The following is a 144,179-nucleotide window of genomic DNA, read 5'->3' on the forward strand; positions in this document are numbered from 1 at the left end:
TCGTGATGACCCCAGGTGATCAGAAAGATCACTTGATACGCCTTAAACAAATCTGAGCACAAAATAAAATCACTTGCTAGGCTTGTAATCTTTTTGCAGTGTGTCCATCTGGCCCCGCCAAGCACTGCGAGAGAAACTGATTGTCGAGCCGTCCAATGGCACTAGGCCTTTCCCTGCAGGGCTTTGTAACAGAAGTGGCCCAGTCCTGTTTTGTCTGACCCACAATTCACTGGGACGGCCCCAGAGACGGTGAATATCTCTGCCAGAGAGCATGAAAAAAACCACCAAGTGTACCACATAAAGGAGACAAGGAATTGTATCAAGAGGACAACCAGCCATGTGAAATGGACTGCACTGCACAGCTGAAACCACACAAATGCATCCTGGAATAGATGTCTTAAAAGGAATCATCTGAACCACTTCCACACAAAGACACCAGTGACGGCCTCCACTTCACTCATCCTTAATACATTCCAAACACTGGCAGCTCCCTGAGGAAATAACGTGTTCATTCAGTTCATTTGACAGTACACAGAGAGATGGGGGATTAGTACGACTGCAGGCCTATTAGTAACTAAGCTCCACATAAATGGGTTAATGTGGCTACAGTTGACTTATGGGTACCACACCAGTGTTTCTCCCGTCTGAACTCAAATGAAATCATGTCGGTTTGCTCATCAGCAGTAGACTGGTTTCAGAACATCTCGATACAAATTGATCGCTTTCCCTTGCTTAGAAAAACAATGAGTCGATCAGAGCTTTGTAGCAGGATTGATAATGGGAACATTGTCCAAGATCCAGAAACATAGCAGAAGAATTAATAGATAAATGGAAACATGTGACAGTGTGTAGATATCGTACTGCACTGTTGTACACCGACACTGAAATAACAACTGCAGCATCCATATTGACTGAAAATGATGTCTGCAGAACAATGACGTCATTCTCTTGTTCACAGCCTCTTGTCTGAACACTGTGCCAACCAAATCACCTCCACCCATCACTCTCCTTCTCTGCTTCTGAAACTTTGATCCATGCCTTCGATCACACGCAGAATAGACGACTGCAACAGCATTTGATATGGCATGACCACATCACCTCTGTCCTCCAGAAACTTCACTGGCTCCCTGTCTCACAAGAGATCCAACTTAAATTCAGTGTGGAGTAGTGGAGTCTTCTCCATAGCTGCCGACTCTTTCTGGAACTCTCTTCTGAAACAAATCCAAGAGTGCAGTGATCTGTCTACGTTCAAAGCATAACTCAGAAATCACCTTTTTAGAATTACTTCTGGTAGGGGGATTAATGATCTGTGTTGTATGTCCTTGAGTATCATGAAAATCACTAATGCTAATGATAATTATAGTACCAGTTTACTAGAATGTCCTGACCAAATAGACATGGAGCACTGCAGATGAAAGTGAGCCTTGACTGCAATTTCTTTTTGTGAGACTACATTTAAAACCAATTGTTTTTACGGTCAACATTACTTAATTGTATTTCTACCACTGTGGTATTTTTTTTTTTTTAAGATTTTTTCTTTGGCCTTTTATGATAGTACAGCTGAAGATAGACAGGAAGCAGAGAGAGGGGGGATGACGCGGCAGTTAAGTTTAAAAAAAATTAAAAAAAATTAATAAAACTCGATTCCATTGTTGGCCTTCCGCTTGTCGGCTTGTAACCTGGAGTCCAGCTGTCCGGGCGAGGCCTCTCCCTCCACACATGTGTTCTGTCCGCTTAACCGCACTACACTAGCCGAGCCACCCCAACTGTGGTATAGTTGAGGTAGGGGCAGGTTGGGGTTATGACAAATAAACTGTGGTTATGGTTATGATTAAGGCAACTAAAACAATTAGGTAAGGATAGGAAACATTCATGGTTCCAGTTATACAGTTTTGTGATAGAACATGCAAAGGATGCACTACTTCCTGCATTGGAATTAAATGTTAGGCGTAAATCGTGAGATACGCAGTCAGACAATATAGATGAAAGTCCTTGCAGATTGTGTTTGTGTTACTGTTTGGAGGACAAAAATATTGTATAGTGACAATTCAGCCTACATCTGTGAAGCGCAGCTGTAGATTGCGCTCAGGAGGCAACAGTGATTCAGAATGCAGATCTGCCTTCATGCAGCCCTACAGATGACATAGCATACAGTTTGTAAACCACAGATAATAGCTGTTTGTTGATCGTGTGTGAGAGCAGCCGCAGCAGAAGCCTGAGTACAAACAGAGCAGACAGACCACCGGCTTTGAAGAAAAGCTCTCCCATGTGAGCCAGCCAGCTGTATATCGCTGGATCAAAACAGTCTGTCTGTCTCACGCACACTATCTGTTTCTGTCTGCCTGTCTGTCTGCCCATCACTCCATCTGTTTATTTGTTAGACTGACACAGGCGTGACAAAATATACAGACATTAACATAAGACATAACAAACAGAGGTTAACATTTGAATACTGTACTGCTTTTTAGCTGGAGTATTGTATGTGTATGAAAGTGTGTCATGTTTTTATATATGCATGGACTAACTGTGACCAGGTATGTGCCAGGAGGAGGAGGAGAAGGAGAAGGAGGAGGAGGAGGAAGAAGAAGAAAATAAATAAATAATGTTGACAAATAGATGTTAAGTACGCAACAAAAATGAAATGCATAAATTAATTAAAAAAAACAAGAAAAATAGTGAAAATAAAACAACAGTACATAAATATTTGTGCACATACATGCATATATAGCACACAATATATTAAGGGAGCCAGTCCATGTGAGTGAGTGTATTGTATTGTTGTTATTTTGCAAGAATCTGTCAACTATGGAGGTAGCAGCAGGTCATAAACTCACAGTTTATCAAATGAATTAATATGTATACAGCGAACCTTAAAATACAAAAAGAAATGAAGTGAAATGAATGAAATGAACATTAAAATAGAAATAAAAACAATAATATAAATTAAAAGGGGGTATATTGGTGTGCAGATACATGGGGTTTTTGTCAACAAATTTTAGATTGTGCCAACCCCATTTAAATCGTCCTTTGGACTGTGATGTGGTTATCTTGTATTATAAATTGATTCTTGGTATAAAAATAAAAAAAATCTTACACATTTGGTACAGAAAGTCAGCACTGGGAGTGATGAAGTCATGTTCCCATTATATTATTGTAGCTTACTGGTGAGTTCTTTGAGGAAATTAGGAGTTTATTTCTATCTAGCTGTTAAATTCAGGGTCTTAACATTGATGAGTTAAAGCTTCACGTGTGGATAAACAGTCTCTATTCCATGTTAGTAACACATAAGCATGGTCATAAATAATGCAAGTCTGACATAGTTGAGGTTGCTGGTTAGGAAGAAGTCTACTCAGTCCAAAAAGGTTCAGCTACTGAAACATAATTTGTCGACTGCAGTGGCTGCTTGTTTCCAGCCTTAAGTAGCTGCTTTCTGATGGGTAATAGTTTTTGTCTGTCAAGTATCTCCTGTGGATATTGATCGTTTAGTCCATAGTCCATTCCTTTAAGTCCTTGGTGCTGAATTCTGCCTCTCATTTTATGGATCTCTCAGTTGTCGAGGTGGCTAAAGGAAACTTTAGTTTATAGAACAGACAGCTAACCACATTTTAGTTTGACAGGAATAGCACTGCCTGTGGTGCTACTTCACACGACTGGCTCGTCATCTTGTCGTGCACCATCCAGCCTTATTCCCTCTCTCCACACTAATCTACTCTTCTCCTAATCCAGGTCCTCTAACTCTCCATGGGAAATCCACTGGAGCTCAGAGACAGGTCTACACATGCCCACTTCCTTTCCCGTAATATCACATGTGGGATGTGTCTGTATGACCAACAGCTGGCGAATCTGAAAATATCACAGATTGTTATCTGTTGTCATCATATGCAGAGGGGTCAGTGAAGCCGTGATTAGTACAGGAAACCCTCTGATGGAGTGATGAAAGGATGAAGAGAACGCTTAAGAGAGAGAGAGAGAATGAATGAACTGATTGAACTTGCACATCAATTCTGTGCTGTAAAAGATTGTACATTTCTCACAGCAACGATATCTATACGATATCTATGCAAAGCCACCATCACTGGCTCTTACAGCTAAATAAAATCCACATGTCACCATCATGTTACTGATGGAATTGATTCATCAAACTTAGAATGACTTCTACATGGTTTCTTTGTATTTGCGTTTACATGTTAACAAACTGCTACAAATGCATAACACCGCAAAAGTAGCTTATTTAGACTATGTGTATAGCATGACCACAAAGAGCCATTAAAGTAACTATTTTTGAAACATGGATTTACACTCTCAAGTCAGAATAAATAGAGATTTTCCTGTTCTTCTTATTCTGCTGACATTGGATGAAGGAATAAGCCTCACTAATTAACAGCTTTAGCCAACTACAATGTTTCTGTGCTGTGATTGTGACAGTTAAATGGACTTGACAATGTTAATGTATGTATATGGACTATACATGTGCCTGGGCATGAATGTGCAGTACAGCTTAAGGTTCTTGTTTAGGGGTTTGACAATATGGTCATATGTAACTTACCAGGAGTTCCAGTTCTGTCTGATGTTTTCCTCCACACCTCTTTTAATTTTTCTTAATCTCTGTCCATTCAAGAAGTAGAATCATAAACCTTGAGGGTATTTTCCCCTCAGTATTTTCAGCTCACCTGGGCATGTCTTCATTCTGCAGAGAGCAGATGTATATCTACAAAAACATATTTCCTCTCACTCTTGACACTTCAGGTTGGGGGTCACTGATGCACAGCAACAATAGTAGCAATAGCAACAATATAAAAAGAAAGAAAGAAAGAAAGAAAGAAAGAAAGAAAGAAAGAAAGAGGTAGAACAGGTGATAGCAGGTAGTAATTGCAGGGTCGCTATTTCAATTCCCCACTTCCCCCAATCCAGGCGGAGTGTCCTTGAGCAAGATACTGAACTGCAAATGGCTCCCGATGGTTGAGACGCTGTGTGTATAAGGCTCAGTATCACTGTGAGCATTTTGGGTAGGAAGCGCTGTATCACTCCTGACGAGCAGTTGGCACCTTGCATGGCAGCCTCTGGGTGAATGTGACAGGTGCTGTAAAAACATCCTGTGCAGTCGGCAGACCAGAAAGGTGCTATATAAACATGTGGAGGGGGCGTGGTGCATCAGCTGCAGGAGAGAGGTGTGGAGAGGGATCAGGAGAGCAGCGGCAGGTGAGAGTGATTGACACACCTGTATCCTGTTGAGTTAATCACTCTCTCCTTTTAACACAGTAGCGTGCTGGACCTGGGCACGACACGAAGAGAGACGCACGCGGCTGTCAGCAGCAGAAAGCAGAAAGTATGCCTGCGAACGGGTGTGACTGTGTCGTGAACTGAAATAAACTGCTGAAGAACCCACAGTGGCATCAGACTACGCCACAAAACATAAGGTCATTTATCATTTAGTGTCAGTGGTTCTAATTGTGTGGACAGATGAATGCACTGACTGTTGTCATTAGATGCCGCCATTTCATATAGCATAACAGTAAGTGAGTAGTAAATTCACTGGGCAGGAGGGGTGAGGGTTTGCATGTTACACAGCTGGTCTGTAATTCCACTTTACCCACTGTTATCTATGCCCGTTATGCTTGTGTGACTGTTGATAATTATTGTTTTCATCCACATGCTGTTGACCCTCTCCACCATTGCTCTCAAATTTCTTTTGGGTCTTCAAGCACTTCTGACTTACTGTCTGCTTTCCCCTTTTCTATCTGTTGATTCTTCATGTCTGAACTGTTTCTGTAGCCTCATCTCCTCTCCATAACGCTGAAGTGGAACATCCTTCATATGACCAGCCTTTATAAATAGATTTAGGTATAAGTGGCATACTAGTCTAAGTCTGTCATGTTATATTTCTCTATACCGAGTGAAACATCCAGTGGGGTAGAAACATCAAATCTGCCACAATCTTTCCTGCATGCCTCAGAGTCCTGGAGGTGTACAGCTCCTGGAGAGATGGAAGATTGCAGCCAATCAGCTTCTCTGCAGCCCGAATGACATGCTGCAGTCTGCCTTTGTCCTTGGCAGCAGCGTACCAGATGGTGATGGAGGAGGTGAGGATGGACTCAATGATGGAGGAGTAGAAGTACACCATCACTGTCTTTGGCAGGTTGAATTTCTTCAGCTGAGCACAGGAATATATCCTCTGCTGGGTTTTCTTGATGAGGGAGCTGATGTTCAGCTCCTACTTGAGGTCCTGGGAGAGTGACAGAGGGTGATGGGGGCAGGTGAAGCTGAGTTCTTCCTGTCCACAACCATCTCCACTGTCTTTACAGCCCGGGAGCTCTAGGTTGTTTTGGCTGCACCAGGTCACCAGATGGTCAACCTCCCACCTGTAGGCGGAGAGATGAATCCAATGAGATTGGTGTCGTCCGCGAACTTCAGGAGCTTGACAGACTGGTGACTGGAGGTGCAGCTGTTTCCCCAGCTTCACACACGTCTGTGATCCACCTGCAGGTGGAGTCAGGCACACTCAGCTGGGAGAGCTTCTCCTGAAGCAGAGCCGTGGAGCAGTCACCTCTGTTTGCTCTATGGACTGTGACCTTTGAACATAAAGCCTCACCTTCACAAGGCCAACTCCCCTCCCAGGCATGTCGGAGCAGTCACATCAATTAGAAAGCTCTGGTTCTTAATTAGCCACTCAATGCGTCAGAGGGAGGTGTGTAGGAGAGAATCAGGAGGATAGAAACAGATTTACACTGGCTTTTTCCTCCCCTTCATTTTAATGTGTTGTGGCTGGTCACCATTGGCCTCCTACGTACGAGCCCAAAGAGCTCCTAGGGCTGTATTCAGACCAAATCAGGCATTTCAGCAATTAGCGCGGACTGGTGATTTGCACTGAATGTAACCACTGTGAACAGATTCACTTTATTTTTCTCATTCACCGACTTTCACGTTACTGGCACTCCGTCTTTCCTCATTCATCCTCTGTCAGACAATAAACAAATGAAGCTTCTTGGTGTCGCTTTTTAGGTAGCTCGGTACATGAAATAAACCAGACAAGGACACAAATGGGGAGTATAAATGGGAAGTGTAGTTTAGTGACATTTCAGGCTGACTCTGGAGTAGTTTGACTGATCTTTTCTCTGGATTCAGGTTGTGTTTCTCCAAAAGTTGATTCAATCTCAACTTCTTTGTTGGTCACTGCAGGGAACCACTGCCACTGACTACCCCATTCAAAAGAACAGGAAGACTGATATTTTCACTGCAGCAATTTTTCAGATCCGAAATTCCCAAATGACCAATGGGTCAGATTTAGTCCCAGAGACTCATGGGCAGCTTTTAGCTGCTGTTTAAAGTGTCATGCACCACTCCAGTCTTTCTCGCAGAGGGTTTGGGGTCCTGTCTCTGGGGTTTACCAGCAGAAGCTATTAAATGGTTTATAGTAAGCGCTGACACCTCATGACTTGAGGACCGGTTAGATGTTCTGACACTCAGTCAGCAGCTGCCTCATTGGCAAAGAGTGCAGCTGCCACTTTCTTACAACTGTTTGACATATTCAAAGTTTATGAGGGTTCAACTTTCAGATGTGGCTCGCTGTGTAACCATGGTAACCACAGCAAAGAAAACAATAGAAGAGCTGGTTTTACTGTATCTGAATCCCCTGAATTATTTAAGTCTTTACCAGGAGAGAACTCGCAGAGCATCGAAGATAAATAAACTGCAGCAACATCAGCTTCAAAGTCTGAATATAAGGCTCTAGGACAAGTAAACATTGTTAATTATACTAGTTAGAAAAACCTGATATTTGAATCATGACATACTGCCGACCATTTCACCTAGTTTACTTTACAACCAGGTCTTCTGTATAACGACATTAGACTATCTTGATAGCAGCAAGCTGTGGTGTAGATGATCAAAGATGCTGCCACCAATTCAAAATACAGAACATTAACGTTGCTGGCTAGCAGCTGGAGTGGCAACTGTTTGCTGTCTGAAAATAAGTTGTTCGTTGGATACCTATCATCCTGTCGCTCCCCTGTTTAAACAAAGACATCCTAGATTTCCATTACCTGGCAACTGCAAAGCCAAGAAATAGTCTGGCACATAGCCACCATGTGAAATACCAAGTTGTTACAGAGTTTCTGCACTCTTTAACAAAGAAGATAAAACATCATGGTGGATTTTGTTACTGTTGGATAGATGGCTACCTCTTTCCCCCCCTTTTCAGTCTTTGTGCTAAGATAGCCAGCTACTTCATCTTCACATGAGAGTGGAGGGCTCTTGACATTCAACAGTCTACCAACCCCCAAAAAACTAAATTCCGTTTACATTTTAAAAAAAGAAATATCTAATCAAATTTACTGGCCACATTCATGCTCCTGAGAGGATGAAACCTTTGCATTTTGGACCATTGGGAAAGCTTTTCATAGTTAATTCCTCTACTATTCAAGGTTTCACTATGAAGCATAGTGATGTCTGCCCCTCTGTTTCTCTGCCTGTCTCTATTGCCTCATTCTGTCTATGCAGCTAATATTTTCTTTTTGTGTCTTTTACTGTCTGTCAGAGGTAGTTATTCATCTTTGCCTGAAACCCTGACAGATTCTTTACCTTTGCCTCTGTGAGACAGGTCTATAATTTAGCACTAAATCTGGTCTGTGGAGGAGCCCTAATGTGCCTTATTAATAATCTGTGACGTGTCAGACATTCTGGTATTGCTGGTTTGTTTTCCTGATTACATAAATAATGTTATCTTCTCTATGTAGCACAGTATTGTCTAATTAGCTTGTCTTTTTTTTTTGGCCTCGAGCTCCCGTATCCCTGTCTCCCTCCTCTCTTCTTCTTCTCCCTCTTTTTCCCTATCCACCCTGTCTCTGGAGACCATCAAGCGTCCTCTTTGCCTCTAACCAAATCCACAGAGAAATGTCTTCATTCAAAAAAAACTTTTCTCGCTCCATTAAAATTAGGCCCGGGAGTGGTGACACCACCACGGTCTGTGGTTAACACTTTTTTCTTTTTCAAAGGGGGCAGCAACAGTTGTTTGTAACGTGCCAGCCAGATCCGTCATGACGACGTGAATGTTTGGCTAATAGGAAGCTTCTCTTGCAGTCTAACAGTGTCTTTCACTGCCAAAGGGAGGTACGGCTGCACTGACAGCTGTGTAAACTCACGTGCATGAATACACAAACGCCTGCTAGCATACCTAAATACACACAGACATGCTGCAGCCTCATTCACCCAACACACACACACGCAATATTTCTTATCACAAAAGGATTTCATCCATGAGAACCTTCTATAAACATTTTCACTGCTGCTTACACTGTTTACTGCATAACGTGCATTTTAAGCGTGCACAATGACACGTGCTCTTCGCTCTTCTTCACCTGCAACAATGGAGAGATGGTGCCCTGTCTTGGATCTCAGGAGCTTCACTTCCTAATCCTCTAATGTCTCTGGGAAAAGTTTTTATTTATATTATGCAAGAAACAAATGAAAGAACATTAATCAAGCAACAACAGCAGATTTAAACAGGTCCTAAACTATATTTTTAGAGTTTGAGAGGTTTGGCCACCTGTAAATAGCTGAGATAGCCACTCACTTCATGTCATGAGATAAGAAAATCATATTTTGTATTTTTTAAATGACATAGTTATTTTTTTTCCTCTTCGGTATCTGTGCATGCCAGCTGGTGGTTCACTTTAAAAAAAAAAAGAAAAAAGAAAGAAAACAGTGACTCAACATAAACTCCATCCTCCCACAGAAAAGCTGGATGTGCCACACGCCCATCCATCTCCCAAACTTTCACACCCTTCCTCCTCTCAGTGACGAACTGCGTTGGTACTAAATGATGGCATTGGGTATTGTTGACAATCCCCTAATTCTTAGGGATCCTGGGCTTCTGTATAAGAGGACCTGTAAACATAAAATGAACATGTGTTATATATCAGAATCAGCTTTACTGTGCAAGTATGTGTACACATAGACTCACAGAAGAAAAGACATAACAGCTAAGAACAAGGACAACAAAGCTGAAGCCAAAGAAATAATAGTAAATAATAGTGTGTGAAAAAATACATATGTAGATGTTGACAGTGACATGTTAAATACATACATTTCAAGCTGTAAAAACATGCACTGTATGTGTGTATCTATGATGGAAGTACGTGGATGTTTTGTGTTACATGGTTCTTGACACTGCATGGCTGATTCAAGTGTTCAGTGAGTGATGGCCTGTGGAAAACTGTTCTTGTTTGTTTTGGCGCACTGTGCGCCTTCCAGAGGGGAGCGTTTGGAAAGAGCTGGAGCTTTTTGAATCTACGATGGACGCCCACTTTCAGTCCTAGGAGATAGTCCTTTCCAGAAACCTGAAGGTTTCCACAGCAGACAGTATTGTTGAGCGTGACCAAGGGTGGGGTGTTGTGGGGCACCTCCTAAAAACGTCCAAAGTTGTTTTGACACTTCTGAATGTGGTCCGCTTCAGGTTGTTGCACCAGAGGGTCAGCTGTTCAACATCACATCTGTATTCAGGCTGTTGCATCACTGCAAACTTTAGTTTAACAGACAACTCTTCTGAGGTGAGTTGTCATTTTTGTAGAAGAAGAGCAGAGGGGAGGAATTCAAACAGGAGTTAGACAAGATGTCTAATTTCTGTCTCTCAAAAAGCTGAGACACATCCTCTTCATTGATCCTGACTGCAGGTGGTATGTAAATGAGGAGAAGTGAGTCGCTGGTATGGAGTGCCGATGGTTGTTTAATGATGAGACATACATTAGAACTCTTTTTAGTATTAACTAACGACTTGGTTGAAGGTCAGAACTGAAGATAGCCTCTTAATAACCTTCAACGGATACTATGACCTTGATGACTTCTTCATCTTCACAGACATGTAACTAAGAACTCACATAAAACTAGTACTCTGTGCAGTTCATGTTCATGAAAAAGAGTTGTCAACGAATGAACCATTTGGCCAAACTGTTCAAGCTTCAGCTTCTCATTGACATTGTACTAAAAGAGAAGACAGTATGGAGAAAAGCTTGTAACCCTTTCTGTGAAATGAAGGAAGGCTCTGTGTTTATTTGCATAATTTATAACCACATGTAAACCTTCCCACTGCCATTTTACCTGTGTGTGTGTGTGCATGTTTGTGTGTGCTTATGAAGGAGGAGCTCGAGAGGACACACTGAGGCTTCAAGGTCTGTATGAAAGCTGCAAGAAGCAGACGTACATCTTGTCATTTGTCAAGCATCTCAGTTCTCTGTTTACAGACATCTCACACTGACAATAAAAACACAACTTCTGTGTGTTTACATCAACTGTATAGATTCATATCACACATACATAATACATCAACAATAGGACATTATTCAGGTTCTCGTCTGTTGGTTTTTCTTATGGCCAAAGTCTTCTACTTCTGATCTGTACTGTGGCAGTGAAACCTCAGTCTGATCAATCTGGATTTCTTACTTCAGTTAACAGAACCTGTTAAAATGTTCTGCTGTTCAGGATTATTGCAGTGTACATAGCATCATCAGGTGTCTGATTTTAGTCCTACATTTCCCATTATGCAACCAAAAGTATCTTTTTGTCTAATAAATGCATATGTCTTTAAATCTCAGTTTGTAACAGACTTCATGTTATAAATTATATTTTATTGTTATATCCAGACCTAAGCTACCTTAAGTGAAATAAAATCTTTTTTCACAAATCTTTCTCAGCCAAAGCTCCTCTAGTCAGAAAACAGGCTCATAGTACCCCTTATTGATATTTGTCTAAAATTGTTTTCCTTTGACAAGAATTTTTTTCTACCCATCATGTCCACTTTTTCATCTTTCTCAGTTTCCCTATCTACCTCTACCTTAACATGGACTCTCCCTCGTCCAGCCAGGCCTTGTGGAAGCTCAGATAACACAGAGACGCCCTTTCAGTGTTTATCAGAGCAGCTCGAGCTCTATCTGCCTCAGCCCAGACTGAGGAGAAAGAGATGCTTATCTCCACTTCAGTGTTAACACAAAGTCTCCAGCTCCACACGAATCATACAGACTGGTAAATGCAGGCAAACTGTCACACCTCCAGTTTAAAATGAGGGACGGTAACCTGGGTTTGTACTTGTTTAAAGATTTGAACTAACAATTAGAATTCAACTAATTTGGTGGACGCAAACAACGACTCCAAATGAATACAATGTTGCTCTGTGTATGCTGGATATGCAGGCAATTATATACATTGCAGCACTTACAGCTTGTTCCAAGAGGTGAAAGGGTATCTGGAGCTGTACAGCGCACATATTTCTCCCTTCGTTATTCAACTGATGTTCTCTGAAGGCCGATAGTTACAAAAAGTTACTGGTTCCTTAAATACACTGCCAGCTCTCAGCTGGAAAAACAAAACAAAGCAGAACACTGAAATAGAAGTGTGCTGGCGTCTTTAATAATATGGTAGTGCTACAATAAGTAGCTCACTTGAGAAGCCTAATTATAAATTTTAGCATAGCATCCTAGTATTGTGGATGGTTCAGTTTTGAATTTTAAGCTCAGTGATGTTAAATAATGAATGCTTTATATTAAATGATCCCTGGAATTTAAAATTGACCTCCTAAATTTTTGAACAAGGTCTACCTTTACTTCACTACTCCACGTGCAACAAGTATCTGAACAGAAAACCTCATTACTGCTACCCAGTAATATCAAATCTGAAATTCAATAGAAGGATCATCATTTTTTACATTAATCTATTCCTTCAATCACACACAAAACAGCTCCTTGTTCTTTTACAAATGGCTTCTTGAAAAGACAGACAGTACAGTGGCGGTACAGATTGGCGGTTCGATCCCCCGGTTCAATCTCTGAAGTGTCCTTGGACAAGATACTGTCCATCGGTTGCCATCATTGTATGAATGGTTGAATGAGATACGTACTGTAAAGCTTTCTAAAGCTAGGAAGGTGCTATATAAAAGTACAGTCCATTTACCATTCACCTGCTGGCTGAATGTCACACATGAAGCCACAGCATCTCAGCCATTTCACCATGTGTTGCAGAGAGAACAAGTTCCCCTGCAGGCATCCCCCCATTCACTGTGTGATCAGAGGAGAATACTGCTGCAAGGCTCAACAGAAGCTAAAGAAAATGTGTGAGTAGGCAAAAAAAAGAAGACTGTGTCTGCTGGACCTGTGTTCGCTACATGAGACATGTTTGAAACATGTGTGTGTTGGGCTCTCTTTCATGTGACTGAAAACATTCCTGTCCTGTCATTCAGAACTTTTTCTGAAATACAGCTACCTCAGTGACAGCTACCTTACTTTTTAAAAAAATCTTTAACCATAAACCATTAACCATAACTGGTAACCACACAATATCCATACTGTTCTATGCATTATCACATCGAGAGTTAGCCCAAAAACATTTGCAGTGAAGAGAATCCAGACTTTTACATCATTGTCTGTTATCAGCATTCATAAATGTTTATATATTGAAACTTTCAACATCATTTCCTCATTTTTTGTCATAATGGACATTTTATCTTGGTTAGCATGTTAGCATAGCCCATATTAGCAGTAAACACAGCACAGCTGAAGCTGATGGGAATGTCATTGGTTTTGCTACTGTTTGGTCCTAAAGTATTGAAGAAATTCAAATTTTGACCTTATGATGGCGCTAGATTAACAATTAATCCTGAGGGTAACATTTATTTCTACATCATTTTACTCCTGACCAAACATGATGTGATAACCAAAGTCATTGAGGTTTATCCTCTGGGGATTATGATCGTCTGTTCAAATTTTCATGGCAGTAGCTGAGATATATGCGTCTGGACCACAGTGGTGGACTGACATTGCGTTACTCAAGCCACATGGGTAACATGGCTAAAAATGATCAAGGTGAAGGAACCATCTTCATCATGGTTAAAAGAAATCCTTGGTTAAAAGAAATTGATATCAACTGTGTGTGTGTGTGTGTGTGTGTGTGGCTCTCAGTGTCCTCCACCTCTCCATCCATCCCATGTTCATTTGCCTGTTTACTGCCTCGCTGACCTTTTTTTACAGGTGAGTCCCTTTTGCTCTCCATCAGTGCTGCACGGCCACACACCAGATAATCTCCCTCTCTCTTTACTAGCACCTTGTGAAGGTGGCCTTCCTATTTTGAATAGACCTACTATGAAGAAATCAATCCCATCTACATGCAGCCTATGAGCACCACAGCAGCCTCTCTGAGACAGACGGGGAGGCCGGCTCCCATAAATCAGCATAGCTGAGGTATTTGTGGCCAACATGGAGGAAGATTTATGTCGGCTGGATATTGGAGAGCGTCTATCAGGCTCTCACAGAAGGGCCGAGGGCTGCTGGGGGGCGGGGAGGTGAAGGTAGACAGGAGGAGGGTCGTGGATGGAGGAGGGGATGAAAAGAGCGTCTTTGTCATCAAAGAAAATGATTCTAATGGAATGAAGACGAAAAATGAGAAAGGAAGACTTTTCACATACGCACAGGAGTCCTGATGGGGTAAAGGGGTTGGACGGGATGCGAAATGCCAGGGAGGTACAGCAAGCAGAGAGATGGATGAGAAGGGGGTTGTAGAAGGGTAAAAAGGCGGTGCCAGGTTGTTACGGAGTGCCATGAATTATCTCTTGCTGTCATATATGGATAACCTGAGAACAACCCCACACACATCATCCAGCTGCCATCTCCAGGACATCATCAAGGATGTCAGTTCACTAAATCCTACAGTAAGATATGGAAAATCTGTGCAGCTATTATCATTTACCAACCACACTTCATATATAAAGTCTTTCATTTTATGAAGCACCCAAAGCTACAAAATCTATTATAGCTGGAAACAACATATTTTGGTTGGTTCATCTTGGCTATCCATGATGATGCAAACTAGAACGTTACTCAGGGTCTGTTGTAAAAAGGTCTAAGGGGAGTAAGCTATAGGCTAGCTAGGCAATGGTCACACATCACTTATCATTTATAAACAAGCTATGAAACCTCACAGTGTTGGTTTCACACCAAGAGGTCATGAGTATTTTTTATTGTGGAAAACATCAAGGCCAAAAGCTTGTACTAGCTGACATACCTGAACACTGGAGCTGTGATATTATGATGCTCTTAGAAGATATAACGTTGTTGAAAGCTACACATGTTGCTCTTTTTTCAGTGCCTTTTGGACAAGATGCTAAAGATGTATGTTGAGAAGGTGTATGAAGAGGTTGACAACTCTATTAATAACTGTAGCTTTCAACAGCAGGTTGTTCACCCTGCCTTTAAATGTGTGTAAACAGATATAAACACTTATCTGAAGCATGCTGAGACCTTTACCCTCTCTGCTCTGATGAAATCTAAGAACAGCTCGATTCACAGTGTTTTCACATGAAAAATGAAAAATGCAACACTGGTCACGTTGTTACTTTTAAAAGGAGAGTGCAGCTGAGTGAGCTGTCACAACGCACAATGGCTCAGATTTTTGTGTTTGCAGCCAAAGTTTAACAACTGAACTTTAACCCACAAATACAACGTTCAAGAAATGTTTCAAATGGCATTCCAGCATAAGCAGGAAGAATTTATAATGGCACCAATATCATTGTAGAAAAGAATGTGTCTCTAAATTCCAGATGTGGATAAAAAAGAAAGTCTTAGAAAATATTAGAAATAGAAGAAAATGGTGACACTGTGTTACGATATGAATATTTACTTCCAGATATTGTGTGTAGAATCTATGTGGCTGCTTTGTAGCAAACCTGTTATTAAGAAGGTGAGGAAGGAGTACAGGCTGGGGTGCTCTTTTTTCAGCCCTTTTCTGTTTACAACAAGTGGAACATGAATCCATGTTCCATGTCCAATTCCAGGAGAGACTGTCTGAAAATACTGTATGTGCTGCTCTCTCCATTATCATCGCATCTTACTCCTCTCTATGACAACCAGCGTTTCTCTTCACCTTTGAGTGTGAGCCTTCTGACAAGGTAGGACAACTTGTTGTACGGACTCTTCTAGCTTAACCCGACCTTTACTTTATTCCTTGCTACATAAAGGACACACACTGGCCATGGATGTAAAATGTGAGCTAAGGAATTGTAAAAAAAAATGAATGTAATACTGAGCTCCAGCAGAGTACATGAGCAGTATACTGATAGATGAAGATGTAAGGGTCTTGTCATGTTGAATTATGTTTTTTAAATTAAGAAATTTTACAGGCAAAGCTGAGCTCAAGCACCGATTTCATGAATAACAGGAGGCCTTTTGTATTGGCAAGAAGCCACACAGCTGCAACACTTTTTTTTCTATCAGGGAGTGTACTGAATGAGACACATAGGGGACAATGCTCTTGTTTTTTATCTTCTGGCTCTTGGAAAGCTGTCTGGGAATGAAGCTCTGAGGTATTGTTCCTGCACTGTAGATATGGCACATAAAGACAAAAGCCCCAGAAACCTTCTCAGCTTCGCGTCCCAGAAGCCTATAAAATGTCACACCTATACGTATCCTGTGGGCTTTATGTCTGAGATGAACGTCAACAAGTCTGGGGTGTCGAGTATCCAACCTACATTCTAGAACAAAGCTGTAAGACAATGCTCAGGAACAACTTCTATTTGTCATGGTTTCAATCAAACATAGAGCAGCGTGTCACTTTAATCTTTTTTAGGGGTGGTGCAGGCTTACATACATAACTATAGGATGGATGAATTATAGCGGAAGATAAACTGTATAAGCAATAATTAGATTTTGCATAACACGATATTTCACTCTAAAAAATTATATTCCGATCCACAAACATTTAGCGTGGAGGAAGTGTCAGATTTGTGAAGCAATGACAGCTTGAGGATCCAGCGAGGGACCGGAGAGGCCCCAGAATAATCATATTTTGGAATATCAAATTAAACTCCTCTTTTTAGCTGACCCCATATGTTTGGCTTAATCTTTTTTTTTTCTTTTTTTTTTGAAGGAAATGAAAGTGAATAGCATTCACTGGAGAGCACACTCATCACCAGACAGCCAGTGTTTCCATATGCTGCAGTGCTCCATCTAATTACACTGCTGTGCCGGGGAGTGCTTAAATTCAATCCGAGACTACAGGAGAAGTGAATAAACGCAAGACTGGGATTTAACAATGTGGTGTATTATAAAAAGGATAAAAAGGAAAGCAATTCTAAAAATAAAAAAAGGTCATATTTTAGATCAATATTCAGTAAGTTATACAAAATGCTATACATGTTTGTCCGCTAGTCTTTTTTGTATTTGTGACCCTCCTCTCTTGGTTGACTGCACAGGAGGAGAGTGCTCTCTGACTCAAAAGAAACAAAACCCAATCTGAATATAGTGTACGTACATCTGGCATTAATGGAGGTGCATTTCTGGACCAAGGACAGTTGAACATAGAGTTTATTTGTCATGCTTTAAACATGAGTTGTTATTAAAGGAATACTGCACAGAAAAGCTGTCCTTGAACAGTTTGCAGCTGTTCTCGTCTCCCACCTCTTACAAAAAGTCAGCTTCTTTCCTGTACATGTCCTAAACCTAACCAGTCTTTCACGGTGGAAAATCAAAAAGCTTCGTATGAAATGAAAAAGACCTACAGTTGAAGTTGCAACCTTCAGCCTTCACAGTTCTTTGTCCCGTTGGCATGAATGCATAAATACTGATGCTATAGCTTCACATGAGACCATGCCTGTACATGAGGAAGAACATGTGGAACTTATATTTGCAGTCTCCATAAGAATAAAAATAAATTTTTGTAGCCTTCACACAGCTCAAACAGTTCAGGTGCTGCTCGTCACATGAGAAACAACACAGTCCATTCTCACCCATTTTTTTCCCCATATATAGCATGAACCCGCCCACCAGTTCAAACTGGCCTATCAGGTCAGTTGACAAGAAATATACACTGCTTTCTTAATTTGCTCACAAACAAGGTCTCATCTCATTCTTCAACATATCACCAGTTATCTGTACGTCATTCAGTGTTTAACAGAATTAGCTGTCATTTCATCACACATCTAGTATCCAATCAAATTTAAGAACCCGCTTACGAACTGCTTCCTCCTTTAAGCACCGACAAGATGGCTTCCACCAACTGTGACACGTTATGGCTTTGATCACATCATGTCATGTTTTTTAAAGAAATAAACTTAATTCCAATGTAGAGTTCAGTTTTGACTGATATTGGAATAAAAAAATGAATAAATTAAGAATTCTTTCAATAAACATAAAACAACAAACAATAAACATCCAAGTGATCAGAGAGAAGTGAAGAAAAGGAGGAGACCCCAGAGACGCTCACACAGTACAAAACACTTTGTGTGTTGTAAATGATAAATGATGATTTAGATATTTTTTAGAATTTACTTGTTCATATTATACACAAAAATACTACTTATAAAGTTACAATTGTGTGTTGTGTTCATGTATAGTGTGCAGCAGCTTGTGTTTGCTGCATGTAGCTGCTCATTATAACAAAAGAATAAGTTCTGATTTATTTCATGGTCTTGGCAGTGAGATGGACCTCTTCACCAGGTTGTTCTATGTCAAGATGTCACCAGGGTTGGTGACACCTGAGCATGGACTGTACGGGCGTCACATAGATGTATTTACCCGCTGTAGGTGGGTGGAAACTGGCACCATTTAATTACTGATTCACGAAAAAGAAACAAACCCATCAGCCTGCTGCTTTACTCTCACCCTTTAAGCTGCCGATTGGCACTCAGGGTCACAGCCGGGCATCAACAGGAACACTCAGACAGCACACATGTGGTTTTTAAAGTCACAGAGTTATTTTCATTTGCTGGATCGACTGTGTCCATCACATTTCATCCTGCAGTGTCATGATCTTGTGATAAACAGATGAGCAGATGGTCTGTTTCCCTCTGGGGGATGACTGTTATGCCACACTATGACTTGTGCAGTCCCAGTGTAACAAAGTGCCTTTCCGTCACATGACAATTTTCTTTCTATTTCATGACAACAACTTCTTGAAGTCAGCAGGACCAGACACATGTACAGCAGCGCCCAGAGCCTTTTAGCATTTTCTCTCATGTAATACCGGTTGTATTTACACGGTACACTCCCCACATAGCTGGAGTATTTGAAGGAGAGGGCCTGTCTTGTGAGATTCTTAGCCCCTAGAGTTGTTGAGCCAGTTGACCTGGAACTGACCTGACTGACAGAAACACTGGCAGAAGGCAAAATAAAATTTAAGTGAGGTCGGGTATGAAAGATGGAGACAAAGAGGGGGGAGCTTGAAGAAGCAATGGTGAAAGTTAGGTGAAAGATAAGGAGAGGTTGTCAGGCAGGGAGGGAAGATAAAGAGAAACAGAGGTGGGGGTCGACAGTGAGGGAAACTCTGCCTTTGAACTTTTCAAGGTCAGCTCCTTTCATCTCTGTACCAAGCCACTGCAGTAGGTTTGCACGGCTTTCCAAACACCCACAACTCCTCCGGTCAAGCATGCAGAGAGGGGGCCGAGTCCCAGTTTGGGAAGCGGGTCTGTTGATGCCTCGAGGCATAGAGTCTCCTTCACCACTGCTTCTAGCAGACAAGGGCCCTGCATTAATCATGTGCAACGTGATAGTACCCACCCCTCCCCCAGGATGTTGGCCCCTAAACAGTCTGTGACAGAGAGGCCTCTCTCTGTGCAGCGCCTCAGCTCACCTGTGCTGCTGTGGGTGGGTTCAAACGCACATGGTCAACTGAGAAAGACAAAAAAGAGAAGCGATTTAGCCGTAACATACTAACAATGTTGTCTAGCCAGTGGCTAGTCAACTAGTTAGCTCGGCTGCCCTTCCAAGATCAAACCAGTCACATTAGCCTGCAGCTATGCTTACACTAACTAGCCCGACGACCTTCCAAGGTCAGTGGCATTCACATTTTTTCTAATTGTTTTAGATACTGAGTGAAGAAGCTGAATTATTTACAGGCCTTAGCTACTAAACAACAGAATCATTCATTTCATCGAGTTCCCCAGAATGAAAATGTTTACGTTGAAGTAACAAAGCCCTCAGCAGGAGCAAAGGAGGAAGTTATGTGACATTATTATAGACCTGCACAGTATAGTACATAGTAAAGTGCACAGGGTGGAGGTGAGGATGGATGCTTTGGTCAACAAAACATTGAGCTTTTATCACAGGAGACCACTGTTGGTTTTCCTGGTTCCTGTCGCCAGACAGCGTTTATTTAACCTGATTGTTCAAGACTGACAAACTGAAAACCTTTAGCGTTTCTTAGGAAGTAAGAGAAACTACAATGGCAACTCACGGGAATATTCCTCTCTAGAACCACTGTTTGGTTTACTGTACTGTAGAGGCATGGTAATTCAACATGATGGACTCTATAGAAGAAGACCTGCTCCTTATGTAGATATAAAAGTCTCATTTAGGGTAAAAAATTCAGGTGATTATATTATCTATCCATTATCTTGAACTGCTTATTTTATAAAGGAAAAGACCTTTTTCATTGGGACAAGCACAGGTGAAACAAATAACATTAATGATTCTTGATGATTAATGCTTCTTGTGTTGTTGACCTTGTTGATGTTTGGCAGTTATCAAAGTTGTCAACTGGCTAGTTTTTGATCATAAGTAATGTAATCAGAACAAATACACGTGTACAGCTGTCCATTTTTAGCACAGGGTAAGGGATTACACTCTGACACTGGGGGCACTAAAATGCAAAAGAAAATCAATATCAATATCAATCTCTACATAGTGTTACTTCTAAAACATATTTTAAATTAACTGAACAATAATAAAGGTTGGTTAGTAGGGTTGACCTGAGTTGATAACGCTTGATTAACCCTTTGCGGGTATAATTACAATAACTTAGCACAACATACAAATGGGAATGTCATTAGTTTTGAATGTATCAGTCATAAATCAAAGTTCAAATTGAGACCTAATGGAGGTCCATCTCTTTATCCAAGGCCAGACTCAGTGGTGGAAGTCTAAGCAAGGTAGTCCAGACATTCCTCTCCAACTACTCAAGCTATTCCTGCAGATCCCAAGGGGTTCCCAAGCCATGTTATAGAATCCCTCCCCATGGTCTACTCCAAGCTCCCTCTGGTTGTCTTAGTTCCTCATCCTATCTCTAAGGCTAAGCCCAGGCAGCCAACACAGGAAGCTCAGCCACCTGTATCATAACCAAAGGTGAGGGGTGAAACATAGATCGACTGTTAAATTGAAAGCTTTCTCTTCACCACAACAGGTCCAGTACAATGCACGCCTTACTGCTGACGCCTTGCTAATCCACCTGTCCATCTCCTGCTTCATTTCATCCTCAGCCGTGAACAAGACCCCGAGAAACTTGAACTCTTTCGCTTCGGGCAGTAACTTACTCCAAATCCGCTGGGATCAGTCACCAAATTATTCCAATCAGGAGAGACAAGTGAGTGAAGTGAAGATAATGTTTATTATATAACAGCTGACATATGATAAGTCATGACGGAACATCTTTGGCGCTGAGACTCTAAAGGGAGATTTGTGAGCAGGGCAGCTGTGAAGTAAAACCCTTCCATGGAGTCCAGACACTGGTGGTGGTGGAGGCTGAGGCAGTTGGGCTGATCAGGTTGATGAAATGATGAATCTGCAAAGACTTGGATGTGATGGAGATGCAGTGCAGAGGCGCACTCCTACAGCAGCATGAATGTATTTGAGGCAAAGAGAGAAAATCACATTTAGAGAGACAGCTGCAAGATGATTACGATGAAGGTGTAGCACTGTGCTATAGGACAGATGTAACCACCTGATGAGAACAGCTGATCTCACAATTGACAGATCCCTGATGATAACATAGAGGGATCATAGCTATCTAAACAAACCCCCATCCTCCAATGTTGAGATATTTCAGTCAGGACCAAAGTAATGAAATCACCAACAGAGTGATCAAATATTTAGATAGTACATGCCTGTCTGCAACACAACATCAGGGTCTATGTACTGACACTGATGAAAAAGACAAGTTGGGACATACAAACAAGAACTGATGGACTAATAAAACTAGTGAAAAACATGTATCAGCTGTATGATGGCAGCAAGAAGTACAATAAGAAAAACAGGATATTTGATCCATTTCACACTTAATGCATTGGAAATATCTGTTAAAAAAAAATCAAATGTGCTGTGCATTAATGAGCTGCATTTGTAGCTCTTACAACTCACAACTCCGTCATCAGAAAAAGACCTTACGTGTCACATAGAGGTTGGTACTTTCATCAATTGTGTTTGGACTTGTAAACATAATTGAGTGTTGGGAAAACTGATTTTTAACACTGAATCCAACACTGGCTGGGTGGCACAAAGTTGTTTTGGATATGATACCTATGGAATATCTGACATATAGGTCAAAATGTATGAGTTATGTATTTTTAACAAGATTTGGGCCCCGTTCTAAAAATATATAAGCACTAGACTGGCAACCATTGCGATGAAGGGTTTGGCAGATTACAGTTGTGATCCGACACATTCACATTGTATGAATACATAACTTACCCATGGCGTTACACATACTGTCACTTGTATTTGCTTGAGTGTTAGTGATGCTGCACTGGGAAGAGTTTTTTCAACAAGTATAAATGATTTTTTACTACATATGGAAGGTAGTGTCAAAACATCCTTGATTAGGCCGATGTGCTCTGTGGAAACATGAAGAACAGCCTTGTAACTGATAGTTTACCAGCTGAGGTGGACATGAACAGAAGAGTCGAGGCTCAGAACCACCCATATGTCATTAGAACAAGTTAGTTCTAAGACGTTAGTTCACTTGCAAACCACATAAATCAATTTCGGATATTAAACCGTTCACTGATGACTGTGTAAACGTAGATTTTCATGGTGCTGAATGTGTCTCATTACAGTGTTTGAGGTTAATTTTGTCAGCCAGGTTTGGACAAAAAGAGTTTTTTCATCTCTCTGGAAAACATCTTTTTTCAGACAGTGACTTTATATTAACATTTATGTTCAGCTGGTGTGCCTTGTTTTGTTTTTATATCCAAGCATACCGTGCAGTATAGTGTAAGCTCTGAGCAGGCTGCTGTGTGTTGCAAATGTAGATTGGATTTAAAACTTTTTTAACACTGATGGAATTTATTAGCCCATGAATATTTTATCCCTGCATTTTTTCCTGCTTTGCATCAGGATTGGAGCGTATTCTTCCAACCAATGCGTTCTTGTAGATTTGTAATTCATGTCACTAACAGCGGAGAGAACATTTGATTCCAGCGCCCTCAAGTTAGCCTCAGTGTCTGTGCGTGGGCGTAGAGAGACTGTCCTGCTGTCTATAACTTTCCTCATTCACTCATCAAGTGTCTGTTGAAAGGCATCAGAGGAGCAGTGAGTGGGTGAGCCAACACATGTCCACCTCCGTTAGAGTCGGTCAACTTACCACAGCCACTCTCTGAGCCTACTTTACTGCTCACTCGGTGCAGCACTATATGGCCTACACGCACATGGTCGGCCTGCTATCTTAACAAACAGCAAATGCACAGTTTTACATTACACACACATACACACACACACACACAAACACACACACACACACACACACAGTTATCATCCATAAAGGAGTGGAGGAAAGCAGGAGAGTAGGACAACACATAGCACACATTAATAATGAGTTAACTATGAGACCACACAACTCTGAACATTAATAATTCTTCACACAACAAAGGCAGAGGGGCCCCCATAACAGACCCCATGCTCAAAGTCCAGTGTGTGTGTGTGTGTGTGTGTGTGTGTGTGTGTGTGTGTGTGTGCACGCTCTACCCTTCTGCACATGCATGCAGGATGTGTCTGCATACACAGAATGGCTTTGTGTGAGACACGTGAGCGACTTATCAATGAAAAGACAGAGTTGTCAGTTTGACTGTCCTTCTGAACCACGTTATTGGTTATAAAGTGAACAAAACAAGTCATATGTGTGGTGTAGTATTTCAATCAGTCATGTGTTTCACCGTGTGATACGGTCACTGTCTGAGCAGTCTAAAGAAAAATTGGCTGTTTATGTACAGTTGTGGCATTGTATGCACTGGGTCAAATATTAGGGGCAAATATGTAGGTAGTGTTTGTCCTATATTCATTTGAACAAAGCTCAAAAAAGAGCATTGCATTCCGTTTTTATTTATCTAATAATAATAATAATGATATAAATCTAATTTTAAGCTATATAGTCACTAAAAAATGATCAATAAACTGTTTTCCAGCAGAAACCACATGGATTTCAGGTTTGTTATTCATTTTAGAATATCAGTGGTAATTTCTTTTATATTTGTGTTACAGTTATTATTTAAAGGTTAAAATATTACTTACCTAATTGCCTGCATATTTTAAAGAATGGAAATGGTTGTACTGTCTCTTTAAGAGGACGAGTGAAGTGTGTTGTTGTGTATTCAAGTACAAACGTATTTTATTAAAAGTTGCAAAAGCTTAGATGGATTGTTTTGTTTTGTTTTTTTGCAGCATGTAACTTGAAGGGGGAAATAAAACTGTACAGTATGTTGTTGTCATTTTGCATATGAAAATGTAAAGCATTTACAATGTTTTTCAGACAGAAATTTAATTTATAGATTGGGAAGTAACCCTAAACCAAACCCTGACCTTATGAGTACTCCTTGAGTTTCACTGGCCCTAAGGTGCCAAAAACAGTCCCAGAAAAAAACCTTTTAGATAAAAACACACAATAAAATAAAATTCTTGTACCTTTACAAAATAAAGCCAATGCAAAGATGTAATATAAAATGAATAATCAATGAAAAAAATAAGGAAACATTCTAAGAAACAGATGTCAAATGTTGGCTTTTTTATTCTCTGTTCAAGAAATCTTGTCTGTGTGGATTTCCTCATAAATGTCACAGGATTAAAGGGCTGCGGTAAAACAGGAAGGACAGAACATTCTAGTAAAGAGCTGATAAGCTAGAAAAGGCTGCAGAGCCACACGGCAGCTCCTACTGCAGTTTGTGAGCAAGTGCTAAAGTCGATGTTCCTAACTAACAAATACTGCAGGTACAGGCTACAGAGGCCAAGGGGGTGTCAGCCGTCATGTAACATGTATATATTGTATCTGGAACTGATAACTGCAGACAGGAACACGGTTGCAGTTTGCTGTGCAGGTGGATTGAGGCTGCTTCCAGAAGGACACTTTACAAACAGAAGACAAAATCAATGCGATTTTCCAAAAATTAGCTTCATCCTGTCTGCTCTAAAAGCAGCCGTGGATATAATGGGAGTCCTCTGAGTGGAGCTAATGTGAGGGCGCACATCTACGAATTGAATTTAATCCTATTTGTTTCGGTGTGAATAATCAGTGCAGACATACAGGGAGCAGAATGTGAAAATATGAGACATGTTCATCTGTCTCATATTAAGGTCATTTTAGCATAATGGACTGGGGCCTGTATGCGTGTCTCTCTACCTTTTACAGGAATTCCCATTATGAGAGAAGATGGCCTGATTGCATGCGTATCTCTCAATTATCAAATGAATTAGTCAGAGAGGTGCGTGACCTGTTACTGATCCTACAAGGACTTAGTTAATGGCTCATAACACACTGTGTGGCAATTAGCATAGTGGAATAACTGTTGTGATTCAAATGAAGCAGGTATTTAGCAATTATTTATGAAACAAGACAATTCCATTACTGCACATGCCGGACAGGTGCTTTACTCATAGGAGTGTCAGATGGACGTGTCTTCAGCTGTTTCTGCAGGATTTCTTTGCCACAGTTATTCAGCTGTCAGTTTAATTACTACAGCTAGACTTGGCAATAATGACCCATTGTATCATATGCCAAAGAAAGTAAATTAAAATCCAACTACTTTGCCCTGAACTACGCCTCCCAGGCAGCACCTGTCCACAGGCTGAAGTCAGCTTCAGAACGTATGTACTAACTAAAGTATTGTGTGTATCAAAGCCTGATATATCTTCTTCCCTTGTTTCCATTAAGGTTTAATCCATACTGTTGTGCGAACATACACACACACACACACACACTGTAGTTTAGTTTGACTCCTCCTGCCACAAATACTCACTAGAGTCCCAAACCTGGATTCATCCCAGCTCCTCAAGAGAACTGTAACATTATAACATTGGTAAAATATTCAGAAGACTCCAATGTTTCTATATCAATTAAAATGAAGGACAGCACGACATGAAAACAATAACCTACATTTATAATAAAGATATCAAATAATCGCAGGCTGCTATTTATTATTTATCTACTTAGCCTCTTGGGGCAATGGCTAAGACTGCATTCACCCAGTGTCTCTTGCTCTTCACATATTTACCTGCATGCAACCAGCCGGCTCGAACAAGACTGTTCAAGACTGATCAGACTACAAACAGAAACCAGAACGTCTCTACAGATCTATAGATCTGTTTATACAGATCTGTTCATAGTTCAGCAACAAATCTCTAAAACAATGAAGTCCTGGATGGGTTTTTGTTTTTGCTTGTCAGTTTATTTCACAAATATACATTAACCTGCATTAAAACTTATAAAAAATAAATAAATGTCTTTATCCAAAAAGTCTCCTGTTCCTGTCATCTGGCCTTCCTGCCCACCTACTCACCTGCATCCATTTTCCTCAGTCAGAAACCATATTGTCTAGTTTGCATCTATCCTAGCTTGAGCCCTGTTTTTCTGCCTGTCTGACTTACTGCTCGTTATTTGGATTGTTGATCTATATGCTTTCATTGACTGATTACCAGATCTTTACTCATGCCTGTTTTTTGGACTGAAGTAAACTAAAACTTTAATAGTAGTCTGACTGTCTTTGTGTCTCGAAAACTTGTAATCTTCAGCCTCAATGGACGCTGACTCAAGTGACATCACTCGAGGGTATTCAGACCTCACTCGGCAGACGATAAAGGCAATATGGAACTGAAAACACGCTGAAGAATTTATCTTGTGTAAAATGTCAATTTTACACCACAAACCGGCGCCTCAAAATAAGATATATAATTAGTTAAATCACTGTCTCCAACACAAAAGCTAAACATATCTGCAGGGCTGTTCTACTAGAATGCTACATGTTGGTCATGATATTATGTACTCCCCTCTGGTCTGTGACTCCAGTCATATGTGTAGAGTCACATGACTCCATCTCAGCAGCATCAGCTAATGACTCTAGCTGCCAAAGACTCATCGATTTCTCCAGCACTGCCCCAGAGGCTGCTGGTCCCTGTCCTTCAAATGCTTCATGATGGGCCGGAGCCACTCTGCTGCTCGGAGTGGCCTGCTGTCACAGCCAATGCTCTGGGACTATCTGACGAATTCTCCTGTCACTTTAATTATGCAGCCATTCACTCAGTGACTCAGTGTGTCCAGGGTTTACAGTTGGAGGACTACGCTGAGAGAATGAAATGTGGTCAGTCAGGGTTACGGTTAGTTTGATATGTTGGTTTACTGATGCATAAGACTGATGTCGGTTGTTTATTAGTGATATTAGGATGTGGCAACACAAGTCATGGTAGAAGAATGTGAACACATATTGTATGTATTTTTCAATTTGTTGAATGATATACAGAGCTGATGATGCTGTGGCCTATCTACCCCAGATTTGTATCCACTTTGTCAGATCAGAAAAGATTGAACTAAAGATGATGAAGTTTTTAACTTACCATTCATGGTCCGTGCATTATTGAAATTTAACCTTTTAGTACTGAATGCGGGAACTCTCGAAAACTTAAACTGTAGGTCCGCATTCATTGCAAAGGTCTCAGGATCAAAAATAGTCCATGGGTTTGTGTGTTCACAGGTTAGAGAAAAAAAAAAAACTGTTGAAAAATTGCATGTTACATCTGTGTTTAAAATATCTGCTTCTTTGATAAAAGCCTTCAGTTCAAACCAGCTAACCTTAACCGTAATCCAAGGTGCATTTCTCTAAGAAAGATCCAATCACAGATTTTAAATGTATCTTAAGGGTGCTACAGTACAAACACTGGTGGATGCTCAAGATTAACTTAATTTAGACATTGTTACAGTTTTTTTCCCCCAACTGTGACAACTCATGGCTCATGAGTAGGATAGTACTTATGGCCAAATGTCTCTAAACATGGACAAATCAATCCAAAACTATCTGCATGGTCATATTGGAATACATCTTTCGTACATTAAATGTTCACTCCAGATCGGATATTTACAGCTATTCAGTGGATACCTGAACATCACCTGTATTGTATGAGCTTGTTAGACATCCCATTCTAAAATCATGGCCATTATTGTTATGGACTTTTAGGAAAGCTTTCTATTGCCCCTTCAGCCGAAAGAGCACCCATCCAAAACAGCCAGGCAATGATGATGTATGAGGTGGCGTAGTTTACAATGGGCATAACAATTCCTCCCAAAGGTGTTCAATGTCTGTGTAGCAGGCCAACTGAGTTCCTCCACACCAAACACGTTTAACCACATGGAAACCCATTTCACGAAGCTCCTGACGCACAGTTCATGTTGCTTCCAGAGGCAGTTCGGAACTCTGTAGTGTGTGACAATATTTACGAAGAACTACTGACTCTGTTTGCAGCACAAACACAAAAGAATCTATGTCAGTAACGTCAAGTCTTTTCACATGATAGATTAGTATGACCGTGGGCCTGACGGAAGGGACAAACCGGTTTCTATCAAAACATACTGAAAGTTTAAGCTTAAATGCATTGTTGGTGTATGGGGATCACCTCTGTCATTCAGCGCAGGCTTACATATCTTTCAACATACTGTACTACACTGTCGTCCCACCGCATTGAATGCTAAATTAACAAAAATCTAAAGTGAACTGAGTACTGGGTCACACAGCAAGACATCCTTAATTAAAAACAAATGAGTAAAAAAAAAAGATCCAATTTGCATAAAATAGTCACTTTCATCTCATTTTCTAAGCTGAATCAATTCTGGGATGGGATGGGATTGTAATTCATTTAGCAGATATTTAGTATGTAAGTATATTAAGTATGGGATGAATACATAGACAGAAACCTAAACCTGAAATCACCGACTGTATCTGGAATCCTGCACTACACAGATCTGCGCTGGGCGAATTGGTACTTTGTTGTTTGTCAAAAAGTAGCTACAGCTTTTTGTGAAACCACAAATTTTATATTTAGTATTACTTGATCTGAATTGTCCACCGACAGATAGTTTATAGAGTGTTTGTTACATTTCAACTTGCCTTTGTCTGTAGATGTTTTAACAGATTATCTTTAGAGAATATGGGACAATTTCTAACAAATCTAATCCAAAGCAGTGACATGTGAACTGTTCTCAATTATTGAGCTGTTGAAATGTTAGAAAGTCTGTAAGCAGATTATCCAAATGTCCAAGTGTCATTACTGTTTAGGTATAAATTCAACAAATAAGATATATGGTTTTAGTCAGTGAGCTTTGGAGGTGTTGGTCGGTGTATTTTCGCCATGCTTTCAGTCTTTGCGCTAAGCTAGGTTAACCACATCCTGATTCCAGGCCTGTACTTAACGCTCAGACATGAGAGTTAATCTGGTCTGAACACACACTTACTCTTGAACAGAAAGCAAAATCTATTTGTTATATGTTTCCTGATGGACAATGAAGTAAACCAACTGAAGCTGCTGTTAGCTAATGTTAGCTCAGCAGCCTCTTTGGACAAAATGGCAGAGGTGAAGAAGAGGAGGTTAACAGAGAAAGCTGAAAAGAGAAGATACATTTTTCATGATACTGAATTACAGTTTCTACATAAGTAGGGATGGGAATTGATAAGATGTTTATGATTCTGATTCCATTATCGATTCTGCTTAACGATTCGATTCTTTATCGATTCTCTTATCGATTCTTATTTGGGGAAAAAAAGGAGAACAAACAGTTTGATCAGCATCATCTATAGGAGGTAGTGAACTGGAACAAGTACTAGTACAGCTGCCAGCCTCTGAGCCAGCCAGACTCTCTCTCTCGTCATGGTCATCTTCTAAATGTAATGCAGAAGGCATTCGTTTAATGTGAACTGTTATAGCATGTTTTACAAAGAAGCACATGGCGCTAACATGGTAGGCAGTGTGTTATTTACCTTCCGTACCTTCCGTAGTAACCGCAGAGGTGGTCATAGCCTGGCTGCTGCCGCTGCTGCTAGGTTGAGATTCATCTCCAGTCCGAAGCGTGTCAAAAACACGACATTCATTTAAAAATATTGCATGTTGTGTGCGCAAATGTTTCTGCATGTTCGTCGTGTTCCCTCCCGACGCTGTTATCTCCACTTTGCAATGATTGCAAGTCGCCCTGTTGCCGTCTGTTTTGGTAAAATGCAGCCAAACTTTGGAGCGTTTGAACCGAGTGGGTGACATTGTTTACTACTGATTGCACTGCACGTGCCAAACTTGCGTAAGTTACGTGCCATAATTTGTCGTGCTTGCTGGAATCGAGCGTGCGTAATTCGTGCTTTCTGGAATCGATAAGAGAATTGGTAGATAAACTGCCAAACGATTCCATGGAATTGAAGCAGTTTAATTTCCTCTCAATGGATGTTTGGAGTACAACAGTGACATCAGTGTATCCAGCTTCAGACTGGTTTCTTGCATTGTTGATTAATCTTAAGTATAATCTAAGCCTTTTACCTTCAAATTTTAACGCACATTATTTGTGGCAAGATGATTTTCTTGGATAGGAAAATGTAATCATTATCATTTATTTCTCAGCATTGAAGCCGTCCAGATTTCTGTGGAAAGTGTACTACTGTCTAATTATTGTTCCGGGGACTCCGTACTGAAAGGAAACTATTGTAAGAGAAAGTTGTTATTTTTTTTCTGGCATAAACTCAATTTTAAAAACTACCAATTTGAAATAGTCTGTCAGCTTTTCAAGCCAATATTCCCAGTAACATTAGTCTTGCTCTTGTTGAGTATAAACTGTTTCCAATTTAACAAAGTGATGTAAAAATGAGTTGTGATTGGTTAAATGCTCTTTTTCATCTGATTGTTAAATGCCTCAACTGCAGCCCAGGAACAGAATTATATGAATGCGCAATTCAGAGACTATTCCTCTGGACATTTTACAGGATCTTTAATGCATATTAAAGTACTTACCTTGCATTTCATGAAACTTAAAACTTAATTCAAATGGTTGAGTGCTATTTTTCATTTTAGAAGGATGCAAATTTTTACAGAGATTGTTCAAACAAATTCCAAACCTAGAGGACCATATTTCACGTCTTATTATTATGTATGATTCCACCTGGCAAGACAAAACAAAGAGCTGTGATAGCTGCGTTTCTGACTGCTAATGCTCCAGTGGATGTGTGTGTGTGGGGGCAGAAGCCATGCACTGCTGGTTGATGGTAGTACTGAAACTAAATGTTGGCAGCGCTCCAGGTAGATGGAGGCTGAGCGACGCCTCGGCGCGCTGAAATATTGATTCAGAAAGCTGAAGCACCCTCGGGCTATCGGCTGCGTTTGGACAATACATGCAGAAGAGTGTAAAACTTCAACCCCTGTATCTGTGCACAGTGTTACACAGCTGGAACATCTGACTAATGAAAGGTTTGGTTGAGTTCCACCATATGACTGCTCTTACATTTCTCACTCTGTCAGGTATTGTTAAGGTGAAATGTTCTACTGACATCTTATTACACATATCATTTACAGTGTCATGTAGAGCTTTACTGTCAGCCATTTTCTCTCGCTCCCTACACTACACTAATATTATGTTATTTGAGGAAATAACAGTGTAGGCTGAGAAGCTCTGTTCTGAATCATTTCTGTCTATAAATGTGGTGAGTCCCGCCAACAATAAACTGTTGCATCAAGTTACTGAGCGTTAAAGGAATACATTGGTACCTGTGTTCCTACAATTAGCTGGGAAATACACATGGCACTGTAACAGGCAACATCCATGAAAATCATAGATTTAGAGATTTCTCTTTCGCGTGTGTTAAATAAATGAGATAAAATGTGTCAGTTTTAAGTGTATTTCACTACGTCCCAATTTCAACTTTGTACTACAGACATGTTTCTTATCCATCTTCAAGAAAGAAAGCAAACGAGCATCTGTCCCACAATGTTAACAAAGTTAACAGGGTAAAAATGCCTATATGATATCAAAGTTGAGCGTTCATCCACAACATGATCTGAAACTGAGAATGAATGTTCATAAATATTAGAAAATATTTCAAAGACAGCCCTTTTATGATTTTTCAGATCATTTATCTGGACTGTAGAACGTCTCCCTCATGGAATCTACACGATGTCCTGCTGTGGACAGGGAGCAACAAAATGTCTTTTAACCATCTAAAGAAATTATGCTCAGTTTAAGTGTACTCTACATTTACAATATGTTCACCACTTTACACAGCCTCGACTGGGAATTGAAGCCTTTTCTTTAAAGCAACCAGACCAGACTCCTTTAACATTTACATTTAGTCATTTAGCTGACTTTTGTTTCCAAAGTGACTTATTACTGTAAAACACGAAACAATCAAGGTAAAGTGCGACTAGGACATGTTAGTGCAGCTATAAGTACTGTGGCAGTTGTAGAGGGTTAGATTTAGCATGTTCAGTTTTGTAGTGCTAGCAGAGGAGGCACTCTCTGAAGAGCTGGAGGTCTTCAGGAGTTTTTTAAAGGTAGACAGGGACACCTTTTTTTGTTGCTTTTAACAAAAACAGTCATTTAGTTTCCAGCATATTTTCACATCTCACTCAGTGAAAAGAAGATTTTTTTGTTTGAACAGTGGAAAGACTAACCAAGACCTTTTGGTAAGTTTTATGACAGCCTGATATTAACGTAATCCACGCAGAAATGATGTAGGTATAATAATAATAATAATAAAAGATATCACAAGGGTTAAGTGAGAAAAGAAGGTTTATCTCCAACTTATGAAGCTGCTGAGCCAACCTAAAAATGAATTGAGTCTGGGTTTCAGTGGAGAATTCACCATGAAGATAATTATGAGATAATTCAGATTGTGATTCAAATCAGAGGGAGCAGGGTTTGTCAGATGCAGTCATGTTAATTAGACAGAGTTTGTTCATGTGCCTCTGTGTGTTGGTGTGTATTCCTCCGAGTCTTCCTGGTGCTGTGTTCAGCCATATGCATGTTCAGGGCCCTTGAGTGGAAAATGTGTGTGTACATCTGTGTGTATGTGTGTATGGGGGACCCAGTGAGCAGGACTGTCTGTCTTTCAGTGGGAAAGCCAACGTGCTTTGATTCATTTTTTAATAGGCCCCTGCAGCTCGTGCACCACGCTGCCTGTTTCTCTGCCTGGTTTTTTGCTTTCTTTCTCTTTTCTGCCTCTCCTCATTGAAGTTTTTTTTTTTTTTGAGTCAATACATTTACCACTTCTTTCCTCCCCCTCTTCCTTGTTACTGCATCTAAACCGAAACATGTACTCTGTGGTAGCCCGGGTAGTGCTTTGTGCCCTGTGTGTGATGCATTTTCAAACTGAATAGCAAAGTCTTGCTCCTCCTGGAGCTCGAGACACGGTATGTAAATGACAAGAGCTCAGTTGAGTATAGACAGGAGTCACCACAATGTCTTCATTTGCAGGCAAGTCGAAGGCGCCAGCCCGAACTCATATTCCTGCATCTCCTCTGAGACATCAGAGACGGACTGGGAGGAGGAGGGAGGCAGCCGAGCCCATCATGTCCCACTCGTCCTACTTCTCCTTTCGTCGCCCTTCCCCCTCTTCTCATCCTTCTTTTTTTTCCCCCTTCTTGTCTCTCCCAGTGTCTTACGCCTACGCCGGAAGTGTGCCGTCTCTTCTTGCACAAGCTCCGTGCTGTCTTCTCTGCATGTAAACAAACATCCAAAGTACATTATAGGAACTGAGCCACATGTACACGCAGCGTAGTGCACTGCTGACGGGCACGTCACGCCAGATAAGCCTCATCAGGGTGACACTGATGTCCCGAGCACTTTCCTCAACTACTGTCAATTGCAACCCCCACCCTGCACCCACCGGAGGCGATGTGGCAGCAAGCATGGCCAGTAACCACCCATCACTCCTCACCCTCCCCGCGCTTGCTTTGCTGGGTGCTGTCTAGTCATATAGCCTTGGCAGAGCCCCTGCCTCGGCCAACTTGCTCCCCAGGGGAAACTGTGAGATGCTCTAACCTTTGTTTAGGAAACTGAGCTGGAGCTGTCTTTTTTTCTTTCCTTTTCTCTGAAAGCTTTTTAGCTTTAGCTCTTTTGGATTTCCCTGCCGCACCCCCAGGTGATTCCCAGGCTTTTTTTTTTTTGTTGTTCTTTTTTTTTTTCCCGGTATAGAGGATCACAGTGACAGCCGTGTCTCAAGGGAAATCTGACATCAGCTAACCCTGCATGAAAAGAAGGAAGCGCGCAGGGTGTGGAGGCCTGTTAACTGCTCCCGACTTGACCAGCAGTCACAAACTCTGGCCTATATACTTCCCATCCCTGCACTTAGGTTATTTTGTCACTACCCTTGACGAGCAGTAAGGCCTGTATGAGTCAACCACAGGTGCCCACAGTCTTTATAAAATCGTGCCCGCACAGGCCTTGATGAAAGCTGCCCACTGCCAGAGGCGTCCTTGTTCACCCCGTCGTGTTCTGTGAGGGCACACCCCTACCGCCATCCACAAAGCTTCAGCTGTGGAACTCTTCAAACACTCTTGTGCACATCCTCGACCGCTTTGAGCTGTTGTGGTAATGATTCACAAGCCAGAGAGTCAGGACGCCTGATTGGTTCAAACTCTGGAGTGTTTTTCTGCTTTAATTTGCTTCATTTGGGCCCAATGAGAACAATAACAACTATATAACACTGGACCGAGACATCTGAAGATGTTACTCTTGAGCTTAATTTATGTTAGGTCACTCCACACTCTCAAAAAAAAAAAAACAGTTCGACACAATTTATGCCACAGAATCATGTTTGTGCATGAATGTGTGCAGAGTTGAACAGAAAGAGAATAAGTACTGTATAAATAGATGTTTTTCTGAGGGTGAGATGAGGAGTTACTAGCCTGGCTCTGCTTAAGGTTCATGAATACCCCCACCAACACCTCTAAAGGGCACTGCTTAACACGCTATATGTTTAATCCATAAGCAAAGTTGTGTATCCAGTGTATTCATAAGCTAGTGCTCCAGTGCAGTGTCTCCAGTCATAGCGCACTTTAGGAAGCTGCACAGTCACTGCACCTGGCTGCTCTTTACTATCTAAACCACTAATTGTTGTCTTCACATTTCCATTTTTTTTCCCCTCTGGACAAAGCCAGGCTTGCTTCATCCTCCTGCTTTTACATCAACCTGGGATAGCCATGTCCGTGAGTTCAACCTATTGCCCCTAAATCAAAATAAAAACACGCTGTGCAGACTTCCAATCATAAAAACAGACAAAAGGGGAACAATTTAACTATGTAGCCCACTTACTCATTGTAGAAACAGATAAGCCAAGAAAAAAAGGACCAAAGTTAACAAAGTCTGGAGGGCCAAACGCTCCATTTCTCTAATGCTCTTGGTGAGATCTAAAGCCGCGTGACTAGCAACAAATCTAAGAAGTTATTCAGAGCATCGGGGGAAGTGAGAAATACACACAGATCTATTATATTGTAGGCTAATTTATTCCCATGCATGCTGCTCAGTGATCCCAGTCAGCAGCTCTGTGCTGCAAGCAGGAGCTCATATTATCTGTCAGGGTTAGGGACCTCAGTTCGATATAATTAGGGGTTTTGCTGTTATGGTGGTCTGGTGTGAACAGTAGCTTCTTGTGGCTAATGTTAGCAAACTTAATGAATATATATAGTATATATATAAGTATGCAAAAATAAAACAAGTGAATTGTTTCCTGCATGTCTTACCATTGTATTAAGTGAGTTACTTACATTAAGTGACTCTCCAAATCATTCCAGTGGGCCCTCATGCACAATACCAGGACTCTGCAGCTGGTTCACCTAAACAGAATGCAAACATTGTTTTCAAGTGTATCCGCTGTAAGGTGTCAAAATAGGTTTGTGTGAGGTGGACTGGGTCTTTGTACGAGTTTCACATAATTTAATAAATATGATGGCTAAATTACACATGCTGTCATGATTAGGATTAGAATTTGTGATAGTCTTGTTCCACTTACTCTCAGTCCAGGCAAAATGATATTGTGTTTTTAATGAGTTTCACACTTTATTGGAACCATTCTGTTTTTCAGATACATCGTTCAGTGACACCAGAGTATCGTTTCTAATGTTTCCTTCATAGCAACCCAAATAGTTTTTCTATAAAGAAACACTGGGCTGAATGTTGGACTGCCATGTTTTAGAGTGTTTGGCCTTGATACACAAATCATTTTGATGACCAGAAAGAGAGGTGTTATTCTTCAGGCGTCAAGCAGTTGGGTTAAAGGTAACTCATTCACTGTGAGGCCTTGAATCAGTTCATTTTGGTGGCGCTGATGTGACTTCGACTGAAAAAAAGAGGTGAAGGCTGTGACCACAGAAAAGACAAGAGTCTCTCAATAGGTTCTTTCTCTTAGAAGGGTTACACTGAATATAATTAGCAAATGTTTGTCAGTTAAGGAGCAGGAGATACACTGATTTAAATGAAATGGTTTTCTTTCCCTTCACACAGTCACACACAGACAAAGCAGACAGAAACATTGGACAGAAGCCGAAGTTTTTTTCCAATCCAGTACTACTGTTACTGTGCAGAAGCCACAGGGAGGTGGTCAGGCTGGAGGGGTGGCATAAAAAAAGTCACCGTTTGGCAGTTTTAGTTCAGTGGTGAAAAGGTATATGTGTGTTTGTCTAAACCCAAAAAAAAAAAGGTCCAAGCTTGGTCCAAATCTTTTGAGTGCAGACAGAATTTTCTTAGCTGTCATGGGATTGTAGATGTTGGTATACTGAGGTGAGAAAGTAGAGACCTCTCTCAAAAAACCTCTTTTTCTATTCTTCAAATGACTTCTGTCATTTTTCTTATGTACAAATGAATACCAAAGAAAGATTGTCAAAATGTGTTACCTACATTTTAAAGATCTTAATGACCCCTCGCCTCTCTCTGTGGCTGTTATGCACAAACCAGCTGATTTCAAGCACAACACATCTTAGTCACTTGTTCTAAAAATAACAATAAGCTTGTTCACCAAGGTCGAGAACATTTCCTAAAAGTACTTTAAGCATCTACAATTCCATTAGGATCTGAGCAAACGTACTGATTAAGACTTCTGTCAAAGGCTTTAGAGAACAAGTGGAGATTGGGTTGAGTTGAGGTTGGTCAACTTCTGTCTCCAAGGTCAGGAATAAGTTCTGTCACATATTTTACTTCAACTTTAACAAAGATCTTTCACTAACATTAAAAAGTGTTGACGAAACATAACATAAAAACTTTTATCTGGTTTTAGTTGCCACTGGCAAATTTGTAAATAATTCTCTGAGTAAATACTCAGCAGATATGTCTAGTATGATCATTTTGAGACCATTGATCTACTTTTAACTAGTACTTTTATAACAACAATGTCTCATTGCCCTCATAATGAAATTTAACATATCAGACAGCTGTGGGAAAAAACGCTAACAACCCCAGCAGGCAGACACAGTTACAGACAAACTAGTGAACATATGGTGCATTTAGCAGCTAAGGAGACACATATTTCCTTCAGGAGTTGGTGGAGATCAAAAGCAGAGCTAAAAGAGAGAACATAATGAATATTTGACTTACATTCATCAAGTGACTCCAAATGAATTGGCATCTGATGTTTAATAAAACTCTTTCCTAACGTGTTCATATCAAATTAAACACCTTTTTCCCGCTGCCTCCATTTGCTCAGAAATCTGTTTTTATAGGTTGTAAAAAAGTTCCTGCAGTTTTACAATTTAAAGTGTACTGTACTGTGTACTGTGCGAGTGTTATTTTTATGCCCTCCTTCCTCCATTCATTCTGTTAAATCTACAAGATGGCTGGTGAGACTGCTGGCTTCCGAAAACACAGTGAAGGATGCACAGTAATACACAACAACATCCAATAATCTCATATTAATCAGGATTTCAGCTGTTCCCACTGTTGAATTTCACTGTAGGACAAACAAGCAAAACTGTATTAGAATTCAGAGCATTTACATATCCATCCAGCCGTCCATCCCTGCTTCGGTTCTGGATCCAGAGTGATTTATCCTTGGCTGGGGAAACCCATCTTATTAGCCATCTCTCAGTGACATCCTGGCAGCTCATCACAGTGACATCCTGCAGGGTTGACTGCGATGGCATCTGATGTGATGTGCAGAGCAGCTGGATTGACAGGCAGAGTGCCTGAGATGCTGATCATTTTTGTCAAGCTGAGACAGTAAAATGTTGCAGCGACCCATAAATATTGAACCTGCCTAGAGGCCAATGACCTGCACCGGCTGAATGTGGCCTTTCTGCCAAAGCAAGCGCATGTGTATATGTGTGTATGTAGTTTGACCAAAACCATTCAGAGCTTTATAAAACAATCGTGTTAAAATCAGATTTTTGACAGAAAAGAAACAGGAACAGCTGGACTAATGTGATCCATTCTCCTGGTCTTGGCTCAGAATTATTTGTCTTAATGTGTTTGTTAAAATTTTGACCATACTTCCATTACTGTCATAGTTGTGGCCCTCATTTCTCTCAGCAATAATAACATTAGACTCACATCATCATTATCCAAACTGTTAACAACATCCATCACAGTTTACTGATGACATCCTGCTTTATAGATCTACTGTGCTCACTACATGCTGTGTCTCAGTTCCTGCACTTCTGTGTGGACGCTAATACTTGAAATTCTGAAGTTTCTGAAGAAATTCTGATTCAACAATACCCCACACTACCTGAGGCAGTACTTGGTATTCACAGAGTCATTACATAGAAGTGTACCAACAGAAGTACCCAAACAACACAGCAATAGTCTTTCTATTTAACTTTTCCTATGTGCTCACTTTCCTCCAAATGAAAATCTAAATTCTGATAAACTAAACTAAACGTGATTATAACAAATAAAAAAGATAGATAAAACTGTGAAAGATGTTTTTCAGCTTCTTTCTTTTCTTGTCTGCAGCTGTTTGGTGTTTTGGGGTTTTGGTGGCTGGCTGTGAACTTAAAGGGTTAGTCTGGGTTTTTTGAAGTGGGGTTATATGAGCTTCTTAAAAATTGTTGCTGCCCCATCCACAGGAGTACTTAGCTTCCTTTGCTGGTCCTTCTGTCTTCTTCTCCAAAAGCAGTGAACCATACAGCAATAGGTGAATATGAAAATAAATGAATGAATTAAAACAAATACATTCTTGCCTATAACGTTATTACTATTAGATTTAAGTTTTGTTTCAATTTTTCAACCTTGGTCAACACATATTTGAGAGTATTTTATACATATGAATGTCCAATATGTCACTCAGTCACTAATATTGAATATGGCCACCCCTGACATGGATCGATGCATTAAGACATCTTGACATACTGTCCACAAGCTTGTTGATGTCGTCAATAGGCAGGGCGTCCCACTCTCAATGCAGCTGCCCTACGTGCTCTTGCGTTGTCATCGTGCAGCCTAAAGTTGTTGCCATAGACCTATCTTCTGTGCGGGAGGCACTGGTTCTCCAGGATGTTAGGGGATTTACTCAGGTGGTCACTTTTTTGTGATTTTACCATGCAATGAAGAAATCTTTTTCCAAATGTACCCTTTTTACACATGATCCCATTTATGAGAGAAAAATGCAAATGTCGCAATGCAAAGATCTTGACCCTGTCGATGAAATCCATTTACAGGGTGAAAGCCTATAAACTGCAGCCATTTGGAGATCGTCCCCAGGGAGTCATAGACAGGCCTTGACACTGGTGACAAGGAGTGATGAAGGGTGAGCAGGCTTTCACTGCAATGACAACAAAAATATATGTGCTATAAGGTAAATATCCTTCAGCTCCAATGTTCATTTTGTTAACAGGAAACCAACAAAAAATAACCCAGTGAATTACTGAAATAATAATACTCACTGTCTCTGCCTCACATAATAACATGTGAGGCAGAGACATTGGGATGAGAGCATGTGAATGGTGTGTGTGTTTCTGCTTTCATACATGTGAAAAGCTTCACTCTAACACATAACTTTAACTGTTCATCTATCATCACTGCACCTGCTGTTACATTACATTAGCACCTGAGTGACAATTAAAGGACCAGTGTGAAGGAGAAAACTACAGTGACTGTGAAATGATGAAAAGAAGGCTAATGGCCCTATTTAGAGCCATTTAGGGCTACTGTAAAAACATGGCAGTTCAACATAACACACAATTTCCCTGGGAGAGGGAAGAGGCTACGTTTTCACTGCAAGGTCTAAATGAAGTTGCAGGGTCATTGTTTACCCCCTGCTCACTACCCGTACTCCTGTACTTTACAAAAGTCCAGGAACTTGGGTGGTGGGGTTTGCAGCACTGAACATTTCTGATGGGGCAAGTACTCACAGAATTTTATTGGAGCCACCATTTAAAAAAATCTGCAGCCCCAAACCCATTTTTGTTTTTTGGTCATTGTCCTTCAACACATTAACAAAGATGAAATCATACAGCAAACCATACAACTTTATCAAAGTCCAGGTCTTACTGAACAATAGTCAAATGGAAAAAGACAGCTGATAGATATCAGATATAGAAAACCAAGCGTGAAACAGACAATGAATAAAATAACCAGACCTGATTTTTTGTTATGCCTAATGTGGAGAAAAGAGTGTATTTACAATAAATAAAGTATTTCATCATATTGTTGGAAAAAAATCGATGAAAAACAATCCGCTCGCAGCAGATGTCCACCCACCATGAGCGTGGATCAGTTTGAGGTTTCTGCACCTTAAAGAAGGTTTTACCCTGCCAGTGTCGCCAAGAGCTTGCTCATGGTGGAACTGTTGGTCTCTGTAGATAATAGTATAAAGAGTACGGTCTAGACCTGCTCTGTATGAAAAGAGTCATGAGATAACTTTTGTTATGATATGCCGCTATATAAATCAAATTTAACTGAATTGAACTGAATACAACATTGTTACAAAGCAGTCATGCTCATTGATTTCCGACATAATACACAAAGGTATAATCCATCCAGGCAGTTTGTCAGTATCTCTATTACTACTGTAATTATACATGAATCCAACTATGATGCTAGAAAATCATTTGGATAATGCACAATATCAGTAAAGTTCTACATAATAATGTAGTAATTGTACAATATGTTTGTGTTGATTTGTCCTGTGACATCTATTGCACGTCTGTCCGTCCTGGGAGAGGGATCCCTCCTCTGTGGCTCTTCCTGAGGTTTCTTCCACCTTTTTTCCCTGTTAAAGGGTTTTTTGTGGGTAGGTTTTTCCACACTCGAACCCAATGTCTAAGGACAGAGGGTGTCACTCCCTGTACAGATTGTAAAGCCCTACGAGGTAAATGTACTTTGTGACTTTGGGCTATACAAATAAAATTGATTTGATTTGATTTAAAGCTGGCTAATCCAGAACCCTTCTGCTTTTTCTGTTAAGTCTGTTTTTAATGTTTTTCTGAGCCAGTGTTAATGAGGTGTTGATTCAGCTCCATGGAAAACATGGAGGCCATTTAGCATTTATTGGATTGGACTGTAGCTTCAAAACTTGCTGTCCTGTAAACACGCCACCATATCTGAACATGTCTGTCCCACCATTCATAAAAAACACCCTCAAAATGTAGAAAATGAATTAAACATGACTTAGTAATTGACGGTACATTATAAAACAGCAGGAGACACGGAGACTGAGAGAGCTGCAGAGAGACTCCAGAGACTAATAATGAGCTAACTGTGGGGCGTTCTTCCTCATGTGACTGCTGTAATTGGGTCAGTCAATATCCCTGTGTGGTGCTGCTGCTGGTTTAAAGGAGCTGAGAGCTGTCTGACATCCCGGCCCACACCACACTGACGATGTGGGCCACAGCAGCAGCCGGAGAGCTGCCTCCAACCAGCCTAGTGTCTGCTCACTCACTGTACTGAAAAACATTTCCATTATAAAACTGCATTTGAGTTTTACTGGTGACGTTTAGTTGTACATTTTTCAGGTCAGTGATTTTATCCTTACTCATACCCATTCATTTTAAAGGACATCTGCACATGTTCTTTAGGAGGATCAGAGATCATTATGAATGTACATTAAATGTTTGCCGAAGCACTGACTAGATGCTAAGACTACACTGCATATCTCATTCATCCATTCACACAGGCATTGACTGCCATTGCTTGCACTTGGCCATCAATCAATCAGTTTTTGGGAGCCAACCATTTATGGGAGCCATTCGGGAGCTGTTCGGGGTTCACTGTGGAGGAGCCAGGGATTGAATCGCAAATCATCTGATTAGTGCTCGACCTGCTCTACCTCCTGCGCCACAGCTGCCCCATGATCTATCTTATCATATTTTTGGACTGGATATTATATGTTGCTTTTTATTATATTAAAACAGAAGACTATAAAACTATCCCAACCCAAGCAACACCTATTTTCCCGAACGTTCAGTCATCTTTGACAGCAGATTGAAAAGATTTGAGTATGATTAAAACCTAGTGAGTGAACAACTTTGCTAAATATCAAGCAGGGTCAACAACACAACATAGCAGCCAGCTAATATTACTGACTAGTCCAACAGCAGTCAGCCCAGCTCGGCGTCTGTCTTTCAGCCTTTTATTTCACCAACCAATCCCAGATTTACTCTTGTCTGGTGGCTTCTTGCTTGGTCACTGGCTCCTTTTCTTTTCTGTCAACATCCTCTTTGGTCTTATGTCCTCTGCCATTGGGCTGCTGAGTCCGTTTACATTGACCACTTGCCTAGCTCTGGTTCTAAACAACACCAGCTCCACCTCCCATCAGCATTCCCCTCTGTGGCCCGGGTCTGAAAACCTCTTCTTCCCGGGTTGGCCGAAATACCCGTGTATTTGTGAGCTCACAGTCCGGGCAGCCCAGCTAACAAACTGAGCTAACATATGATATGACAGCCAGTAAAAATGACACCACAGCTACATCTATCACATACATTAGAACTCTGCTCTGACTCAAACAATGTATTGTGTTTGAGGCCGTTCTGTTGCATGAGGTATCAGTTAAAAGTTTGGGTGTGATTATTTTAAATGTAATGTCTAAATAAGTCTCCTTTTCTCTGACTGCGCCAGTTGTCTGCATCCAGTCATGTCATTTCTTGCAGTAGATATAGAATGTCCAGGCAGAAAGGGAAAAGAAACAGTGTATCCAATACACCGAATTAGCCTGGCTAATGGATAAATATAGCTTTGGGTGTCAGATTTGTCAGTTGCAGTCAGGTTCAGTCGGGGCAGATCTTAAACAATGAGGGTACAGGCTGGCTTTCAGATCCAGCTTAGGCTCCTGTAGAACTCTAAATAACCGTCAGTACACTGATTGTTGCACTTAACCTTGATGGCAGCAGATCATTCCTGACAATATAATGAATCCCCTGACTTTTCTCATAGAGCCATGAGATTTGATATCTTCGGTTTGGAATGAGAGGTCTGCTTTAGTATGTGAAAACCTTTTTTGAAAGGTCTCAACAAATATTAATCCTTTTAGAATGAGAAACATTAGTGTCCTCCTCATATTGTTATGACTTTGCCGATCACCTGGCCTTTTCTCTCTAATGGGTCCAGTACTTTGGTCTGTGAGGAAATATCCACTCAGCCAGCAGGCTGTCTGAGGGGCAGGGGCAAATAAGGTTAAAATGTTACATTATGTGTTTATTGCACCTCTGAATTTAAACACAAAGGGAACAATTTGATCATCCTTTGTCCACTGGGAGGCACCCAAGAGGGCACATTATCATGTGTTATCCACCATAGGGGCATTTGAGAGGGCAACTGGGCACCATGCGTGCAATCACCACTCCACCTTCAGTTCATTAGTGTACTCAGCTGTACTGCTAAATATGAACATTTCCATTGTGAGCATGTTAGCCCACGAGCTAAAGTTTAGCTTTCAGATCCTGTCTGAATGGAGCAAATGTTTCTGTGGGTTTAGTCCCTGCTGTTATCTAGCATCTTCTTTTTTTTTTTAATTTATAGTTTGCAAATACATAAAAGCAGAGTCTCTGCCAGCTTCCTTTGTCTTTATTTTGGTAGAATTAAATTTAAGGTACCATCTCAAGGTCTTTAATTTGTCTTTCAGACAGGCTGCAGGTTTGCTATAAAGCAAACCAGAAACAAGCTTCACTCCTCCATCAGCTGCTTCTCTTTGCACTTGATGCTGTCAAGCCTACAGTCAACATATACTGTGCACATGTGCACGCGGTTGTGTGTGTACACACTAATGAATGTTTACATCAAATGCAGTCAGGCTGAGTGGGTGTTAACTTCAGACCTGGTGTACATTCCTTCCTAGTTAAGTGTTTGAACCTCATCTTTTCCTTTTTAAGGTTTTTACAGTAATTACGGAGGTTTCTCCAGCAGCTGCCCTAAACCATATCTGTGTACATAAACCGGATGAGAGGGTGAAACAAGAAGAATGTTTAGTGTTGTTTTGGTGCACTGAAAAGTGGCCTCTGGGCTGCATGTGTCTGGGAGCGGTTGGATGGATTTCATTTTTTATCGTCTCTGTATTCTGACATTACACATTTGATGTCGTCTTCTTCTGTCTTTTGTCTTTGTCTCAGTGTGTGTGCAGCTGCTTTTACTGCTGTTTTTTTTTTATTATCTCAATGCTGTAATTAGGGATTCAAGCTGTGAGGCTGAAACCAACTTGTTTTGAGATTTTTTGCTTTGTCTTTTCAGCTCATAAGTGCTCCGAGCCTCAGAACCAGAAAGTCTCACAGCAGTCGTCTTTGTATGTTCAGAATCTCCTCTAATCATGAGTAAAGTTACACACATGCAGTTAATGAAGGAATGAAGTTTTATTGTTTGTAATAATCAATCCTGAGCTGGCTCATGATGAGCACACGGCACATACACATTTGTTTGTTTTATTATTATCTGCATGATTTATGTCACTCATCGTCTACACTGTGGGACCCGGTCCTCACCCCATGTTCTACAGCATTACCAAAACAGTTATATTAAAGGTGCAATCTGCTGATTTTATACACATTATCCATTTAAAGGTCCAGTGTGTAGGATTTAGTGGCACCTAGCGGTGAAGTTGCGGATTGCAACCAAATGAATACTCTCACACGCCTCAGTCTCTTCTTCCAGGCATGTAGGAAAGATTTAAATTTTTCATTTTTTTTTTAAAAAAAAGCCAAAGGCTATATCTAAATCAGTGTTTGGTTTGTCTGCTCTGGGCTACTGTAGAAAAATGGAGGTTCAACACGGTGGACTCCATGGAAAGATTTGCTCTCTTTGTAGATATAAAGGGCTCATTTTAGGACAGAGAAAACACAACGATTATAATTTTAAACTATACAATAATGAAAACATACAAATAAATATTGTACTCCAGTCCTGCTAATAAAAATACTCCCAAATCTTACACACTGGACCTTTAACACATCAGTACTCATGTCTGATACTAAGACAGGTGAAGCAGTTGTATAATGTCTTCTGTGGCTCTGAAGGAGGAAAATAACCCTGTTACCATCATTGCGAGTTTGAGCTCATGGACCACAGCAGAAAACCTGTGTTATTTGTTATTTAGTGTATATTATAAACTATATATTATTCCCAAAGCTTATTTTTATAATTCTTATATTTCTTGTCTTGTCATTTTTCGGCACACTCCCACAGTTTTGGTTGCACATTTACAAAAAAGGTATCATCAAAACGACCATTTCGCAAAACAGTTTTTGAAATATTCTGCAAAAACGTGCCAAAATTTCCCCCCAGAGTTACAGGGGAGTCTAGAGTGGGTGACATCATCACTAAAGTGGAGAGGGAGAGAAAAATCTGTCGAAAAATACATTTGTAAACTGCTGTTGTGGCCACAAATTTTCACTCTACAGAAATAATTTTAACATCACTTTGTAGCAAAATTTGTATTCTCACTCACATAAACCTGCTGAAGTTGTCAGATTTATAGTTTTGGCATGAAATGCACTGATGTGCCAGGGTCACCCACCGACAGCCCCATCTACTCCCATGTAAATTGGAGAGGAGAAATTTCCCAAAGGAGCATGGCTGACCTGTTCTTTTCCAGGTCACATTTTTAAACTTTAGCCACTGAAATTCGGCATGGACATGGTCAGGATGATGAGGATGCCGACGGTCATTTTGGTAGTTTGATACGACCTACGATTTGGCAGATTTGGCCACTAGTTCAAGGGGGTTAATTTTAAGATTTTCTCTGTCTCTCAGGAGTTCCTGGCAGACGCACTGCTGCGGTTAATTGCTCTGCTCTGATTGGTGGACTGCAAGGGAGCTGGTTACTGGGCAGAAACTCACGAGCCTGTGTGTGATTAACTTCACTGAAGTCTCTGTCTAATATCAGTGACTGTCAATAATACAGTTTGAATGTCTGCCATTTTATCCTTCTCTCTCACAGAAAGGCAGACAGACAGACAGACAGACACACACACACACACACACACACACACACACACACACACTGTCCATATAGCAGTTCAAGGGGATGTAGGTGGGAATGGAAAACAGCGCCTGCAGCATATTCTTCTTGTTAAGTACATGACAAACAAAATAAAAAGTCTTTCAAAATAAAAGTACATTCAATTTATGCCTGAAATGCAATGATGACACAGCTTGTTGTATTACTACTGTACTTGCTGAGCAGTGTCAATAATAATGTATGGGCACGATGGGGCCAGAGTCAGGCACACTCAAAATTTCTTTAGAAATTTTCTAGTCTGTCTTCTGTGCTCCACTATTCCATCCCTGTTCTTTATAGATATGATTGCAAGTCCCCCAACTTTATTGCAATACTATAATAATAATTGCTGAAGCAGCCATTTAAAGTAAATATTGAATATATATTATATGTTTATATAACCATCCTTCTAGGTTTATATAACCATCCTTAGGTCCAGATCATAACTTGTGCCCCACAAACATCATAGCAGGTAAATATATTATTTCTTATATATTATTGTATCGCTAGAGTCCCAATCTGACACTTGTATTTTCCTAGAATGGTACATTTTACAGTACAGTACTACAGTACTATTTGGTTTACATGTTTATAAGTATGTAGGTGTGAATGTGAGTGTGAATGCTTGTTTGTCATGTGCCCTGTGTTGAACTGGTGGCTTGTCTAGGGTGTATGCTACCTCTCGCCAAAGACAGCTAGGATAGGCTCCAGCCCCACCATGACCCTGATGAGGATAAGCAGTTCAGATAATGGATGGATGTCTGAGGTGATCAACTGGACCATTTCCCAAATTTAACCAATTAAAACAAAAGATCAGGTTCATGCCAATATCGATCATACTGATCATATCATCTCAGTATCTTGATGATGTTTCTATATTTATTGACCGTGACATTTGAATCCCTTTCGTGGTCTCCAGAGGATGGATTCTATTACCACTGACTTTATTTGAGCACAAGTCTTGATTTGTTCACAAAGCTGAATTGTTAGCTGCAGTTCAACTGATGGAAATGTCTGTCCATTTATTTTTTCACAACGCTTTAAAACAGCAAAATTCACCTGAGAGCTGAGGAATCTCTACACACACTGACAGTTACAGACATTTTGGCTCCTGGTTTGTTTCATTTGAATATTTTTACAGGGCTGGATTTCACAATAATGAACCAAAAACATTTTTACAGCAGAAGTACAGTATTGTTACTGTAAGCATCTTGTGGGTCCTCAGATTTCTCTTGTGACCCATTTAGGGGGTCTGGGCTCTAGGTAGGGAAGCATTCTTGCAGAAGGGATGACGTGTCTCTGATTTCGAAATCCTGGCAGGACAAGACCTCCTCCTCCTCGGACAACAAATGCTTGAGTTGATATTTTAGTGAGCTGAGCTGACTTCCATTAGTGAGCATTATGAACTATAATGTTGATATGTGTTCATCAGCAAAAACAGGAAACTGGGTCATTCAATCTGGACAAACAACTTTATTTCTGGTAATGCATCTATACACTGTACATTCAGTCACTGTAGTATATAAGCATAGCTATTTTCAAACATAATCTCATAAAGTCCTTTACTTTACAATATAGTCCGTGTCGTGAGAGAAGGGTAAGGGTGTTGTTGGAAGGGGGAGGGAGGGGGGAGGCATGAAAAGATGAGGAGAAACAAGAGAGGAGAGATGAATACGCCAAGCTTCTTTTTTTCATACTGTATATGTGGCATTAATAAATGGGAAAGCTTACATTTACCTCTTACATAAAAATATTTCTAGAATTGTAAGGTTTATATAGTTAGCAGCAGCACAGGGCTAAAAAAGATACATGAGGATGGAGGGAGGGGGTGAGGGAGAAGGGGAGGAGGGGGGGTCTGCAAGGTGGCGTAGTCACATGTGTGTGTGTTTGTGTTTGTGTGTGTGTGTATGTGTGTATATGTGTATGTGTGTGTGTGAGGCCCATACTGTAGGCCTGCTATCTGATACTGAACACACTGTTAAAAATATATATGAAGTGATGAAAAAAGTCATTCAATATAAAGACTCTACAGTAAAAAAAAAAAAGAAAAAAAAAAGAAATGGATTAACATGTTTATGTAGGGAATATTCTCTTACGCACTGCATTAACTGTTTTTGAAACATCTCCGTTAAAACACAAATCCAAAAAAAACAAAAAAACAGAAACAAAAAAACAAGACAGCTATTTGTAAGAAAAGATTTCTTTTTGAAAAAGGGAACACCATGTACATATATTATACAATATCATAAATGAAAAAAATATTTACATTTGTAAATTCTTATTCAAATCTTCACACTGGCTAGTATTTGTCTATTAATATGGACTGTTATTGCTGCTTTGACTGTCCATTATTTAGCAAAATGATTCTTTAGAAAACAAGACTTTGTTAAACTGCTTTTTTCTTTTTCGTGCGGGAGAGTGAAGAGCCAATGTTGTTACCGTCTCCCTCCTTTTGTAGAAAACCATGAGTAAAGTAAACTACACATAGGCTATTGACTCTTTTGAGTGTAAAAACAACTACAAAATGTACCAATTTTAGGTCTGCCAAAGTCGCAGACGTGCTGTCGTTCTCTGAACAACGTCAGCGATGTTCGATAAGAAAAGGGCTTGGAACATAATGCCCTCTTTGTTAACCTCGACGTGTCTGCCTCAGGACAAGTCAACAGACTGGGAATAAACAGTTAAGTCTTTATATACAACCCAAAGTAACAATTCACCAAAGCAAGTGGCTTTTCAAGGTCTTCTATAAAAATTGTTTGAACATGCATATCATTGATTTCAAATGAAGAAAAAAAAGCACTCATTCAGAAAAAAGCATCTAGCATTTGTTCAATTGTTCTCTGCATCGAAAAAGAAAATAGTCTGTAAACTGGTTGGTTTAGGAATACTGATTTTTTTTATTTTTTTTATTATATTTTTATTTAAATCAGAGCTGCTGAGCGAGGGAGGGGCTTTTAATTTGAAAACCTGCAAACAGGAAGTTGATGAGAGGCCCAGCCCCGACAGCTTCATCATCAGTTTTCCTACTCTGGAAACCTTTCGCCCTCGTTCAGGCACTTGAGGTTGTCCAGCATTGCATTTTAAAAAAACTTTTTTTTTTTTTAATCGTCTTTCGTTTTTTGCGAGTGTGAAGTTTTTTTTGTTTTTTTTTAAAGAACAATAAACGGTGTGTTGCTTTTTTAATCACTTTTCCTCTTCTAAATAAGACAAATTGCTTTATATTGCATAACACAATAAAACCCTTACATGTACAGTATCAATGCCCAATAACTGACTATATGTATGGCAAACTTCATGTATCTCAAATTTCATGCATAAAGAAAAATATGAGTTTTATCTATTGAAAAACGTGAACATAAGAGACAAGCAATAAAATATCCACGTTAAAAACAACATCAACAACCAAAGGAAAAATAGCATTAACACAATGTACATTCTGATTGCATTGTACCCACTATGTGAGGGCAGATTCATGACGTCTGCCTTTTGGAATAAAATCACATTTTATTCTCGTTACTGTTTGTTTCAGGCTCCGGTATTGATTCACCTTTACTGACGCGAGTTCTGTCAAATTCATGAGGAGTTGTAACCGGGTACTCGAGTGACATCTTTTACAAAAACAGGAGAATGAGTTGCCCAAAAAACTTTCCAACAATCCCAGACTGCATCAGCAAGCAACAGGTGGAGCCTTTTTTTCTTTCTGTTTATTTACAATACTTTGCCTTAAGAAAACAGAACAACAGTTTTTTTTATTCAAGATGCATATAATCAACAAAATGCTTACTGGATTTATATGGTAGCAGTCATGTATAAGATGATGTTTTCAAAGTAAGATTGAAGACAATAGTGGGAGTACAATGCATTATAACAGTATTTTGTTATGACAAAGTGCGATTCATTATTGTAAAGTTAAAAACAAAAACAAAAACAACAACATATATTTATATTTACATACCTTAATTTAATTTAAATGAACATTTTGTGGTTCTTGCCAAGGGTTCCCCATCCAGCCCACTATGATTTCAAACATGATGTCAACTGGAGTAAAAACATGCCGCCTTCCATCACATCAACGTTACGAGATGAGAAAACAAGGCCACACTCACATCTGGAGGATTTTATCTTTAGAAGACAGAGACTTCAGGGTTTTGACCCAAATGCTTAAAATAACATATGGCAACCGGTGTGTGTGTGTATGTGTGTGTGTGTGTGTGTGCGTGTGCGTGTGTGAGAAACATTGAGATGGTGACTGCTGGACATTGTTATTGATCATCCAAAACAAGTGCTCACTAAAAAGGTGACTTTAACACGGCATGTTTTTATTTCCAATTCAAGGTTTGATCCAGAGAGAGAAATATCAGCCCACCGTCTGAGAGAGCAGAAAGAAATGATTTTAGAAAACAACAACGGGAAGAAAAGACTTGAACTTCGAACTTGATGCTTTTCTCCTCAGTGGACTGCAATGGCTTCCTGAATACCGACAAAGCCACGGTGGCACTGTGGAAAGTTCATTTGCTTGTTTTGTTCATCTTCTAATTCATTCCATCTTTTACATTTTCAAACTCCAATAGCACAGAGAAACAAAGTTTGCTTTACATATCGCTATGTAGTCCTTAAATAGCTTATAATGTGTTCAACATCCTCCATCTTCGTCATGGCGAGGGACGTGCTGGAGACTTTTTTGGGGGATTAAATGTGAGCCCTGACCTCCTGGCCAGACCACTGCAACGCCTCTCACCAGCTGCATAAGCCTAATATAACACGATCTTCCAGCGTTTCTTGTCACGGACGTCTGTGCGAGAGTCTCAGCATGTCTTCTTGTCAGAGCAAACACAGACAGACACACTCTGTCTGTGCTCTACGCTTGTTTTTCTTTCACTCTTCTGATCCAGTTTTCAGTTCTGTGAGTTCGGAAGGTGCAAGTCAGAGCTCGTCTTAGAAAGACATGTTTCCTTGTCGCAGTATTGTACTTTGCCCTTTCCAGTCTCTCTATAAGGAAACCGCTGACTTGACTTTTCAGGGGTAAGGACGAGGACGCAGGTCCTCTTTTCTTCTCTCTGCCTCTGATCGGAGGACCAGTCTTTCAGGTTTGTGTTTGAGAGGGCGAGTGTGGTGGACAGTGGTGCAGTGTGGCTGGCCCAGGACTCCTGCGGGTCTTTATGGATTGAATTGGGTAGAAGATGTTGGGGGTCGTGGGAAGTGTGGGGATGGGGGGAGGGGCAGTTGGGCTGTGAGGTTGGCTGCTGGGTTAGTTATCAGCTGCCGTGTCCTTGAGCATCCCCTCCTTGTCATTGGTGGATTTGGGCCAGAGTTGGTGCTGTAGCTCCTTCACCACCCTTTCCAGGTGCTCCCTGGCCTCCCGCTCCTGCAGCAGGTCGGCTCGGAGCTGCTCGCGGTCGGCCTCGGCGTGCTGCAGCTTCATCTGGAGGTCCTCAATCTGGAACACACAGAGAACAGCTGAAGTCATACAGCAGAACTTAGTCTCCACATTGTTAAAGCTTCTTCCTCTAGTTACAACCCATTTGGGACTACCTAATCTGTCTGTAATCGCATGTGTCAAACAAGATGTCAGATACATCCTAATATTTCTGTCAAGTGGATTTCTGAATTTGCCAAATAAATGATCCAGTCCTCTGCCTTTGGTGAATGTAGAAATGGTTTCCAGGAATTTCAAGGCTACAAAGTTTGAGATCTGTGTGTTTGACAACAGCAACAACTGTGCGATCAGAATATGATCCATTACTATTGTTGAGAGCACTGCGATAGTGCTGAAAGCTTCTGGAAACTTGAATCATTCTTGTCCTCAGCTCAGACTGCAGCAACATAAACGTCTAAACCATCTTAATGACAGCCTTCCAAAGATGACTGCAGTCTCTGCAGGGAGACACAGCTGGAGAGCATAACCTCCCTCTTGTTTTGTCTAATCTGCATTTCCCATGGTGCCTGAGGGAAGTCGACGTCTCTTCCTGTTTCCTTTCAGAGGGGGACTTATCATATGTCTGTGCACTCGGGGTTACACCCATTTATTTTTGACTGGGGAAGAGGAAATGTGGGCTTTTTGTTGCCTTCTCCTCCCCTGACCTTGAGAGTACTTGAGACAGTGAAACTCTGAAACACTGCAATTACTCTGAGGGTGTTGACACAATCGTCTAGACTTCCTTTGCATCACATTAGACTGTTGATGTCTGTCTACATGCATGGCCTTGTCTAGCTCAGGACCATGTCCCTCAAATGTATCATCAAAAAAAAAATCATCTTATCTCAAAGGAAGCCCAATGTGTGACTAATTGACGTCTTCTTGGAGCCAAGCTCTGACCCCTTCAGGAGCTGCGTCGGCATGCGCACTAACTGACCTGTGCAGAGTATTTTGCACGAAGACGTCCGGCCTCGCAGCCTTTATCGCAGACCCTCAGCTGCCGGGCCTGCTCCAGCTCCCGCTTCAAACGGATCCGCGCCTCGTTTGCTTCCTTCATCTTCTTCTCGCTTTCGGCTCGCAGACGCTCAATTTCCTTCCTCAGGTTTCGCTTTGCCTCAGTCGCCTCCCGCAGCTTCTCCTTCTTGGCCACTCGCAAGAACTCCAACTCCTGGGAAGAGAAGTCATAGAAGTTATCCTTATCTATCTGGGGTTTATGCTTAGAAAAGTGTCTTTTCACAGAATTTTAATCTATCACTGAGAACATCCTGGTCCCCGTGGTGCTTATGCAACTGCTGGGAATACCAGTGGATATATCTGTCACATGGTTGTTTGACTTTGTTTCTGAGCTGTTGACACCGGAGATCAGTGACTTGTTACAGTAGGCTGCAGTGTCCATGTCAGTGTTTACACTGAGCCAAGTCAGGGGTTAGGGCAATGTGTGGGCTGACAGAAGTTAGGTTTCCTTCCTCTGAATCACTGAAACAGCGAGTGTGTGTGTGTGTGCATGAGTGTGTGTGTGTGTGTGTGTGTGTGTGTGTGTTGTGGTAACACGCCCATAGCCTACTCATGGGAACCTAGCAGTTGGGACAAACATGTCTGTCATCGAGCTTTGTTGGTTCCTACAAAAAGAGTGAAAAGAAACAATCCCCATCACACCCTTTACTTTACTGAGGCTTCACATGAGAACGCTCTGGGTGTCATCAGGGTTAGTTCAGCTAAACACAGCAGGAATTATATCAGGGGGCTGTTTTAAAGTAAGGTCACTGATCTGTAGGACGGTTAGATTCGTGTTGATGCAAAGTGAAAGTTGAATGCTGTCACTGGGATTGCTTTTCTTTTCTCAGGTTGCATTTTCTGTTGCTCACCCACACAGACTCCTTCGTCTGCACTTTTTTTGTTCTCCGTCCAAGACCAAAAATAAAAATGGAAGTCTGGCCTTTCCCTTTGCAGCAACATCCGCTCTCATTGTTATCACTTGCCAACTCATGCTAAGCTCTGCGGACAGTGATAATGACTTCTAATCCTCTTCTGCATTTCGATGCCTAAGCTCAAGTAATTTCTTCGGTGTGTTCACTTTGAAAAGTCTTGCTTTCAAGAACGTGACGTTTGGGTGAGTCGTCATGGGCAAGCAAAGGGTTGGAAAATCCCATTCTCAGTAATACGTTGTCATGTTGCATTCACATCAGTTCACTTCAATCATATACTATGTAAATATCGCATATCAGTGTGAGAATAGAGACGCTTAATCACCAGGGCTGGAGATCTAAATACTAATGTCTTTCCAGTGATATCAGCCCGTCGCCATGGGCAACATAGGAAACATATTCATGTCATTGTTTGTATAAATCGAATGTGTGCTGTTTAATTATTTGCCAAACGACAATCACAGCTTCGTTATAGTTACATGGGCACAATTGACTGGTTGGTGGCCTTGAATGACACAGAGGTGAGTTCAGGTAATGTAAAGGTTACTTTGACTCCTTTGGCAGAGCTTCTGCATGTCAAGTGAGAGGTTAATGGAGACAAATCCAACCCAGGTGTCAGGTCAAGTCCCACCAAAGTCATCAAGTCAAGTCACGAGCAAGGTTTCAAGTAAATTAAGATAAATCCAAGCCAAGTCTCAAGTCCACACCAAGTCAGATTACAAGTCAAGATGCTACTCTTCTGAACTCTGACAACATTAAACTGACTTACACCTGACAACTGGCATTCACCTAAAAAGTGTTTTTTTAAGCTGACTCTCTCAAATGTGGGGATTTCTGAAGATACATGGTGTCTTAAATCAGATCAGACTGGTCAAGTCAAATTTGTAACTTGTTAGTACACATTTCAAAGTCTACAAATCTCTGTGTAGGCTTTCAACAAGCATATTACAACACACATACTGTTCTTACGTACCTGCTGGAGGCTGCGTTTGGCCTGCAGGGCAGATCCCAACTTCTCCTCTTGCTTCACTCTCATCTTAACGATCTCGTGAAGAAACTTCTCCTTGGACTCTTTGGAGTCGAGTCCACTGTCCAGCGCCTGCCTCAGGCTCTCCAGCTCAGACTCCAGCCCCATTTCTGGAGGGGTCACGGGTGCAGTGACAGGTGCTGCCGCAGGGGCAGCGGCCTCTGCTGACGTGACAGTGCAGATCGGCCCTTGGGTGCCTGGCGAGCTCAAGTCCTTGGCTGAGCTGCTGGACGAAGTGAAAGATGGCGACGACAGGGAGGACAGGGACGAAGTGACTGTTGGGAGAGAACAGAGACACGACACTAGGTGAGGACTGTGGGAAAGCTCAAACGCTCTGGCTGTGGAAATAAGCTGATAACGTTCCAGTTGTCGACTGGGTAGAATCTAGCTAGCCAGTCAAGCCCTGTAACAAACCAATCTACACACATTGTTACAATTTGCTTACATTCGTCACGGCTCTCCACTTCGATCTCCACCTCAGAGTCTTTGTCGTCCTGAGGTGGCGGTGGTGGCGGCGGTGGTGGTGGTGGTGGTGGCTTGCTGGCAGCTGAGGACGGAGGACAGGGGACCTCTGGGGCAGGGTGTGGGAGCTCCTCTGTGGCTCTCCTTTTGCGTGGCCTGGAGTTAGCATTTGCACCCTCGCCTGGGGGTTCACCTCCACTGGGATGGGAGGTGCTGGGTACCGAAGGGGACATGGGACCCACCTTCCCCAGGGGCAGCGGAGTCAGGGCGACGTTGGGGGCCACGGCCTTCTCCATGGTCTTGTAGTTGTAGAAGCTGAGATGGAAGCAGACATTTTAACTGTGTGTCTCATGTTTACATGTGATAACTTACATAAGAGCTGACTCCTGCATGCAAGTAAAGACAGGCAGCACTATATTGTGTGATCAATCTGAACAAGCCATGCCAACCGGGGTAGAGAAACATTCAAATAAAATGCCTGCAGCTCTTTCCTCCCACTTTATGAGAAACTGGGCCAGATCAACTGTGATATGGTGCAGCCTGCACTGGCATCACCATTGCCAAGTGGGTGCCCACAGTGTGAGTGTGTGTCAAATGTGTGTGAATGGTGGAGTGTGGGAGGCCGTGGTACAGTCAGACTTGACCCCTCTGACACCAGCCCACCCAGACAAGTGAGAGAGCATGCTGGGAGCTCATCGGATCCAGCTGAACAAAATGGCTGTCAGCCTTTTGCAGCAGAAAGCTTCTCTTTCTTTAACTGTTTGCAATGAATTTTATTGGAAGTCAATTATGTGATGTTTGGTGAGATGTCGTCCATTGTGGTTGTATGTAGTGTGTCTGTGATGGGCTCACCTGTCTCTCAGCAGGGCCAGGGGGTGACTGGTGGGCTCCTTATCACCAGCAGAGATGTGGGGGGACCAGGGTCTGAAAGCTGAGGGTCTCTGTCTGGGCTGAATGCAGTTAAGCCCCTGAAAACAGACAGCAAGAATACTTGAATAATTCAAATAATAAAGAAGTTATGTTTAGCAAAGAGACAGCCAAAGGGAGGAGTCTAAGTCTTGATTTTCTCTGCATTAGTTTCCTCATCTGCTTTGTTATGAAAGCTGTTTTGACCTTTGATATGATCCAGAGAAGTGAGGGTTCATGTATCATGCAGATTTAGACCACAGAATATTTAATATATAATAATATTTTATAGAAATATTAGTGGTAGTGGTGTGGTCTAATAGCATTAGTGTTACAAAGTGCCTTTTCATGTAGACGGGTGGACTGATTAAAAGGGTGTGCTATTGAGACTGATGTGTTAAGTGACTGCAGAGAGGTCAGGGTGAAGATGAATTGTTGAAGACATTCTAGGTATAACTCCATCCTAACCATATCTCTGTGGTGGATTATTTTTTTATTTTTTTTAGGGAATATCGATCTTCACAGGGGACATCCATCATTATATTTTGGTAAGATTCTGTTACACTTCTCTCTCAAACTTCGCTCCATCTCAGTAAGTGAATCCGAGGGGCTTGTGGCATCTACAGTTACCTCCTCTGTGAGTGCAGCTTGCCAAATCTAAATTTAAGCACTACCCTCATCCGAAAACTTCTGTATAATATTACATGACATCTCATCTCGGGCACCATGCATCACTATCATCATCTTAGTCGTCCACATCTCCTTCCTGGGCACCATGAACACCAACCTTGTTGGAGGCGGACAGGGACTGTAGCCAGTCGTGCTGCTTCTCTTTGTCAGCCAGCGGGGATTGTAACGGGAAGTCTTCATATTTGGACTTTTTGATCGGGATGGGATCAGACGCCTGGAAGACAAGAAGGACATTAGATTTAGGGAAGAAAGTATTTAACTCCCATGAACTCATCCACAGTGCCACTACAATCAGTCCAGGTTTGAATGAGCAAACACGTCTAGGTCGATAATTTTCCCCACGTGATTTAAATGCACCGCAGGTCGCCTGCTTGGCAGCCGGCTCAGAGCTGTGACAATAAAATGTCAGTGAACTGAAAACACACTCAATAGTGTCAGACAGACCAATAACTGTGTGTGTGTGTGTGTGTGTGTGTGGATGCCTGATAGGGGAGTGCCAGCAGAGGTGTCTTGATAGCTGTAAAGTGTGTTTAAATAAAGGTGTGGTGTTGACTTTGTGTGTATGCGTAGATTGCTTCAGGGTGACCAAGTTGCACTCGTACGTGCGAGCACACACACACACACACACAACCCAGACTTTGGCACAAAACCCAATGCAGCTAGGTGTGTTTGCTCGTGGCTAGAGGTGACTGGGGCGGTGTGTGTCTGTGTGTGTTTGTGTATATCTGTCTGTCATACACAGATACACCCATACAGACAGACAAGTAAGGGTTTGTTTCTCTTTCGCCCCGCTAGGCTGGCTTTGTGGCTATGACCTCAGCCTCTCCAAGCTGTGGCTGTCACTAGCTGCCACACACACACACACACACACACACAACACAGTGTGCAGCTTTACAACAAACTCCAAATCTAACACATTTCTGTAGCATTTTTAACGCCATTTATGAATCCGAAGGTGGTGGACGACAGATGACACAGCTAAAGAAACAGGAAGAGGAAATAAATGATCTAACTTCAAATCCAACTTAGTGGAGATTGTCTGATTTGATATGGGTCTAATGTGGGCACAAAAAAAAGAAGATAAAAATGAGATAAAAACGTTTTTTTTTTAAAAGGAGAAAGTATCTCTAAACACTCTCACTCTCACATACTTCAAAAGGTGTGGCATTGTTTAAAAAGCAGCATACATACACACACATGGCCAGTAAAAATACATCCTTCAACATAAATCTTTTTATTCGCAGTGATTCTCACTGACAACAGAGAAAAAAGTTCAACTTCTTCCTCCGACACTTTGTTTCTCTCCCTCTGGAATTATCATACGTTCTGTTTTCCACTGTACAGGTCATGTGTTGGAGTGGAGGTCACACATGTAATGCAGATCTGGGTTGGTACAGTCGAACCACCAATATTTCTGGAGGGGATTTATTCATACGTAAATATATTTATGTATAAATATATATTTTATATATAGTTCTCTCTTTGCGGTGCACTCTTGCTCTTGTTTTCCGTCTCTGAGGAACTCCCTCTGGAATCTACATCATTCAGACAGCAAACTGCTGCAGGGGACACACACACACACACACACACACACACACACACACACACACACACACACACACACACACACTCCTCCATAGTGTCAACAGGTGGTCATTTGTAATGGGGTTAGATACTCTCTCTCTCTCTCTCTCTCTCTCTCTGTTGGCAGTGTGTCATGCTATGCCACATGTCTGTGTAATCAGAGCCGCTCTCACAGGAAAGTAGCGTGGCTAGACGGACAAATACCGCTGAGGTCTGCCGACGTGACAGCTGTCCTCGATCCACCACAGCCCTGATGTACAACTCTCTGATTTTTAATGACTTTCAATATCGGCATCAGAGCGCTGCCGCGGTGACGAGAAAGTTCTTTTTCTCTCTTGTCTGGTGGCATGTGCAAAAAGTGCGTTTTATTTTGTGAGCGGTGCATTTGAGGCTGGTGGTGTTGTATCTAGTAAAAGCAGACGGGGACTAGAACAGAACAGACGTGTCCTGGCTGTGGTCGGCAGGCTTGTAGGTTATCTAGAGATAGACATATGTCCTACATATCAAGGCAGCAAAGCAGGGCCGGAGGCAAAAGACTAGTGCCTGCAGTTTAGCCCAGAGAGTGGCTGACCAGTCTCACACACACACACATACGTACATACACACACACGTACACACGCACGCACGCACACACACACGCCTCTGGGCAAAGTCTCTGTGCCACGTGCCAGTCCTCGTCTCGTGGATTACCAGTTGCCAACGCTGCGGCTTTCCATGAGGGCGAGATCCGGCAGCTGAGCTCACTGGGCTCAGCGGTGGGGGCTTCAGCGACAAATCTGCATGTCTAGATTACTGAACAGTGGAAGTGTGAGACGTGAGGCAAACAGACAGCCAGGGTGGGAATTCCTATTTTAAAAAAGCAGCTTGCTGTCTGGGCCACTGCTGGTGTAATTTCAGTAGAATTTGATTCACTAGAATTCATCCCATCAGGGCTGCACGGGCTCGTGCGATGCGAGTCTCTGGGGATTAAACATTATCGAATGGAGGGGGTCTGTGGCTGAGGGGGTGTCACATGAAAACATGAGAAAAGACATGTGTGCACACACACACACACACACACACACACACCCTGACCTGACCGAGGACCGAGACACTTTTATTGGATGCCTGGCAGTGTTCTGATAAGTTACAGGTGATAGACCTGGGCTAACTTCAAAGACACACAAAGGTTCTTGTGTGTTTGTTCGTGTGTGTGCACTTACATCCGTGCACTTTGCAGTCCACCCCATTTATGATCCGGTGTGGATTACACAGCATAGACAGGATGTCACACTTCTAAAATAAGGTTCCCCCCGATTAGCCGAGGTGTGTGTTAGACGTGCCCAGACTGTGCCGTCTATGTTCTCAGCTCCAACACCTCACACCGAGAACATGACACCTCATAACGTCTACGCACTTGCATGACACTGGTATCTGGGAGATGACATTGAGAAATGATTTGATTATTATTATCCGTGCATTCAGCGAGGAGTTGTGGCGCTCCGTGGGTTTGTCTTCTATCAGCGCTGGACCTTTGAAGCATGTATCTGTCAAGTTTTAATTTACAGGCCCGTACTTCACACATGGCAGCTAGGAATAACTCCTGCATGAGAAACTCACAAAGCCTCAAGTCATGGGGCAGCATATGTGGAAATAGTGAGAGTGGCAGGCTCGTCTCAGCTGCCGTAGGGGGGCCACATGCAGGGGGCTCATGTGTGAGCACGTGTCCGGGCAAGTGGATGCGGGTGTATATGTCTGTTAGTATGTGTGTGTTTGCAGAGACAGGATGGGTGGAGTGGTAACAGTCTTCTCGGTTGTCTGTGCCTTTTGAAACCCTCGGTTTCAGAAACATCCTCTGTCTGCAGGCCACTGCTGTTTGTCGCAGTGAGACAAAAGCATTTTTCGAACAATGAGAGGATCTCTTAAAACTCTGCTCTGACCTTTTTTTTTTCTGATTCTATTTTTTCAGCAGCTTCTGCAGTCTGTCTGCGTTCATGGAGAGAAGATGTCACAAATTTCCAAAAAGAATTTCCCTCAAAAATTTGAAATTGAATGACATTTAAAAAAAAAAACAATAATAAAAAAAATTCTCAACTCGAGATATTTTGACGACACCTATCAGAGCAGGAATCTGTAGATGCATGTAGTGTAGAGCAAACTTACATAAGTGTTTGAGACAAACAGAGGAACTGAAACTTCTAAAAGTGACTTTGTTACACTTTCACAGCGCTGACCTTCAGGCTGGGAGCTGCGGACAGTCTGAGCTGCTCTCAGAGACCCCTCGTGGTCCCATTTAGAGGAAGCACTGCTAAAAATAAAAAACCTTAAAAGGAATGCATGAAATGTTCCACATCAGCTGTTTTTTTAGAGAAAACTCTATTGTACACTTTTTTGTAACACATTAGGAGGGCTGCTTTGCTTCAAGTAAAACTGAGGAGGCAAAGGTCGCGCTGACTGAGAAATGAGTCAGTCGGGAAAGTTCATGGAGAGGTTCTGTACAGCTGATCAAACTCCGCCCGAGGAGTTGGTGGAAGTACAAAGTGGCGGACAAAAAAGAAGTCTTAGCAGTGAGATGAAGACCTGAGATTTAAAGTGAGTTAAAAAACAGTCAAGAAAGCACCGCTTGGAGGGAATGTGCTTAAATGTCTGAGTCTGGGCTGCAGGTCGGGGTGAAACTCGCTTTAGAAAGGTTTCGACGTGAGAACTATGCAGACACCTTGTTTCGTTTTCTGCCACTCCCTCGTCTTGCAGCCTGACCCCACCACCCCCACCCCACTCTATTCGTCGCAATCTTCGTCTATCTGTCTGAGCGTGTTTCCTGTGTCATAGATTACAGGATGTCCTCTACAAACAAGCAAGATTCCAGCTGCAGAAAAAGCAAGCAAGCAAAAGGGTTAGGCGGAAACGTCCAGAAGCATGAGTAAGAACCAAATGTCCGGGGCTAACCCGAGCTCCCAGTACACACTCATGAACTGCTGGGATAAAAATACATAATGCAACATTTGAAAAGTGGATCAGAGTGTAAACATCTGACACTCAAGGCTTCCCCTCACTTGCATTTTCAGTAGCTTTTAATCACATTTCAAGGTCTGCCTCAATAGATGAAGTTTGCTTGGTTTGTCATTGGCAATTTTCAACTCTAGAAGTGCAGAGAATCGCCATGACAACAGATCAAACTCCTGCTGATGAGGAAGACTGTGAAATGTAGTTCAGAGCTCCTACGAGTGGGTAAGATGTACTGAGCCTTTGTACACGGGGCAGATGCTCTACCAACTGAGCTCAGAACACCCCGATGTAAGATCAACACCAACACCAGATTTAATTGTTTTCAATACTGCGATTGTTGAGCATTCTAGAAAATGCCACTGATCACCGTTTCCATTTCTTTCAGCATGAATCTTTTGTGCTTTGTCCACATGGTGTGACTCAGTGTCAAGCCTGCACGGCTGTCAGAGACAGACATGGTGCTAAACAGGTTGCCTAACCCAACATCCCCCCCAGACTAGGCCAAGATGAAAGGGCAAACAACCTGTTTTGTTTGCTCTTTCTTCGCTTGGGAGGATGAACGGAGCCGCACCCTGCCTGTGACCTGACTTTGGCCTTTCTGCATGTCTTGCTAAGGGGCCCCGTAGTGGTGCAAAGGGAGGGGCCCCTTCCTGGAGGCAAAGTCAGAGCTTTGCTCAGCCCCCATTCAGTGTCGGCCACAAAAAAACGCACATATGCTGGGAAACAAACAGGTGTCAGACAGCATGTCGTTCCACTGTTTATGCAAAAAAAAAAAAAAGAAAAAGAAAAAGGCTGACCTGGGACGCTCAGGTTTGAGGCTGAATTCATTAGCTGTTAGCCTTGGAGCAAACAAACAAGCTGTGTGCAGCGCTTTAGTATTCCCCCGAGCTTTGAGCAGCTTTTATGTCTGCTACTCGCTGAATTATTATGAGCGGTGTTGGGAAGGTGAGCTGTTTCGTCTGGAGATTTTCATTACCTTCCCTGTACCAAGTTCTCAGTTGGAATGCCATTTACTCCTCTCCTTGTAACGTTGTGTGTGGATGTGTGTGTGTCTGTGTGTGTGTCTGTGTGTGTGCACTTCAACACCCAGATGAACATACAAGATAAAAATACAGCGAGCGCCGTGGCTGCTCAGTCGAGTGAGATTCCTCGACTGTGTGTTTGTGGGTTACACACACACTAACACACACACACACACACACAGAGCTCCAATTTTGGCAACTAGTTCATCCCACCATCGTCTCCTTGGCTGAGGAGTCACAGAGAACAATGGGGCCTCTGTCTTCAATGAAGTAAATAGCAATAACATTACATAGTTACAGTCAAACTATTGCAGCGCTGCACTGCAAAGGATCAAATTAATCTTATTATTCAAGACTCTCGCAGTCGAGTCTTGCTGAGGCGCAGTTCTGACTTCAAGATGAACTGGTTTGCTGACTACACTTTAAATGACCTCATCTAATATTCACTTTGATACAGCGCGGAGGAACTTCTCCTGCGCTCAGCACATAAGTAACTGTGTTTATTCACTTCCAAGTTTGGAATTATAAAGTGCAAGTATTAACTTGTACTAAGCTTGCTGGAGACGAGTGTTACTGTGACTTAAAGGCAAAGACACCTGCCAGGCATAAACTGGCAGAGACTGTGCAGACAAATGGCAGATGTTGAGACTATCAGGTACCTGCTGTATATAGAGAGGAGGCTCCAGCAGTACCTGTCTGTACCACCTCTCCCCACATAACCCATTATTTATCTCCCTTAGGAGGGAAGCGTCTCGTACATTCTCCTGCTGCGTCAAAGAAAAACAAAAGGAAAACATGTTGCTTCTGTCCTCCGCCTAAAACTGCAGATTCATGAGAAATATGTCAGCTCTCCTGTCTCCACCCAGTGTGTTTTCCTGTAGTCTGACATTTCACTTCCTTTTTTATTCCAATATTTACATTTAAGATTTTTTTAGCAGTGGCTCTGCTGTTGGTGCCGAGGTCTCCTCTTCCATGAAGAGTCCAGAGAGGCTCCTCGCTCCAGGGGGGGGATCACCAGCTAGGCTAAAGGCTGAATGGCTTCTAGCAGCTGATAAACACAACAGCCAGATGACACAACCTTTGAATACAATGAAACACCTCCGATTAAGGTCGAAATTGCTGAAATGATCTTTACTGCATAGCTTGTTTCTTCAGCTGGAATGCTGAAGCTACAGCTAACTAACTACACATCTGAACAAATCAGAACGGCTTTTGTTTTAACATGTAAAATATCAGCAGGCAATAGAAACGTGGAATTTCAGATAACAAAACTACAAAACAAAGCTGAAACATTCAGCTAAAGCTCGCTGATGACATAGATACAGCTAACATTAGCATTCGTTACATTTCTTTTTAAAATACTTTTTAAAGATAATTTTTTTGGCCCTTTATGCCTTTAATGATAGTACAGCTGAAGATAGACAGGAAGCAGAGAGAGGGGGAGTGACACAGTAAATGGCCGTCCGATGCGGGATTCGAACCGAAGCCAGCTGCAGCGAGGACTATAGCCTCCACACACGGGGCGGCCGCTTAACCCACTACGCTACCGACCGCCCCGCATTCGTTACATTTCTGACCCATTTCCTTTAACTGAGAAATGAGTTTTGATGATGCGTCTTAGGTAATTCAGTGTTATCAAATATAAGCTATAGGTAAATCAAACCGTGACAAAAACAACAGCTAAACTAGTCCTGCAAAAAACATGGCTGGCCTAACTTAGCTGAGTAGCTGTAATCACAATGTTTGACACCATAAAAGTTTTGACATGAATCCTTAATATTGGATTTTGAGGGCAGTGTGTCGATGTCTGCCTATTAAATACCACAAAAATGTGACTGAACACAAAATCTGGCATCGTTTAATCACATTAAACAGTTTGTGGAGGCTATTCTCAATTAGCATCCACCATCTCAACTCCTCAGTAGGGAGCTAGATGAAGCCACCACTATGTTAAGCTGCACTAATGCTAAGCTAGGCTATCGTTATCACACCCGAGAGGACGAGAAGCTAAATTAGTCGCCCCCCCACAGTCCCAAAAGGAAAGGAGAGCCAACATTCCTAACAGTTTGTGGCCGGGGATCAAGTCTGAACAGAGAGCGAGAGTCAGACACACAAACAGATGATTCCTCAGATTAAACTCTTCTTATCCAAGACGGCCATGAAGAGCGGGGCTGCTTCTCGTCATCAACATTTCCCACCCCGTGGACGAGCGTGTAAATGTTCTAACTTCAGTCCCGAACATGGAAATCACCAAAATGGTTGTTTCGCAAAGTTTCACATGACAGCAGTGATATGCATGGAAAAACAGAGAGAGAGAGAGAGAGAGAGAGAATAATGAGAGGGAAAGGCAACGGATGACTCCTCTTGTACCGCAAGCCTTCCCATTGCTGCCTGGAGGCCACGCAGAACAGCTTTGAATGCACACACACACACACAGATAGAAAAAGAGAAGGAAAGGGAAGAGATTGGGAGGTTTGGGAAGGGAACAGGGTCTCCATTTCCTCTCGCCAAATTTGCTTTGGCAACTCTTTCCGTGGGAATGATGAGAGACCGGCTCTTCTCAGTCGGAGAGAGCCAGGGATCGGCCCACCGAGGAGATGGAAAGCTCAGAAACGTGGGATGGAGGGGGGGGGGGTAAGTAAATACAGCTGGACTTTTCCATAGCTTTTCCTTTTCCATCCCTTCCTTGGCCTTCGCTGTTTTTAGAGGAATCAAACGCTAACATTAACATGTTTAGATGGATAGGCTGGAAGTGCACAATGCGGTGTCATTACCGGCGTGTGAAATGAGTGTTTGCATTGGTAAATTAATTAGACTTTTATCAGTATCAGTTCTACATTGAACCTTTACGTGTTGACCATTTTTTTAGTGCTTGGATGATGCTGAATCCAGAAATATGCAGCTGATAATGTTTTGGATCAGGATCCATCTGCTTAAGAAGAACACTGTTCATAACTTACCTAAAGCATGCTGTACTGAAGTGTTGATTATGGTAAATAATCTAACTCTAGTTCAGTTTATAGAATTCCTTCAGTTATAGTATCAACTACTTTCATAATTTAGCTTGATTGACAAAAGGCTGTTGTGAGCCAGAATTGTGTTTGGCATCAGAACTGTGAAATAGCGTCGGAGAGAGAGGAGAATTCCTGCGTTTACAGCCTCTCTGCTTGGAAGAAGGTTGCAGGGAGGTTTGAGTGCGGAGGAATCTGCTGATGGCTCTTTTCCTTGCGTCGGTGCAAAACGCTGCCCCGTTTTAAAGGAGGCCAGATGTGAATTATGGGTAACGAGGGGAGGAGTACGTCTGTGTGTGTGTGTGTGTGTGTGTGTGTGCAGTGTCGAGGAATGCGGGGCATAGGGCATATTTCTGCTTGGCGTGTAATGTGCCCTAAGGTTGAGGTTGCTTGTGAAAGGGTTAAGTCGCATGGCTGAGCAAATACATAAATAGCACTGGGGGGGGGGGTGTTTGGCATGGACGCTACTGCCAGCTGGCGAGGAAGGACAGGGCATACGTGCGCACGCGCGCACACACACACATGCACACACAAACCGGCAGTTTGATTTCCAAGTATTACTTACGGGGCACTGGAACACAAGCAGGCACTTCGGGTAACCCGGTCCAGACTGCAGCACATGCCTTAACATGTGACGAGCTAGCCAAGAGGGCTGTGCAAACATGCACACACATGTGTGTGTTTGCACACTTGTTAGAAGTCACGCACGCACACACACACACACAGACACACACACAAATGCAAACACGCCAAAAAAAGCAAAGCCGCCTCCTCCCACACATCAAAGCAGCCCACAGCAGCAGAGTGAAGCTGCAGAGACAGGCCTCATCCCATAATGATAAATCACATCTCAACACCTAAAACAAACTCTCTGCCCTGCTTAACTGCACCGAGATGGACACCCCAAACAAAACAGATGACTGGGTGCTTCCCAGACACCCTCCCCTGCCGCCACATCCTTTGAACACACACACACACTCTTCCACCAGGATGTTTTCACTAAACTGAAAGGATTAGGACAGGTTCAGGTTATCTGGATTTACGTCAGGCTGCAATTTGAAATGTGACGTGCAGAATTAAATATGCTCCGTGCTCAGCTCCACAGCTCTTAGTCGCTCACGGTTTACTGTGTTTAGTAGGTTAAAACGTCTGCGTAGACTTCCTAAAATGGGACAAGGCGAGGGCGTCATGTGACCTCGCGCTGGCAGTCTGCCGTGCATGAATCCTCCTGTCAAGAGAGGAGGATGAGGGGGGATTTAAGCGAGGGCGGGGGCTTGTAGTCAAATCCCCTCTCATCTTACAGGCATCATTACAGCTGCTAAAGCCTCATCCCCGGAGCCCTGCTCCACCATGGACTGGGACAGACCACCAATTACAGTCTTAACCTCTCTCTTGCCCTCTCTGTCTCTATCTCACTGACACCTGGGGGGTGGGGGGATAATGCCATTACAGACATTATCCGCTGAGTCGGTGTAAGGCACAGTGATTCCCCTCTGTAGAGCCATCAATGGTTCACCACCAAACTTTTACCAAAGCAGCATAACAGGAACATGACAATATGACAACAGGAGGTTCTTCATCATTACAGGACTACCCAAACAGGTATTCAGGACTGTAAGGATCACAGTTTTGAACATTAGAGTGTTGCAAATGAAGAAAACTGTGCAGGATTAACAAGGTCTATAGAGCACTGGGATGGGACGCAGCCAGAATAATGCTTCCAGTCTACAGCTAGTCTCAGGACAATCATTGGTAGATGAAGTGGTCTGTTGTGCCTCGGTAACTGTAAATGAATGGTTGATAACATAAACAAGCCTCCGGCACTCGAGATATGACGCTCATGAGGATAATGGAAGGTGTGAATCCGACAGTGTGCGAGTGTCCTCGTATAACCGCATCCAACTCCCGTCGACAGGAGTACCTGGAGGAGTGGTGAGCCATGGTAAACAAGCGAGGTCATTGGCTCGGAATGAATGAATGAATGAATAAATAAATATACTAGATGTGTGATTACCCAGTTCGGTGCCACGTGCGTCTGTGTTTACAGCCTGTGTTTGCTGTAAACGCTGCAGTGGAAATTAGTGGCATTTCTAATGAAGGAAGTGGAACTGTTCCGACAGTGCAGCCTGCACATTCAGTGGAGACATCAGCTTCAGGGGCGAGGGCGGACAACTTCTCCCCAACAGTTCAACTCCAGCCACTGGACGCGTTTAGCCTGAAGCATGATCCGGTGAGAGCCTGGTGTAGGACTGGGTAGTTGGGGCAGGATGTGGTGGGATTAGGACTGTTTGAAGGATTGTTGCGGGGTTAACAGTGACAGTTAAGACCTCAGGACACCATCCGCTCAATCCCCTTGATTAAAAACCAGCACGCCCCCTCATGCAGACATGGAGTGCAAGTGAGTGAGACATTATCCTGTGCATTTTGACCAAAGGTGAGCAGGGCTGAAGCTTTGGAGACATGTGATCTAGACGGGAAATGTGTGGTAAACCACTGGGTATAAGTGCTGCTGAAGAGACACTGCAAGGGTGATTGTTTCTAGGATTAGATCAGCTGCTTTAGATATGCAAACTGGAAAAAAGAAAAGAAAAAAAGGCGGCTATATTTCTCTAAATTTAAGTTCCTGTCTACGTTCGACACACGTCTTTGTCAAGCTTAATCAATTTTAGCGAAGCTGGAGTTCAAGTGTCCGAATCTTCCTACATTTCTGGATTCTCTTTTCAGAATATTTGAAATATTTTCTTAATAACTTTTATTCAAAAATATAAATAAATGTGAGCATGCTCCTCCTTAGCAATGCCATTTCTCAGCAGTTTGTGTCCAGTGACTAACCCCTCACTGGACAAAAAACAACAACTAGTCTTTCAGAGACCACAGCTCACATGGCCAGAGGCTACACTCCTTTTCCTTCCTGTCTGTGGGGTAGGATTAGGTCAGGCTGTCAGCTGTTTCAGACACCATGTCTAGCCACTGCCACTCTCCTGACCAGGCCCTTGTCTGACAGGCCCTGATGCCCGGGCCCGCCTGCTTTTTAGACAAACCACTGAACACACTGGGTCCTCACAAGTAGACAGCAGCTCGCTATGTGCTGCATAACAAGGCAGCTGTATCTATTGATGGCGGTGTTTGTTGTAGTTGGGCCTTAAGTGGGCCAAGAATGGCCACACTAATGCATTTGCAGACATGGCAGGTCAATTAGAGCACCACGCTGAGCCCATCATTTAACATGGAGAAACAAGCTCTTACACATGCTGGCTGCTGAGATGCAAGCTGTGGTCTTCGAGTGTTATTATGTGGAGAGACAGGGGAAAAACAAGGGGGGAGGCCGCTGAAATGAATGAGGTGCACTGTGTAAAATATGCCTTGATGGGAGAGTATAAAACTCTGTAGGTTGCAGAGTAGGTGCCAGACACAGTGATTATATTTGCAAGATACAGACTCATCATCATCATCCTGAAGGATTTCTTTCCCTCTAATACACCCTCCACACCTGGTAAACACACACATACATTATCAAACTCCACACGTTCAGCTTGTGTTGCAGACTTTCCAGTAAAAAGTCTGAAATCCAACCCAAGATAACATCAGCAGGGTCATGTTGTGTGTGTGTGTGTGTGTGTGTGTGTGTGATCTGTCAAGTCAATACACCTAAACATGGCTGCTGATTGCTTTCCCCTCACTCAGGCAGTCTAATGGTATGAAGAGAGGTTTCATGAGGTTTTTTTTTTTTTTTTACGTCTCACTTCCAAACCACACGAAGAAGGCAGAACCTGCCCAAGCAAACAAACATGTAGGCTGATGTCTGTCAGACAGGATGTTACTGAATGCAGAGAAAAAGTGTTACAGCATCAGAAATGAAGTCATGTCCTAAATGTAAGGGTAATTGCCTTGCCTTCTCGGGGACCTTTAGGAACGGCCATGTTGACGTTAACACTGCAGCAGGAGACTGTGGCCATTACAAGTCATTAACCAGCAGACTTGAGCTCACAGCTTGAAAGATTCTGAAAGATTCATCCCACAGGAGACAGGCCAGAGCGCACGATGAACTCCATCCACCACCGTGTATCCATGAAGATATTTTTAGCAAGAAAAAAAAACCTGTCACATGTATTTTCCTGAGGTGAGAGACTCTTGACACACTCCACTAAAGGTGGGAGAAAATGGCTGTCGCTTGCTCACGTGCCGCATGCACCCAAGTCACATCTCGATGTCTGCGGGGCTCTGTCTGGTGGCTTACTCGGCGAGTGGAGGCATAATGGTCTGGGTTGTTAGTGAGCACTCCAGTTGCGCTGTGATGGGAATGTTTTCGACAGCTTTCAGACACTTGGCACTAATGATGTTCTGCATGCCCTGCGGCCAGCTGGGAGGTTTTTTTTTTTTTCCCTCCTTCTCCCTCCAATCAGTGTGTCGAACAATTTTACCAGCAGCCATGCAAAACTCGTAGAAACATGCCAGCTCAGCCAGATTGCTGCTGCTGCTGCTGCTTGGGCTTAAACAAGTGTGCTAAATAGCAAAGTGCTAAACGAATGTACATGTTAAGTCTAAGTACTTATTACAACCTGCTGAACCATCCAACCGAGTGCCTCTATCTAAACATGTCAAATCAAAGTTTCATTCAGAAAATAAGAAAGGCCTACCAGACACTGATATTATATCACTATTGATTTTTCCAGGTGGCAGTGCTAAAGTTGATGACTCTATTGAAATCCGGTGGTAAATTTCATCTCCGTCATGTTGAAGTAGGCTAGTCTGTGATAGGTGAAAGCCTAGTTAGAGCCAGTCAGACACAGCGGACAGGAGGAACGAATCAATGAGCACCAGAGGCTCCCTGAGGGCCGGCACAGAGGAGGGGAGGGTTATTGTAAATCAATTGTCGGCCAATTCATTTCCATTGATAGCATCAGAATAATGACATGCCGTAATAAAATGGTAATCAGTGCCTTGAGCTGCGGGCAGTGGAGAGACATCGTTTGGCAATGTGAGCAGCAGGGAAAGTGGCACTGCTGAACATGCGTGCGCTTATCTATGTGTGCGAATCGGTGGCATTTGCTTGACAGAACGTGTCATTTGTTTTTGTTGTGGCTGGATAAGTGTGCATGTGCGTGTGTGTGTGTTGCAGAGAGTGTATAAGTCACTGTGTGCTCTTGTGCACGAGGAGTGTCTCGCATGCTGCACGGCCTCTGATTTAATCCCTGAGATATGCAACTCAACGACAGCGGCAGATGGCTCGGTGAGCAGATTAAAATCTCAACAGCTAACCTCGCGCCAACCCAAACAGACACACTTTAAGTAAGTAAGAGGAGCTGAGACAATTACTGCACGTTTCCTAGCTCAGCCGAGGGGAAGAGGGCGGGAGGAAAGGCAGAAATGATGTTCAGATGATTTTGTTTGGCACTTAAGGAAACACAGTCACCCTAACCCATCCCACCAATCAATGGCAGAGGGAAGCGATAATAAAACCACGGGTCAAAGCTGAGGTCAAACCTCATGAATCAGCATAATTGGATGAAATATGAGTGTTATGAGAGAGTGGGAGAAGACACTAATGAGCTGGAGACTGTTTGATCAGAATGTGTAGCAGGACAAACAACTGCTCCTCTAGCCTTGCTTCATTGTTGTGGTGGGTAATGAGATGTGGGGCAGATTAAGGTTAAGGCAGCTGACGAGTAGACCTTTTACACTACAGGAATTTAACAACTCGTAACCAAGGCTTCTGCTCTGTACGCTTCTTCAATGCTTCAAACCTCATAGTTATATAGTTCACTGTGGAGAACGGTTGGAAACAAATGACCACGGCTACATGCAGCATTTCATCAAGTTCTTGCATTTGGGAAAGGGCTACAGGTATTCCTGATATCTGACTCTCTGACGATGACAAGTGTCGACAACACCCCCATCAGAAAAGACAACGGGAACAGAACCAAGCAGTCCCCTCTTCCTCATTATGCCAGGCAAAAAAAAAAAAAACTCCCTGTGAATGTAGGAGGACGGGAAAACACTGAATACCATTCTGCTGCCAGGATCAGTGCCCTACTTCCACCCATAAAACACACACACACACACACAATTGATGTGCTTCCCCCAGAGCCAACCACCACCAACTTGGCAGCGCTCTCAGAGAACAGGGTGATACCAGCCAATGCCAGTCATCCAAGCTTACAAATGATCTGTGAATCAAACTTTGTGGCCTCTAATATGGCCCGCTGCCACATCCAAACACACCAAGGTCTTCCACTTTATGAGCCGCCACCACAATTCAGCTGATAAGACTTTTATTCAGCTGATAATGCCTCCTAAAACACGGTGTTTTGGCCTTGCCTGGGTGTACCCAAGAGTAAGCAACATAGTGTCATAGGGAACTCAATGTTGCTTTGACCTAGATATTTGAAGTCAGTCCAAACGGACAGTGGACTGATTAAGTAAGACATGGTGGAAATGGTGTTGTATGGTAGCGCTGTAGACACCAGTAGAGTAAAAAAACTGCAGTTCCAATGAAGTCGTCCAAAGGGCAGGTTGGGCAGGGTGAAGTTGGGGTCGTGTTGTTCTAAGCTCCAACAAGAGGGGACAGTGGTGTCTGTTGCACGAGTTCACTGAGAGGTGAGCAAGCAGACCCACGCCATAAACAAGTCTGAAGTTTATAGCCACTATTTGGGTTTGTTGTTCCGCTGCATTCTGGCCCTGACGGCTCACCGGGGAAGGAGAGGGGGGACGGGCAAAGCAAGGGCGCCGTATAAAAACAAAGGGAAGTGTAGAAAAAAACCATGTGGCTCACAGGGAGGCCAACTGGCCACTAAAAGTTGGGGTCATTCAGAGAGCAGCTCCAGGTCAAACTCTTCAGGTCAGTCTCGCTGCCATCTTTGGTTTTGGTTGTCGCCCTGAATGCATGCAACTCTCTCCAGTCTGTTAGGGTGAGTCATTTAGTCTCTAACCACACACACACACCCAGCAGAACAAGAACAAGCAGTGTGAAGGAACATCTCATAGCTTCAAGTAAAGGACTGAAAGAAGACAGACGATAAGAAGGGAAAAGAAAAGGGAAGAAAAACAAAAGACAGGATGTTGTGGTTACGTGTGTGTGTGTGGGGGGGGGCAGCAGTTGCTCTTCTTTACTCACTGGAATCCGTCTTAATTAAAAAGGACTGGGTTTACAGTGTGTGCCCGAAGGGGAACCTGCTGCACTGCAAACATGTTCTGAAGCAAGGCAGCCATGAACGGAATGAGGTGTGGTCGGACACCGTCGAGTACTCTTTTCTTTACAGACTCCTAAGAAAGACTTCTGTTCACCATGAGAAGGTTCTTGATGTGCGAGTCGTTGCAGAACCTTTACATAGTGCAGGCTTGCATCGCAGTAAGGCCAAAGATCCACGTTAGACCGGACTGATCCTAACAATCTATGGTCGACGTGGTTTTCATCTACAGAGCCGGTCTGCTGACTGAGGCACCCTTGAAGAAGCTGTCTTTTTCCAGGTGTGAAGCTTTATTAGCAGGTGATGAGAGCCGGTTTGGACGCTGGGTACAAAACGCATGAATGAATCTGGAAACGCCTCGCTGTATATTCTTAAAATCTTGTTGCCACAGCAACCTGAAAAACCCCGTAGGTGTGTGTGTGTGCCTCCAGCTTTTGTCTAAAGCTTTGTTCATGCTCGTGCGAGACACGGTTGAGTGTCAAAAACTGCTGGGCGCGCGACCACGCAACGACTTGTGGGGCCCATGTGATCGACGCAAGAGGCGCAATGACGTCACGCTTGGTGTGTCGGGGGACAATACAAACAGAGCTGGAGGGGACGACAGATCAGTTGCTGTAACATCAATCAGTTTGTTAGTGGGATGTGTGAAGCCCCACGCCTTCTGACTGACCCTCTGACTGGCTGATCACACAGATAATATGGCTTAAAAAATAGGTTGTTCAGTCTTAGGTCCTTTAATAAGTGTGAAAGCCAAAAAAAATTGAATGAATTTGATATGTTGGAGTAATAAAAGACATCCTTTATCACTGTAAACCAAAGTCAGCCCAGGCCTGCTGTGTCACCGGGGTCAAGGCAGCCATCCATGGATGTAGGAAACACTCGCAACTCACCGTCAGTGAATGATGGAGGCAGCCAATCGCGTGGGAGAACCAGAGCCATCACCGTGGCAACCGCTAAACCCATGGCTTTTGTGGAGAAGTGTAGACTAAACTGTTGATACAGAGTCAAAGCAGACCCCTGTGTGACTGATCCTCTATGACCTGAGTCACCTGACACACACACAAAAACACACACACTCCCTCTCACACACACACACACACACACCAGAGTGCAGGGATCACTATGACCTGCCAGAAAGCTGTACACTGTTGTTGTTTTTTCGGTCAAAGTGACATCTGTTTGCTCACAGATTTGGCTAGATTTTCAGGATGTGTGAATGTGTTTGGACCTGTGACACACAAACACACACACACACACACACACACACACACACACACACACACACACCAACAGCGTGAGAAGAAGGGCAAAGACACTGTGAGTGACTCACCTCACCTGTTTGCAGACAGGCAACACTAGCCATGAGAACTGTGAATATGCGCGCGCGCGTGTGTGTGTGTGTGTGTGTGTGTGTGTGTGTGTGTCAACATGCATTTCTGTGCCTCTGTGTGCCAATATGTGCTGACTACCTTACTTTCTGGACTCAGTAACTGTGTCTCACCAGTGCCAACACACACACACAAACAGACACAGACACACACACGCGCGCACATAAAAACGTGTGTGCGCTGGCAGAGTTTTTGTGTGGGAGTTGTTTTACTGCAGGTGAGCTGCATACCACGAGCTAAGCTGTAGATGGATGGACTGATAACAGACGAGCAGGTACGGGCATGACACACACACACACACACACACACGCACACACACACACAGATGTGGAATGATGAACAACAAAGAAAGATTCGATGCAGCTGCCTATAGAGCAGACTGACAAGAAAAAAGAGCACTTTGATGTAGTCTAAACATTCGCTTTCACACACCTGCAGACACACACACACAGACACACACAGACACACACACCAATCAAGGAAATGGCAGAGTACTAGCAGCAGCTGACCTTTCATTCACTTCAATCTGTTAAATAAAATGCACCCCATCAATCTGGCTTTGACACCACTAACATACCTCATCTCACATTCACACACACACACACGCACGCAGACAGACACACATGATCAATCACATGCCATCGTGCACTAATGCACCTCATCTTTCATTCGCGGAGAGGAAAAGGCATGAATAAGCAGCGGCTCTGTTCACGCCGAAACGTGGGATTAGTGTTAACTGAAGTGAAGCTGGCGTCGGGTCTGAGCAGGACTTCAGGCAGCAGAGTGAAGCGATTACAGCGCTGTTTCCACTCAGGGTGGAGAGTCTGCGTGACGCTGCATGTGTTAGACCGTGTTCGGACGGTTTGGAATACGTGCGGCGTGCTGCAGACACATCTCGGCCGGTACGAGAAAGTGGTTGAAGGTCCAATTTGGCGGAAGGTCAACGAGAATTTAGAGACAAAGTCACAGTGTAGAATGAACTGACGTCCGGCGGTGTGGTTGCTGGTTGCAACCGCCTCACCTCACCCTCTTTCCAAGCGCCGCAAAAAAGTCAGAACTTGTCCAGAGCCACGTTAGTTTGTCCAGTCTGGACTGCTGTGGAAACATGGCGCTTCAACATGGTGGACTGATAACTTCATTTACACTACATTATCTGACATATCCTGTAAACAGAGACCCCCCAACGTGTACACAATGGACATTTAGTTTGAAGACTGCTTTTTCCAGTCATGTTCTCAGTTGTACTGTCATGAACTGATGTCGGGCTCTACATGTCTGTTTTGTAGTCAACAAAAGAAAAAGAATCTTCTAACTCATCCGTCCTGAAATGAAAAGCTTGTGTTGGCAGTGTGACATGATGAGCCAATAAAAAAAAAGTTAATAGAATTCATTGGATTCACCCTCTCCATTAGCTGAATAATTTGAATTTTGCATAATGTACTGTTGAGTCTGAGTGCCATGGCTCATGCAAATGCCTCCGAGCTCTCAGACGTGAAGCGATGGCAGTAACATCGCCGTAACAAGTCTGTTCTGATATCGGTTATTGGCAGCTTCGTTCCTGTACGAGCCTTTCTAAACTCGCCTGTCAAAAGCTTCTCAGGAAACTTCTCGGCTGCGCTTTTTATTTGGATGCGACTCTCTCTGTTCACCCGCTGACGGCAGAGGCTGTTGCTGCTGTCTGTTTTGGTCGACTGCACATATACTTTCTGTCTGTTGTGTCTTTCTCTCTCTGCGATTCCACACCCTAAGAATTCTTGGAATCGAGTTTCCCTTGTTATCCCCCCTCCTCCTCCTCCTCTTCCTCCTCCCCGTCCCTGCACATGCTTTTTTTTTTTTTATTCCTTGTACTAGTCAAGTCTGGCATGGTCTGTGTTTTTCACCATAGAAACCGACATAACAGACCAACACAGCCAAGCTCAGGCTCAGCAAACAGAGACCAAATAAAATCCATCATTCAGTTGGTGTGCGCGAAAGCCTTTCCCCTCTCTCTCCCTCTCTCCCTCTCTCTCCCCCCTTCAGGCACTCACGCCTTATTTTAGAGCAGTTCCAGCAGGACAAGGAGGGTGGTGGGCTTGAATAAAGTTTTGAACACAGACGTCATTCGGCAAGTTGCCTGCTGAAGGCAATAAGCATTTCAACGTGCAAGAATTATAATCCAAATATGCATGAAGAAACTGCAGCAGAGCTTCCAAAACATTACTGCAAAAGCAATAACGTGCCCGACCATATAATAAGATCTTTAGAAGATTCCTATAATGCTTGTTTTCATGATGACTGCATCACCTGGTGAGACATGACATGATGTGCTGCAACATTTTATGATGTAGTTTGATGATTCTTTTCATCGTCAAATTATCCTGAGCAGCTGCCGGAGAGCCGTCTGCAGCGCTGCACCTTCCCAGCACATAAACACAACTAAACCTACCGATCTGATCCTATTCTTATGATGTAATCCCCTAAAATGTCGGATATTTGTTTTAGTTATGTAAGCCCTCGGCCCGTCCAAACCCTCCACTGGGTCTGCCAGATGGAACAAATGACGAATCTCAGACGTTTGGCGTTTTCTGGCCAGAGAATCGGGGGAGGGCTGACTTCCAAGCCATTTCCTAAGACGCAAACTGTTCAATGAAACCCACACGTATCAGAGAGCGTCTGAATCTGTGGAAAACAACAGCAGATAAAAGAGGCGAGTGCGTGCGCACGCCGTGGGTTCTGCTTTGGTTTCTTTTTTTTTTTTGTTGCTGCAAGTGGGGAGGAAGCACATGCAGTAATGCCAGTGTAACCATCAAATTATTGCAGATTATTGTAAGCTGCCAAAGGCTTTGGGGCTGCAGGTTTCCCGAAGCCAACTGTAAGACTTTTTAAGACCTCATTAATGCTGGAGGATATCGAATTTAAGACCAATTTGAGAACAAAATGGAAGGAACAAAGCTGATGAAATATGGCTCTATGGCCATGTATGTGCCCGCGGAGGTTTTTGAAAAAGTTTTGGCACGGACAGAAAAAAAAGTAGCTGCTGGTGAGCAGGCAGCACGGAGGAAGAACATGAAGACCTTTCAACGAGATCCTGGAACATTTGAAGTATGTTGAAGTATCAGAAATGAGACACACTGATCAGAGAGGGCATATATTACACACACACACACACACACACACACACACACACACACACTGTCAGCTGACATTGGCCAGCACCAGGCCAATCGGCCGGCCGTCTGTCGCTCTGGACAATCAGCCCCACTGCCCTTAGCCAACCCCATGGCCCCATGGGATATCTGGGCAGAGAGAGGGGGTGAGGGAGGAAGGGAGGGAGGGAGCACCGATGGCGGCTATAGGAAAAGTGTACGTGACACACAGACAAGAGCCAGAGAGAGAGAGACAGACTCTGGCAGAAGACGTCACACTCTCTCTATCAGCTGTCTCTGGACTCCGTCAGCTGTCTGCTAAGCGTCTCTCTTTCTCTCTCTCTCTTTGCACATCCTTTAACCTCCATCGCTCAAGTGTCGTCTCCTCGCCCTGTCTGTGCCTGTCAATTTTTAACCCGGCGCTCTGACACAAAAACCCTGCAGCTACCATTACTCACTAACAATCCTTTAAAACATGGAACAAGAGCTGTGGGCCTGGAAATGTTCCCGGCTAACATGTTTGAGATGCTGCTTCCTGATATGATTATTTAGTTACATCCATATTATTCCATCTTAACAAACATGTTTTATTACAGTGGGCTGCACAAGACAGTACGAGCTCTTTTCTCTCGTCCACATACCTCCCACCCTCATTTCCCCATCCTCTGCAACCATGACACAGTTACATAATTGCGTTTGGTAAACTATGTGACAACCCCCACCACCTCCTCCTCCTCCTCCTCCTGCTCCTCCCCCTCGACTCTCTCCAATCTCACATCGCACTCATCTGTTATGTCTGAGGCAGAGGAGACGAGATTCCCAGACAGACTTATCACAGTCTGTTTTGTTACTGCGCTGTGGAACACACAGTTACTTTTATCTGTTCCTTCAAAAGGAGAAGGGAAAAAAAAAAAAAATCCTCCCAATAAAAAGATTGAATTTTTGTCGCCGTTTCAATGCTGAGAAACTCCAGATAAAGTCGGCCCAGCTGTAATCTGGTTTTATCAGCGGGGCACAATGCTGCAGGACTCCTCGTATCGGTTGTGTGTGTGTGTTTGTGCACGGTTTCCTCTTGGTGAGCTCATTGTTTTTTGGAGCGCTCTGGCTTTATCAGTGCCGGGGACTTGGCCGGCCTTCTGCTGTTTGGTACAGATGCTACAACACTGGACAGCACACGCCTAACCTACGGACGGACAGTACACTTGAAGACCCGATGCACAAAAACCACTCGAGCTGACTTTGGGTCCGACTAATTGTTGGTGAAATGATTAGCGTTGGTTGAATTAGGGATAACATGGAGGGGTTATTGAACAAACTTGCATGTTGACTTCAATATTTAGTGTTGGCAGCTGTCAATTGTATAATTATTACTCATCAATGAGCAGATATTGATTCACGTTGGCCCCAGGCAGTCGATACAAGGGGTTCTGATGGAGTGGTGACAGCCCTGTCTGATGCAGTCCTGTAACTTCTCGTGTTAACTGTTCTTGACACCTTTTGTTCTGTTCAACATAAAGGCTGCAAGTTTTTAAAAAAGTCAATCTTCTGGAGGGCTGATCTGTCCACTGGGACACCTCCAAAGGTCGTGAACAGAGCTTAAGTCGGAGAGCAGAAAGAGAGAACATCTGTCTTTCTCTTAGAGGACGAGGGAAATAAAAGTGCTGTGTCCAGAGTCCAGAATGTACCAGTTGGAACTGGCAGGCCTGGAGATTTTCCACAAGCTGCACTTCCCTGAGAGGTCTCCCTCTTTCCTCTCTCCACAACTCTCTCTCTCTCTCCATTGTACAGTCTCATCATTTTGTCTTCCCCAAGACAACATGTGAAGATAAGCCTCACACACCCACACACACACACACACATACACACAAAAGGAGGCTGTGGAGGAAAGAAAAGGAAATGGGATGTATGAGGCCAACGTGGTAGCAAAAAGAGGAAACGGCCATTTCCTCCACATCCCCGCTCTCTTTATTTTGTCCTGTCATGTGGGAGAGAGACTACAGTTCAACAGCAGAGAGGGGAAAGCAGGAAGACAAAAAAGCAGAGGCAGAAAATATCACAACCGAAGGAGAAAGGGGGAGGGAGGGAGAAGAAAAGCACAAGAAAAATAAAAAATGTATCGAGAGCTGAGGCAGGCAGGAAGCTGCCCATGGGCTTAAGTGCAGGGAAATTAACATCAAACTGTGTTTAGCTCCACTGCTCGCCACAAACAAGGGGCCTGGCCTCTTCCTCTGCGTCTCTGCTGCCTATAAAAAATACATATCAAGAGGAAGGGTAATGTCTCGTCGCTGCAGCTGATGTGAAACCACGCACTGGTTTGCACTTCACAGAGAATACGTTACTACGAGGTCAGAGTTTAAAATGTAAAAGGGAACGGGCACGGCATGGACTGCAAATAGAGCTGGTGAATTAGAAGGAAGCTGAGGTGCTAATGGACCAAGACTAATAAGGGCACTTAAGTCAATTAGGGGGTAGTACAACTATCATCCCTCAACTGCCTTCATCCCTTCGTTCGTCTAATTTTATGTTCCTCTGCGCAGCCAACAGCTCCGAGTTATTTAACTGGATTAGTCATGAAAAATGACTTCCAACACTACAGTGTGTAGGACTGCTGTTTCAGCCAACAATGGACAAGTACATGTACCTGTGTGCGATGGAAAGAAAGAATCAACCACTGCAGTTGCACTGCAAAACATGTTGCTTTGCTCACGACCACCATGTGACCACATACACTGAACCGAGGTCTGTGCAACCACAGTTGGATCTGAAAGATCTGAAAGCGAGTTCATTGTGTGTGTGTAGAACAAAGTCCCCCCAACATGATCTGACCAAATCCCCTCCTAGGTACTGAGGGTTGGAGGCGGGGAGGGTGGTGGGCGGTGGGGCTTAAGTAGGCAACCACACACTGGTGAGTCTGCGCTGGGCCGTAGTGAGCAGCGACGCCGATCGATTTCATTGCGTAGATTAGATTTGGGGAGTGCACTGGGATGAGTGTGATGGTGCTTTGAGTGAGGGGGGTGGCAATCATCAGGCGCCTGGGTTGGTCTTTTGGAGTCTGACACAGCCAATACACGCACACATAACACACACACACCACAGAGGCTGGGGGTGTGTGGTGGGGGGGGGTGGGGGGGGGGGGTTGGGGGGGGGCGATATCAAGGCTGGCTGGGGGGTGCAGTTAGGCAGCTGTTAGCGTTTCAGAAAAAATTAGCACCAGGTTCAACTGTAAACAATGAGCTCATTCTTTCTGCTAGAGCCCAACACACCACATCTGTTTTGGAACAAGCAAGTCTTATTCAAGGGCCCACACTGAGGTAATCCACTCCCCCTGTAAAAACCTCACTGAGAGAGAGACAGAGGACCTTAAAGTCATGTAATGTCCTGCAACGCTGTCAGTGAGAACTCTAACGTGCGTGACTAGCATGTATACTTCACCTGCACATGGACCACTGAAGAGATGAAGATTAATATTAATGAGGACTATGTATGGAAAGACTTCCTGTGTACTTAGAGCACAGAGCATGATGCAGGGCTTCATCAAATGTAAGAGACGAGCATCCTACCAGAGGACACGGTCAGCCTCTGCCTAAAACCAACATCTTCACAGATGTCACCTTGACTTTCAAGTCATGGTTCTGAGTTTCTTTGAATCTGTTAAAACGGTGTACAAACTACATGAAGGATTTGGTTACGGTTATGGAGAGAGATCCATGTTTGGCTTTTAAAACTAGTTCTTTAAAGGGAAGGGCTCATCAGGGAAACTTTTTGGTTGGTCGATGAGCTACTTTTGTCAGGGCGAGGCAAGGATTTTAGTCACGGTTAAATGAAATCCCTGACCAATGAAATGATCGAATGTGAGATCAAACACCAGTCTGTCAAGGCAAAGTTACACACACACACACACACACCTCTACTCTAAAATCAGTGTAAAGATCACGAGTCATTTCCAGGTATTTAAACAAATGACAGACGCTGTAGTGTCTCTGCGATGGTGGCAAACCATCAGTCACTTGCATGTATTATAAAAAAAATCAGCCTGAAATAATTAGCAATGATTTGTAATTAAAGGGCTAACAAACAGAATGTGACTGATCCCTTAGGTTCCTCTGTAAATCTTCTAATTTATAATAATATAAGACTCTATAATACTCAGCCCTTCTGTCTTGAAGGTGCTTTGTGTACGGAGCACATATCGTGTTTTGTGTATGGCTACATAAAGGAGCTTTCACTATAGGGCTGAGGCAGGATGACAACGCCTAGGAGGGAGACGGTGGGTGACTCAGAGACACATCTATAGCTGCTGTACATAGGTCAACCTTTAAGTCTTCTATAGCAGCATAGAGCATATGGAAGCTATAGCAACCACTGGACATGTTCAGGAGTTGATCCAGAGAGGCGGAGGTCAACCTTCACCATCAACACATTACTATCTGCAACAATGTGACTAACGTTTCTGTTGTAACTTTCAACCTTTCAATTAAAACAGACTGAAAGAAGAGTAGGTGTGATGGTGTTGGTGGAGCCCGAATTAGAAAACGAGTGTCGAAAGGACTTGTTTCTCCTCACGGTCTTTAGTCATGTGCTTCGTGTGTGTGGCTGGCAAGAGGGTCAAACAGACAAGAGGAGCAGGTGGCACCCAGGTGGGTGCTGCCGGGTTGGTGGGTGAGGATCGGTGGGCGCTGCCCTTTCACGATCCACGTGCCATCTGCCTCGGATGACGGTGACCGAATCCTGGCGACAAAGAGAGGGAGGAGCGACGGAAGGGGGAAGACTGCACCACCGCGTTAGAGAACATACAGCCCGTCTGCACCGCCCGTCCTGTAGCAGCAGCTCTGACAGACTTGGCTCCGGCTCTCGTAGTAAACCACACTACTGGTTTTTTTTACGGCTGTGATATCATGCCAGCGGTGCCTATATTACTGGCGGCAATAAATTTGGTGAGCTTGATTCGAGTCCAGCTCGTTTCAACTTACACAAACCTACATCTGTTTCGCAGCACAGAGTAAAGTGGAAGGATTGGCCCCCGTCTCCATAGAGACTTGATGTCACACTCTGCCAATTTAATTTGGCATACCAATTTATGGAATAGTTAATTGCAACACTGCTCTATTTAACAGTCAAATGAGCTCTGGAAGATGTCCTCGGTCTTGTGACCTTAGAAATGTCATATATTTTAATCAGAGCTGGGAAGTGGCTTGAGCGATAGTTCAGCGCGCACGCCGTCCTCTGTGAGAAAATTCTATTTTGTGTCGAGTTTTGACAAATGTAGGTTGTTTTGTTTTTTTCTTTGCGATCTCTTCTGCAGCTCTTACATGAAACCAGGATGAATGAGGGGGGCCAGGATGTCCACGCAGCCTGCTGCTGGCAGCTCATGATTATAAAGGGTCTGCCACACCTGGCTTTCTAGTTAAAAAAAAAAAAAAAAAAGGGAGACTGGCAGAAATAAAAATGGGGGCTTGTTGCAGTGCTTAAATGCGTCTCGGCTTTCTCCGTCTTCCTCCCATCGGAACGAGAGAGATGGGGGGGGGGTGAGCTATTTACGAGGAAGGTCATGCTGAGAGGGCATGGCAAGGAGCCAGCAGTCTCTCTCCTCCTCCTCCTCCCTCCCCATATCTGTCTTTTATCCTCTCCACTCTACCTCTCCTCCAGTAACCCTCTGAATGCTAAAATCGACACTTTATTTTGGGACTGAACCTGTAGGTAGTGGATGTTTTGCAGCGGTATTCAGCAGCTTCCAAAGTGCCAATCATAAGTACATTTACAGAAGATGGCTGGACCATGTATAGTCAATGTTCTCTTGAGGACATAATTAAGGACAGTCGCCTCAGATACGTGACGATCAGACCAGACTAAGGAGGGTCCATGCAAGCGAAATCCCTGATAGGGCTGATTTGATCAAGGGTGCGTTTGATTGTTTATGAGCTTTTCCACAATTCAGGTTAATGATCAAGAGCTGAAAGTTAATGATCGACCTGAAATCAATCTTCACAGCTCGCAGAGTCTGCCACTGATCTGCTCTGCTCTTGTAAAAAGGCAGCACATCATACACAGCTGTTTGAGGACAAGCCTTTCTCCTCTTTAATGACAGGTCGGCTTAACTGCTCTTTACTGCTTCTGTCTCTTTTTCCTCTCCTCTCTTCACGTTACTGTCAGGCTTGCTGTAGTCTTGGCTGTTATAAAATATGTGACACTCTATCGGGTTTTAAAGGCCCACTGAGTCTATTTGGCAAAAGTCAAATAATTCAGAAAATGTCTGAATACCTGAATCACATCGAACCGCTGCAGAGAATCATCAACATATCAGTCATCGACAGTCGAACCCTGATGTGCTCGTTCTCTCTCTTGTCATGTCCTTGTACCTGCAAGCCTCAGCCCCCCCCTCCACCACACACCACACACACACACACTCAAAAACTCAAGAGAGCACTCTCCAGCAGGAGTAGGCAGCAACAGAAGCAGAAGAGGGTTAGATTGGGTGTGAAATACGCTCTGCGACTTTGAAACGAGGAAAAAGCACTGTGGCATCGCCGGCGTAGCGGGCGAGCGAGAGCACCTAGTCGAGGGCTCTACCTTTGATGTTTAATTTAGAGGGGGGTGGGCGGGTGGGTGGGTGAGGGGAGAGATGTTGGAAGTGTTGAGTGTGCTGAAACTCCACTGTTCCCCATCAAAGGCTTTGGTTTGCCTCTCCTTTCATTTATTCACCAAAAGTGATAAAGGAGTCCACAGGCTCCTGGAGGGGTGGGTGAATGAGGGAAGGAGGGAGAGAGAGAGAGAGAGAGAGAGAGAGAGAGAGAGAGAGAGAGAGAGAGAGACAGAGGAGAGAGAGAGAGAGAGAGCATTTATAAAAGGAGGTGGAGGCTCGAGCCGAATCGAAGCCGTTCTCTCCTTTATTTCCTCCCTGGTCCTCTTTTCCTCTGATTTCCCCTTTCTGTCTTTATCCCCCCCCCACACACCTCTCCTCTCCTCTCCTCTCCTCTGCTGGGGAGTCCTTCCTCCTCCTTTCTGCTCACTGAGTGAGAAGTGGAGCTGTGTGCCAGGCGGAGGAAGCAATTAAAAATTAATGGAAGCTGAGTGATAGAGAAACCTGCAAGGGCGTGCCGCCCACCACACACACACACACACACACACACACACACACACAGTTTCCCTCCTCTTTTGCTGCACCCTCTGTCTCTCCCCTCCTTCAGCTCCTCTTCACCTCTCTGCGCTTCAGTGTCTCTGTTGAGGTGAAATAGAAACACAGAGGCCGAGCACAGACGCCCGCTGTCTGATGGCGGTTCCGGTGGTTTGGTGCAATTACAGAGTTTCCTGTTCAAGTGCGGCATCGAGTCAAACACATTTCGTCACGATAAACACAAAGTTTCATATCATGTCTGATCTCGTCCAGAGCGGGCCTGCAGTGTGCAGATGTGGACGGTGTTTAGTCAGTGTGTTCAGACTCAGAGAGTCACTCTCTTACACTTTGCACTTCAGCCTGGAGTGTAGACTAAACAAAATCAACTGTGGTGCACGTGAACAAACAAAACGGCGGCCGTGCAGTCAAAACAAAAGTGTGTGCATCTGGTTCGGATGGTCGCTTGTCAACAGCACTGCCCCGATCTCCTGCAGCTGGTCACCGTCATCTGATTGGCTGCCCTGTTGCGTATCACTGGGTGCGTTTATCACGTGGTCGAAAACTGAACAGCAACATGCAAGAGCCTTCATCTGGCACGAACGCCGTGCATGCACTGACAGTGAGTAAACTGGCATCATGTTGGCTGAACGTCACCACGCGTGCGTCATGAAAACTCATACTGCATCGTGTGTGTGTGTGTGTGCACTGCTGTCAGCCTGTGGACGTCCACAGACATGTCCGCACCAACACAACTCTCTTTGGTTCTGCTGACCTCAGTGACCAGCGTCTCCATATATAATGTCTCTAAAGAAGCTATATATAAATGTATATATACATACACATATACTGTAGCTCAGGGGTCCCCAAACTTTTTTCGGTGCGGGCCACATCAACTTGCCTTTCTGTGAACGGAGGCCGGGGTCAGTCTATAACTGAAATGATATCAGTCCCACCAGGAGTGGGCCTAAAATGCCTGATGTTGCATGAGGTTTTCAAAAAATTGCAGTCAAAGTTGCTCTGCTTTTTACATTTTTGTTGCGGGAGGAAGTGAAGGGTGCGATAAGTTGCGATTTGACAGTCGCGGAGAGGGCGCAGCGAGCACTAAATCCACGGGCCCCGGGAAGCGGCGAGGTCCGGGCAGGAGGGCGCTGTAAAGCTCGCGGTAAATAAGGTAGATTTTAATTAGAATGCCAAGCTTAATCATTAAGTGTGGATATTTTATAATAGGAAAATGCAATTTTAAAAAATAGGCCATGTTTAGAGGGATTGTTTGGGATCGTTAAGTGGGCCACTCCAATTGTTTAGGCGGGCCGGATGTGGCCCGCGGGCCGTAGTTTGGAGACCCCTGCTGTAGCTGATATACGTTATATGTTCAAACAGGACAGAAAATAATAGAATAACCACGTGTGATTGGTTTAGTGTGTCGTGTGCTGGCTGTGGTTGTGAACTTGTTTCAATGAATAATGGGGCTGATGGAGGTTTTGTGTTGGACTGAAGGTTTCCTGGCGTGTTCTGGAGCGGAGGTGGCCCATCTCACTCTCCACATCATAAAACTGTAACACGCTTTAATACGCAGCCAGAGTCTTGTGTAACGGGGCCTTGTGAGTGGTTTGGCAGCGGTGAGGCTGCACTAATGAGCCGTTACAGGTTTGTTTCTGTGACAATGTGTTCAATACTTGTTGAGAAATAAGCGACAACCAGCTCAGCGGTATTGATGTGCTCGTCATGTGCGAGCACCTCGTCTCTCTCCGGTCCTGTTCGTCCTCAGTGAAGGACCTGACCTCTCACCCTCATCCTGGGCTAGCCCCTATCTCTCTCACACACACACACACACACACACACACACACACACACACATACACACACACAGGAAGCCCTCAGGGTGTAGCGGCTACGCTATCAGAACTCATTTGCATTCTGAAGGGGTGGGGGTGGTGGTGTAGCCCATGCTACACCACACACATATAGAACCACCCTGACCCTTGACCTCCATGCACTCCACCCCCCTTCCCCTCTTGGTCTCCCACATCCAGCAGATGAGCTGATGCATTTATTCCCCAGAGGCAGACGACTGGGCCTTTGTTTCTGAGAGAAGACCGCCATGCACAGTGAGCAGAAGAACATCCACAAAGAGAAAAAAAAAGTGAACTTTGTTCCAGTGCAGAGGAGGTGACTTCAGCAACCTCCACCCACAGACCAATACACTGGAAGAAACAAAGCATCTCTCCTCTCAGGTACACACGTGAACTCAAGTTAACTCAATGTGGACGTCTGTCCACCGTCCACTCTGTAATCATGTCCTAATAAGCATTTTAAAAGGAGCACTCAGTGTTTCGCCCATGAAGATCGGCTTACACTGCTCAGCCAGTGAAAACAGTTGTATAATGTCTTCAAGTTTAAAATTGCTATTGAGTTTTTGAATCCAGCATTTCTGACCCACACAAAGGACTAAATGTCATGTTGGCCTCTGCTGCATCGATCGGTCTGTGGATTGAATTTGCACAGTGAGGTTTTTTTTGAGGGTTTTTCTGTTTTCCATCCTCAGTGAAGAGCACACTCCATCTGCTGAGGAGGGCGTGAAGCAAAAGGAGAGGCGACCTTCAGATAAGACTTCTTTGTCAAGGAATGAACCCTCAAACCTAACACCCAACGTTTCACAGGGCGGTCAGCGTGCAGCTAAAATAAGGATTACTGAGTTGCAAGGCAGAAAACCACTATTAATCAGACGTGTTGGCAGAACTGGCTCTCTGAGCTCTGTGGCTGCGAGGAGCTCTGTGGAGCAGGTGATGCAAACTGAAGGTCTGCGGCGAGAAAAAACTTGTAAGACACGGGGCTGAACAAAGCTGTGCTGTGCACACACACACACCAACACACACACACACTTTTTAGGTCGCAGCATGCAACGCTGCAACGTGGAACATAGCAGAAGCATGTGGTTACACCCTACTCCATCTCACAGAGGCCTGTGGTGGGCGGCCATTTTGGTTAAACCCACGTCGGTCTACACTGGGGGTTTTAATACCGCACCCTTCCCCTCCCCTCCCCTTCCTCTCCCCAACAAGCTGCAGCTCCTCCCTCCTGTAAAACTAGCAGACAAATCTCAGTTTACAACGTCTGAACGCCGGTCGCTGCTGCTGCAGCCGGGAGGAATGACAATCCTGCAGCACGTGTAACGTGACAAACCTGGACTGAGTGTGTGTTTCTGTGTGTGAGAGGCAGCAGTGTTTCTGGAAGACAGACTGAGAGAGAAAGTGTGAGGAACTACGGGCTGACACTCACCTGTAACAGCAGCAGCAGCAGCAGCAGGAACACAGCAGGACCATGCAAAAGAAGGACAAAAAGAGTAAAGTTAGTCAAATCATCTTCAGACAATCACAGCTCACAGAGTGAGGATCATCTTAACTTGACTTTAATTGAAAGGATCCTTGTTAGAACACGTTATTGTTCCCCTCGGTAGCTCTCATGACAACAAAGGTGAAAGGTGAGGTGAGACGGGCGGCTGTCGCTCTCTCGGTAGTGTTTTTATATTTTTCCTGCGCTTGGCTTGAATGACACGGTGTAGAGGGGGCGGAGGCGGGCGGAGGGGAGGAAATTCCAGACAGCCTCATTAAAGCGCAGTAATTGTTTTGCGAACAGCAGCTCATAAAAAAGACCCTGCTGCACCATCTCTTCCTATAAAAAAAAAAGGCAAGCGGGTATGGGAGGGGGTTATAGGGGTACAGGACAAGGGGGGACCCCAACTGTGGAAGTGTTGGTGGAGGAGGTGGAGGTGAAAAAGGGGATGGGGGTGAGTGTTTGGGGGGAAAACACACCACATGTTTCCTTGCTTCCATCTTTTAATGCAACTACATGCTTATGGACATTGATATCACACGGCATCTCCGGGTATCTTCACTCCAGAAATATCAGCACTGGTTGCAGTAGCAGCCTTCTAAACACCCTTTTAACCCTCCCACCCAGTACCCACACACAGCAGATACCTACACGTGTGTGAGCACTAATGATTACTCATGCATACAGAGTGCAGGCACCCACACAGATTAGAGAAAACACAATACGCCGGCTAACTCCGCCATGACTCCATCTTCTCTGTGGAGAGGTTGTGACCCCCCCAGTGCACTGCCCCACTTCTTTCTTTTGAGTTTTTCTGGATTTGTGTCTCGCAGAGGCCCGCTGACATCGCTCTCTCAGCACATAGCCAGAGGCCTGTAGGCATAAAGAAAAGCCTTCTCCTTCATTGCACCACCTAATGAGGTAATAAGGGTGAAGCTTCACCAAATGTGTTTGTTTTTCACACCCGGGCCCTGCTAATTGCCTTCTCCTGCAACCCCACAGTTTGCATAATGATGCCAGTTGACAAACTACTCTTCCTGTGCTAACGTTGACTGAGGCCATGTCAGCATTATGTTGGCTAAATTTAAACGTGTTCCTCTTGCAGCGATTTAAAAAACAAAACGAGTTGTGACTGGGTGATCCCAGTAAAAAAACCTGTTTCTCGGTGTTGCAGAGTGAAAACACAGTTACTCTGCGTCCTGTGCCTCAGATTCTACGCTCACTCTTCGCGAGGTTGAATGCAACATGTGTGTGGAAGAAAAGAAACAATAGCAGATGAGGGCAGTTGAAAATATGAGGTGGAGAAATCCCTCAGTGGGTTTCACTTTCACATGGTGATTAATCACTTAAGAAGATTGCACCCCCCCCCCCCCTCTGTCCTGCTTGCTCATAACAGGATTGGTGTGGCTAATGTCTCCCCGCTTAACATATTTCAAGCCCTCACTGAAAAGTGACACGTTTTCATGTGAAAAGGCAGAAGAATCGCAAAGACAAAAGACAGATGAAAGTTCTTGACTTTCTCTTCTCTCTGGGTGGGGTGGGGGTGGGGGTGGTGGCGTTGGAGGGGCTGTGCTTGGCTTCCCCTCTCTCTGCATAGCTCTGTGTAGTCAGAGGGAGCTTGCAGGGGGTCCCCACTTTCTCTGCGGCTAAAGGGATTAGCTGTAATTGGGACAAAAGCACTGTCCTGGAGCTTTTCTCGGCCCTGGGCCGCCCCTCTTTAGCAGTCCGCTAACTACAGTCAGCTCCACTGCAGGCATCTTATCTGTTCTGACTAGTCAAATTTGTTCTGCTTGGAGGACTTCTGAATTCCAGTAGCTTCAGACTCATTTAGACTCTGGAAAGAATCCTTCAGTGGTTGAGGGTACATATCAGACTGGACGAACCGTTTCATTTATCTGTGACCTTTCCACTGGCCCGGCTGTTATTTCTGCCTTTTTTCTGTTCTGGTGGTGCTGAGAATGCTCATATGTTTCCTTTCTCACTCTCTTATCTGACATGTCTGTGAGGCCTCGCCGCCTATGAAAGTGATGCCACTAAGACTGGGTGTCGAGGGGCTGGGGAATTGTCAGAAAGGCGGAAGACGCTGTGGAGACTCGCGACCGTAGAAAAAGCCCGTTTCTGCGCATTATCTATTTTAAGTCTCGTACAGCAGTTCTTCACTGTCGTCAGCCGTTTTTGCTCGGAGGAAAAAAAAAAGAAACTGGATGCGTATTGAATATTGCAGCGACATCCTCCATGTAACCTTCAGCATGCATTCTGCTGCAAGAAATCAATAAATGATGAAGGAGGGCAGGCCACTTGGCAGGATAGCACATTTATGAAGATCCTTCGGTCACTGACACAACTGTTGCACCCCTTACAGGCTTACACCATCAGTGCTCCTCGCGAAGAAAGGAAATTCTTAGCTGGAACAAATCAAACGGATGCAAACTCCTGACCTTCTCTAGCTCTGAGGAGGAATTAAACTGCAGTCTTAAAGTGGGGAGCAGTGGGGGGCAAAACAGAAGTCCTACGTCTCACCCCCAGAGAACCCCATTAAACAGTACAAAAGTCAGGCTTACTGGGCTGACTTTATGGCTACCAGATGGCATGGTCTGCCTGTGAACTAGCCTCCACCCCTGTAAAACAGTGACCAGTTGACCCTGGAGCCATATAAACCTGGCATCTAAGACAACAAGGCTCCAGCCATCGAGACATGTCGCTCCGGTCAAGTCACCTGAGGAGGCCGGTTTATCGTTTAAACTTGCTCCCCCCCGGCATATTAATTTCCAGTCACACTTTATGAGGGTACGACGGCTGTGCAGTCAAAGATCCTGTTGGCTTGTAATCATGAGCATTCGCCTTGATTCAGATATAACGTGCAGCTGACAGATTTTTACAGAATGCAAACTTTCAGCTTTCAGTGTTTGTCATAGAAGACGTCTCCTTCTCGTTCTGCGGTGTTAAATAGCTCAAGCGGCCCTGTAGTCATGTGATTACAGCACTCTGCAATTTGGTTTGCACCTATTAGGAGCCCTAATGACACCCACTGATAAAGAAGTGTATTTGACACAAGACATGCCTCTGAGGGCTCATTTCTAGGTGTCACAGAAGGTTCACGACCCTCCGCGACCCCACTACGAAACATCCAAGCCACCTCTTGACTGACTTTACGGTCTGGACCACTGTAAAAATAGAACAAAAAAAAAGGGGGTGGTGCTGGGGGTGTTTACGTCTGGCCTTAAGAAACGCGGGCTCACTACACAAACACTATCTTGAGAAGTAATCAAGGGAGGGACACTTAAAGGCTTAATGGCCCCAAATGTCTTTTAATGACCAGAAGTCACAGCCCTTCTTTACGTCCTGGGTTTTAACAGCCAGAGAGCCTGGGCCACAGACAGGTCACACAGGGGTCAGGTTGAATAACATGCCGGCAGAAAGTTTGGGCTGCACCCAGAGCAGCTAACGGCAGCGTAGGCCGCTCGGGTAGGGGCCGAGGGGAGGTTGAAACTGATCAAGCAAGAAAGAAGTTGTTGTGGCTTCTGAGAGGGGAGTTTGTTCGAGCAGAGGAGGCGTGCTGTGGCCAGAATATTCAAGGCCAAGTGTACATCCAGAGGAAAAACTACTAATAGTAGTGTTTACATAATGGATTCCTTTGCAGAGCGAGCAAATGAGGAAACTGTGGTTTGGGGATGGTGTCAGGCTCTGCTGTTGGGTAAGATATGATCTGGCTGTGTGGCGTTTAGCATCAATAAAGGTAGGGGATCCACCCCGACCTGACCACTGACCACGAGACAAAGTGAAAAAAAGGAACCAGGACGACTCTCTGAGTCGATGATCTGTCTGTTCATGTCGTCACGCTCTCTTTTGTCCAGCCTGTTCTCCTCATTTCCCTCCTTTCCTCTCACATCTGGAGAGCAGGACTGGTTTTCCTGCCATTCCCCACACACACACACACACACACACACACACACACACGCTGACGTCATGCAGATCGCTCTGCCTGATGGGAAGCATATGAGCTGAGAAAGGAACATTGGAGGAAGGGGGTGTTGTCACCAGAACACACAAGTTATCTGCCAGAACTCGACTGAAACTCAGTTTTTCCAGGACTTTTTTTTTTCTTATCATACAAGCTGCTGCTGCTGCTGCTGCTGCTTTAAGACAGACGGACATCACATTGTTCCCCTGCTGACTGCAGTGTAATCCCAATCTCTAGACCAGGTAGATACAGGTGTTGCTTCAACTTAATTAAGTTTCTGTCATGCTCGCCTAGGCCAATCTGCACTGTGTGTCATTCTAGTTATGCCTCATGAAGCAGGCGTTACTGGCACTGCATGTGAAACTTGCAAAGCAGTGCAGGGGAGATGCTGAAGGACTCTTCTTGGCTCCGCAGGAACAATTGTTGCCTCCCCACTATTCATTGGCTAACACTTTCCATGGCTGCGCCCATACGTGAGCCAAAACAAATCCCCCTGCGCTGCTCTCTGGTGCCGCTCTCCTCTGTTTGGTTGTTTGCCACGACCAGCGCCACCACTATAATCACTCCTCCACCAGGAGCCAAAATGGTTGCCATGAAGGAAAAAGAAACACAGAGGAAGAAGAAAATAATACAACTGGAAGCAGGAGGTTTGCTGGCAAAAGTTGCACCTGGTCTGTTATTGATTTTTCCTCATTATTACAAGCTGCTACCAAGAAACAATTAGACCTCTTAGATATTATCTCCAATTTATTATTTCTGGAAGATCCCTCCTGAACTGTCTTGTTTCATATGACTGAAACACAGAATCTGATCTTCTTATCCTCTTTCCTCTTCTGTATTCTTGGTCCATATGCATCACTGTCACACCATATCGGTGCTACCTGCCACCAAGAACAAGCTGAGAAGGCTTGAAATGATCAGTCACGCAAACAGCCTAGCACACACACACACACACACACACACACACACCAACCATAAGCATAAGTGCTGTGCATCCGACAAGAATGAGTAGTAAACAACAGCACCCACTCGCATAAGGGTGAGAACAAAACAGCAAAAACAAGAATCCGATTAAAGCAGCGAGCGGGGCGAGGTGGCGCTGGAAGTGAATTGTGCGTACTTTGCAGTTGGTGTGGAAGCCCTTTCGTGCTGAGGGGCGATTACCTAGTTTGCAGCGCTGGTAATCTGAAAAGCAGCTTGGAGGGAGTTTTTAAAGACGCAGCAGTGGTGGCAGCCTGTCCTCTCCCTCTCTCCCCCCCCACTGATTGGGGTCGGCCGACTACGGCACGGAGGTGCAAAACAACAAACGAACCGATCCAATATGACTACAAAGTGCTCTGTGATGTAGGTCAGCCTATAAAAGTAGGTCCTCCCGGACACATGATGGGCCTCTCACTGCAAGTGCATCAGTGGCGTTCACACACTCTGTAGACAGTAGCTCCACCAGTCCACTGAAGAACGCTAAAGATAAAATAATGAGCTTGTCGGATTTCTTGGGAGCAGATCTGTCGATTCCAAAGAGAAAGAGCAGGCGGGGCTTAATTTTTGAGGTTTCTGACCTTCGCCTCTTCACTCCTCAGGAGAATAAAGACGAGTCGGGGCTGGAAATGATACCAGACACTCTCTAAGTTGCCACCGACTCAAGGGGAACAGGAAAGAGACTGAGGATGTGAGAAGCCTCAGTCTGCTTCAAACACAGCGGGCGCTACGACAGAAATCAATTAGAAATTGCTGAAGCAGCCCTCAGTTTGAGCGTCAGAGGGGGCTTCAGATGCCGGGCTCTGCGTGAAGGGTGGGAGCTTTTAATACAACACATGTTTTGAATTGAAGCTGCTCGTAGAATATAATTTTACAAATCCATGCTGTTTGGATCACCGTGTTTTTACAGTTTTTAAACACCTACCTGTTGCCGCTGACATTTTACCTTACATAATGTGGCCTGGAAGAACATGTATTTCACAATACTGTGAGTATTTATAGATCAGAATTCTGTAAAAAGGTTGATTTATGTCACGCGCCATAATAAAATGAGGTGATGACCAATGAGAAGAAAAACAAACCCAGCAGGAATATATAGCGTGCAGACTGTATATGCCTTAATAACCCTTACATAAGACTCTCAAACAATGGTGCTGCTCGCCCCGCTATCTTTTTGTGTCCAAACCAGAAGAATAGAAAGAAGACAAGAGAGAGAGAGAAAGGAGGGATTAGTGGGAGGGATAGAGGCCGAGGCCCACATCTGGGTAATTGGGGATGACAGGCCTTGGATCATCCCTCCCGACAACAGAACCTCTGAAAGATGGAGGGAGGGGTGAGGGATGCTGAACCCTATGGAGTTTGTGATGAGGCACAGTATAGTGGCAGCTTGGGAAAATGTTTGGTGTTTTTATATGCTTAGTGTGTGTGTGTGGCAGCAGGGCTGGGGTTATATGTTAGCAAGCTAGAAACCTAGTATGTGTCTAAGTGAACATCTTGGTTGCATCTCCAGGTTTCATCACCATGCCACTCCTGTCAGAGATTGGGACACACACACACACACTGCTGTCTTCCCACCTGCCCAGTGAAACGTGAAGCGTGGCAGAGTATCCATGCCCCCTGCTCCACGCTGGCACACGTCCAGCAGCAGGTTGGCAGCTTACACGGGACCCTGAAGACTCCTCACTGATGATGGTTTGTATTCAGTGACGCACCGTGCAGCAAACATGTTTGATATTCATGTGAAAACGCTGCAGTTTTATGACGATTTCCCCGCTTCACTTCTAACTTTAACCCAGATATGTAAATCTGTCTCCGTGTCCCGCTGAGCGCCGAGGAGGCAGACAGTGCCACTCACAATTTTGTCTGCCGTACAGCTGCTGTGAAATTGCTCAGTTCAGTTCCACTGAGGTAAGCATGTGGTGAGCCCGTGGGACTCTGTTTGTGTGTGTGTGTGTGTGTGTGTGCATGCGCATGAATGTGTGTGTTCAAGTGAACTGTGCAGCATGGGCGGTGAGGCACACTAATGCGGATGGAGAGAGCAAGAGAAGAATGGATGAGAGAAAAAGAGAAAGCGAGCGAGAGAGAGAACGGATGGATGGATGGATGGTGGATGGGAGAGAGAGAGAGAGAGAGAGAGAGAACAGAGAGATGCTCTGGTCAGGCACGCGATGCTTGGCTGGAATCAGGTCAGGCCCACATGAGGCCTCCCTCGCACACACACACACACTCTGAATAAAAAGGGTTGCACTACACCACACAGTGCTGTAAGCAGCATTCAAGGAACAGTGCAACGTTTTTAGTAACAGCATTCTTGTTGTCTTACATAGACCGGAATGCAGCGCATCAAATATTAAAGTGTAAACTATCAAGTTAGTATCTTATCACACTTTTGAGTGTGAGCTTATCCGTTTTTGATGTTACGTCGATTGTACTGAGCAGCTGAAATATGTTACCACGGTTATAATACGCAGATGTGTTTTGGTGTCAGGTATCATATCGACACTGTCATCAAATACTGCTGTTGGTAACTACGTTTTGTCACTTTGCAAGAACCCATCCAGCCCAGCCGCGAAAATGCTAACTCAAAACTCAAAAGAGAAATACAGTGTCTGTAAATGCTGTGTCACGTTAGCTAGTAAGCTAAACGTGATCGATGCATGTGTGGCTAAAATGGAACGTGGAAGTGATGCATCGTAAAATGATGAAAGATGATTTTAATTCAGTTTTTGGGAGGAGCTAATTCACCTTTTCTCTGAGAGCGACACCTTCACACCTTCTTTATACGTGTCTGATGTTCTTTCTGAAATCCACTTGAGTGTACAAAGAGCTGTGACCGCGTGGAGCTCCACTATTCGCTGCCTCAAAGTTTACGTATTAGCTTTCATGTTTCTGATCCTTTCTTCTGTTTTTAGAGTGTTTACAGCAGCGGCAGCGTGCTCCATGTGGTAAAGTAGGACATGCTCGGTGGAGTGGCTCAGACGTAAGGTGAGGTAATGTGACACTGAGCGTGAAGCTAAAAGTAGATGACACCCTGCTCTAGCGCACAAACCCGCACACATATCCTGTATGGACAGCAGTACTACCCCAAACATGTATGAAAGTGGATCCTTGCGTGCACCTCCGGGACCTCCGTGTTACCACATCTTGACTCCCGGGACGGGCTAATTGCTTGACCTCGTCGCTCTTAGGTCTCCTGACAAGAATGTGTCATGCTGACCGCTAACAGAACTGGCTACCGCTTTAATTAAAGCCACCTTCAGGAACTGCCCCCCCACACACACCCCCACCTTACACCTCCATCTTGGTCTTTGACAGACAGTTGACCCCGAGCTGCCGTCTCACCTTACCGGAAACACGAGCCGGCGGCTGACGGGCTGATCGGCAACCAGAGAGCAGACAGTGTCTTGGACTAGACTTATCAACATGACACTATCTGCCTTTGAATGTACGATGTAGAGCATCTTTTCAGAATCATGTAACACTGCTGGAAGATGCGGCTAAGCCGGTTAGATCTTATCCAAATCTCGACTCTTTAACTGGTTTGGATTTCAGCACTTCAGCATGTGGCGTCGGTGACACCGGCTTTCTTTCCAGAGTAACTACTCTAGTCTGGTTTGTTTGAAGCACGGCAATATTATAATTAACCAATGAATCAATTAGTGGAATAATAACTAATTAGCAATAGATTATTACTCGAGAAATTGAATAATTGATAATTGATGCAAGTCATCCATCAAGCACTTAATGTCAAACTGATTCTTAAAGGTGAGAATGAGCTGATTTGATTGGTTTACATCCCTCTGGAATGTTTCTCTATTGGAGGACATCAAATATTAATCAAGACACTGAAGCTTGATTATGTAAATATCAACAGGAGGTGCAGTGTGTTTACTGTTTATTAGCTAACAACGAGTTGCTAACGTGATTAATTATTGAAAAAGTGATTTTTCATCAAGACAAATGACAGAACGTGGACATCAGTGCTGGTTTCCCTGCCGAAGAGGAGGCAGTGACTAATTTCATGAGGTCTAGGAAATCTAATTACAGCTCAGAGGAATTAATGAGTAGTAAGATGACGTTTGAATGAAGGTGTTGGCTCACTGGGCACATCAAACACACCGCTGTGTGCACCGCCTCAACCAGCATGTCCTGTGTGTGTGTGTGTGTGTGTGTGTGTGAGTGAGTGAGTCATGTAAGCACGTCGCACCAGCGGCGGCGGCGGCGCCACCAAAGCCCGGCCCACCATCCAGCCAGCCAGGAAGCAGTCTTGCCCCGTTCTGATTTAGTCCAAGAAAACTGCATTTGCTTAGCAACCACATTACCGCTCCAATCAGAGCAGCAGCATTTGGGATAATGTAGGGCCAGTGTGCTGTGCTGTGCTGTGCTGTGCTGTGCTGTGCTGGTGCATTAGACTCACAAGCGCGCACACACAAACACACACAGTAGTCTGATGCCTCTCTCACTAAATGCTGCAGCTCTCTCCAAGCATGAAAGGAAGAGGGAGAGTAGTTTTTTTTTTTTTTACACACAAGGCTTGCCTGCCATAAAGCTCAGAGAGAGAGAGAGAGAGAGAGAGAGAGAGAGAGAGAGAGAGAGAGAGAGAGAGAGAGAGAGTGTGTGTTCTGAGACTGTCTGGCACCTTGAAACACACACTAAAGTAAATCCATTATCGCTTCTCCCCTCCTCTCTCTCTCTCTCTCTCTACGCCACAGAGGTGTCTGACTGTCTGCCCCCCATTAAACTAATAGAGTGAAATAGAAATTTCCGTGGTAGCTGCTGCAGGTGCTCTGTAGAATCCACACACACACACACACACACGCACACACACACACACTACATATTTAAGCCATCCTCTCTAAGACCTCGGTGCTATTTCTGTAATGAACGGCTGGTCGCTGAACTTCAGGTTAGCCTAATTAACACTCTGAGTAGGACTTTGTACAACACGCCCAGCATGCAGCCAGCACTCAACAATTGGCCCAAAGTGGCCCACAGTATGTGTGTGTGTGTGTGTGTACGGCAGGTACTGAGGCCTATCTCTGATGCTGTAAAGCTGAGAGTTCACGTGGAACACTCAGGTCGCCGCAGCCACGTTAACTTTGAGCCTTGTCTTGAGTAAGCGGCTGGAGCGGTCGCTGGATAAATGTTTCTTTCTGCTGTTTTGTTTTTACTGTCACAGATGGCTGCTGAGGCCTCAAGACAAGGCTCAAAGTTCATTAGCACTACTGAATGGAAACATTTACGCACACAGAGATCAAATACAGCCCAGCTGAAGCGGGGTTAACCGAGACGCAGCAGCTCGTAGATTGTGGCTATCTGTTTATGGCTGAGTGAGGCGCTGATAGTCATGAGTTTGTTTGTCACCGTCTCTGTGTTAAACCTGATTTATTCCGGAGCACAATTACCTGAGGGCCTCGTGACGGAGGAATGTCTTTACACACTCGTTCGGTAAAAGTCTGTTTCAACTCAGATTTCAGATCATTTTCCAATAATCACTGCTGAACCCTGAAAAATGTTCAGTTTGCTCGGTGACCAATTATCAACATGCGCAGCCGTCGTGTCTCCATACATGAGGAAGAGGAACGAGGGGGGACCACGTGGGGCGTTCTCAGCTCAAATGGAAAACTTCTTCCTTCTGTCCCTCTCCAGCTATTCACCAGGTTTTGTAACCTCCGATTCTGGCAGCTCCTCCCCCCTCCTGGACCCAGCCCCGCCGCCCCCACCCCCCCTGCCCTCCCTGGCCAGGACACTGCTGTTGGTTTTGTTTTTGGACATGTTTTTTTGCTGCTCGGGGTACATCTTTGTGAGGCCAGAGCACAAAGAGGCCCTTTGGTTCAGTGCAGGGTGCTGGGCAGCATCAAAATCGAGCCGGCTGGCCAGCACATACTGGCGCTTTCCGCTCCGGAGCCGGACATTTTGTTCCACTGTTGAACTCTGGGAGAGGCTGAGCGAGTGAAAGAGAGACGTACGGAGAAAAAAGAGAGGGAGAGACTTCACTCCGCGGCCAAATCACATGGTCTGCAGTGGTGAGGGAGGAGGGTCTGGAGTTTGGGTTGACACATATAGGCTTTGGAAGGCTGATACTGTGGACAGAAGCTCCATTTATGTATACAGTCAATATCTTTCACTTTAACAGAGGTCAGCTTTATTCAAACTTGAATCTCACTTATTAAAAACACTGTACTCAGGGTAATCATTTCACCACTAGCCTACAGTTTCCTCCAAATGACTCTCTGACAGCATGACTGCTGCTGTTTCGTGACCATGTTGAGTTCTTTTTAGCAGTCTGGTGGCTTCTCGTTAGTAATGATTGCCAGAGTTATGAAATTAACAATGTTGGAACTCGTCCGCTATCATCTGAAGACAATTTAGCTCCTGAAGGCCAATGATACAGGAGTTTGGTATAGCCAGTGGATATCCAGAAAATGGATAACGGGTAACTGGGCCAAGACTTCCTCTGCCACCCGACTTCAACTTCATTGCAGGAGAATTACAAGAAATGTAGATATCCAGAGATCAGCTGCCTATGAATGCAGATCCGTTTGTAAAAGAGACAATGAAAGGGCGTCTACAGATCTGTCATAACCATGAAGGGGAACAATGTCAAAACGATACCAGTTGTCTGCATGTTAGTCGGGTCAGGACAGACATTCTGGGACTCCACCATGCAAACACTCAGGACTGTTGCATCAGGAGCGCTGAAGATGCTTCCGACAGCAGGGCGGAGGCGCCACAGGAAGCCGGTGCGGTGTCGAAACCAGAAGTCTAAAGTTGCTGCCTGCCTGCCACGAGCCTGCAGAGGAGGCTCAGACTGACAGTCTGCAGGGTTGTTGTGGCTGACAGCCGACACACTGCTCACCCGGGCTGTACTGAGAAAAGGGGAAGTAGGAGGGTTTGCAGTGCAGCAGGTGAACATGTGACCCTCGATGAGTTCACTTGTGTGCGTACGTGTGCATGTGCTGTGTTTTCATTTTGTACAAAATGGCCCATCCCTGGCTGTTGTGCCCTGACAGTCACCCTACACAGATCACATGATGATAAAGAGGGGGGGGATTCCACTGGAGCAAACTCTGGTATCAGCAACCTCTCTGACCCCCAGTGATGAACCGTAGGCCAGGACCCCCTATTAGAACAACAGGACCCCCTATTAGAACACATTTACACAACCGCAGAGGCTGTTTTGCAAGAGTTAGACCGATCGGTGTGGTCAACAATGGACTTGTTCTGGTTTACGGCGTCAAGTTAGTGAGTTCAAGGCTTTTCCATCCGGGCAGCGATGTTGTTAACTGTTCAGCCCGGGATGTTTTACTTTCAGCACAAAAACAACAAAGTCAGATCATCAAATCATAAAGTGGTGACCTCAGTCTAAAAATGTGGATCATTCAAAGCCGTGAGGTGAAGAAAAAAGACCTGAAAGTGTTGTTTCCTGCTCTCCATCTCATCCCTCTTTATCTGTCTGTCTCTCTTTCTGTCTCTCTATCTGTCTCTATATCGGTCTCTCTATCTCTCTCTCTATCTGTCTCTATATCGGTCTCTCTATCTCTCTCTTAGCCAGGTTGGTTTCTCCTCTGGCGATGGAAAGGCTAATGGACACATTAGCCGCCGGCTTCTCCCTCCGCGGCGATTAGGTGGCTGTGAGGTCATCCCTTCACTTCTGCTCCCATCCACATCAGGGATCTATCATTTTATTACTGCTGTTGTAAAGGAGGGAGGGAGGTGGGGCGGGGGGATTGGCAGAGGCACCCGTCCATCCCTCCTTCACTTCATCCAGATGGACATTTCCAGTGCCGCTTCTTTACAAACTGCACCGCAGAGGAGAGGCGAACAAACAGAGGGCAGGAAAGGAGATTTTAACCGGTGTGATCTGGTATGAAATGACAGAATATGGGTTTTAATGACGCTGAAGTGTTTCAAGATGCCGACTGACTGGTTTCGTTTGACTCATCAGGATACTGACAGCTCCTCACGGAACACTCTGAAGGACATGGAGTCTCCTTCATTTTAAGGCTCGGAAATCGAACCAGATCTTTCCGTTGTTAGTCGTCCTGAATGAAAGCCCTTCTTACATGCATACAGTGTGAAATCACACCAGGTGTGTGTGTGTGTGTGCGTGTGTGTGTGTGAGGGAGGCAGAAAGAACATGTGTGCCTGTGCATTCTCAGCTGTGGGTGTGCGTCTGCTGGACCTGAGATGTATTGATTGCTGCAGGAAGTGGAATCTGATGTTTCACAGCACTTCCTGAGCTGGATGGCTTCGCCACGGATGGTGAAAGCGGTGAGAGGTGGGAGGGTGCGGTGGAGGAGGAGGGGGTCTGACCGGGGGTTGAGAGAGGGAGAGAGAGAGAGAGAGAGAGAGAGGAAAAGACAGGAAGACACAACACCTCTGCCTCTGTCCTTGGGCCAAGATTAAACGCTGACTCCCGTCTCAGCTTGGTCTCAGAACAAACAGACTCTGCTCAGTGGAAAAAACTAAATAAAAATCCAGCACACCCTCAACACTCCCCTCTGTCTTCTACCACGATATATCCAGAAAGTGTCGATAGTAGATAAGATGGACCGCAGTGCACACCTTTAAAAACACTAAATGTATCTGTGCCAGTCGCTCGTGATTGGATCTAACCTCTGTGCTCACGTCTGATTCTATCTGTGACATTTAACCACTTCTATAGACACAGAAACAGACATTTACATTTGGCCATGCCTCCATAGAGGAGCAGGAGGCCTCGCCTTGATTACGGTCTTCATAACAATGTCTCATAAATCAAGCTCGACTCACCATATATCTACGATGTCCTTTACGCGCACGCTACAGAGCTGACTTGGTGTTAAATCAGTGCACTGTGGGCTGCATTTGAACTTGAGCTGGCATGTCAGCACATCGCAGTTTCACACTCGCTCGAAGAAAAAAAAAAAAAAAGAAAAGAAGAGGCAACGAAAGAGAGAGGTGCCACATCAAGAGATGTAACCTAGAGACCAGGTGCAACCCTGTGAGTAAAAGCAAACATCTGGGTATGAATCAGAGTGAAACAGATGGAGAGGCTGAAATCTGATGGTGTTACTCGTGCAGGACACGGAGGCTGGAGGCAGCCAGTCCTCGAAAGTAGGCCAATGTGGGAGACGTGCATCGCCGTTGCAATAATGCTGGTGGGAAAAGTGTGACTGCTATACAAACCACAAGCGCTCACACACACACACACACACACACACACACACATAAGCACGCACACGTCTGGCTTAATCCTCTGCAGAGCCATGCAGACAACCAGCCATGCCTGTAGAGAGGGATTTGAGGGAGGGAGGGAGGGGAAGGGGAGTGGGTTAGGGAGGTGGTGTGGCAAGGTTCAGCTACATCCCCGACCTCTGTGTGTGTGTGTGTGTGTGTGTGTGTGTGTGTGTGTGTGTGTGTGTTGTGTGTGGAGATGGTGTGTGTGTTGTGTGTGTGTGTGTGTGTGTGTGTGTGTGTGTGCGTGTGTGTGTGTGTGTGTGTGTGGAGAGAGAGAGAGAGAAAAAAAAGATAATTAAACAGGGCAGACAGATGAGCTCAGTGAGGAGACTAGGGTCACATGGGATAAGTCAGCTCTATATATATATATAATATATAATAATTATATATATTATCTATATATATATATAATATAAATATATATATATCTATTATATATATATAAACAGATGTCCTACTGCTCAGCATAGCCTTGGTTGGCAGTAGGTTCTTTGAAGGAAAACGCTGAAAATAACGTCTTTGTGTTCGCTGTGGGTCGGAGGCGGTTACACACTCCACATATTACCCTGTCTTAGAGATCTACAATTACATTAATTATAAGCCAAGGGCTTCAAGAGGTCTATTGTCTGCTCTGTAGGAGTGGAGTGAGTGTATGTGCACGTGTGTGTGCGCCTGTGAGTGTGTGTGTGTCTAGAGACAGGGTGCCTGGACAGCCGTGTGTATGTGCAGAAATTTGTTTAGATCTTTCCTGCGTTTCCCACATATGTGCGTGCTTTACAATAAGAACTGGATGAGGAGGGGGGGGGGGGTTAAAGCAGAGGAGCGAGTCTGGGCCTGGTGGAGGCTTCCTGAACCTAAGAAGCCAGGCGTCAGTGCCAGAAGGAGGGATCTCCTTTCAGCATATTGTTTTATTTAGCATCTGCATGGCGGCTTCATTTGCCAGAGTGCGGCTGGGATGGATTAATTCAGGAGATTGGTGACTTGGAGGGGAGGAATGGCCCGGGCCAGTCTGGAGGAAGGATGTTAACCACATTATAAGCCTTTGTTTCCAACACTTCATTCCTGAGGAGTAAACTGAGCCCACTGAGCCCTACCCCTCCACTGTCTCAACCAAGAGGCCCTACTTTGCTCACACACATACACACACACGCACGCACACACACACACACACACCTTCCACCTCGACTTCCTGACAGGCTGCAGCTGAGGTGTGGCTGCACTTCACTGACTTTGTTTCTGTTTCTGCCCAGGCAGCCCAAACGAAAGCAGTCTTAAGTTCTGCTCTGCCAGTCTAACTCCCCCCCCACCAGCTTTGTCTGACCCCGCTCCTCGAGTCGAACCAGCCAAAACCTGCCCTAGTTTCCCTTCAAACCCAGCGATCTCAGCCTCCAAACCTCCCATAGGTTACATCGGCTCCACTCAGCCTAGACCCACTTTCAGTCGCGTGTGTTGACCGTGGCACACCTGGCCTCACGGCTGTGACAAACACAGGAGGGTTAGAACACTCTGTCAAAGTTCAGGACACAGTTGCTTTGTTGTATTGATAGGGCAGGTCGGTCCACCTCCTGATTAATCCAGTTAAGGATTTACCTATTGTGCAATAACAAAACTAAGAGCAGCTAGACACAACTATGAGTCAGAGCAGACAGAGGTGTTTGCAGACTGCACTACGAGGAAGAGGCGCCTTCTTCACAGAAAACACGGCGCTCTACGGCTGAATGGCTCATTTATTTCCTCAAATAAAGCACTAAAGATAATAAATATAATAAGAAGTAAAGATAATGCACTGACTGCTCAGGACTTAAAGAAAAGAATTTTAAAAATTGTCTGACTGCGTACACTGCATAAGCACGTCATATTATTGTTCCAGTTTAACTTTGGATTGCAGCACTGATCATTCAAATCAGAAATAAATATTAGAAACACAATTTTTCCATGAATCGTTTCAGTCATTGTCAAACATTTGCTGATCCCGAGTCTGTAAATATGAATTTGTTGCCTTTTCTGTTATATATTATACGATTATTATATCTATTGATTAGGAAAATATTTAGCCAATTCATAGATAAGAAAATAATTATATTCACCTTCGCAAACTCAGTTTTAATGTGTCAGTTTTAGAGCGGCTACAGTAACTTTTATGCGTATGAAAAAGTCAGTTATTAGCGTTAAAGCTCGTTAATAAATGTTGATTGAAAGCAGACGTGTGCTCGATGGCCGCCTCTCTTCTTTGTTTGTTTGTGCTGGACAGCAGCGGCCATGACGCTTTCAGGAAGGATGAGCAAACAGACGCAAGAGGGCGGACGGAGGATGGAGGAGGGGAAGGCAAACAATGAGCGCCGGTCCATGACTCAGGCGATTTGGGAGCACTGATCATCCCACAGTGGAGAGAGGGGGTGGGGGTTGGTTTGTCACCTCTATCTGTCCCACAATCTCAGATCCACAGCTGATACCCACCACAAAGGAGGTGGTGACAATGGCTAGCCAGCGGACAGCAACCCACCCCGACACCACCACCACCACCACCACCATCACTGCCCTGTACTCTCATAACAATACCTCCTGGGAGCTGCCCTTCCACATGGCTGAGGCCAAGCCACTGTGACCCCCACCACACACACAACATGCAAAAAAAAAAGCACAACAAAGAGGTTTCCCAGGACCCGGCCTGCCTTCACAACAAGAGAAAATACACCTCATGCCCTTTCAGACTCTTCTCAATGTCTGGAAACCAAACGCACCATTATTTCAAAGAGGTGAAAGCTCCATGAACCACACACACACACACACACACACACACACTACTCTCAGTGATGGCAAAGATTCCTCGAATGGCTACGACACAATACAAGTCAGACCGGAGGAGTAGAGTAAACTTGGTCCGTCATTTTTGCCGTACCGTGACTGTAAAGATGAGTCAGACGGTAAAAGACTGTACATGTTGGCTGTGTTGAACTGCAGTAAATATATGGAAATTGAGAGTTATTAGTTTCAGCTATGTGTCTGTATTAATGCTTATGAACCCAGACATCTCAACGCCTTTATGGATCCCCACAGCAGAAATCCAGTGAGGTTTCCAGGATGAATAAAATGTGGTGTCATTCTGCCACTGTGCAACATATAGAAACACATATAAAATCCATATCTTTCACTACCATCACCATCCAAATTTTTTGCAGCGCTGCTGAGTTGACTTGGCAGCTTCCTTCTTGGCGGAGTCGTGTCGGTTCAATCAGAAATCAGATTAGCACAGCAGCTTATTATTAGCTTGAAAATCTCCCCCGTATCTGCCTTCTCCATCTCTACCTGTGGGAGGATCTTCCAGCCCATGCCTGCTGGATGTTGTGTTACACACTGCCAGGGCATCTGACAAGTCTGTGTGTGCGTGCACGTGATTCTGTCTGCTTCTGTATTCATTAGAAGACTAAGGAGGCATTGCGGGGGTGGGATCTGGGTGCTGTGTGGATGTCTGTGCTCATGTATGGTGGTGGTGGTGGTGAGGGGGGGGACAGGCAGATGGGGGATGGAAATGAGTAGGCAGTGAGCTCATGCTAATCTCCTCCTACAGCTGATCCAGGCACAAAACATGCATGTGAGGGAGGGAGCGTGCACGCACTGCTGCATATCATACACTCGAGCAGACTCATGCACAATCACACATCAAATGAGGCGGTGGATGCCTTCAAATGTTTCCCCGTGTCTTACACCGGCTAGTTCCAAAAAAAATCAGAAACACACATCTTCCTCCGCACAAACATTATCTTCATGACATCATGGTGCCGGTGCATGTTAATTTGTTGGATTGTGGCGTGTGTGTGAGTCTCGCTGCCTCCGTCAGACAGCCATCTGCCCTGTGGGAGTTGCTCAGCGGCACGCGATTGGCCTGCTGCACTTCAAGAAAAGCGAGGGGCGAGGTGGGTGACCTCTTTATTTGGGGAGGGAAAGGTCGTGTGTCGCTTTGCTGCTCTCCCAAACATATGGGTGGGTGAAAGGGGGAAATGGATGGTGGTGGGGGGGGTGAAAGGGGGAAATGGATGGTGGGGGGCGGGGGTGGGGCAAACTCCAGAGGCTGCTGTCATACAAAGGGCACTCCTGGGCTGACGCAGCACAAAGTAAACCCCCCATCCCAGCACTCCATCTCGCAATGAAAGCAGCGCTGGCAGTATTTCCCAGTTTAAGAAAACATCCCTCACATCACACAGTGCAACCCAGCCTGCTGTTTATCATACATGTACTCTGACTGATTACAAGCTTCACATTAAGGAGCGCGATGCATGCTGGGAGTGATTTTAGAGCTTTTTTTTTTTTTTTGAGAGGCTCAAAGCGAGCGAGAAAACAGAACGGGCATAAATACACAGAGCATAACTGCTCTCAGATATGATGTGGTTGGTTATCATGCGTGCAATCCGTAAACAAATGGTGGAGGATCAACTTAGACTTCTTTCCACCTACAAATCATCAGAAAAATGTGTGTGTCCAGTGTGATGGCAGCCTTACACTAGAGCATCCCTGGCAAAGGAGCTGCAGGGTGGGTTAAAGGAGGCGAAAGGTGAGGGCACGCTGCTCGGGGATGTGTAGTTAAGAAAATAGTTGGGCTTACAGCGCCATGTGTGTCGATGAATATTTCAGAGACCCTCATTAAATAAACACGCCGGACATCACCGCCTGCCATCAATATTGAATGCCCACAAAAAAAATTGACACAGTGTCGTTCACGAGCAAGCGGTCAGGCAACACACCCAAGCTGCAGCATCGGAGCGAGGGAGGCTTCTTTTCCGTGCAGCACCTGAAGGAGGTCACTGGGTTCTTCCTTCCGTGCCACTCTTACAGTAATCCCAATGAGACACGCTAAAGGTCCTTCGAAGATTTAAGAATAGCTGCTGTAAGCTGAGTGGGCTTGTTAGTTTCACGCTTTATCAGAAGGCTATGAATATTCTGACGGGGATTTCAGAGTGGGAGGAAATACTTCATTTCCACGCATGCTCTTGCCTCCTCAAGCCCATTTGCTCTGAGCTTTGCGTGCTCCACTCTCTCAGACAGCTTGCATGCATGGTTGCCTGCAACGCCAACATGGACTACTTCCTGGGAACATTTTTTCCCCTCCATCTTCTCTGAATGGACAGTGGGTAGGTGGGAGGCAGCCCAATAGCTCCAGGGAGCCTTGTTTTCCTTTCCCTGCCCCTTGTCGCCTCCTCCTCCTCCTCTTCCTCCTCCGCACAGAGACCGACTGCAGCCAACCAGTTCCTCATAAAGCAGTCGGCCCGGCCACTCCGTGCATTCGTCACATGAAGATGCCACTGATGGCTGGAGGAGACGGAGGAGACAGGGGACGGGAGTGCAGCCAAAGGGGGGTGGGCGAAGGGCAAACAATGGCTGGCAGTGAGGACTTCTCCTTTTCTTGTTCTCGTCGGTCTCTTCTCTGGAATCAGACTTCTGCTATTTGCTGAAGATTGCTGTAACGTTCAGCCTTTTGAACCCAGTGGGCGTATTAAGAGAGGAAAGGTTTGTACAGTTGGTGACTTGGCAGCATAATGCAGCTAAATTAAAGATTAGGTTCGGTGATAAGTCCATACACAGCGAGAGCATCACCACATGTACGACACACTTCACTCAGAAGAGTTCCAGTCATCCTTTTACTCTAGTTTTCATCCTCCGTCTTTAAACAGGAGTATGGACATACACCTAACACAAGTAACGTGACACACCTAATGAAGAACTTCATTGGATACTGTGTATCTGTACACCCTGAAGTACTCTGTGTTACTTCAAGTGGTATCAGTACTAGAATTATTCGAACGACACCCAGCACCAGTGCTGATGTGATACCTGACATCCTGTACAGTACTATTTACAATTCCTCACTCTTTTCTAGAAACATGGAGTTTGCTCGATGCTTTCATCCCAATCAAGAAGTGACTGGGAAACCACCACCCCCACCACCTCCACCTCCACCCGCCCGTTTGTTCACAGACCTTTAAGGGCTTTGAAATAAACAGCTTCTGGCAGGGCGACGTGCTGTATGAAAAGAATCACTGCGCTTAATTCATTTTCCGCTGCGACTTCAATGGAAGCCTTCTGAAAAATTTTCCGGACAACACAACAAGCCGTATAAAGCCGTGAAGCTCTGCCACTCTGTCTCCCTCTTCCTCGCGTGTTTATAGTGCTTTCCTGTCTACGGATTGTGGTGGAAACTCAAGCCGAGACAGACGTTTAAAGGCACATCAAAAACCGCGCAGACTTTTCAACTCGCACAATTGTTCCTCAAAAGGTTCTTTTCTTTTTTTTTTTTGGTCGAGGAGCCTCGGAGCGAAGCGGCTCTTCGCTGAGTGTTTTTCCAGAAAAGGGAGAAAGAGGCTCGATAAACAGAGCGCCGCTGCCGATTTCATGCACTCGGAAAAGCAGCAGCAGCAGCATATGTTAAAGCAATTAGCAAAAGTTTGAACACACAAACTTAACTATTAATTAAACACCCTCTTTTTAATTGACTTTAATTTGCATACCATTCAGCCTAAGAGCAATTACAGTCCAAATCATTAGAAAGGTGTTTTTCTTGGTGAAGAAGAAGAAGAAGCCCCTCTCTCTCAGAATCAGCCAAAACTGTGGATTGATAATTTTTGGCAAGATCACGTTTTACAGCCAGCTCGCTGCTGAACTCCTCTGAGGAGAGACTTTCTGTCACTCTGCTCTTTAATTGAGCCGGAGGAGCGACGGAGGTTTCAATCACACTTAACGTAAAGACAGTTGAACGTCAATGTGGCATTGATCTCTCTGACCCTCAGTCATGCCTCACAGTATGGACTGACTGTCCTCCATTAGAAACCCAGACTGGCAGCCTGGCCAGGCAGCAGAACTCATTAGACGGGCCTAATTGAATTGGTGGCTTCCTCCTTTTCAGAGTGGAGAGGACAAATTTCTACTATTTGACGAGCAGCATCAGACAGAAAACACATCATGGGATCTGTTCCAAACACTTTTCAGCACACTGACGCCATCGGGACAAAGTGAAGCTCAGCGGCGGACCTTTGGAACCGTCACGTTTTTTCGCCAAACAGCCATAAAACCAAGATGGAAATATTCCCTCAACAGCCATTGAAATGCACAGCTACCAGCTGTTGTCCTGTCCACCGTGTGGACATGGCTGGCTGTCAGCAGGCTTAGGCAACACTGCGCCTTGCATATGAAACAGGACATGGGCCTATATCCCCTTGGGGAGTTCACTTCCTCTGAGCCCCCACCACCACCACCGCCGCCGACGCCCCACCTCCCTCCTGAAACAAGCAGCCCCTTCAGCTGGAGGCCAGATATCCCGAGCAGCAGTGGGGGCTTCTCAGGGAGGGGGTGGGGGTGGTTTGGAAGTAAAAGGGGAAGTTTTAGCTCCTGCACATTAGAGAGTGGCAGCCAAATTTCTGAGCGCAATCCTGCAGAACCGAACCAGCCGACGACAAGAGTTCTGTCTCCTGGTGTTGGAGCGCTCGTTACCTTTTCTCCAATGAGCCACGAGACGAAGTGTGGAGACAGCCTGCAGGAATGTGCTGCCGTCAACACAGCATAGACACAAAATGGCTTCTGCCCTGCTATATTGTTCTGACTGGATTCTTTATGCACGTCTGTCTCTAAACAAATCACTTCCCACCACTTGAGAATGAAAATGAATGACTGGATGAGGTGGTTTGGGGGGGGGGGGGTCTGGATTCCTGCAGTCACGGTTGACTGTGAGGACACGTTTCATTCAAGTCCAGGGAGAGTGTTTTCATATGGCAGTCATGTAAAAACATCTTCACCTCTCGGAGGGAGTGGCGGGTCTGGAATGTAAGCACAGACTGGCTGCCTGTCTGCCTCTGATGAATGAGCATTCATGTGAAAAAAAAAAAAAAAGTACACAATTTCATGAGTTCACCAAAGAAACGCTGTTACAGGCCGAGAGCGAGCATTTAGGAAGGTGACAGAAAAAGGAAAAGCTCTGACGTAAAGCTCGCTGGTTATGAATCAAGCATGAGTCAAGCTCCCCTTCCACTCCTCCGCCCTCCGTCCCCAATTCCCTTTCCCCGTATCTCCCTTAAACAGGCGGACTGTGCAGAAATCACATCGTCTTGAGGGTGAATTATAAAGTTAGCAACATACTAAATCTGCAGCCGCAATCCTTATCTAAACATCCTGATGCGGAAAGCCACTGATTATGTGTGCCACCCACATGTGTACCAGCCAGAAACCAGAGGAGTCACAGCCAAGGGCTGGCATGAGCATCTCCGAGAAGTGTTCCACACCCAGTACATAAACCAATTTAAACAATTCAATAGTCGGCTGCTTTTTACTCGTTGCTGTTTACAGTCAGCGCCGTGGCTTGGATCACACAAGATCAGAGCGCAGAGTCGACGTCTTCGCGAGAAGTGAAAAGTGTTTTTTTTCTTCTCTTTTCTCCCCAAACGGCCTGAGATTCAGAAGCGAGCGTCTCAGGAGGAAGCTCTCACAAGTGCGTCTGCGAGGAGGGAAGTGCGGCAATATCACTTCCTGTGTCTGTCTGCATGCGAGACTGCTGCTAACACTTTTGTAACGCCCTCATTAATATTCACAGGGCCCGCACGGTCCCCTCCGCTGACAGCGGCGTACATGATGACATCTTCCTGTGAGGCGAGGGAGAGGTAGAAGGCAGCGTAACACTAGTCTAGCACTTTGCCTCACATCCTCCAAGAACATTTTCAAAGCGCCTCAGCTGTGCCGAAAAGTGCTGACAAAGGGGAGCTCTGTTGCCATAAGTTTAGCAATATTCCTGAACTCCTACCCAGCATGGATTCCCTCATTAGCGTTCCTTGAAACAGGCTACTTGAAGTGGGGGGAGGAAAGAAAAAAAAAAGAAAGGAGGAGTCGAATTAAAAAGCAGGGCAGAGACTCAAATGAGCCTTGAGCTTAACACTTGGGTGCCCTGTCGGCACTTATAAAAATAGAAGAGGCCCCTGAAAGTGGGGGTCCTTGAGGTGTGCCCACTCGAGTCTGAATGAAAGTGTGTGCCAAGGGTGGGCATTCACCATGCATGGCAGGACTTTGGCGCTCTTCAGGACTTCAAGGGTCTTCAAGGATTTCTCTTTCTTTGGCACAATCCTCTGAAAGGAGCCTCAGTGGAGGACTCTGTGTGTGTGTGTGTGTGTGTGTGTGTGTGTGTGTGTGGTGGTGGTGGGGGGGGTTCGGCTTGTAAACACTTTTGCAGTTGCTTTCTGTGCCTCATCAACAAGTCTGATGCCCCCACAAGTCCACTCTTGTTTCAATCAGATCAGAGTAAAAATGTAGGTTCGGAGGGGAGGTGGGTGGGTGGCTGGGCTGGGCTGGGGTAGGTGGATGTTTAGGGTTGGGGGGTGGTGGGGTGTTTGTTGAATGCTCCCCTTTGTTGGGATCATATTATGTTTCCACCACAATACTTCTAAACCCTGCTTCATCAACTCCATTCATGTGTAACAGTTCATGCAAATAGCTGCACTGGCCTTTTTTTTTTTTTCTCCTCTGGGTGAGGTGGGGGGTGGGATCCTTTTATCAGTCTACCACCCAACTACACTCTCTCTCTCTCTCTCTCTCTAAACTCCTGCCTTGCACACCAAAGTACAGATTAGATTGCCTTAATGCAGCTTTGCAGTCAAGTTAGCCCCGAAAAAGCGGAGGAAAACCACATTCGATGCCTAAACGACTTCATTTGGTTGGAAGTCTCGTATCTGATCACGGGAAACCACAGGAAACACGGCGAGCCAAAAAAAAAACCTGCGTGGATGTGCCCGTTCTGAACACTCTGAAAAGGTTTTCAGAGCTGCATCACGAGCAAAAACAGAAGTGGAGGACGAAGATCGCAACCAGAGAGAGAGAGAGGGGAGCGAAGGAAAGCCTTCAGCTCTGATAGCAGCATTGATTAAACCCACAGGAAGCCAGACACATGACAGCCAGACAAACATTATGCACGTCTAATCACACACACACACACACACACACACACACACACACACACACACACAAAGAGAGAGAAAATGAACAATTTTGTCATAATAACAATAATCTCACTGCTGCCCGAGTATATCCTTTCCCAAGGGAACACCCACAGAGAGAGAGCAACCAGACTGTGCCCCACTGTGTGTGTGTGTGTGTGTGTGTGTGTGTGTGTGTGTGTGTTTAAAGAAATGCCATTTAATCTGATGAAGGAAGAGGAGTTGTTTCCTCACTCATCTGAACCCATGCTTCATCTACACACACACTCCCTTTAACTGCTGTTTACCATTTCCCATTGAGCCATTTGTTGGTAAATGAGATTGTATTTACAGTGCGAGCCAATGAAGAGAAGCCTCAGAGGTGTTTCACTAATAATGGCTTTATTGCCACCAGAGGTGTTTTGTTGTCACTGCTGGGTGAGGCCCAATTAGCAACAATATGTCAATGGTGACCAAATACTGAGGCGGAGGGGGGCATACATACATATGTATCTATGAGCATGCTGGCACCATCTACATGCATCCACCTGCTGGATTTGAGTGTGTTTGAAGGTTTTTCAAAACAACTTGAGAACAATCAGAGAGTTCTGTCAAGAGAAGTGCATGAACAGAAATGAAAAGTCCACGCCTGGGCACCGACTCACCCTGGATGATGCTTTCCTCTTGTACTTGTTGGCGAAGTCAAATTTCTCCTTGATCTCGTCCAGGAGCTGCTCCAGACGGGCCTCCTCTTTCCCCGTGTAATCCTGGCCCAGGAGGATGTACGCCCTCCAGTTGGCCGAGTCGAAGCCCCAGTGGCAAGTCCTGTTCTCCTGCGCCTTGTGGCTGTGCACCACGAACTTGTGGGTCGGGTACATGAGTCTACAGTCCATGCACTGGATGCACGCTGCGTTGGGGCTGGTGTACAGCTCCGGTACGAACAAGCCCTTGCACTTTCCGAAGCACTCGTGGTAGACTTTGAAGCTCCTCTCGGTGAGCTCCAGCTCCAGCGAGCCTCCGCTCAGCTCCTTCTTGCAGCGTGGCGGGTAGGCGCCTCCGTAGATCAGGGCGTTGCAGAGCCGCTCGGCGTCCGTCTTGGTGATGAGGCCGCAGGACGGCGCAGAAAAGGGCAAGATCCCCATGACTTTGAGGATCTCCAGCTGGTCCGCCGTGCACCGGGAGCAGTAGATGTGCAGCTCGTCGCACACGGAGTTGATCTGCTGCAGGGTGAAGTCCCGCAGCACCGTGTTGAGGATCTGCGGCAGGCACAGTCGCTTCTCCCCGCCGACCACAAAGCAAGAGATGGTCTCGCCTTCCAGCACCGTCTCGCACCTCTCCGTGGAGCGGTCCGACGGGATGAACAGCGGGCCCGGCATCACCGGCGGCGGCAGATGCTGCAGGACCGGCTCGGGCTCCTTACCGTCCTTCTTGAACAGGAGCTCATGTTGCCACCGGGCAGAGAAAGCCGCCGGTCCGCCCAGAGAGCTCATAGAGCTGAGGTGAAACTGCTTGAGAGTTTGTTGCAGTCCCGGATGAGGCTGGAAGCTCTGCCGACTTACAGTCTCCATGTTTTTCCTGCAACTTTAGAAGCGTAAATCCTTCTTGCCGTCGACCGGGAATCACGACTATCTATCCGCTCCTGAAGCTGATAAATCCACGGCGTCCCAGAACTGAGCAAAAGAACGAAGCGCTTCATGAAACATCCAGTAAAAAAGTCCTCAACGACGAGTTTACAGTTTTATTCCCTGTGACTACACCGGCCAGTCGCTCCCTGCGGCGGGTCGCCGACTGTCCATATCTGAAGAAGAAGAAAAAAACAGTCTCTCCAAACTCCGGAGAAGCGAAAAGTTCCGTTTGACGAATTCCTTAAAAAACAACAACAACAAAAAAAAAACAAGTAGGCGACACAAAAGCGGGAGTTGTGAGTCGACGCGGCTCGATACAAAAAATCCTTATTTGAGGCTCTTTCCGCTGTCGAGGACTGCAGCAATCCGCTCCGTCTGCCCCCGCAGTTCACTCTGACTGTATGGAGATGAGAAGTCTGAGAGCCAGCCTGCTCGCGCTGCCTCGCTCGCTCTCTCTCTCTCTCTCGCGCACACTCTCTCTCTCTCTCAGTGTTTCGCGCGCCCCCTCCCTCCCCTCCCCTCCCCTCTGTGTTTGTGTGTCTGGCTCAGTCATTGAATCCCAGCCAAGAATGTGAGTGACTCTGCAGGCAGGCTGGGCTCTTCCAGGAACAAGCCATCACCCCCTACTGCCCTGCACAGAGCACAGAAGAAGAGAAAGAGAAGTGCTGCCTTCATGTTGGATGGGAAAATTTTTTTAAAAAGTAGCAGGCGTTCACTTTCGATTTTCTTACAGTAAATTCTGTAGTACACATATATTTACTTTAGTATTCCCTTGTCATGCTTTTACCATTATTTGACATACAAAACACGTACTGTGTATATCAAATAGCTCAGCTTCTACATTTAATGACTTCAGTAATAACACATTAATATAAAGAGTACTGCTTCAATATATTAGATGTTTATTTTATATTTTTATATTGCAGTAATGCTTCTTGTGTACGTCTCTGCTGAATGGTTCAAAAATCACTGTTATTGTTGTTAGACTGATGCTGCGTTCACGTCGTGACGTTAAATGCAGCAGTATGTTTAAGATAGGCCTTACACGAGTGAAGTCAACATGCCCGTTTCCCACGTGCGACTGCAGGTGTTGTCACACGTGTGGGCAGTCACGCAGAAATCTGCGGTGAGCGGGATTTCCACACAGGATTCTCATATTTACCATCCTTCTCACGGTCTATGAAGGTAGCAAGAGGATAGAGAGAGAGAGAGAGAGAGAGAGAGAGAGAGAGAGAGAGGATGGGTGGTGTTCTGCGAGACAAGACAGATTTAGCTTTGGAAGAGGAAACGCAAATTGCTCGACTGACTGCGGTTTATTTATTTCCCTTCTGCTTGAATGTGTTAAAATTGTTTGGCAAGTAGCGCTGAATAAACAAGTTTCATGTGTTGGCGACCTTGAGAGACAATCTTGCTAATGAAATTTTTTGTCGGGAATTTTCACAGATCAGATATCGGCGGTCAAATGACTAACACAGTGTATAGAAGTATCATTTCAATGTTGTTGTTTTTTAAAACATTTTATTTGTTTTTGACGTTCAGACATAAAATGATCACCTCTCTGCAGATCTACAAATAAGTAGCTTTTACACGCTCAAAGATATGTGTCATAACAAAGTGACCTTAGAATTAGATTCATATTAATAAAATGATGCTTGGTTGTTTGTGTGTTCAGGGGTGAATTCTCATGTCAACGTGTAACAGACCACCAAACATCCAGAGCTGTTCCTAAAGCTGGCCCACAGAAAACCAAACTCTGACACATTATCTTCTTAAATCTTATTAGAATTTGGGAGGTCATGTGTCCAGAGCAAGTTCAACTCCAGTGCCGACGAGGAGCAGTTTGCTGTTCCTGTGGCGTCCCCTAGCCAAACACTGCTGTAACTGCAACATGATGGCAGGGGCAAGACTTGGAGGGAGATCCTCCACAGCTAGACCAGCTGGGTCTGACTGAAGACTGTACACTGCTATCAAACAGGAGTCCACTATAAAAAGGCTTCCCGAGTGAATCCGTTTTAATACTCTAGAGAGGAGATTAAGAATGCAAAACAGTGAGGAAGTTTATTACGCTCAATATGTGCACAAATGCACAAGTCACTTGGCATGAAGAACACAGAAAAGGCTTGGATCAGCAGCTGTGGATTGCAGCACGTTTCTAGCTTGGCACTCTTCCTCAGGCAGCATGAAGACATTTATGCTGACGTGTCTGTAGAAATGGAGAGAGCGGAGGAGTTGACGCATTAAATACGGCATAAAATAAAGTGTGAATACATAACAGTGACGGGATGCTTCGGTTACTGATAAAACATACTGACCCTCCAACTAGACAATCAATACAGTATCTAAAAGAGTGGCCATTTCTGAAACTATCATTAAATAAACACAATAAACAACAGGTTTAGATTAATCAGCAGTTCTAGTTCTCCCTTAATACCATGAAGGGGCTCTGTGATGAATTCAGTGGCCCGTGTCCGTGGAAGTCTGTCCCTGCAGAGTGAAATGTGTGGAGAGTGGCTCTGATTCATACTGTCTGTTAATAGTGCTTTTATGTTCCATTTACTAACTGGGGAGGGTACATTGAGTTTTACCAATATAGCCTATGTATAGCCAGTATAGTGGATAGTGTAGCAATTTTACAGATAACTGGGTGGAGGGTGGAACGGTGGTGCAGTTGATGCAGGGTTGGAAAATTGGATGTTTGCATGTTTTCTCTGTGTATGCATGGGTTTCCTCCCACAATCCAGAGACATGCAGGTTAACTGGTTGCTGATAGGTGTGATGATTGTTGGTCTCTATGTGTCGGCACTGCCATGAACGGCAAACTGTGTACCCCACCTCCTGCCCAAATTGGCTGGAGCCGATCCCAGCTGACACTGGGGAGGCTCAGCGTCAGCTGGGATTGGCTGCAAAGGATAAGCGGTCATAGATAATAGATTTTTTTGTTTGTTTTATTGTTTTTTTGGAGGTGGGGTGTGATAATAGGTTTGTCCATGACTGCTTGGTGCAGTTCATGCCAGTGTCTGGGTATGATCTGTTTTATTCTATTAGCCAAAGGAGAGTACTGTAGCCTGGAAACTGTGCTATTAGTTCTCTAGGAATGTGTTGCTCTTCACACGCTGTTTTGATTATTTTGTTGCTATACCCGCACTCTTGGAACCTCACAGGCCTTTGACATTGACTGGAACAGCCTCAGTCTCAAGAACTGACCCACTTGTAGATTGTCTTTTCATTTTCCAAGATGGTAGGAGGAGGTCAGTAACGGCATGTTCCAGTCTGTGTCTTTGCTGAGTATTGTTGTTGACAGGTAATTGTTCTCACTTGTTAGAATGTCAAAAAATGATACTGCTCAAAGATCCTAACATGAAATCTGAGGTTGTGTTCAGGAGGTAGTAGAAAGAATGGAGTTGTGTGAGTGCATGGACGAACAATGGCAGTTTAAAATGATGATATGGAGTTCTGGGACCAATATCTTCAGTTGTAGCCAAAACAGATGAGAACAACAAAAACATTCATTGTTTATTTTATTTATACCAATAGCCACAGAAAATGCAGCCAATAAGATTTATGCTAGTTTACAATATTATTATAGGATTGTGTGTCTGGCTTCACAGCAATCAAATATAGTTATTCAGTTTTAGGAGTTACATGTTGGAACTATTTCTTGGCACGAGTAGTGACTGTATGACATGTTTGGTATGGAGACCAAAATCCGAACCTGAGCTCACAAACTGCATGTGGTAATACAGCTGTAGAAGCTGCACAGAAGTGCTTGGCAGATAAACAACTGACTGTTGTTCATCAAGGAAACACATAACTCTTCCCTAAAAACCCACAACCTTGTTATTTTAAAATGTCTAGTTTTCATAGGTCAAACAAAAGAAAGAAACAACTGTTGAACTTTAGAGATGTGGTCGGTGTTGATGTTTGAACTTTGGATGGAGCCAGGCTTAGCTCTCAGTCTGCTTCTGGTCTTTATGTTAAGTTAGGTTAGCACCATCCTTACTCCAGCTCTGTACACACAGACCTGAGACTGATATCCACCTCCACTCAAAACGTAAAGCTACTCTATTATTTCTATCATTCACATGTACTAAAACAACTGCATCACTTTATCATCTCTGAGGCAAAAACACACACATGCCTGTTTTTAAAGTCTTAATATATGCCCAAAGTGCACTGAGTGCTGCTTCTTAAAGCAGTGATGGTTCCAGTGTTGGAGCCACAGGGCTGGGCACTATCCCATTCCATTGGCAGATACTGTAAGTGACCTTTTCTGAAGGGGACCAGAACCTCCGCTGGGCTTATCAGTCTGGCATGAAGCCATCCTTTCAGCCAGCACAGAGCTCTGGCAGCTATGGCTGGATGTGAGCCTGCAGTACTACACGGCCATACTGTATCACTGTCTGTGTACATCAAGAGGTAATGGATACAAGTGAGATACAAAGCGTGTGCTTCCTTCGGGCTTCTCATCATATCAAGGCCAAAACTGCTAGACAGTATGGAGTGTATGCCAAGGCTCGTTTTCATTGATTCATAGTGTTGCCAGCATACAGCATTTGTCCTCTTGCTCTTATTCTTTTTCCCCACCAAGAGCTCATCTGTGCTCATCATACTCACATACTTTTGTTGCTCTTCCCTCTCCTTGCACATGAAGGTATTGCTGGAAGTAATGGTCGTGACTCCAGTTCTTCATCACAAGGGGATATTTTTTTACTTTATTGTTTCATGGCAAGTAAGTATGTTTTAAAAACTCCTCGCTGTTTCTGTGTTCATTAGGCTCTATTATCCAGGATTTCAGTTAGGATACGAAATTCACACCTCCACATGCTGGATCCGTTGATGCATGAAGTGGGCACCACTGTCAAATTTTCTGTTGTGGAAATTTCCAACAATTCTCAGACACCTCCCGGAAATTACACTGACTGAAAGCAGGTGCTTTTAGACTAGCAGACAAACTCTACATTCTCTTCATTGAAGTCCCACCAACAAAAAGTAACTTTGAGAATGTAAAAAAAAACATGGCACTCTGAAAGCAGCTCTTACAGTGAGGTCTGACTGGAGATGTTCTGGAGCGTATGGCCAAAATTCAACAGGGGGTTTCCAACTTTGAATGGATTTCATCATGTGGTAGTCCTGAAAATAAACCCAACCACATGATCCATATTAGTAAACCAGATACAAAGTATTAGTTAGTCAGCTTCAAGGGTATTTTCCATTTTTGGCGGAGTCGTTTCCTCCTATTTCCAGTCTTTATGCTTAGCTAAGTTAACTACATCTTGACTCCAATGTTGTGATAATACACACACAGAGACATGGAGATTATCTTGTCATCTCATTCTTGGAGTAAAAGTCAATAGGCATATCTCACAAACTGCTGAGTTTGTGGAGCACCCATGTTGTATTTATCCTAACTCTGCAACTTAGAGCATCCAAGTTTCATCTATATAACAGCATCCTGATGTCCAGCTTTGGCAGGACACCAGTGATGATATGAATAAGATTAATGTAAGTTGGGAGGAGGCCCAAGAACAGGGAACTGTGGAGGCTCATTGTGGGATGATATATAAATAAATAACTGGTAAGACTCAGAGAGAGCTTCTTTTATTTGTTGCTTAAAGGCTGCAATCTTCTAGCAGCACCTGACGGGTTCAGTGTTTATGCTCCATGGAGAAGTTGACCGGTGGTGTAACCTCCCAAACACATTTCTTGAGCTCAAACAGTCATGGCTGCTGCTACCCCACTTTTCTTCTCCTGATCATCTTCGCCGTCACCATGGCAGCGAAGCACAACACAGCATCACGTGGGATGGATGACATAACGTTTCTTTCCAGGCGCCGGATTGCCTTTTCCCAGAGTAGCACTATGTACCACAGGTCTGGCCCACTGCTCTGCTTTTGTGTTTCTTCCTTTCTGTGGTTGAGGTAGAAAAAAAACTGATTGGTCAATGTCAGCAATTCAGGAGCAGTCCTTCTGGAATACTCATCTTATGGGGCACTGTTTCCAAAAAATGCTCTCACCTTATTTCAAAGTGGCAGGTTTTCCCATAGTGCTGTTTTCCATTCTTTTAAATAATGCTCTCCTCTTTCCTTTCTTTTCTTTTCCTTCCGTTCAGTCCAGCTTTCCCTTGTCTTTTTCCATTGCATAATTGTAGCCACTCTCCGTTGGTCCCTCTCTTCTGGCCAAAAGCTTAAAAGGCTCAGAAAGTCCCACCATTATTATGACTTCAACTTTCCACTTTATGTGTGTCCTAGCAGAGGGAACAAAGTATTATCATTACAGTTAGCATTTTTGCATGATGTAACCTTCTTTAGTGTGCATTGAGTAGAAATCCTCCTGCAAGAGTGACACAACATCTTGTATATTAATTTAAAATAAGAGTTGATGATTAGGTGATACAATCAAACAGTGAACCATATAATGCTCTGTATCATGTTGTTTCATCCTTAAAGTCATAACCAAATCACATTTTAATGAACTCGATCCATCTGCCCATTTGTTTGTTACTCATCTGGAGCTGGTCTGAGGCTGCAGGCTAAGCCAGATGTCCCCCTGACCCCAGCAACGTCTTTGACCAAACAACAGCAACTTCCTGTTGATGTTATTTCCAGACCGACCGTGCAGACATTACTCTAGCTAATTCATTTTCATTCTTTGCAGTGATTTTAATTGATGATTTGTTCTGCACATTGCAAAGTGTATTTCACATGAAGACTAATCGTTTTGTGGAGGAAATAATGAAAAAAAAAAAATACTGTTTTCTTCCCTAAACACTGGATTCAAACTTGCTTACATCATCATTTTTGAAGCATTCTGCAGAATAGTAATTTACAGTGTTTCTAGCAACTTGACATGTGGGCCAAATACAGATTAAAGACACACAAAATCCCTGAAAATTTGGCAAACATTAATTTTCCAGTTGTGTCATCATAGAAAATGTTTGACTTTCTCAGCAAAATATATATTAGTTTAACTTTTTTTCACATAATGGAAGCCGTGCACTACTGAAGGATGAACCAAATTCAATCCATGTGTTACAAACATAACATTTAACATTTAGTTCCACTGACTAAGATTACCTGTGTAGGCACATGGATGAATTTTCATGGCTTCCTGGTAGCGGTGCACACGCAGACTTCTCCAAGACCCCTTAATATATTTCAGCTATGTTGAGTTTTGCTTCTTAATCTATATTTTTGTAGATTGCAGGGCAGATTTAAAAGCAATATTTGTTCTGATTTTATTACTTGTAATCAAACACTAGCAGGCCGACAACTTTGCAACAAAATATCAAGCAAGGTCAACAACAGCAGACATAGCAGCCAGCTAACATTACTTACTAGTCCAACAGCAGTCAGCCCAACTCGGCGTCTGACTTTCAGCCTTTTATTTCACCAAGCTCCCACCCACTACTGAAAGTCAGTCTCACATTTACTCTTGTCCAGCAGCTTCTTGCTCCCCACTCTCTTCTTTTTTCTTCTTAGCTTCCACTGCCAATGTCCTCTTCGGTTTGTTCTCCTCTGCCATTATGTCCACAGAGTCTGCCAAGCCCAGTTACATTGCCTGCTTATGCAGTTCCGGGTTCTGGCACAACACCGGCTCTGCTCTGTGTGTGCATTCCCCCCGCACCTGGACCTGAAAACCTCCTCTTCTTCCCGGTGGTTCCTTTGGCACAAACATTAACACTCCCCCGGCACCCTAACCTCACAGTCCGGGCTGCCCGGCTAACAGAATGAGCTAACATTAGCTAACAGCAGCTACAGTTGGCAGAAGTTTACTTCACTGTCCATCAGGAAACTCTGTAAATCACAGAGGGTTGTGGAGGAGCAGCCGGAGGACATCAGAGGGAAAAGCAGAAACCATTTTTTCCATAAAATATGATCCAGTTTCACCAAAATCAGTCATATAGTTGGTGGTGCCTTGAAATGTTACGTGCTTCTTGAGGGTGATTGTACCTGGAGCCCAAAGTTACAGTTGGAGAACTGATGTACGAATGACAGAGACACAATTCACCTGATTTCAAGTCAGTGTAGCATCAACACGATTTAACGTGTTATTTTATAGTAGTGAAGTTACACAATGTTACTCAAAGCTGAGTCTTTATCATGTATCATTATCGTTCACAGCTGCTTGTACAATGACAAAACTCTTAAATAAGGTACTGACTTCTATCTTCTATTCTAGCTTCTATCCACCTCTCAAAGTCATCCTCGGTTGATTTATGTTTTTCAGTTGCTATCCCTATCTGATGCTGAAGTGAAGTAGAAAAAGTAAATGTGTCTTCTTTCAATGCAATTATTGTCTCAAAAGTCAAGAAGCTTGACCCTCATTCTTGTAGAATATATTGAATCATGCTCTATATTCAGACCTGTAGTCAAGCAGCAGCAGGTGTGCATTGCACAGTATACATAATGCCATGAAAGTAACTAAACTGTTCATTTTCTCTCACTATTTACAGCTGTGGCAACACGGTGCAATGTGCAAATGTAAATGTACCCAAATATGACAAACTGAATGCATCATTTTCAGCTCAACAGAAGATTAAATATGTCATTAACAGATAATAACTAACAACCACACTTAGCTGCTGACTATACTAACTAGTCAAGTAGGTTTGTGCACATCAGGGAGTTTTTCAAGAGGTAAAGGTGTGGGAGGGTCACACCTTCAGGTTTGGGTGATATTCAGGCTAAAATCAGCGCTGCAAGATGGAGATTATTTATAGGGTCTAAAAATGTGACCCACCTTCTCTCATGAAATTCACTGATGTGCACAAACCTATTTTGAGAATACAGCTTTATCTGTGTAGTTATTATCATAAATTTAAATTTCTATTTTCTGACTGAAAATGATGCATCCAATTAGTCATATTTGGGTCCATTTACATGTGCACATGCCCCCTGCTGTAATTACTCAAGGAAAAGCAACGGTCTGATCTAACATGTCATGACACATTGTGACATGTTGGCAAACAAATAAATAAATACACTTCATTTCCCAAACTGTTTCTGTGTGTCCTCATATTAACATTGTGGTAATTAATCATGTTCATTTGGTGTTTTTATATGATTGTCATGGTGAAACTATAGTTTTTTAAATTAATTTAAAAATATGAATGTATTCATCAAACTACTTTTACATTTTCACGTTATTTTTTTCAAATATTAATGAATAAAAGGAATATTTTCTTCCTGCGCATAAAAAATATTTTAACTTATAACTATAACTAATAACTATATTTTAAAGTGTTTTGCGCGTGCGCGCATTCGCGGGAAGAAGGCTTTTCCTGATTGGCCAGAAGCCTCTGACGTCAGGTTTCAGGAATAAGGAAGTCCCCATCACTGTCACTAGCGGGAAATTTGGAAGTTGTAGTTCAGTGAAATGTCTGAAAGTTATTTGAAGTCCAAACTGAAGAGGAAGAAACTCTCTGTGGAAGAGAACCAGGCGGAACCATCCTCAAGGGGAACCCTGAACACGAGACACACGACAGCGTTCGCCAGAGACGGTCCAACAGAACCAGAGAGGTACACACACACACACACACACACACACACACGAACCTACCTCCATTAACACGTCATCAATGTTCAGCTGGTCATCAGTCCGTGACTGACGGGACTTTAACGAACCGGCGGTGCTGACATTAAACACGTATGTAGATAGAAAGCTGCCTCTCATGTGCAAGTATGAGTGTAACTTCAGAAGCATCAAAACATCTTCATGAAATAAAATATATAATGAAAACAACAACAACAACAACAACAACAACAATAATAATAGTAATAAATAATATTAATAATAACAATAATTATAGTAATAGTAATAATAATAATATTGATAATGATAATAATAGTAATAATAGTAATAATAGTAATAAGAATAATGATAACAATAGTAATAATAATAATAATAATAGTAGTAATAATAATAACAATAGTAATAATAATAATAATAATGATAATGATAATAGATACAATAGTGGGACTGTGTTTGGGTCATTTTACAAACACAGATTTGAATGAGAGTGTTTCTCCCCTCTTGAGGACCTCTGCTGACTCACACTGAGCTCAGAGTGCTCCTGATGACAGACCATGAACAGAACAACAGAGGAAATGAAATGAATGGTGGGCAAGCAGCCACTCCAAAAAGAAAAAGGATAAACTCATAAATAAATAAATAAATAGAAGAAGGTGCTGAAAATAGTATTTAATAATCCGATTTTTGTTTGGAGTTTTGTATTGTTGGTTGAAGGAGCCTTTTTACCTGTTTATTTTCTGTCCAAAGGAGAGAAAAAAAACTCATCTCATTTCTTTCTTTATTTTTATAATACGAAGAGCAAAATGTCAGAGCTCACGGGAGAGTTCTGCTTTCAAGGTTGACACATTTGACCCAGTTAGCCTGTCACTGCTCAATGGAACTACAGAAGAAAGACACAGAGCCTCCGTCACAACAGATGAAGCAGTATAAGCTTAAAAAAGGTGGATTTATTGCAGCGATGGTGTTTTAGATTGCACCTAATAAAGTGATAACTGCGAGCACGGTGATAGATCTCATGTAAAGCAGGAACAGCCATAGAAATCATCTATAACTTAGAGTCATTACACAGAATCTACATTTTCCTCTGCGGCAGATCAACTCTCAATAATAGTTTGATTGACCTTTTCTAGCGTTCTGGCTAGTGGAAGATTAAATCTAGTCTTTATACATCTGGAAACTCTTGATAAACTCTGAATGTGTCATTCACAAACATGCTCGGTCTGACTTCAGAATGAGTCTCACTGGTGTGTAATATCTGGTTTACAGGTCAGCAGTGTGGTGGGACAGAGAGCAGCTGCCTGCCGTGGAGACTCTGTGGGCGCTGACGCTGAAGACCGCTCTGCCGTACCTGGAGAACCAAGTTCCTGATCTTCCACAGCCGTGTACAGCGGTATGCTACCATCGCGTGTTCCTGTAGTGAACCCGGAGAACCATCAACACAGAACAGTTGAAATCGCTTCATCATCGGTTGTGCGGTGCTCATGCTCCAAGTTTCTGTGGCTGATCCAAACAAATATAGTTTCTGATCCAAACTAAACTCACAGTCAGAAATCATGTATCAGCTCTAGAGAGAAGCAGGGTTTGTTTTGAACTAGCTTCTATTAGAAACAGGCGTTCCCCCTCTAATTTCTTAACAGAGACAGCCTTTATTAACCAATTATTTCCAGTTGCCTCTGTGGATCATTTCAGTCAATAACTCACATGCTTTGTGTTAAAAGTCCTCCAGTCGATAAACCGTCATAAAGCATCCCATTTGTGGAAGCCTATCTGCAGGAAGTGTTGCGTTTCACTTCAGCTTTACAGCAAAGCAAAGAATGTGGAAATGTTTGGAAACCATCACTGATGCTGAGTGTCACGCCGTTCCTTTCACTCTGTTGTTGCCGGGCTGACAAAGAGCAAACTTTCACAGCCTTAAAGGGGCACTTTGTGTATTTGATGTGGGGTTGTGTGAGGTATTTATCTACTGTCAGCGTCCCGGCACAGCAAGCACAACTACACACTGCTGCGGACAGCGGCCGCACAAAAAGTCTCATTAAAAAAGGCCCACCTCAAAATAATCAATATATGTTTCTAGAATATTTTTTCTCCACTTATCTTGCCTTGTCAGACGGCCTTTTCTTTTGGCACTGACCGTACAACATTATTAACGGTGCAGCACGCTGTGTATCGCAGATCATCTGATTGGAGTTCCAGACAAACACAAGCACGTCTTTTAAAACGTAAACTCTAATGACCCACACGGCTGATCTGCAGCATCATACAGTGTGCTGCAACTCCAAGCTGGGGCGTGCTGACCACTGACACAGACCATCCCCTTACCGTCTGGTTATTGTTATTGTTGTCTTCTGGATTTGATTTTGTGACTGCAGAGCTCATGAATGTATCCACTCTTAGAGTTGAACTGTCGCAGCATCCATATATGCCCCGTGATGGCTGTCTATCTGCAGCAGTTGGAAGTCTGCATCGTTTGTATTTAAAGCACTGATCTTTGTAAAAACCTGTGCTGTGGTGCTTTAAAACAGGACAGAGATGATAGATTACATTCTTTGATGGTGCTGTAACAGGTTTCTTTGTTTCCACTCTTGGATTAATGCAGTCCAGGACCAGTTGTGCAATATTTCTCCTAAACACAATGCCCTTTAATGAGGACCCTTTCTATGTTGTCCTTTATTTCAGCAACACGTCAGCGTCACCCATCTGTCTTCAGTTGTTAAGTACTCTCACTTTTTGGTTGCTAAAGATCTGTTTTTCTTTCCATGTTACTTTAGAGACCCATCGCACTGAAGCTGGATGAACAGCGATGGTGTGACCTCAGTGAAAAGGTCGCTTCCTTCCCTGAAACTTCTCAGAGGACTTCATCCAGTCCAAATCCTCTCAGGCACAGCTCCTCCCAGCAAGACCTTTCAGTAGAGACCAAACCTGAACCGGACCCACCTGACAGACATGTGTCCGCTCACAGCAGGCAAAGCCAGAACGGCAAGACAGCATCCATTCAAGCCCTCACTAAAAGACCACAGCCTTCCCTCTACAGCTGGGAGGGAGCAGCAGCAGCATCAGCAGGACCGTCAAGTGTACGGGTAGAAGAGGAGAGGAAAGGGAAAGAGACTGGACCAGACAACAGACAGATTCTCACCAGCCAGGGGAGGGCGTCTGACAGGCGAGATGAAAATAACGAGGAAGAGGAGGTGCAGACGAGCGTCAGAGGAGATGGAGAAGCAGCAGGAGGAGTAGGCCTGCAGAGCTGCCCCATGTGCCTGCTGGTGTTCCCTGCTGGGTAAGAGATGTAACTTTCCAAATGATTTTCCATCATCTGTCTTTGTGCGCAGAACTGCGGTGACGCGTGTTCCCGTCACAAGGACTGTTCATCCATCCTGAGGTAAAGCTGAGCGCTCGAGAGTTTTAATAATCACCACACCACGTGATCTGTATTCACCTTCACACACACACACAGACCAGCCTCACCTGGTTCATTGTAGTGGCCCCTTTGAGAATCTCCCAAGTTCAAATTCTGCTTATGAGTCCGATTCTCGATCGATTCCCGTATTGATTCCTGATCAATTTCCTGTGTGGGAAAACAAGCGTGCCTACTTTCAGCGTCAACACGACTGTTTTATCATTGAAAAGCTGCTGGCTGGGAGCTGATGGGTGAGGCGAGCTAGCTGCAGCAACAGTCTGTCATCATCTGAAATGAATGAAATGAATATCTGAGCAGCTTTTTCATTTAGGATTTCTTAGACGAAGACAAAAGCAGACGCGCTGCTCAGCTGGAAATCAGTTCCACTCCAGTGTCAGATACATGACATTCCTCAAAGCCAGTGTAGCTTGCAGAGCATATTGTTGGTGTTTTCACACCGACTTGAAATGATCATTTTACAGATGACTAGAACTGTTGTCATCTTTCTTTGGACCGTTTCTTCCTCTCCGTCATGTCTTTCAAGAGTTTGATGTCAACTGTGAGAAAAACATGCCAGCACCAATAAAAGGAAGTGATAAGCTCAGAGACAAACGATTCAGATGGACAGATGATTTGAAACTGCCACTCAACTGGATTACACGAGTATTTGTTCTGATTTACATTACTTACCCAAACATCAACCAGGTCACCAACAGCAGCAGCTAACATTACTGACTAGTCCAACAGCAGTCAGCCCAGCTCGGCGTCTGTCTTTCAGCCTTTTATTTCACCAAGCTCTCACCATTATGTCCAGTAAAGCTGCTGAGCCTGGTTACATTGACTGCTAGCCCAGCTCCGGTTCTGGCATGACACCAGCTCTGCTCTCCATCGTTATTCCCCCAGACCTGAAAAACCTCCTCCTCTTCTTCTTCTTCCTGGTGGTCCAACACTCCCTGAGTGCTGTGAGCTCAAAGTGCGGACAGCCCAGCTAACAAACTGAGCTGACATGAGCTAACAGCAGCTACAGTTGGCAGCAGTTTTACTTCACTGTCCGTCATAAACTCTGTTGAGAGATGAGGCGGAGCAGCCGGAGGACATCAGAGGGAAAAGCAGAAAACATTTTCTCCATAAAATATGATCCAGTTTCACCAAAATCAGGCAAATAGTTGGTGGTGTGTGACTCAGTGCTACTTCTCCCGACCCGGAGCTCAAAGTTACGTAGTGTGAGAACAGACGTACGAATGACAGAGACACCGTTCACCTGATCACAGTGTCAGTGTTGCATCAACAGGATTTAACAAACGTTAGTTTATGGTTGCTTAGTAAATATAAGTATCAGATCAGACTCAGTATCAGAGATGCCCAATATTAAAAGGCTCTGATCAGGATGCTTGATTGTGACATCTCTCAGAAACTTAACCAGAACCAAAAAAGTGTGTTTGATACTGTGCAGCGATGTGGGCGAGGAGCAGTCCTCTTCTCAGAGCTGCTGGCATGGCGGCACACTCTGCTTGTTAAGTCACTTTTATTTCTCTTGCCTCAAGAGGCTTTCCAGTCTGTACTGAAGAACAGATCCAGGAGGACAAACAGACCTGAACCACATGACCTTCTCCCACCATGAAGACCTGGAAGAGGACAGACTACACACACACACACACACACACACACACACACACAGTGAGAGAGACAAGAGGAGAGAATGAATCTCCAGGAGGATCAAGACCCAGATCCGAAACATCTGGAATGAGGCACTTACAGGGCAGGGGAGAGAGAGAGGTCTCAGTCGATGGCCCAGGAGAGTTAATCCTGAGTGAGAAGGAGGGAGGAGGAAGAAGAGTTTGAGACACAAACAGAAACAGACAGAGTGTTTTTAGAACATTTACAGCATTCTGTCATTTTCAAACGTGTGTTACGTGCGTCTGGATGAAAGGCCGACACACTCTGTATGTGTCACTATGTAAATGTGTGTGTTGGTCACACGCTGAGCGTGTTCACCGTCAGCACCAACAGTGCATCTCCTTGTTCCTGTCTCTCCAGGTTCACCCAGATGGACTGCGACGGCCACCTGGCCCAGTGTCTGTCAGAGGTGAATGTGGATATGACCTGGTGAGTCGAACAGGATGCTGGCCGCCGTCCAGGAGCTCCGAGCAGCCCAGATGTCCCACACACTCCACGATCCTATCACACGGAGAGGGGACACACCCAGAGAGCTGCTCGTACAGACAACACTCAGTGTTCATGGAAACGGACTCAGAGACTGTGTTTAGACCTCAAGGTGAGGAAAGCCGGACATTCACCTCTTGGAGAAAAACATGTCCGGTGTTTGTCAGGAGGAGGCAGAGCAGCTGATCAGAAACAACAACACAAACATCAGAAGACTAAAAATCCACATGGACGTATTATGATCATGTGATCACATTGTGTTGTAACTGAATGATTTCAAGCACGTGGAGGTCTCATGTAACACTGCATTCAAAATCAGTGTGGTTATTTTACAGATATTTCCTGTTTTTTTTCTCTCCTGTTGTTATTATTATATTACTAATCCTTAAAAAATATAAATAAAAATATTGTATATTGTATTTTTTTTTATCTGATATTTTTGGGCTTTTGAACCTCTGAGCCCCTGCACAGCAACATTTTAATGACTCGAGTGTTTGCCGCCTTCTATTGAATCAAACGTGACGCTGCAACTTTTACTCATCTCATATTTTCTGTTGAACTCTTTCATTGTATTAAAAAGTCATTCGTTCATTCTGCCTGGTTCATGTTCCATGTAAAACACTTTGAACCGCCTTGTTGTTAAAGCACACTGTCGTTTGTAAGTAAATCCAGCACATAACAAACGTGTTACTGACTTCCCTCCAAATCTGCTTGGTGAGATGCGCACTGCACTGTGGCTGAGCTGATGATATCCACTGCACATTTTTGAATATTTACTATGAACACTGATTACTGATGAACAGAGAACTGCTGCTAGATGATAAATATTGGTTAATTGCCTTTTCCAGTCTCCTGGTATGGACAGAGTAAGTGGTGATCAGAGGATGTGCTGGTGTTTGAGACCAACTCCCATGTGACACACACTCACACACACACACACAAATAAACTGGAGCATGTGCAAAGATTTTTCTGCCATCGTCTGCAAAAAGGAAGGACTCATTTCACGGAAAACCAGTATCATTTTTAATAATTACACATATTTACAAAGATGTGATGAAGCAAATGAAGCATACCCAACCAGCATCATGTTAGGAAAAAAAAACTCCTTCATACTTAGATCCAGATTCTTTCTGTTCGATGTTTGAATGGCCCTCACTGTTTCGAGGACTCCCAGCTCATCCGTTGGTCCCTCGAGAAAACCCGGTGTGTGAGCGGATCAACCACGTGACATTTAGAAAACACACTGAATGGATGGATGGAGTTTGGGAGGAGGAAGCTTCCTGTAATGTTGGAGTGATTTCTCAAAGTGTGTGTCGGTGTGTGTGTGTGTTCATTGTGAAGGACTAATCTGTGACCGTGGAGCTGCTTCATTATCTCTCCTCTCTCTATCTGTTTCTTTGCTGCCTCTAAAGGCCCTACAGCTAATTGAGACCCTTTGACTCAGGATCAGCTAATTAATCCTATTATGTGGATATCGAGTTAACACGGGTCAGATTTCATCAAATAAATCTCATTTCAGCGACAAGGACTTCTTCCCGTCGGTGACTGTAATCCGTGCTCGTGGTTCACAGACGTGTTTGTGCATGTGTTTGATTTTATCAGCGGGCTCCTGAACGGGGTCACAGATCTGTTACTTGCTGCGTAGAAAGGTGGCAGTGTATGAAGTTAAACTCACGTGAACTAAAAAGCTTTAGGGTATAAATAAACTCATGGCTTCTTATTGTTTTTGTGCACACACTGCACCAGCGGTTGGGGGAAATGAAAATGATTCGGAAACTCTTCGATGGATCAGAACAGTGCAGGAATGAGCTAACAGCTTGGCAAGCCGAGCCTCCAAAAACCACTGATGTTAGAGAGCTGACCACCGTGTGCTGGGCTGGCTTTACACTGAGCAACTGTTGCACTGTCAGCTGCAGGTTACACACTCGCCCAGAACTCGAGCATGGCTGAGTGTTCATGAATCTGTGATGTTAATATGATACTTGTTAGAGTTTCACTACCCAAACGGCATAATAAAAACATGATTTAATAAAACGTCTCAATGTTTCAGAGTTAGAAAAGTTTGTAAAAGTGTAAATGAAATGCATCAAAACATATGTGGAACAATCAGATCAAGTGTTTGATGCCAACTTTTGATATTTGATGTTTCAGTCGGTGCTGAGCTTTGTTAACTCGCCCTGTTGTCCTGATAATAAAAGGGGGCAGACCTGGTCCAAATACTGACAACAGATGCACACGTGGTTCTGTTCATACTACACTGGGTGCTCACATGTTTCTTAGTGTGCACAGCCTAAAATGTATGACACTGTGGACTGTACACGCCAAGAAACATGAGCACGCGTCTGCGAAGACGCAGAACAGGTATGAAACTGACGTCACGTGGCTGGTAAGGATGCAGAGAGGATAATTTGGCAGTGTTGTTGTTTTACCTGGCTAGTTCAATACATCTGATGAAGTGTGAAATCTGTTTTTGAATCCAGGCAGACCTGAGTCAACAGCAAAACACTCGGCGTGAGATTCCAATTCATCTCCGGCCACTGCATCCGTGATGATCTGTCGTCCACGCGCTGTGAGAGGCATCCAACGCGGCACACCTGAAGCTGGATGAAGTATTCAGGTGGACGGGTGGCACAGAAAACAAACCAATGTTTGAAGCACCATCATTGGAATAAGTGGAGGAGCGTTGCATTACTCTGTGCTACACTAATGAAAGGAAACGTGAGTGAAGCGAAGGTTGTTTGATTCCTGCGTGTAACATGATGATGACCCTGACATGAAGCTGTAATTAACGTGTCCTCCGCCTGAAGAAGAAACAGGAGAGGTTTCAGATTTGACATCTTTTGCTTTCTTGGATGCTAAATGCTGTGTGGTCCTTCGTTTTCAGCAGCTCTCCGACAGAATGCTGTCTGTCCTTGTACTCTGCAGGCACTAGTACAAATTTGTTGACACTGTGTCTCTGTGCTCCTGTCGGTACAACCAGCCCGCCCACTCAGAGGCTTCTGATGGATCCCTGAAGACCTTCTCTTAGGAAACATTAACAGTACAACTGAACATCGTTTGACAATGATTTGTGAAGACACGGACATTATTTGTGTGGTTTAGTTTGGATTCTTCTTTGAACTAAGAGAACAGTCTCGCACCGAGCTGCAGTCGCAGCGTGTAAAGCCAGCCTCAGCACCGAGATGGAAACGACACAACGAGCCCGAAATGGAAATGGAGACACGTTTCCACAAGACAGCACAACCAACCGGTCACATGATCTTTTTTGACCGGCTGCAGATGGTCACGCAGTGGCAGCTGGTGTGGAAGAATCTGAGCTCGCCAGCAAGCCTGTACACACTGTGGAGGCAGGATCCGATGATCTGCTTTGTTTTTCAGCCGGAGTCCTGATAGAACGTGTTCCTAAAGCTGCCAGACTGCGAGTGGCAGCAAGTGTACTATGGCCTTAACACACCTTTATGCTTTGTTTCATTGCAAATACAGGTCCGCTGCATCATACTGCAGACATTTCTGAATGATAGTTTGGCAAAACTCTGGCAAAGCAGGACACAGTCTTCACTATTAAATATCTGTACACCCAGTTTTACCCCTCTCATGGCCACCAGTCATCAGTTCGGATGTTGACTTGGATGCTACTTGTGAATCTACAGAGCAGTCATAAATACTCAGTTCTACGCTGATTCTCTGGATTGATTCATTAAAAATAAAATGATTCAGAGCCGCCGTGCTCTTAAAAATATTGACTCCCCTAAAAATTTGAATGGTTTGGACCAACGCTGGCAGAGTCTAGCCATGTTTTCGATTGGTCATGATGGGTGAAGAAATGTTCAATAAGAGATAAGTGCAATCAGAGACATGGTAATTAATACGATCTTTGAGGCACTTCTTAAATAAAAAGTCATCTCCCGGTTCCAGTTTCCCCCCCATTGTTCGTGAAAATCATAAAAGATAACAAAAAGAAAAGGTTTGTGGTTACGGATGGAAATGTGCCACTTGCATCAATAAAAAGGCATCATCAATTCTGGATTCACTACCTACATTATAATACACAACAATAACTTATTTTTTTTCCTGTGTCATTGTACATTCTTGTTTCGTGTGAGGCGTCGCCCCCTCCCTACAAGATAGAAAAAAAGGAAAAGAAAAAAAAAAAAAGAAAGGAAAAAGTGCACGTAAAATTTCAAGTTCTTCAGCAGAACTGTCATATTCATCCAGGGATGTGAGATGGGTTGACGTGTTCATGATGGCAGGCACAGAATGAAACAGCTCTCTGTTCAAATTACAAAGCCAGTCGTGCTTCGACACAAGGATAGACATTCTGAGGGGAGAAAGGAACGAAGCCGAAGGAGAGAAAGAAAAGAAAAGAAAAGAACAGAAAAGGGGAAGACAACGTAACGACAGGGAATGTTCTTGAAGTCCAGTGTCTTTGTTTTCCTTGTAGATACCAAGAACGAAGAGTTTGGTACCACCACAAAACAATCTGAATCATCCAGGAAGGAAACTCTCCCATTCTCCTGTTTGCTTTCCTTGTTGACAGGTCCAGAGGGTGAGTTCATCCTCCCTGTTTGTCCTTTACTCTTCCTCCTCCTCCTCCTCCTCCTCGCCTTTCAGAGTTGGCTTGCGAGTGGTTTTTGGCTGAGACGGCAGCTTGGACAAACAGTAGGTGGGCGAAGGAGGAAGCTGGTCTCTCCTTCATACAGACTCTTCTGTGGATAGCAGCAGGGGGTTGATGTATTCAAATCCCTCAAACTCTGACTGGTCTATTCTCTTGATGACGTCCCTGAGGAGACGGAGACAGAAGGAAGAATTAGAGCTGTTGTTGTTGTCACCACACACCCAGAATAGAATGCTGTCCACAGCTAACCTGGGTCAAGTTCAGAACAAAGGCAGGGACACGGTTTGACCCAAAGAACGTCCTCACTCCTTTGGAATCACACAACTGCTCAGAGAGGCACCGATCCAGCTATTTTGGATACAGCTTCCAACACCTTGACCCAGACGCATGAATTCTGGAAGAGTCTGGAACATTTCTGGGGCCTGATAGACTTTTACTACTCAAGTGGACAGTAGAGGAACAGCAGAAAGTGACAGGAGACAGAGACAGTTCACTGTCATTCTCCTCCTCAAGTTTAATCATAAACTTGGACACTACATTTTAAAACACTGAAGAAGAAAGTATATTTATTATAGATCTGCTACATCTGGCTGTTACCTCATCTGCATAAGCGCCTCATCACATCATCTTTACAGAGAAACGTGTCGAGCTCAGTTCATTCCTAGAGGATAGCAGGGGTGATAGAAATCTGCACAACTTTGGTGAACTTTGTCTGCAGCAACAGCAGCTTATACTGAGAACAGAGGGCTGCAGAGCCGGATGCGGAGGAAGCCATCGTAGCTCCATTATTAGGGATGTAACGATGCATCGTGACACGATTAAAAATCGGTACAAATGCGTGACGACTCGAATCGGTTGACAGAAAAAATGAATTGCGATTCTTGGCGAATGCGAGAGAACTAGGATATGTTCTTTTTCGTCTTTTTTAAAATTAGAAATAGGTTACGTTATCTTAAAAAAAGTCACTGGTTGGTGATTCATTTGTTGAACGTCAGGCGTCAAGTCACGTGACTCACGTCACTACGTAGGTACGGAGCACAGAGCGAGGGAAGACATGGAGATGGTAGAAAATAGCTTTGAAATAGAGGACGCACCGAGCAGTTTGAAATCACCTGTGTGGCGGCATTTTGGATTCACTATATACACAAATACAACCGTGAGAAATGGACAGACAAAACCAAAAACAGCATGTAATAATTGCAAGAGACTGCCAATATATAGCGGCAACACGAGCAACACGCAGCAACATATTATCCGCCACCACAGTGAGAAGCACAGTAACGTTACGCTACCTCGTAAATGAAAACTGCACATTACACCAGTTTACTGTGAGATTGTTTCTAAAGAAAGGAGATATCTGTCATTTGTTTTGTTGTTTAAGATGTAAGTTGCACTTTTTAATAAGAGAACACAAACTGTTTGAGAGTTTCTGTAAAGAAAGATTTTTTTTCCTACAAATAAAAAGATAATTGTATTTGGTCATAATTTGTCTGTAGCTCTAACAGACCATTAGCAAGCATGTTAACTCAGAGAATTGTATTTGACATGAGTGACTTTCTGTTGAACACAGTGGTGTGAACAGAACATAGAGAGGAAACAGAGAAGCTCGAGGAGTTATTGATTCTCTTATTGATCTCTTTGCATCAGACCTCGATGAGTTCAGCGCTGATGGTGCATCCATAAAATTGGTATTGATCCCACCTCTAGAGAATCTGACTACCTCTGTGGCATGTGGCCACGCTCATGTGTGAGTCGAAAGCTTCTCACTCCATCCAACGGAAAAATACTCAATACAACACATCCTTCAGGTTAAAGATGCAGTTCCATTCTCATGAAACTATCCGAATGACAATCACGAGAAACATTTGTCAGAATGTGTGACAGCCACTCGTCAACACAGCGCTTTAAAAACTCTACAGGGGATCTTCAAATGACACACACAGAAATATTATAACTAACATCATCGGGGTGTCTGATCAAAGTGTAGATGACAGATCAGGAATTCAGTTAGAGTGCAGTAAGAGTAAGTATGTGTGTGTGTGTGTGTTTTATTTTACTTTGCTTTTAATCCTTTAAAATGTTTATTAGCTTCAATCCTTTAGTGTGAGTGTTAACAGATTGTGTTTTTATTGTTTTGATCATACAGCTGTTAGTTCACCTGCTCACTTCCATTTTTTTACTAACCATAAGATTTATGTGGTTATTAAAAATACATGTAATAAGAAAAGGTGTTGCTCCCTGCTGCTCCTGCTCATTTGGAAACCTCCTAATGGGCTGATGTTCCATTCTTAGGCTCTCTCTGAATAAATCCCTCAAAGCCTGTAAAATAGGAACCCTGAGTACACGATGTCAAGTGAGACAGAAAGTACAGGGTGCAGACTAATCAGTGGAGGAACTCCAGCTGCCTCTTTGTTTCCTGAGTGTGCTGCTTCCATTAACAAAGGCATAATCACAGGTAAATGGAGCGGAACCCCATAACTAGTGGGCTCGGAGTGGTTGGGTAAAAATAAATGTACTCCCTTAGCAACGCTGCTGGCTTCTTCTCCTGCAGCAACAGGCTGTTTACTCATCTGTGTGTGTGTGTGTGTGTGTGTGTATCGATAGTGAAATGAGAAACTGAAGCCCAAAAAGGAGGCCTCTCACTGGGAAAGGCTGTGAAGCTTTCCCCCTTCAGACACTAAGCAGAGGGCTTTGAAGTTAAAACAATAGGTGCGTTCACTGGACCTCCCCCTGGCGTACCAGGTGGGTGGGGGTCTTACTTTAGGGGCCACCGGCACTGTAGAACAGGTTGAGGATCCCACCCACATAGAGCGCAAGGACAACTGAATGAAATGCTACAGTGTCTTTGTTTCAATGTGCCGACTAGAATACTGATGAAGCAAATATTTTTCCTCCATCTGATCTCATGTGAAGTACTCTCACTGTAGGAGGAGGTCAACACCAATACAACAATTAGATTTAGAAAATGGTGTTTTTCTGTTTTTGGACTTTCAGAGAGAACAGAGAGGCAGAGAGAGAGAGAGAGAGAGCACAGAGAGGGACACAACAGAGGAGGGAGAAGGTTTGGGAGGTGACCAAAACAAACAGTGTGCTCAACCAACGTAAATGTTGCCCTTCTTTCCAGGCCTGGATGACTTGAAAGCATTACCAGATGCAGAGTGGAGGAAAGAACGAGGAAGGGACAGAGGAGGAGGAGGAGGGAGTGAAGAGGGAGAGACAAAACAAGAGTACGGCAGAAAGCATGAGGACGTCTGTCTGTTTTTCTCACTGACATTTTAAACGAAGAAGTCAACTCTGAACCCTTCAACAGCTACACGACTGACAGTCTAAGAAATGATTTGAATCATCTTTTTGAGTTTTATTGTACAGAGACAGCTTGAAGAGTGGCAGGAATGTGAGGAGAGAGAGAGATGGGGAATGACATGCGGGAGCGGTCCGCAGGTCAGATTCAAACCCTGGACCGTCGCGGCAAGGACTGAGCCTTCGTACATGGAGCGGCTGCTCTACCAACTGTGCTAAACGACACCCCCAACAGCTAGAGTTTTGATTATTTGACATTTCTTTAGACAGAATGTGACATAAATCTTTAACTGACGCTCAGGGGGTAGAGCTGGTCATCCACTATTCAGATGATTGGCGGTTCGATCCCCGGCTCCTCCAGTCTGCATGTTGAAGTGTCCTTGGGCAAGACACTGAACCCTATATTGCTCCTGAAGGCTGCGGAGGATCCGTATGAATGGTTAGCTCCTCAAACTGATGAGCAGATGACACCTTGCATGGCAGCCAATGCCATCAGTGTATGAATGTGTGTGAATGGCACGATACAGCACAGTGTTATTACAGTCCATTAATCTCCAAATATGCATCTGTGTGAGGGGAAAGTGTTTGAAATTTATGGCCTGAAAGAAAAGAACACAAAGGAGCAGAGTTGAAGCGTGAAGCTGGAAGGTGAAGGTGCATTCCAAACCACATGATGAAGAGAAAAAAGAAGAAGAGGTTTGTGTCAGTCCAGAAAAAGATGAACAGGCAGCAGACTGCTACATTTAACATATATCCAGTGCAGTGTCACTTTTAAGTTGTAAGGGAATGAATAATGTGCATCAAGATGAAGAGGAGCAGCTGAATATTCTGTTTCTGAGCTGCAGGCTGTGATTTATGAGAAAGAGAGAAATTAGAGGAAGAAGGAATAAAGTACGTGGATGGAGCGGTGATGAGCAACAGGTTCAGTAGACAGACTACAGCAGCATCATGATCAAGTCCCGGAGAACAACCACCAAGGACCAAGAAGACAGAAGAAGGAAGTGTGCCACTCGGGGGTGCTGGCTGAGGCTGCCATTTTCTAAGACGGAGAGCTGGCACAGAAAAACGAAAGCCTCTCTCCCCCCTCCTCCCCTCACCATGCTGGCAAGGGCCCCCAGCAATTCTGGCTTTTAATGTCGCAATGTAAATCTCTAACATGGAGGGTTTACTCTTCTCTCTCTCCCTACACGGCTCTCACTTCTCTTTCTTCTCGTGCCAAGGCCATCACGAGTGGGAGAGAAGGGGAGACTAGAGAGCTTTTTGCATCACCCCCTCCTAGTGGGAGTGGGTGACATCAGCCCCTCTCCTTGGTAACGGAGGGAAGAGAAAGGGGTGGGGAGATAAAGTGCGAGACGCGGGGAGGAGGCGTGCGTCTCCTTTTGATGTGCTCTGCTGTTTGATGCCAGGTTGATATCTCCACCACTGAACTGGCAGTGTGCTCTCCACCCTGCTCCACCACTCATCTCCCCCTCCCCTCCCCCTATACCGCCCAAACCTCTTCCACAATTGCCTCCTGAAAATGCTGTCAGAAACGAATTCAGAGCCGTCTCACTGCCCCTGTGCTTATGCTTAGAACCTTAATGAGCAGCAACAGCGGAGGTGTACAGCACCTTCAAACTGCGGGAGAGCCATGGTACCTACCCAAAGACATCTGTCACGGGTGCAGAGCATGATGGGAATGTAATATAGTCCCAATTAACACAGGGAGCCGCCTGTTGTTCCGTGCAGAGAAAAGTCATGATGGTGCCTGTGTCATTCTCCACCTCACCGAGAGACTAAGTATGGTGCAGTCAAGTACCGCGCTGAACCGGTAATGACTATACTCCTACTAATCACTGACAGCTTGAATGGCAGCAGTCAGAAATAATAAAGGTTTAGATGATAAACAGACATGTAACAATAACAACCACCACCATCTGTAAACATACATGTCTCATTAATGCAAAACTTCTTCTCCAGAGTTTCTGTGCTCTCTCGTCCAGCAGGTTCTCATGGATCGTGGCTGCTGCTGTAGTCCTGCACGACATCCACTACATATATGATATATATATAATAATATTACATTATTACTATAGTCATTATTGCTACCATATCTCCATTACAGATTATAGTTAGTTAATGACTTGCTGTTGCTGTGAATCTGTGTCTCTCCATCTCTATCACAGATTCCACTGCTACTGTAATAATTTTATCATTCATTGTAATTGTACAATATGTTTGTGTTGATCATGTGTACAGACACATGACATCCATTGCACGTCTGTCCGTCCTGGGAGAGGGATCCCTCCTCTGTGGCTCTTCCTGAGGTTTCTTCCACCTTTTTCCCTGTTTAAATGTTTTTTTGTGGGCAGGTTTTTCCTCACTTGAACCGAGGGTCTAAGGACAGAGGGTGTCACTCCCTGTACAGATTGTAAAGCCCTCTGAGGAGTGTTGTGTGTTGCCTGGTTCTTAAACCTTCAGAATACTTTAAATATCTCCGATTGCCTCAAGAAACCTCTTTTCAAAAAGAGGTCCAACAATTTTTGTACCTTCCAAAACATGCATGCCAACATACAGAAGCAAAGTGCTGCCACACCGGAAAAACATATCAGTTTCATAATATATATTATAATGTGATCATTTACTGTTTTCATGTTAGAATGAGGAAAGGTGTGCTGAGAGCAGCTAAACAGAAAAATATGGCTCATTTACATGATGAAGATCTGATGAGATGAGATTCTGTTGTTACTGAGCACAGTGGATGATAGTGTGATAAGTACGCGTACATTAAGAAGTATTTTAAAATGCATGGGGCTGTACAGGAGGCCCCTTGTCTTCTCTGAAGGATGACTGTGACCTTCTCATGTGTTAAACTAAAATACACATCCGTCAGACCATTTGTGCTGTTTTCCTTTTTTCTTGGTACTTTCCTGCTACCAAAAAGCATCCGAGGCCATCTATCCAATAATAAATGGACTTTTTCTGGTCTATGTACCACTCAGAGTACTTTTAAAATAATCCTGCCATGCAAGGTACCAACTGCCCATCAAGAGTGGTACAGCACTTCCTATCCGATCTAGAGTGCTCACAATAATACTGAGCTCACCCATACACACACATTCACACACCAACAGCACAGCCATCAAGAGTAATTTGGGGTTCAGTATGTTGAGTGGAACCAGGAACTGAACCAGCAACCCTTTGAATGTCTTTGCCTCTCTATAGAAGAGGACATCGAACCAACGACCCTTGAATTACTAGATGACCCGCTCCACAGCCACAGCCGCTCTGTTCCATATTTTCGTTTTTTAATACATGTTCTATTGTCATTGATGAGAATGTTAATAAGAGTCCATTGTTTAAGAGGCAGAGCTGCACGGCGTGTTTCATTTTCGGCCGAGCTCCTGCTTTTGAGCGGTGTAGTTGTTGAGAAATGGTTGAGAAAGTCCAATAAAAGCTTTGCAGGAAAAATAGAAATGTTGGAGCCTGAAAAATCAATCCAGCATGGATTCAAATGAAAATGTTGTCTAAGCCTGGTAATATCTATTGGCATGGCCTGCCAAAGCCTTATGGAATCCATTTTGTGACAGCACAGAGGAAAACAGGCCATGCTTGTGTTTTCGTGCTGTGGCTGTAGACAGTCTGCAGACAGCGGAGCCTGCACCGTGTCTGTTGTTGTGCCAGATCTCTGCAGCCTTTTTTCTCCAAAGCTAAATCTTAAACAAGGGCTTCTGTCAGATCCTGAAGGCTACATGTTTGCATTAATCAAAACAACGTCCCTGATGGATAAAGACATCAATGTTTGGAACTTGCAGGGGGGGATGTTTTTCTTTATTGGATGCAGAGGTCTTCTGGGAAGATGGCACAGCACTCACTGTTTGTGTGAAAATACATGTCAAATCACAGATTTCTTTTACCCTCTGTTTGACCGTGACAGGTTCTACTCATCACATGGGCTATTTTCTTTGGCTTGCACAAGACAAATCTGAATATGAAGTCCAACTGAAACTCAAATGTATGTTTGCCGAAAAAATCAATATAGATCTATAATATGTCTTATTTTATTACTTTTCTGCTCCCATTTTTCTCTTAGATTGTTTCTTTTCAGTTGTTGCTGTACATCTTTAGTACGGAGTGATGATGTCAGTACTGTAATATGATTGGTGCACTGGATTACTTCATCGTCAGCAGCCCTGGCAGTTTAATTTACACCACACTGTATTTTGACTATCCTGGGGGCTGACATTGTTGCTGACTGTTTAGCCCATCATTAGCACTAAGCGCTCAATGTGACCCTGTGATTTGAATCAGTGTGTAACAGAGAGCTGAGGTTACACTGATCATTCCATGGCTGTGAGGTGAAGCCAATGAGAAAGTGCCAAAAAACTGCAGTTCCTCAAACGTTCACTCGAGGCAGGTTACATTACTAGTCAGTCTCCATAAGTCCCCATGTTCAAATGTCCAACTTCACAGCAGAGGTAACATGTTTACAGCCTGGTACAAAAAACTGTTTTGGTCTCTGTAGCTAATTTCCCCATTCATGACAACTGTACTGAAGATGAATTTATATACAACTCACCTGTTCAGATTATATTAAGGCTTAAAGTTATGCAGAATTAAGAGTGTGGATGCTCTGATGTATAGGTGGGTGTTGTTACAGATGGCTTAGGTCCGCTGATGATCCACGTCTTTGATGACTGTTAGATTCTGAGCTTCAAAATGTCTCTTCAGAAACCTGTGGGGCAACACTAGTAATCTCTGCCTCTTTTTTACAAAAGGAGATGAACACAGCACAGTGTGCAGGAGCTGCAGATAACTCAGAAAAGTAACATCTAGTGGAAATCAGTGCTCAATTAGTAATCAGTGCTAACTAGCTGCAACTTTCTGAGTGAAAAATCAATTATGAGAAAAAGTTTTAGTAGTAGTATAGGTAGCGGTAGTATTATTAAATTATAATATTATTATAAATAATATAATAATTATGTATAAATTATAATATGATTAAAGTTTAATTGAAAGGGCTGCAAACCTGTTTTTCTATTTTACAGGTAGTTACTAATTTGACTTTCTAACTGAGCGCTGTCAAATGTTTATTCCAGCGCGTCAGGTCTCTGCAGACAGATCTTCATATAGAAGTGTGTGAAAGAGAAAGAGCTCTGAATTATTCACACGACGTTGACTTTAATGATGGCACTGATGTGAGTGGAGGAGGCAGTACTTACTCATCATCTGGTGTTAGCTGCACTGGTTCATTAGTAAACTGCGTGTCAAAGTTCTCGAGGCCGTAGTCGTCAGAGATTTGAGGTTTGAAGGGCGGCGTCACCTCTTTCTTCTCCAGCTGAGGAAAAACAAACACATAAAAATGTATTATGCATAATGACTGTTTTTACTCAATAATGGAGTAGAGAAAAGAAACAGGGACAGAGTTCACAGGCACGTCATCCAGCCCAGTGGCTCTCAAACTCTGTGGGGTGGGGCATAGAGCCACAGTGGAAGAACACGGAGGGAAATAAGTTTAACGAACATCATTCATGGAATAAACACAAAGACCTTTTTTCACTTAAAACAACCTTGGATCTTTTTTTTATTAGTTGTACCACTGATGTATTCTTACTATGTACTAACTATACTTTCAAATGAAAGGAGCGTGTATGTCTGTCTTTTCATTTTCTCGACAAAGACCCAGCACAAAGGCCACATATTGCTTAGAATTGCAGGTATCAGGCTGAGTGTTCACTAACCTGTTGATAGCCGACTGTTCTAGCTATCATCAGTGACTGTTAACAGTATGGCAAACTGTTTAACGATCTGGATTTAACATAACAGATATGAAAAACATAATTTTGACTAGTTACACTGTGATTAGTCGGAATTATTTAGAATTATTAGCTCCTCACACGTTTGTGCTTGTGTTTTTGCCGTCCTCCAAACTCTTTGTGCGCTGTGCCAAGTATCAGTGTCACTGCAGCCTGTTGAGAAATCCAAAGTTTGACAGGCCTGCTCTGCCTAGTTATGACTGCTAACTGTGATCGGACCACACTGTTCACACTATGATTTTAGCTCGGGTAGAGTCAGTGAGCTGCAGTGTTGCACAGGGTGACCTCATTCAAATGTGGACTGAAAACCATCCAACAAATTCAGTATTTACTCCTGTTTGAGTAACATTTGTTAAAAACTACAGTGACCAGCTGTTTGAGGAATAATATATATATATATATATATATATATATGTGTGTGTGTGTGTAATATATAAGTGAACAATGTTAAACATCAGATGTTAAGTTTAAACACTGTGGCTCCGTTCCATATGGTCAGATGTGCTACAGTGAAAGATGGACACCTTGTTGATACATTTCTCTGTGGCAATGAAGATAAAAACAGTGAGAGAAAAACAACTGAATGGAGAAGGTTGAGGCAGCAGAGTAATTGTGCCCGAGTGATTCAGCCAGCAGAGTTTTTGTCTGGTGTGTTTCCATGGTTTCACATTGGTCCCTCATCCTGTTAAAATGTTCTCTGAGGACATTTTCTGAGAACACAGTGAAGTCAGGCGGGCACAGAAAGAGCACAGGTACACAGATTTACTCTCCATGTTGTTGTTTTTTTTGTTGTTTCCTCAATTTAAGGACATGGTGCTTTTTAAAAAACCCTGCTCAGAGGAGGAAGAAAATAAAAATAAAGGCCATCATGGTATTTAAAGGCTGATCAAAAAATAAATGAAAGTCATTCATGCAGACAGTCTGTTGAGTGCTTCCTCCAGAATTTAGTATTAAAGCACAACACATCCTTGACTGTGGTGATCTGTACTTCTGTATGATAACAGAATAACAGCACAATAATGAAGATCTGTGATACAGGTTTTTGGTTAAGTATATCTATATACATATATATATAATAATGATCACACCAAACAATTATTTTCCAGTTAATAACAAGGTCACAAGGAGTAATGTCTTGTAATAACATTGTAAAAATGTGGTCATCAAAGTGTGGTAATATATGAATAATAATAAGGTCATGTGTTCACAGAACTCATCAGTACTTCTCTAATTTTCTATTTTTTGATGTTTAGGTGTTTCAAAATAAAAGCATACCATGAAACTGAAGGATAGTTTCCTTTGAGCTGCTGCTGTCTGAATGTGAAACATCTACACAGTGGAAATGGACATTGTACTGCACATATGAAGACACTGATGGAAGGACCCCACTGAGTACATCTCTGTTACATTACAGCCACAGAGCTGTTTGAGTCCCTTTTCCATGCGTTTTGTACAATATGTTAATATGTTATGTATCTAATAGTTTCTCTTTTGGCTGTTTTTACGATCAGGAGTTAGGAAACAGTGTTTTATTATGAAAATTAACCGGATTCTATGTTGTTTCTGCGATCTGCTCGTGCGGCTGCTGGCGGTGTTTGTCAAAAATAGAACAGCTGTGTATTCTCAGCAGAGCGGAGTGGAGAGATGCTGGGATGCTCCTGAATCGGACCACGGCACCTTCAGTGGGGCTACAAACATACGAAACGCAGCGGAATCCAGCTGTGACGAAGTGTTCAAACAGGAGGTCAGAAAACAGAGAGAATAAAGGCTCTGTGCAATATTTGAAAACCAAAAAGCAGAAGCAGCGTGACGTACAAAGAGTCTGACTGTGACACCAGAAACATCCAAACCTCTAAGTGAAATGAGGTCCGGTCACATCACCACACCCCAACAAATGCTGACTCAAGTGACATCACTTGAGGAAACATACAGTAGCTCCCTCTGCAGACACGAAAGGCTTCATACAACAACACCTGGAAACACACACCGATGTGTAAACCTGATGGACTCTCCTTTAACCTCCTGTGCTTTGTCCAAACGTTAACCACACTGATCAGAAAATCACTTCAGGAATACTCCGACAGTTGTGTCTGTATGAATTCTGTCGAGGAA

The 144,179-nt window shown here is 43.9% G+C and overlaps 3 protein-coding genes and 1 long non-coding RNA gene across 7 annotated transcripts in view; 1 reads left to right on the forward strand and 3 right to left on the reverse strand.

The window, feature by feature from the left end:
• Window positions 1-47,822: 47,822 nt before the first annotated feature.
• On the reverse strand, window positions 47,823-113,767 carry skia (v-ski avian sarcoma viral oncogene homolog a). The gene is made up of 7 exons (XM_010751710.3): window positions 112,309-113,767; window positions 56,893-57,009; window positions 56,052-56,167; window positions 55,183-55,514; window positions 54,684-55,012; window positions 52,723-52,953; window positions 47,823-51,806 (listed from the first exon to the last, which is right to left on the reverse strand). Exons 1-7 carry the CDS (start codon window positions 113,209-113,211, stop codon window positions 51,618-51,620), a joined length of 2,217 nt encoding a protein of 738 aa, XP_010750012.2. The 5' UTR covers window positions 113,212-113,767; the 3' UTR covers window positions 47,823-51,617.
• Window positions 113,768-118,866: 5,099 nt separating this feature from the next.
• On the reverse strand, window positions 118,867-122,886 carry LOC113747688 (uncharacterized). 2 transcript variants are annotated; one of them, XR_003463785.1, is made up of 3 exons: window positions 122,827-122,886; window positions 119,283-119,512; window positions 118,867-119,175 (listed from the first exon to the last, which is right to left on the reverse strand). It is a non-coding gene; the product is annotated as an uncharacterized LOC113747688 (long non-coding RNA). The 2 variants fall into 2 exon arrangements; XR_003463786.1 differs by lacking the exon at window positions 122,827-122,886 and adding an exon at window positions 120,342-120,582.
• On the forward strand, window positions 122,548-129,105 carry si:ch73-70k4.1 (FA core complex associated protein 20). Its single transcript, XM_019255323.2, has 4 exons — window positions 122,548-122,786; window positions 124,066-124,189; window positions 125,568-126,073; window positions 128,231-129,105. Exons 1-4 carry the CDS (start codon window positions 122,644-122,646, stop codon window positions 128,301-128,303), a joined length of 846 nt encoding a protein of 281 aa, XP_019110868.2. The 5' UTR covers window positions 122,548-122,643; the 3' UTR covers window positions 128,304-129,105.
• Window positions 129,106-129,363: 258 nt separating this feature from the next.
• prkcz (protein kinase C, zeta) overlaps window positions 129,364-144,179 on the reverse strand; it is a 113,407-nt gene continuing 98,591 nt past the window's right edge. For all 3 annotated transcript variants that reach the window (XM_010749875.3, XM_019255564.2, XM_019255556.2), the window contains 2 exons: window positions 141,474-141,589; window positions 129,364-133,137 (listed from right to left, as the gene is read on the reverse strand). In XM_010749875.3, the coding sequence (XP_010748177.2) occupies window positions 133,050-133,137; window positions 141,474-141,589 (204 nt within the window). In that variant the 3' untranslated portion in view covers window positions 129,364-133,049. The remainder of the gene's footprint in view (window positions 133,138-141,473; window positions 141,590-144,179) is intronic.

Source organism: Larimichthys crocea, chromosome XV, assembly GCF_000972845.2.
Source record: "Larimichthys crocea isolate SSNF chromosome XV, L_crocea_2.0, whole genome shotgun sequence".
Taxonomy (NCBI): domain Eukaryota; kingdom Metazoa; phylum Chordata; class Actinopteri; family Sciaenidae; genus Larimichthys; species Larimichthys crocea.

Coding starts and splice junctions, on each gene's coding strand:
- skia (XM_010751710.3), bottom strand. CDS start 113,211: ATGGAGACTGTAAGTCGGCAGAGCTTCCAGCCTCATCCGGGACTGCAA. Junction 56,168..56,892: donor CCCTGTCCGCCTCCAACAAG/GTTGGTGTTCAT, acceptor GTCTGTTTTCAG/GGGCTTAACTGCATTCAGCC. Junction 51,807..52,722: donor GTGCAAAATACTCTGCACAG/GTCAGTTAGTGC, acceptor TGTGTGTTCCAG/ATTGAGGACCTCCAGATGAA.
- si:ch73-70k4.1 (XM_019255323.2), top strand. CDS start 122,644: ATGTCTGAAAGTTATTTGAAGTCCAAACTGAAGAGGAAGAAACTCTCT. Junction 124,190..125,567: donor TTCCACAGCCGTGTACAGCG/GTATGCTACCAT, acceptor ATGTTACTTTAG/AGACCCATCGCACTGAAGCT. Junction 126,074..128,230: donor CTGCTGGTGTTCCCTGCTGG/GTAAGAGATGTA, acceptor CTGTCTCTCCAG/GTTCACCCAGATGGACTGCG.